The sequence below is a fragment of the Vulpes lagopus genome, chromosome 1 (genome assembly GCF_018345385.1).
Source record: "Vulpes lagopus strain Blue_001 chromosome 1, ASM1834538v1, whole genome shotgun sequence".
NCBI classification, from domain to species: Eukaryota; Metazoa; Chordata; class Mammalia; order Carnivora; family Canidae; genus Vulpes; species Vulpes lagopus.
The window spans coordinates 128,312,931-128,457,109 of NC_054824.1; the positions used below are offsets into that span (position 1 = coordinate 128,312,931).

General features: G+C 40.1%; 1 protein-coding gene and 1 long non-coding RNA gene across 4 annotated transcripts; one reads left to right on the top strand and one right to left on the bottom strand.

Annotated features, from left to right (window-relative positions):
* Positions 1-7,223: 7,223 nt before the first annotated feature.
* Positions 7,224-75,347, bottom strand: B4GALT6 (beta-1,4-galactosyltransferase 6). 3 transcript variants are annotated; one of them, XM_041761043.1, is made up of 10 exons: positions 75,148-75,345; positions 73,725-73,966; positions 51,959-52,075; positions 45,384-45,497; positions 27,388-27,512; positions 21,503-21,619; positions 14,858-15,045; positions 11,591-11,713; positions 11,210-11,311; positions 7,224-10,707 (listed from the first exon to the last, which is right to left on the bottom strand). In XM_041761043.1, exons 1-10 carry the CDS (start codon positions 75,273-75,275, stop codon positions 10,560-10,562), a joined length of 1,404 nt encoding a protein of 467 aa, XP_041616977.1. In that variant the 5' UTR covers positions 75,276-75,345; the 3' UTR covers positions 7,224-10,559. The 3 variants fall into 3 exon arrangements, with proteins under 3 accessions (XP_041616977.1, XP_041616987.1, XP_041616996.1); XM_041761053.1 differs by lacking the exon at positions 51,959-52,075 and having other exon boundaries at positions 75,148-75,347; XM_041761062.1 differs by lacking the exons at positions 73,725-73,966; positions 75,148-75,345 and adding an exon at positions 73,377-73,646.
* On the top strand, positions 75,158-97,325 carry LOC121494517. Its single transcript, XR_005988819.1, has 4 exons — positions 75,158-75,333; positions 77,427-77,641; positions 94,430-94,482; positions 96,730-97,325. It is a non-coding gene; the product is annotated as an uncharacterized LOC121494517 (long non-coding RNA).
* Positions 97,326-144,179: the final 46,854 nt, after the last annotated feature.

Consider the following 144,179-nt stretch of genomic DNA (forward strand, 5'->3'; position numbering starts at 1 on the left):
CCGTGGAACTCCTCCTTCGAGGAGGTGGGTAAGGCAGGTTCTCTGGCCAAGGACCACCCGCAGAGCTGCTAAGCCCCCTGAAAGGGCTACAAAAGAGAAGTTATTACATTTGTCACATTAACAATACAAAGTACACTGTCTACAAAAAAGAAAAATGCACAGTAAAGATGGGAAGAATGGGAAGAGCCTGTATAACATTGATACATGGTATTAGTGACACTTATATAATGCGGCAGTGATCAAACAAGAATTGTTTTCTTTCTACTTGCTAAGGTTAATCATTAGCTAATGAAGAACAAAATCACTAGACAACATTTGTTCTGCTTTGCCCAAATACATTTTTAAATTTGTCTTGTTGAAAATCGATTTTAGGGTTTGCTTTAAATTCAATTTTTTGACTTTGTAAAAACATTGACACAATTCCAGTGTCAATAGATTTCCTGACTATGTAAAATCACACTTAAAGAATCCAGTCTCGAAAAAAAAAAAAAAAAAAAAAAAAGAATCCAGTCTCGGACACCTGGGTGGCTCAGTGGTTGAGCATCTGCCTTCTGCTCCGGTCATGATCCTGGGGTCCTGGGATCAAGTCCCAAATAGGGTTCCCTGTGGGGAGCCTGCTTCTCCCTCTGCCTGTGTCTCAGCCTCTCTCTCTGTGTCTCTCATGAATAAGTAAACAAAATCTTTAAAAAAAATTAAGAGTCAGTCTCACTGCCAGCCCTGTGGGCTTCACCCTACCCCTCCCTTCCCTACATAGACCACCATTTTTATTATCCTGCCATTGACTCTTGTAAAAAAGAAGCAAACACACACATACACTTTTAGTTTCCCTTCTTTCATTCACAAAAGGTAGCCTTTTATATAGTTGTGAACCTTACCTTTTTCCCACAGGCCACTATTAGCCTGGAAACTAGTACAATCAGAACATAGAATCTATGCTCCCACTTTCATATGGCTGCAAGTGCTTCAGTGTGTGGGTGATTAGTCAACCTGTTCCCTCTGCTTAGTTTCAATCTTTTGCTCTTCTAAATAACACCTCCACGAATAAACTTGTATACATGTTGTTTCATATCTGTAGAAATGTGTCTTTAGAATAAATGCCTTGAAAAAGATTTCTGGGGCAAAGGATAAATACGTTAGTAATTTTTTTGGATATTTCTGAATTCTCCTCCACAGGGGTTGTGACATTTTCCATCCTATGTATGAGAGCACTTGGCTCGCCACAGCCTCACCAATCACGTCGGTGAGACTTCTGGATTTTTGCCAATCTGATAGGTCAGAATTGGTACGTCCAGGTAATTTGCATTTGCATCTCTCTCACTGTGAGTAGAGACGATCATCTTTCACGGAGGGCACTTTATCTCTTTTGTGATAAAATTTTTAACTCTAAGGCCTTTGGAGACTCACGTGCAGTTGTAAGAAACGATACAGAGAGATGCTGTTCCCTTTCCCAGGCCTGCACGCAGTTATAATGCCATGTCACAGCTACCATACCGACAAGGTCAAGATACAGAAAACAGTTCCTGACCTTTCGTTGTAGGTGACATTTCTCTGAGCCCAGAGAAATGCGGGTAAATGCACTCCATTCACTTCTCCCATTAATCACCAAACGACGATGAAACCCCACCAGTGGACTGAAAGGTGCCATAAAAGAAGCCAACTCCCAGGGGACCTGGGGACTTGATGAGACACAACCCAGGTGTGAGTTCTGGGAATTTCTTTCCTGCTTCCTCAGTATGGCAGCCTGGGTGCTAGAGGTACCTGCAGCCCAGAAAAACTGAGAGCAGACCCCCCCTTGCCCCCCGCACCAAAGCCTGTTGTTCTCTGTAGCCTGAGAGCCTAGAAGAGTACAAGCCATCAGGCAGAGAGCTTTCCACCATACCAGTCTATTCTCCAGAAGGCACTCCAGAAAAGCCAGGGCCCTCTCCACCCGCAAGCCACAACCCTGTCCCCCACACCCCCCACCTTCACCCTCTCCGCAGTGGAGGGGATGCTCTCCCTCAGAGCCTGTGGATGCAACTCTTTGGGAACTCCCCGCTTCTACCGGACTTGTCTGAGACTTTGTCCATTCCTCTATTGGGTTTCCAAGTAGGTTATAAAATATTTAGAGGCAAAAGGGTGGCCTCCATGAGAAGCCTTTGGCAAGCATTTCCTTGCTTGACTCTAGCCTACCTGGGGGGAAGGAACTGCCTTGTTGACTCTCACATTCCCAGCACAGCACAGCGCCTGACATAGCAGGTGCTTAATAAATGCCCGGACATATTGTGGTTGGAGAGACCAGAAACAAGGCTGCCAGAAGTTGCCAGACAGGTTAAAAGACTACATAATTATGCCATGCAAATGACATTTATACAAGGTCAAGGAATAAGAGAATAATGTTGGGGAAATCCGGTTTCCATAGTGACCCTGTTCGGCCTGAACATGAAGACTCCAGGGAAACGAATCACCATCAGGATTTCTTTTTAATTCTAACAACAGTGGTGGTGGAAGAGAAGAAAGAAGGAAAAATAGATGAAGAAAGGGAGAAGGGGAGGGATGACTGTGTAAGGGATGACTGCTTGGAAATCAACTAAATACATTTTAAAAATTGCCTCAGATAGAAATTATGTTCCAGCGGTAAATTAACACCTTCTCTCTGGTGTTAAGTCAAACAGGTGTTTCCAGCATCTGCTCTCATTCTTCCATCAACACAGTAGTGTCTTGTGACACTTATTTTACGAGAAGGGTGACTTTCACTTTCCAGGTTTTTTGTTTTTTAATTTAATAAATTATTTTGGCAATGAATTCTTCACTATTCTATTTCTTTTATACACTAATCTGTAATTTTTAAAAAGATTTTTTCTCTACTTCTGAAACTAATAATACCCTATATGTTAATTAATTGAATTTAAATAAAATTAAATGTAAAAAAATAAAGATTTGTTTCCTATTGGAGAGTGAAAGAGTGGTGGGGAGGGGCAGAGGAAGAGGGAGAGGAAGAAGGAATAGCAAGCAGACTCCCTGCTGAGTGTGGAGCCCAATCACGTGGGACTCGATCTTATGACCCTGAGATCATGACCCGAACTAAAATCAAGAGTCAGACACTTAACCAACTGAGCTACCCCGGCAACCCTATATTAATTTTCTAAAGCTTAATAAATCCTTTTAAATTTTAAAAATATGTTGAGTGAAAAGATGGGCCTGGCTCCCTGTTCAGGTAGACGTGTAGGTAGGTTGGATTACATCTTGATGATGGCACTGAATAGTCCTGATTAAGGCACTGATCCCGCTGAACACCACTTTATAAGTAGGTCTGGCATATGTATTAATAGCACAGTAATTTAGAATGCTATGGACTGTCCAGGGCTAACAGACGGCAAATAGTGTCTCCCTGAGAGAATCATTCATTCCTGAGCACTGTGCAGGATGCTGGGTATACAGAAATGAATGCCACAGACCACTGCCCTCAAAGAGCTACCAGTCTTTGGGAGAAAAAGAAAATGCTTAAACAAATTTAACAGCATAAGACATGCTTTAATAGTGTAGTACTGGAGGGTAGGAGTGCAAGGGAGGGAGTGGCAAATTTTACTTAGGTTGGCCAGAGACAGCTTCCGGAGGAGTCTCTCTCTCTCTCTCTCTCTCTCTAAGTAAGCTCCAAAACCAACGTGGGGCTTGAACTCACAACCCTGAGCCAAAATCAAGAGTTGGACACCCAACCAACTGAGCCACCCAGGTGCCCCAGAAGCTTGAGTCTTAAGAGATATGAAGGAGATCTGCTAGTGGATGGGGGTAGGAAAGACCAGTTGGAGTAGTTCCCAGGCAATTGGAGAATGAAAAGGGGTGCAAGAGGGAGGAGAGGTGAGGAGTCCGTCCTGCAGAGGCAAGTAGAAGCCAGATCATTAAGGCCCTGGTGTGAGAAGCAGAAATATTTGGACCTTTTTCCTGTAGGCAATGGGGAGCCACTGAGAGATATAAAGCAAGGTAGTATTTCAAAAGACATTTTGAGTGTGCGTGTTTGTGTGGCAAGATGGAAGAGAGATTCAAAACAGAAGGCATACCTTTGCAGTAAGACGACTAGGAGGATCCAGGCAGTTGTTGCAGAAAACAAAAGACCCTGTAGAGTGGAGAGGGACTTCAGAGGTAGAGCTAACATCGATTATACAGAGGAGAAAGGGGAAGGTGACTCACAGATTTGGCCTTGAGTTACTGAGTGGGTGGTAAAACAAGAGGAAGACTAGGTTTTTGAAGGTGGATATGATAAATTGCTCTTAGGACAGGCTGAGATGGTTTTTTTTTTTTAAAGATTTTATTTACTTAAAGCACATAAGTAAGCGGACCGGCAGACAAAGGGAGAGGGAGAGGGAGAAGCAGACTCCCCGCTGAGGAGGGAGCCCGACAGAGGGCTCGATCCCAGGACCCTGGGATCATGACCTGGGCCAAAGGCAGATGCTTAACCCACTGAGCCACCCAGGTGCTCCAGGACATGCCGAGTTTTAACTTCTGTGAACAAGCAGGTAGAGATGACCCATAATTGATAATGTGGGTCAGGAGCTAAGAGTTCTAAATTGGACATTTGGCTTGAGAGTCTCCTGCACGTACCTGGGAGACCATGAGGTTAAAGCACCGCGAGTATAAGAGATCACTTGCTGTATGTGGCTATTTACATTTATTGAAAACTTAACAAAATAAAAAATCCAGTTCCTTGCTCACGCTAGCCGCATGTCAAGTGCTCAACAGCCACATGAGGCTAGCGGCTATCATACTGGATAGTGCGGTCACAGAACATTTCCATCATCCTAGAACATTCTACTGGACAATGTTAGACAGTGGTCTGAGAAAGCGAATTACTAATCAGAGAGAGAAAGGAGAAAGAATGGAAAGCAGAGGAAGAGGGGCACCTAGGTGGCTCAATGGTTGCGTGTCTGTCCTCAGGTCGTGATCCCGGGGTCCTGGGATTGGGATCCCTGCGGGGAGCCTGCTTCTCCCTCTGGCTATGTCTGTCTCTCATGAATAAATAAACAAAATCTTTTAAAAATAAAAAGAAAGCAGAGGAAGAAGGGTCTTCCAAAGATACTGGGATGGAAATAGGTGAAAAGGCCAAGCCCAAACACCAAGGTAGGAGAGAAATACTAGTCCAGGTCCCCATAGCATTTAACTTTTTCAGGAACAGTACCGAGAGAAGCTACAAGTGACTGAATGCCTTCCATATGCAAAGTATCCTAATAGGTGCTTCCCTAAAATCACACAACCTCTGAGCAAACGCAGCCTTCCCAATTGCTACATTTCTCCTCATGACTATTACTGCTAAAATTTAATTTTGTGCCTTTGCCAGTTTTACTAATTATTTACAGACATCATCATATATAAGGTCATCACTAATTTCATTTCCTAATAGGACCAAAGAATGCAGTGTCATTAAAGAATATGATCCAAGGTAACTTGCATGAAAGAAAAGCTTATTGCCCTTGAGCTGAAAACTTATGTAATATAAACCAAGTTTTTGCTCAGCGTGTCAGGTGCTGTGCTCATTTTTCTGGGATTAGCTCTTCAGCAATCCTCAAGTATTTCCTATCATCCTTAACTGAAAGATCAGGAAACTGAAGACCCCAGGGGTTTAAAATTGTGCTAAAATGTCACAGTGAATAATGAGGAAATCTCTGAATTCAAACTCAGGTCAGTCTGATTTCCAGAGTCTTTGCTTATAACCACTGCCTTCCACACAGTCCTATTAAAGGTTAACTGTAGGGGCACCTGGGTGGCTCAGAGGCTAAGTGTCTGCCTTTGGCTTGGGTCATGATCCTGGGGTCCTGGGACTGAGTCCTGCCTCGGGCTCCCCACAGGGAGCCTGGCTCCCTCTGCCTCTGTCTCTGCCTCTTTCTCCATGTCTTTCATGAATAAATTTTTAAAAATCTTTAAAAAATAAATATATAAAAGTTAACTGTATTGTCGACAACAATGTAGACAAGGTCCATTGTAGACAATGATCTCAATTATCCTTCTGAAGCATAGGGTTTATAGCTAAGAAACATTAGATGCCTTGGGAAAAACTTCTCCTACAATGATGCTCTATTGGCCTAATACTGCATTAGTGAAATATGAAGCCAACATTTGCAAAGGACACAATTGTGCACCTCAGAGGATAGTGTGCAGGTTTTTCAGTTGTTTCCATGTGTCTGTTTTACCCACAGAAGAGAGTTCCGTGAATGTAGGTAATGTCTGATACTCCTTGGACGTCCTCCAGAGCATAGATTTCAAGTGATGGGAGTTAGGAGGGTGAAATTAGCAATGGAATTTTGACCCACCAAAATATGTTATAGGAATGTGTTGAGAGAGATAACAAGTTTTATTTTTACAGCCTATATAATATTTTTCTTTTAATTGTAGTATGATTTTGAGTGATACAGCACTATGTTTTCTGAAGTCACTTAAATTAAGAGCAATACAGTGAATGCTCTTCTCTAGAGAGAAGCATGACCTTCTCTAAAGAAAACTGGGGTCTAGAGTATCTCCACAACCTTAAATCCACGTGTTTAAGACAGGACAAAAAAAATCCATATATAAGAACATTAAGCTGAGTTGGTATGTTTCATCAGAGGACACATTAATATCATAGGTAGAGACCTGGGCCAGACTATACCAACTCGATTTCACGGCTCTGCATGGTTTAAATGACTACATGGTTATGATTTCATAATTGGCTTTGTGACATACAGTATCAACATCCCAGTAGCTCATACTATGCATAAAAATTAATAATACTTGGAATTTATTACATAAGTAATTTGACAGAAGTCGTGATCTCACATTCCAGGCCGTGTTACAAATCTAGTCGCTAGTATTATTTGCCTTAAAGATCTTCACTACTACTTGATACCTGGAAAACAAGAAGGGGATTGACTGCAACACACCAGCTTAGTTTACTCAAGTTGTGTAGGCAGAAGAAATATTAAAAACAACTCCTTAAACATTCTTCTTGATACACTAGATTATTAATTGTATTGATGAAAAATATTGAAATGTTATTGTGTCTTCTTGGAGTTAAAGGTATGAGGAGATCACTAAATGTATTGAACTAAAACTGCTGCAAAGACAGATAACAGTGGTCCCCTTATGCCGCTGTTGCCATCCTAGTGCAACCATGGTATTCATCAACAGTTCACCTCAAAATTAGGAAAACAAACACAACAAAAAACCCAGATAACCCCCAAAAAGTTCCTGAGCGAAAATAATTACAGCAGCACACGGAGTCTTTAGAACATTATATTTCATAAAAGACAATGATAAAAAAGTACAAACATTTCCATGAGAAGCGAAAAAAAAATGGGAGTACAAGAATTACTAGCATTTATTTCAGTGCATTTATGTAGAAGCCTTTCAGATCTAATAAATAAAATAATCTTAAGTACACTTCCTCTTTCTGATAAACAACACTATGGCCACTTTAGATCTCTCAATTGGCATACTTGCAAATACAAGGCAATAAACCTAGAGCGCTAATATTTGTCTGAAAAGTACACAGAGAAATATAACAGATACAAGCAGAGGCCAAATAAAATGACACAAATCTGCTTTCACTTGTAGGAAGCCTCCAAAAGAAGGACAATCTTGTATTGGTTATTTTTCCATTTTGTTTTAAAATGGATATCAATATTTTGGTTGGAAAAGGAGTCTAAGCAAGTTTTTAATACATAATTATGTATTTGCATAATACTATAAATAAGTTTTCTTATTGAACACCTCTTCACAAAATACAAATTTAAATGTAGATTTAAAAAAATACTCATGTGTACACTTTTCCCTCTCTTTTCTACAAACAGGCCCATTAATCATTACTTCTCTCTCCAGCTGAAAGGCACTATGTAACTTTCCCAGTTAGTGCCTTGGGGACCTCATAATAGCTCCATGTCCACATACATATATTCCTTGACCTTGAAACTAAGAAAGACAACTGAGAAGTTATCAGAGGATGTCTTCATAATTTTAGGTTTCAACTTGATTTTATTTGTTCAGAAATAAAATACTTTTTCTGTTGACATACCTCGCATCACACTTGATACAGAATAGGCAATCAATATATGTTCACTAAGAAATCTACCAAATGTAACAATAAAGAGAAATTTGCATTTGCAATGTATTCGTTAATTTTTATGGAATAGATTTATTTTCATAAAATGAAGATAACTGACCAAAGCTCTCTATCACTCTTAGGAAAACATATAAAAGTCTTTCTTTATAGGCAAAAATCAATTTTAGGTGTGCACTTAAAAAGCAAAACAAAACAAAAAAGGGGAAAAAAACAAACTAATGAGATGATTTTCACAGGATGACATATATTATTCAAAACTAAAGAGAGCAAAATAACATGGCTCACTCATAAAACAAAAATTGCTATTAGACTTAATCCAAGAAAATAAGGCAGATACTAGTAGAACTGAGTTCTTCTGAACCTGTTAAATGTGTATCAAAAAATGAGGATTCCAAAATGTGGGCAGCTCCACATCAAAAAGCGAAAAATATGTTTTACAAATAAGACTCAGAAACAGCCCTAATTTTCCCCACAGTTAAAATATGTAAGTATTAAAAAAATATTTAACTATTATTGGGCTAATTATGCTCCTATGCCCCCACTATCTTGTTAGTGATCACAAATGTTAACATTCCCAACCTCCTTTCATTTCACCAAATTAAAAAAAAACTGTATTGGCTGTGAGACCAAAATGAACAGATATATAAATTCTGAACAAATTTCTTACTTTTCAGAAGGTTTGATTTTTTTTTTTGGTGATTTTGAATACCACCAAAAAAAGGGAAGGTAAATATTTGGGAACTACTTCTAGAGAAATAAATATGGAAAATTCTGTTTGGTATCATAAGGGAGATTGATCAGTTTTCTCAAAGTGTAAGAATTTCAATTATTTTATGATTTGGCTTGTGGTCATTTGTATTACCAAAACGGCCATAAAAATTGATACTTCAAAATTAAACTTAAACCTGAGATAAATAACCACATTTCTGTTTTAGATGAATAATCCATGAGGCAAATATTATCCCAACATCCCGCATAGATTTCTATTGTTCTTCATTGTTTTTGAAGATTCACTTTATAGATACATAATTTTTTGTTTTAAATTTGTGAAAATATCAAGGTATTTCCTAGAATCTTTGGTTAATTAGAGTTGATAATTTTCAAAGGAAGGATATTGTTTGGTTTTGCCATGAGAACTTCATCTGAATTTAAGATAAAATAATATCTTGGATGTCAGGTAGTAAGACCTGTTCTCAGAGAAGTGTCCTATTACATCAGTGCATTTAAATAACTGATTATATATTTTAATATAATTCTATTAAATTAGTTCGGTGAGGCAATTTTAAGGTACCAGAAATGTAATTTCTTAAAAGTGAAAAAAAATATAGTTCTAATAAAACTGGTTGACATTAAAGGTTCCCCTCAAAACTTGAAAGTCTATGAGTCTGAGAATTAAACTTAAAATTTGTTTTTATCTACTAAGCTTTTATCTTCATAAAAATAGAACATTTAATTTCTTCTCTAATAGTATAATTCATTTGTATATTATAAGTACTATTGGGTTTTCCATAGCTCATTCTTTAAAAAAAAATTGTTCTGATTTTTTTAAATGAAATTGTTTTTTTTGGCTCTTCTGAACTAGAAATAATAAAAGTGCTGTTCACCAGGAATTAAAAAAAAAATACAGTGTACAAACACACACAACTGCTACAACATTGAGGCACGAAATCCCTGACAATCACACCAAAGATACATGAAAGACAGTTAACATAAAGAGGTCCTTTATATCATGTTACATCCCAACGTTTAAGATTTTCTTGGTAATACTCATGCAATGTGCATAAACAATATGGTTGTGATTTAGCAAAATCTGATGAGATTGCAAGCAAGGAAAAAAAACAGGTAATCCTGGTAGGAAGAAAAGCAGTTTACGTCCCTTCTTCTTACCCTTTAAGACCCTAAGAAAGCTGTGACTTCTTCCACACAAAAGGCTGAAGGTCTAAAGCTCAAAACTAGTATAACAGTTTACTGTAGTAGTTGGGTGTCAATTATTGACAGTTCCTTCATTTCACACAAGGGTTAACCTTTTTTAGTGACATAGATTTGCATTGTTTTTTTCCATGCAAATAAAAAATTCTATAAAAGTCCAATAAAGGCATAACCAATTACATGCAAAACTGCAACACACCTTCTTTTCCAACAATTTGAACACATTAATTTACATCACATATATACAAAACATGTTTAAACAGAAATAAAGCATTCTCTTGAATTAAATTATATATTTTAGTATAAAAATTTTCTCTTTGTAGGGAGCTCTCTCAACGTCCAGATTTCAGCAATGGCATCGGGTCTCTGCGTGCTTGCCATGGGGTGTGTCTCAGAGAAGAGGATGGGTGATCGAATCTTATCCCACACTGTAAACAGTGAGGACTGCTGGCTCTTCTTCGCACAGATCGGGGCACTGTGACACATCCATTCACTGACCTCCAGGAAGAGTATGCTCCAAGTTTATGATCCAGCATTGCGGTCGACCTTGCCATGAGAGCTATTTCTTTTAATAGTCTTCAATTGGAGCTAACTCTGGCATGAGGTTTACAGATATATTTGTATACAACCTATCAACCAGTATTTTTGGCGTATATATTAAATTGTTCAACCCATCAATGTACTGACGCTCTTTTGAGTATCTTAGCAATTTATACCTATAGGGTTAGAGAAAAAAGTGAAAAATAACATTAACACATTCAAAAAAGAAAAACTGACAAGTACGCTTGCTCAAGGTCATTCTTATAATTACAGCATTTAAAACTTTTTCAATTTTTGTCATGCATAATTAAAAATCTTTCTAAACCATTACTAAATTAGCATTTTTACTAGTCTTAAAAATGCCTCCTGAAAAAATCATTTTGTACACTTACAATTTAGACATCCTTAAGAAATAAATGTTTTATGAAATACTATGTTTTATGTTAAGGAAATACTTTTTATATAAATAGTTAACTGGGCTCTTTAACATAACATAAATATATACGTATATCTTTTCAAAACAAGCACATAAATATTTTACTTCTATAAAGAAAAATAAGATCAACAAAAAAAATTCCCTGCAGAGGATTTTCTGGGGGCTGCATTTTTTTTTTAACAAAACTTTCATACATTAAATAATTTTGAAACCTTGTTATCTGAAGGTGATATTAAACTTACCGTCCTAAAAACTGGACTTCGCCTCGATGGTGATGAGGAATAGACTTGTATTTTCCCAAGTCTCCCTCTGGTCTTGTTACATTATATCCTGCATAGTGAACTCTATAATACATGAAAATAAAAATATAAAGTGACATAAAAATTATGTGAGTTCAACTTGAAATGCAAAAAAAAAAAAAAAAAAATGTTATCATTGGAGAGCTGTCCATAATTTCAGAAGGCACTCTTAATGAAGAAAGGCAGGAGCACAAAGTAAGATTTAGGAACCTCAAACATTTTCCAGCCCCCAAAATCCTTCCTCAGAATAGCAAAGTGCAATTTAACTAACAGAAAGGAAACCGACACAAATTCGATGACCAAGCAATTTGTACCTCAACATACCTGTTCCAAAGGTCATCATCTTCTCCTCCCCATCCCCAGAAGGCATTAGGAAAACCATTGATCTTTCTGAATTGCTCCACTGTCAGGCCACTTACACCACCAAAAAATTCTTTATATGGTAGACTAAGAAGCAAGCAGAACACAGATTTCTAAACATGAGATCCGAGCAGTCTGCCATCTGAGATGGAGTTTTCAGTCTCACAGCGCCTTTGCATACTTTCCATATCAACAATTGTGCCGATTAAATCATATTGTGGGAAATGTAAAGTACACCAAGAAAGAAAACATTTTCACAGTCTAGTGAAACATCTAGATGTGTGAGGTAAAACACTTGTGATAACTGAAATTTAATATTCAGTATTGTTACTTGGTAAGACTCACAACCCAGTGTTCAAAAATGCATACGATTTCCACACCACACTAAACTTGATTAATACATCAATAGTTATCAATGCAATGTTAGATGCTGTTAAGCTAATGAAGTGTTCTAAATTAATTGAACTTAATTATAAATGTGTTGTTATTTATTACATAGAAATTGATAAATACAACGCTAGCATTTAATTTTGAAATGACTAGCTGCCTGCTCCTGTAAGAATCATACCTGTTTGGCATGATATCATAATACTCATGAAAATTTACAAATATATTTATTTTTGTAATGTGCTAATATTTGGATAAATGACTTTTTTACTGAGATATAATAGACACAGAACATTGGATTCATTTTAGGTGTACAATATAATGATTTCACACATTATATATTGCAAAAAGATTACCACAATAAATCTAGTTAATATCTGTCACCACACACAGTTAAAAAGTTTTTGTTTTCTTGTGATGAGAGCTTTTAAGATCCATTCTCTTAGCAATTTTCAAATATACAGTAGAGCATCGTTAATTCTAGTCACCATGCTGTACATTACATCCCCAGGACTTATTTATCTGAAACCTCAACTTTGTACCTTTTAACCCACTTCAGCCACCATCCCCCCACCATCACTTCTGGCAATCACCAATCTGTGCTCTGTATCTCTAAGTTTGTTTTTTGTTTTGTTTTGTTTTGTTTAGTTTCCACATATAAGTGAGATCATATAGTCTCTCTTTCTAAGAAATGACTACTACATTTTTAAATTTGGATTTTATTCTCCTTACCTTTCCCTAACTCGTACTCCGAGGAATTTGTCAGACTAAGTTGTTCAGGTAGATATAGACTGGTTTTCTGATTTCAACATAGCATCCCTACACTCAGTCCTGAATAAATCCCTCTGGCTAAGGGAGATCTGGCCAGGACTACAGCAAAGCTGCTTCAGAGGAAGGGAGAGAGCAGATCTCAATTTTTTTGTTGGAGGACTCTCACCCCATTCCCCATGGGGAAGAAATGCTGTGTGCTAGCTGAGATCCTGTATAGTCACAGAGGGTAGGAGAAGCAGCTCCTGCACGGAACTCACTGGTATAGAAGAAAGCAATCTTGGCCCCACTGTGGGCCAAAGGCACCCAAAGACAGTAACAGCAATACTGATCCCAAAGACAATCACACTGTCCCAGGAGACTGGGAGAGGCTTACGTGTGGGAAGTAAGGATTCTAGTTATAAACCCAGTTGGGAATAAGCATTCATGGCACTAGCCTGGCACTACCATTCATGGTTTCCCATGCTAGTTAGAGTATTCTTCCCCAGGCTAGTGGTTTGGGAGAAAGTGAAGATCAGTAGATAGGTAAATATGGATAAATCTGTGTGTGTGTGTGTGTGTGTGTGTGTGTGTGTGCGCGCGCGCGCGTTTTCATTAACATGTATACATTGGCAAGCATATTAATTCCATTTATTGTTCTGCTTAAGTGAAAATAACCAATTGCACTATATCCAGTATTAGGTAAAATGAAGGCATAACAAATAAACTAAAGAGAAAACAGAAGCTCAACAAAAAATCCAGTAGTACTTATCTCACACTGAACAAGAGGAGAGAGTCACAAATCTGGGGACTGGAGCTTTCTGGTCCTTAGCCGTCAGAGTGTGGGTGCCATTATGGGGCAGGGATGCTCCATCGGGCTTCACCCATGGCCTGAAGTCTACTCACTACCAGCCCTATTCCTTGGTCTACCAACATTCTCCCTAAGCTGCATTCTAATTTCGACTCCAACTTCCAAGATACTCTACTAACCCTGGGATTAATCTAGGTAGATATGAGCATCATTTACATTAATACTTAATCTTTTCAAGTAAGAAAAGTTAATTTAGAATTCTTAGTTTATATGACCCATATGACTTTTTTTTTTTTTAGTGAAAACCATTTACTTTGAATCTAATTTGACTCTAGTGGCCTAATCAATACCGAGTTTCCAAGAACCAGGGCTAAAAACCAGTTTCTGATTCTAGCATTTAAATTTGAAATGATCTTCCCCAAGCCTGCAGTAATGCCTAACTTGGGAGTTCAGACACTGTAATAATAAGAAAAGGTTTTCTAATAATAATGACCAGATGAAAAAAAAAAAGGGCATTCCTTTCCTGTTCTAGTGCTGATTCACCTGGTCATGTCATTGAGACTCTTTGCCTCCCTCTATCCTGTGGGTTGGGCAGCAGGCAAAACTGTGATGTGGGTAACATCTCCCCTGCTCCAAGCTGCTCTCTCTTTTCTCCACATCCATCAGCTGATGAAAGCTGTAATGACTTGCATGCTTCAATGTCCATTTAAGTTACTGTCACAGCTCCGCTGACTGTTTACATTTCGAGATATGTGCAGTCAGAGAGCAAAAAAAGTCTGCCTCTTACTATTAAAGGCAAGACAAGAAACTATAACCTAGAAACAAGTTCCTTTCCCTGAAACAAATTACTGGGAAAGGGAAAGCAGAAGGGAGCCGCCAGGGCTACGTGCATGCACACAGGGCAGGCCCAGAATGTGCGACCTCCTGCAGCCCTAGGGGTGGACTCTATCACTCCAACGGACAAGAAAACCAGCAGGCAGAGATATAAGGGACTCATCAGGTCCTATCATGGGTAAGTGTGCAACCAGAAGTTAAACCCACATTTGCTTGACATAGAACCCAGGTTCTCTTTCCCATCGACCCACATGCAGACCCCTATGTGAGGAAGTACCTAGATGGTGAGCAAGTGACTCTACATCCTGGCTCCCTGTGAGGACCAAGCAGGGCTAAAGATGCTCTTAGGCTTTTGAGCCCTTTTAGATCCTGGCACCTTACAGAGCTACCATTTCAATGATACCATATTGTAAAGCTATTGTCTGATATCAGGAAGACTGCGTATTACTCACATATACATGTATTTATCCAGCTTTGCTGCAAAATGACGTGGCATTTCTCCACAACCGTAATAGTTTCGGTCATTTTCGGGTAGATGATCCACATCATGGAAGATTACGCAGTCCCAGACACTGTCTTTCATGGCCTCTTTGAAGCCCACGTTGAAGAGCATTGCACGGTTAAAAGGTTGTGTGCCAGTCTTCACAGAGGAAAACAGAAATGTAGTCAGGCTTTGTCATCTGACTTTTTTCTAAGATTTTCTAACTTGCTGAATCACAGTCAAATAATAATAGTAAATACATCCAAACCAACTAGATAAAATAAAAAATACACTTCAGGATCTTCAAATATACTGTTTAGATTTACTTACTACATTCTTTTGTACTTTGGTTACATAAAACAAAACACTGTTATCAAGTGCATTTACAATGCATTTCTGTCTTACCTCAAATACATCAGAGTATAGATCATTTATGACCAGGAGAAAAATATAAAGCCATTAAAAATAATACAGGTTGTATTTTTTAGTGAAGCTTTCCATATATGTCAAGACTAAGAGAAGCATGAGATTAACTATGACTGGACAAGGAGTAGGCCTTTGCTTACAGAACAAGGTCAGTGAGAGCGAACTGTACTGTTAATGCTTACAATAAACACACAGACATTTTCAGAGACAAAAACAAGTGGAACTTATTAAACAAAACCCAACTTCCTTTATTACAGCCATTTTCCTTTATTACTAAGAAAAAATATATTAAAATGCCTGGGCAACAAACACTTCCCATTTTTATCATTTTTGCTTATGATACAGACCAAGAACACTTTAAGGGACAAGGAAATGGGGACTTGTTATGCAGAACCCAACTTCCTATGGAATAGTCACTTCCCTTTATTTATGAGGAAAATTATATTAAGGTGCAAGGGCAATTAAATTGCTTCATTCTGTATCTGAAGGAAATTAAAGCGCAATTACCCACACCTTTGCCATGTTTCTCAAAGCCATTTCCAAACTAGCAACAAAACAGGATGATGACCAAGGCAAATGGGCTACACAACACAGGCAGCACCAAAGGGCTGCCTTCAGAGTGAGAAATGACCAGTTTCTCATCCCGAGCCCTGCACTAACCTGAGGTAACAGAAATCACTTTATATCTTGTAGCTTCTCTCTTCACCAATCAAAAGAAGAATAAAAAGGATGGGGAATAAAATTATAGTGTCATTGCTGGCACATCAACATCAGTGTGAACAATCTCCTTTCCTTGAAGGTCTAAAAAAATTGTTTTTTTATTAAATGTGGACATAAAACTTAATGGCTTATAATAAAAATAAGTTGTCCTATGTCTAACGCATCTCCATCTTCTAGAAGCAGAGCATTTCACCGCCTCTGGTGGTTTATTCTAGTACTTCTCTCCATATTGCAAGGTAATGAGAGCTGCGATATTTCCTCGCCTCATTAACGACAGACATTGTCTACTGACTTAGTACCATGGCCACTGAGGATTCACACCACCACACTCACGGCCCCTCCATCCATTTTCCCAATATAGTTAGACCATAACTTTTGGCTAAACCAATAATTTTTATATTATTAGGACTGCATAAATATTTCCAGAGTGCTGAGCGAATCATGACTCTGTTTTCTTTTTCAAACTGGGATTAATAACTATCTTCTGTTTTCTATGTAACTATTATTACTCTGTACAAAAGCCCCAATAGATATGCCTTGTACTTATTAATAACTGATGTAATGCAAACACATCAAGTCATCTATCAATTCCTTTTCCACCCCCTCAAGCCCAATACCAACTGTCACTGCCCTGGATTCTTGCTCCAGTCTGGACTGGTCTGACCTTGTACCTCTCATCCTAGGACTTCTTCGTCCCCCAGGATCACTCCTCCATTCCCTAATGTCATCCCTTCGCTTCTGGTGTCACCTTTCTGCTCCCGTGGCATCACCCCTCTGTTCCCCAGGATCACCCCTCTGTTCCCTGGTATCACCCCTCCATTTCCCAGGATCACCCCTCTGTTCCCTGGCATCACCCTTCTGTTCCCCAGGATCACACCTCTGTTCCCTGGTATCTCTCCTCTGTTCCCTGGCACTGCCCCTCTGTTCCCTGGCTCACCCCTTCATTCCCCAGGATTACTCCTTCATTCCCCGGCATCAGGGATATATGGATAGGATATATGTATACATACATATATTTTTAATAATATATGTATATAATATATGTATATATATATATATATATTTCATAATGAATGCTTGAAAACGCCATCAGTTTACCCACATGCCTGACATTTTGGCTGGGTAAAAATTTCTAGGTTAAAATCACTTTCCCCTAGAATTAGAACAGCATGGCACCATAATCCTCTAGCTATCAGCATTACTGAGAAGGTTCATATGACCCTGATGAATAATCACTGCTAATTCTTCCTACAGAACCTTCTTGAGAGCTTCTCTTTTTAAGTTGCATTCATCCAACTTCACAGTGGATCTATCTTTGATTCATGTGTACATGTGAGTCCCTTTAACCCGAAGACATGTCTTTCCTTCTGGGAAATTTTCTTATATTATTTTTTTTTCTTATATTATTTCTTTGGTCATTTTCCCCCAACTCCCTCCCCAGTTTTTTTTCTGCTCTATTTTTCCAGCACTCTGATTAGTAAGTCTACTGCTAATTGTGAACAGGGAATTCTGAGGGCACTGTACAGATGCCTCATCTCTACTCCATGACGTCTGGGCTTCCAAGGTAGCTCACTCACAGCCAGCAAGACACTGCTGCCAAGCTGGCTTCCCCTCCACCAGGCTGCTTGTGTCCTCATGACCTGGGAGCTGGCTTCCCGGAGAGGGAGCCATCCAAGAGACCGAGGCACAAGCAGCAATGTCTTCCACGACCTGGCGTCAGAAGTTGCAGGCTGTCACTCTGCAGTTTGGTCACCCATGCAAGTCAGACCTTATTCATTGTGGGAAGAGACCACACAAGGGCCTGGTTCCACAGGGGCAAAAATCCTTGCGGGCCATGCTGGGAGTGGTTACCCCAGTGACATACTGGTAGTGACTGATCTTAATTTCTTACGTTTTGAATCTATTTTAGGAGTTATTTTCTTATCTTCCAGCCATTCTATTCAAAGTTTTATTTTGTTATGGCATTTTCTTTTACAATAACATCCTTATTCTGACTACTCTTCCTTTATGATGGCCTACGTTTGCAGATTCATTATCTTTACTCTCTGTGGGTACTGATTATGAGCTGTTGTTCTTTTAAGATTCTCTCTGTTTCTTTCACTCTCTCTATTCCCTATACTCCCTCTTGCTGGGTTGGTTTTGTCTCCTCTTGTGCAAGCTTTCTTCAAAACTTGAGAACCCTTGGCATTCATGTTGGAGTGTGAGGCACTGAAAAGCCGGGCAGAGTCTCCATGTAGGTATGCAAGGACTGTGGCATCTCACTTTTGACTCAAACACACCACACATGCACATACAGGTGCACAAGCAAATCCCTAAACCAAACTAAAATAAAAAACTGAAAGCCTCATTCCTCTCCCTGTGTCCTACATGTTCATAGCCCAGAAAATGGCAACACTCTCATTCAAGACACAAAGTTGGGCACTGCTGACAATTCTCCATCGCTCACAATGCATATCCGATTCATCAGCAGTAACATTACTTTTCAACCCAAGGTAGCCCGAACCCCACCACAGCTCACCTCCCCCTCCATCACCACAGCAGTGCAAGCCCACATCTCCTCTTGCCTAGACAGCTGTGAGAGCACCGTAACTGCCCTCCTCTCCACCCTTGCCTCACTGCACCTACACTCACCACAGTCATCTTTTCAAAGCCTCCATTAGGTCATGTCATTGCTCGACTCAAAACCCTCTAGTGTCTTCCAGCCTCACATGCAAGAACCTAGGTCTGCAACCTAACCTGTCAGGCCCTCCATTATCTGCTTCTCACACCCTCTCTGACTTCCTCCCTAACATTGCCCCCCACCCACCCGCTCCAGGGACACCAACCTCTACACAAACACACCATGTACCTGCCTGGAATCCACATCCCATCACATGACTCAGGGCTGCCCCAACTTCACCTCCTCCAAGAGGCCTTCCCTGAACACACTGTATAAAAGAGCATACCTCTCTGCCCTGACTTTTTTAGTCCCCAGCATTCCCTGACATAGCACAAATTATTTATTATTGCCCATCTCTCCTCAACAGAATGAGGGGCCTCACCTTGCCGTGTTCACTGCTGTATCCCTATTGTTGAATGAAGGAAAGGGTTTTGTGGAGGTGATAAAGTGATGAGCTAGCCTCTTCCTTTGGAAATTTCTAAATATTAGATTAGGCATCTTTTTCCTGGGGCTAATCTGTTTCTCTAATACAGACACTACTCATTGCCCTGCCTTAGTTGAAGGGGTTGGGGGGATTCATACCTCACTGCTGGCTTCAAAAAAACCAGACAGAGAGAAGCCCTGAGGGTCCCGAGGGTCGGCACCTGAACTTACTTAACCCCTGTGCTCTGAGGCCCCCAGCTGAGCTGGGCCAGCACAGTCTGGACTTCCTCTGGTGTGGTTTCTCCAGAGGATAAACTTTTATTTTTTATAATACACAATGGAGTAATCACCTAGCAACACTAGCAAAGATGAGGAACTGGGAATCTCACTGTTTTGTAGTGAGACTTTTGAACAGTCCTGTTACTTTAGCCCAGTGCTTCAGTCCATCTGTGACATCTTTCAGGTACCGAGACCTGCAGGCGACTGTCCAGCAAACTGACTCAATGCCGATCACGATCGCCGGCAACAAGCACGTGGTTTTGAACATCTTGTGTTCTATAAAGGGAGCTGTTAGTGACCTATCTGCTTCCTGACTCCCAGACATGTGTTGAAATCTCTCAACAATCATCTCTCTGTCCTGGTTTGAAAACTTTTTTAAAAAAACTTTTTTCTTTCACTCTCATTTTAGGAGTTTGAAAAGGGGAAGTGGTAAATATGTGTACAATCTTCTATATTTAACTCAGAGTTCTAAGCTGTTCTTCAAATGCTTAGCACTTCTGGGCACCAGTCCAGCAGAAACATCACTCTTCTATTTCATATGTGGTAAAAATGTTACTACCTCAAAACCACCCACTACTAAATACATAGGCCTGAATTAATATTGATCAAGGCTGAGATTTAGACATAAGAGGTTTATAAAAATATGGATCTTAGTTGCTTTGGAAAGGTTGCTTCATCACATTCACAAAATAATTCAGTGCTGCTGGCCTCTTAGAAGACTATGCCTTTAAAAACATAAACCCAGTGCCCTCTTCCATAGCTCAGCTGGGAGAGGGAGGACTGTAAAAACCCAGACACAGACATCTCACCTCGCAACATGCTAAGGGGGCTGACGTTTCAAAAAAGGAAACTAGCAGTTGGTAAAACTGACCTAGAGGTTTTTAACTATGGCTACCATACAAGCTAAAAACTTTTATTTGTTATCAGGTTAAAGAAAATCAATTTTCATAGTATAGGTTGTCAGATTAACAAGCACATGTGCATTATACGCATCATTGCACAGGAACAAATCACCTTAGCAGGGTGATTGCATACAGAGAAGCATAGGTTGTAATAAATACCAAGGATTTCCTGGGGGGGAAAAGAGAGGCAAAAAGCAAAGAGCAGATCTAGAATGAGCCACAAAAGAGGTGGGATAACATACTATATATAATAATCTTAGGAACAAAATTTGAATGTGTTCCACAAACAAAACAAAACAAACCCAGAAACACCTAATAACAGAAGCTAGGTCATTTTCTGTCTACTGATAAGTAAGGAAATACATTTTTAGTCATGTTTAGTGTAAGTAAAGAGAGGGAGTATCATGATAGAATGAGGTTATCAATGACAAAACCAAACTTATCCAAATGACAATATATTTGAAACACAAACAAAATGCACCATTTTAGAAATGCTACCTAGAAATCACTGATGAAATCCAGCCAGTGCCCTAGGTGTTTGGGAGGTGGGTGGGAGAGAAAGATGACAAAAGAAATCCAAGATGGTACCTTAGGTATAAAACCAGGTAATGACAGAAGTGGAAAAAGCTGCAAGTATGGTAAATATCCTCCAAGAATTCAAGTAAGACTGAAAGAAATTGTATATATGGAATGCTGAGATATGAATAACATTTATGGAGAAAAAGTTAGCTGATAATATGAAGAATAATTTGAAAAAATATTTCACTTTAATAGGTAAGAGATGATGATTAAAAAGGACAGGAGCACATTAACTTACAAATGCATTAACAAAATGTGGTGTATATAGCATGCCCAATCCCAAATGAGAATTTACCCAAACATAAAACCAGATTCACCTTAAACTAAACATATTTAATCCCACCATATCTAAGAGTTTAAGTTTCAGTATACTTAGGTACCATTTTGAAAAATATTCTCACCTAGGGAGTGCCTGTGTGGTTCAGCTGGTTAAGCATCAACTCTTGATTTCAACTCAGATCATGATTTCAGGATCGTGAGATTGAACCCACTTCGGGTTCTGTGCTGAGCATGGAGCCCACTGGAGCTTCTCTCTCAGCCCCTCTCCCCCTCACACATGCTCTCTCTTAAAAAAAATTGTTTTTTAAATTTTAAATATTAAAAAAAAAGAAAAGAAAAATATTCTTACCTGTTCAATGACATAAAAGGCAAATTCCAACCTCTGCTTCTGGAGCATTGGAATCAGATGCAAGAAAAAAATCGGAAGATGTTCATGGCGATTACGGAAAGGAATGAGAACTGCCACCTTTAAAAACAAAATGGTCACATGTGTAAATTAACATAACAGCAAGCACTGGAGGTAAAGATAAAAACCTATCCTTAAAAATTTCTGAAGGTTTTAAAGTCATACTTTTTATGGAGTTTCTCACCAACAGTGAGAAAAAACAGATATGGCCCTTGCCTTTGTGTCACTTACAGTCTTTTGAACCTGGGGCGGGGGGGGGGGGCGCATAAGTGGGCTCTGAGAGCCACTCATTTACTTAGATCTTTATCCTAACACCACGAGAAATCTTGTAAATCTAGTAAAGATTTATTAAGAGTGACAAAATCACATTTGGAGATAGCAAAGACCACTATGGAGAGGAGACTAGAGAAAGCCCAAAATAGATTCAGGGAGCAGAATAGGACATTAACATAATTAGTTAAGACAAGAGGTGATGGTTGCCAGAACTGTGGAGAAGGCAGAGAAGAGGTACATGAATTTTTGAAACATTTAAGAAGTAAATTAACAGGACTAGATTATGGATTGGATATAAGGAGTGAGGGGAAGGGGTGTGTCAAGAGTAACTTCTGGGTTTTAAAGTAGACCATAAGTAATAAATTCATGGCTTTTAAACTGAATTTAAAAGAGATTCCACTTGAGTATATACTATCCTACACATGGCTTATCTGGTCTATAGAGTTATGTTTGAGAAAAATAAGGGATAAAACATAGGAGTTTCATAATTATACTGACATTTTTCCTTTAATCGAAATGCACAAATAAATTTTTGGTACATGTTATATGTATTTCAGTGGTAAGATACTACTGAGTTTAAAATGCAATTGATAATAAAATTACATTAAAATATTAAGCTTAACAAAAAAAAAGGTAATGTAAGTAGCAGAAAACAGAGAAATGTGTCCTTTATAAATAGCCAAAGAAATGTTTCTTACATAATCTAAAGAACAAAAGAAGAAACACATAAACGGAAATTATAGTTTCTCAGCAAATCAGTGTTTCTTTTAATAGGAAAAAAGTATTAGAACTCTGAAAACCAAGACTAAAAAACAGCATGTATATAAAATGTGTTCATATAAAATAAGAATAAATGAATATTATCAATCATCACATATTCAAATTCTCTATTTCCTGGATCTAAACTTTGTCATATAAGCAAAGTTGCACTACAATTTAGATTTTGCCCTTGAAAAAGATGAAATGTTTCCTAAATATTACTTTTCTTAGCAATTTCTGAGCTAGGTTGGGTTTATTATAATTGTAAATTTTCTAATACCAGTTGAAATTGTTTTTTACAGATTATAAATCCTCAAACCATTGGATTTTCAAAGGACATAACAGTCAAAATATATCTAATTACATTATCTCTGCATCACACTATATTCTGATTTTAAAATAGAGTCTAAACTGGTTATAACAGAATATTTTGCAGGAACACTGAATCTATGATTTACTGAAATTTCACCTATATCAAATTTTTCCTAGTGAATGAATAAACACGAATAACTGAAAGGGCATAGCTTTAGGACCTAATCCTATTTGTAAAATCAGGATGTGACATTAGATACAGTCAACAGAAAATAGTAACTCTTACTTGTGTATTTTATGTTACCAGGATCATAAAGGAGAGAAATTTTAAATTATTAAAATGGTCCTTTATTTTTAAAAGCCCATAAAGAATAATTTAGCATAACTGAGTCTACACTAGAAACACCACCACTAATTTTCCCCTAACACTGATGAGATAGCAGAAAGACACAAGGGCTGCTATGATGCTGATATTCTCATGTTTATACTGTTTTATATTCAGTACATGGTAGGAAAAGAAAAAGGCTCTGGTTTCTCTGCCAGTCCCACTGGGGTTCCCATTCCCTTTTGGTTCACCCATCAGGTACCTCTTGAACCTGAGCATCACGAGGCTGCTGGAGCAGAGCTACCGCACATCTATGAGGCCCTTCTGTCTCCTCCAGCCTCCTGTATCATGGCACTGCTGGCAAGGGACAGCCTCCACTGATGGGGGACCTGTCCACTGCTGGCGCAGTCACAGAATTCCCAAATCAATACAACTCCAAAGCTGTTAGGGAACCTTAGACTCACTCTTAGGTGGGCAAACTGCTATGAAAAGTAAAAGGAGAGCAAGGAGTCAGATGGCTATAACAGATCCCTACCACAGGCCTTATCTGAAGTGAACAGCACGATAACTTCTGCAGAAAGAAGTAAGCATCAAGCTTGCCCTTCCTCATTTTGGCCACAAGTTAGCTGCCTAAGACATAATGTAAATGGGTTATAAAGCAGATGAGGAGAAGTATAAATATTTAAGGAAAGAAGCTATTAAACGGCTGCTGAGTCCGTATTAATTAAATACAATTAGGCTGAGTGATGAGTTGAACATATAAGAATAAACAAAGACAAAGTCATAGCCCCTAACACAGTCATTTGTTCAATGAAGCATTTAAAATATCAAGAGTTGGTGTCTTTTTTCTTAATCTTATATGGAAACAGAATATTAGAAAAAAAAATTACCAGTGTCTTGACAAATTCAAAATAAGCTGAACTGTTGTCTTAATAGCAAATAAATGTCCTTATTTTTAATGAGATGGTTATCAAATATTTTGAATATGCCTAAAGCAAAGTTTTTATTAAAATAAAGCTAAACAGTATCTTTAAAATTCATTTGGCAGGTCGCTTCTTGTGGCTGTGGAATGACATTCTCAATAGTTTACAATTTATTGTCTGGAAAACGAAGATCTCAGTGTTCTGTAACAATATATTTCAAAGTTTAATAACCTTTGTTTCAGGCCATTTCTTATGTGTGCCTTAATTTGCCGCTTGAGCCACTCTCCTGTTGATGCATCTCCAGTGGAGACACACAACATCTGGTCATGATCTTCTGCAAAATGACACTTCAACTTCATGAATCTCTCCTCATTGCCTCTTATTCAAGCAAAATTATCCCATTCAGTCTGCACTCACTTTAAACCACTAATCTTACTGAATTTATGCACCTATTTTTCAAGCTTGCTTATTTTCTCTTATACTCACTATGAGGAGATTAGCAAGAGAAGTGTTTACCACATACATTTTCCCCAGGTTTTTGTCCTACTTTCACACTTCAAGCACACCAGCAGTCATGGTGTCCCTGAGTGACCCGGCTTCACATCTGCCCCAAGGGCACCAGAGTCTCTGCCATTGACAAAGGGCACAGCAGAAGCTGCTGTGCTCTCAATCTTCTGCCCTGCTTTCAGGTCCATCTTCCTCATCCTCCCCATTCCCAGTGTCTCCAGGAGCTTCTCATATAGGAGGCACTTGATTTAAAAAGTAGGTTCTTTGTCCCTTCCCACCAACAGAATCAGAATGAGCATTATGTTTGAGAATTGTCATTTTTACCAAACATCCTGGGTAGTTCTGAACAGGTGGTGAAGACTCGTCTCTGAGTCACCTGGGACGAGAAATGGAACCCCATGCCTCTGAGCAGATGCGCACAGAGGCAGCTGCCTGGTTCTTTAAGCCTTTAGGTTTTAGGCAAAAGCAGTTTAGCAGTTGTGACATCTGAATGGAAAGGCAACGTCACAGGTGACCACTTTACTTCGGAAGTCTAAAAAAGCATCACCATCTTCCTCTCCCAACCCTCCTGGAAATCAGCTTGCTTCCATAAGACCTCCTACATGGGATGAATTTCCACTTGGACCTCCAGTGTTCAAAAACCTGAGAATTGCTGAAACCACTAGATTTAGAAGATCTCAGTTCTAAGTTCTAATTAATTGGCCATCAATGAACTTAGTTGGTATTTTTTTAAAAAAAGAAAAAGAACCTCAAATATTAAGAATCAAGCTGGCAGCACAGGTTTAACATAAATCTAGTAATCTCTTCTCTCCCTCTCACTCAGCTTTGTTCCAAGACTGGAATGGGACATGATTAGATTGTTAACAGGCTGGGGACAAGGAGAGGAGGGGGAGAGTCCTTGATTAGTTAAATATGGCAAGTACACATCATCTCTGAACGATGTCCACACTTCCTCTCACTCTTTAGCTGCAGAGCTCAGAACTAGAAACTGTATTCTGAGAAGGGTTTGCGTAAAGTTGAAATAAGAGCAGCATTACCATACGGTTCCTAAATAAAATAAGCTTATTTTTAGATCCTTGAATTAGATTGCTCCTAGGAACTCCACTTTCAATATTCTCACCCAGTCATTCACAGGGAGTTTAGAGTCTACTAAAATCTCTAAACAGGAATTACTTGTGTGTGTGGTATAATTTCTCCCAGAAAATGAGAAGGAAAAAAACAAACCAGTGTCTGATATAGGACCAATGAAGAAAGAACAAGAATACTTAATTTTCCCAATCCCAAATTATTCTACCATAGTACACCATGCATACTCGAGCAGGATGCTGCACCCCACATAAATACGGCTGAGGACCAACCTCCACGCTACTCCATAGCTATTGTGCTTAATTATGCTTTTTTTTCTCTCATTAGCATTCAATATATACACTCATCACCCAAGGAAGAAAAATAATTTATTTGCCCCGGACACTTTTTAAAAGTAGAATTGTATAAATTAGGCCCTATTTTATATATAAATGTGAGAAAAATCAATCATGAAATATGAAGATACATTTATTAACTGAATCTGACTAGACATCTGTTAAATAAATGATTTGCCAAAATTTGTACTGGAATCCACTGTAAAGCAGCTTTACAACTTGTTTGAGGCAAAAGAACACAAACGTTTATTTAATCATTTGTAAGAAGGCATTTATTTATCTCGTAATCTCAACTCAACGGAACTGGGTTTAGTGCTTACCTCAGACAAGATAACACGCTCTGCGTTAGAGATGTAGATATAAATAACATACTCCTCAAACACAAAGAGTTCATGGCCAGAAAAGTCAGAGGGCTTTTATCTAAATTCTCCTCCTCAGCAGTGATTTTGTGTACAAAAAGACAAATATTTTAGCAAAATACGAATATTGAAAAGAGGAATTGAAAATGTTTCCCAAATTAAGGCTATATCACCATCCTTGAGGATAGCATGTTTGATTTCATCATATGTAATTTTCACTTGAATTATGTAAATGTTACTTCCTACCCAAACATCACTACCTTACAGGAATATGCCCTCACTAGCCAATTTCATAGTACTGTGAGCAACTCTGATTTAAATCATAGTTTTCAATTTATTTTAAGCAGCAGAGGCAGACGCATTCTCTTATAGGTTTTCAAACAAAACGTTAAGTAGAACTCTGACACGTCAAAAAGATAAAATGCTTGTGCTCCGTCTTCTGAAATAGAGGTGAAGAACCCAAAGTTTTCCTTTGTGTGTCCCACAGGGAGCTCTGAGCCGCCTCTTTAGGATTCTGAGACTCTGAGGGACCCCAGTGTGACACCCACCTGGAAATCACAGTTCCAGGAGCTGGAGGGGCTATGCCTGCCAGTGACAGTACTCATTAGGGGCAGCAGCGGGGTGCACAGAAGTCACAGCCTCACTTCCAATGGAACAGGAAAAGCAAAATCTGCTTTGCAAGCCAATCTCAAGGGAGGTATTTATTACCAGGATCTCCAAAGGACAACACATGAGCCATATGTTGTAAACAAAAAGGTGTGCTTATAGTCTTCACAAGTAACACTGAGAAATCGTACTGGAACTGTGAATACCTACACATGAGATACAACAATTCTGAGGTCTCAAATTACCAAGAGACAGATATATTCTGCTATATATTCTGAATCAAGCACACTTTTCCTCAAACGCACAATAACAATGTCATCACTTATGAGAAAATTTACCTCACCTTCCATCTGGGCTTACAGTCCTTAGGCCTCCAGTGACCTCCTGGCTCAATATCTAAGTCCTTGGAGAAGAGCTGATGAATTTCATCAAAACTGATTTCACTTACGTTGACGTGAAGGATTCCCCCTGGAAGGTCAAACACGTGAAGAACTGTTTTAATATGAAGCAAGATAGACAACTGTGAGTGGGGTGATAACATAATTTAGTTGCCAGGACAGTACACAGCGTGTTACTGTTATCACCATGTAATTGTTGGTATCACCCCCTTTCGGTTTTAGTTTGGATGATAAATTCTATGATTGCTTCACTATCTTTGGCAAATCAGACAAACAGAAACCAAATTGTTTAATTTTTTTGCTCTGCATAATACAGTGACTATTTTACTATCCTTGGGAAATATTTGCATGTCATTACAAATTGGCTTATCATAATTTTACAACTCATTCAAGTATTTTTAAACTACTTTTAATTTCAAAGTCATTGACATGGGCAGCATGAGCACATAGTACCTAAGAGTTAATTAAGCAGTCAGGTTGGCAGGGAGCCGCCAGGTCCTACCTTCTGTGTACTAGGGACACTTTAACTCCTCTGTGCCTCAGCCTCTTTCTCTGTAAAAGCAGATGGTAATACCTGCCTCCCAGTGTGGCTGCATCCACCAGATAAAATGGTGCGTGTGAAGGATCAAGCACAGCATCAGCCACAGGGGTACACACTCAATATACATTAGCTGTTATTACTGTCCTCTACTTTACTCACATTTCTTGAGAGAATTTGCAAACACAACTCAATACATTTATATCCCCTTGTATGCAAACCTGGAAAACTATAGGCTTTTAAGATATTCCTGGCCCACTAGGCACTCGCTCTCTGAATTAACAAGTATATTCCTGGAGGTGTTTTTACTAGTAGCTTTTCTGCTGTATACCACTGAAATAGGAATGACTCTTGGATGGAAAGCCATTCCCATTAATTCAATCAAAAACAGAACTAAGAACTTACCGAACTAAGTTCTGTCTCATTCTTCATCTCATTAAATACGTACCAACAAATGAAGTGTCCCTCTTCAAGTCGTCTGAGCCTCAGTGGCCCTGATGCCACACACAAAATCCTCAGCTCCTCCTGGAGAGAACCCTTTCCCTTCCTCCTGTTCTATATTCTATGGCTTCACAGCTGCCTCTCTCCCCATCCCTCCCTTCTCCCTAAGGAGACAGGAATACCAGCAGCTTCCGCTAAACATCGAGGCATGCCAGAGAGAAGTATTTTAAAATACAAATGCCTACATTTCAAAGGGTAAGCTGGGGGGGGGGGGTGTGCAATCTTCTCACATCTGCCAGTTCTCCTGACGATGTTTGTGGTCTTTTATAACCAAACACCCAGCCTTTCCTGTGACAAGATTCACCTAAAGGAAAGAGTGATCTATGGACTCACAGGGAAAGGGCAGGTCACCATGTAAGACTGATCAGTGTAAGTACAGACTCCACTGACAAAAACAGTATCTACCACCGTAATCAAGTAAAATTCACACCAATACATCTGATGCATTTATGGTATTCATGATTGCTACCGTGACTGCCATTGGGCTAAATTATAGACAGTTCACAGACGTCACCTATGCTGGGATTCTTTATGTGCTGTTACACCCATTTCCTTGCCTATTTTCCAGGTTGACAGGACCCGATCCAGCTGCAATCACCGTTATTGTCAGCGGTTCTCTCCAGTCTCATTTAGTCTGTTATCTCAAACACACATGCACTGGCAAATGAGGAGGCAAGCCTTCCAGCTCTCTTCTCAACAGGCAGGCCACCACCTTCTCTCTCTAATGCTCCAGGCCCCCAGAGTTCACTTCCCTTCCAACTGCTGCACCAGGCACATTCCTCAGACTCCCTCAGCAGCTTTCCTATGTGCTTATTCCTCCTTCCTCTGAAATCCTCCTCTCTTACAGACTGGAGGCCAAAGACGACCCAGGGGCAAGACATTGTCATTCCAGGGGGACCAGCAACGTTACTCTTTGGCGGTGTGGGGGTGGAGGGTAGGAGACAGGCTTCCAAGACAGGACTGCCGCCACTGGGAACAGTGAGAGTGTGATCGGAGCGAGAAGAGGAAGAAGAAACAATAATTTGGTGGGGTGGGGTGGAGTCTGAGGAGACAAACAACTCTGTTTTTCTGAGTGGCTGCCTACGCATTTCAAAGTATGATCACTGAACTCACACAAGAGTCTCAACATTTAGATCAGGATGTGACTTCAGGATTCCTGCCTTAAGTTCCTGCTTTGTTTTTCCCCACAGCACCTTTTTAAATTACCACTTACAGTTAGGTCCACAAAAAAGTTAAGTGACCCCTGCCCCAAGAGCTGGCTACCCTGCTCTATCCCCTGTTCACTCAACCTGGAACAGAGGACTGCCCTCCCCCCAGCTCACTGCATCTCCTTGCTTCTGGGGTCTGTAAGTAAATCTTGTGACTCCACTTCCTTTGTGTGGTGTACCTTCAGTCAAAAGGACCCCTCGGGTTTGACCTCAAAATGGGAGCTCGAAAGCTGAGGGAGCTACCTGCCAACCCCACGTGGAGGGCTTGTGCTCCCTTATTCAGCAGGTCAGAATCTGGGTATTCTTAATTGGATATACCTGCTCTGTTTCTCAACACAATGGGCAAGGAGGATAGCATTGTGGGTGCAGGTTGTATCTCCCTATAATGCCCTGGAGCTACAAACAGCTACTAACTTCCTCTCCCAAACCACTCAGTCTCCCTGGGAAGGAACCAGTGCTTGCTGGCAGTCTGTGGAATTGCCCTGCACCACTGTGGACTGTGGCAGACAGGTATTGCCACAAATCCCCACCCTAAACTGTCACTGCTGTTGAAGTCAGACTCCCCTGCAAAGACAACACTGGCAGGCCCCAGCCTGAGGTAGGTGTATTTCCCATGAGTCTCTAAGCAAGTCCCTGCTATGTATCAGGTCTGGAAAGAATTGGCAATACTCATATGTGACAGTCCCAGCACTATGCCATCATGAGCTAAACGGAACAGTAGGCCTCTGCCTCCTTTTCCCGGGCAGGGACAGGGGAGGCGGGCTATCAGGTCCTAGGAGCCAAGGAGAGTTCCCATACATTAGTGCCCCAAGGGGAGGCTGGCACTGGGCCTCTGGTGTCAGCACCTGGGACTAGGGTGTTGGGCTTGGAAAGCCAGCCCTGACACATGAACTCTACCAGGGGCACCGTGGTGCTCTGGGTGGGCAAAGACTGCCGAGGCAAGCACCTCTTATGCTGCCACATTCCTTGCCGGGTCGCAAATGACCCAACCCCATGGGATGTCAGGAGTCCCACCCCTGGCATGGATGGTATAGCAAAACCAATTCTTACTAAAGCAGGGCCCCTGAACACATGGCAGCAGGTCTTCCCAAATTCTCAGGTTGGAAAACTAACAGACACTTGCAGGAACCCTGCTCAAAAGGTGTGGGCTGGGATCCCTGGGTGGCACAGCGGTTTGGCGCCTGCCTTTGGCCCAGGGCGCGATCCTGGAGACCCGGGATCGAATCCCACGTCGGGCTCCCGGTGCATGGAGCCTGCTTCTCCCTCTGCCTATGTCTCTGCCTCTCTCTCTCTCTCTGTATGACTATCATAAATAAATAATAAAAAAAAAAATTAAAAAAAAAAAGGCGTGGGCTGTCTTGAGCAGTATGGCCTATCAACATGCCTAATCACTGGTGCCACATTCTTGAGACTTGGGATACATCAGCTAATGTTGCACTGGTAGAGGTGAATCCTGACCACTTGGGAGGGTTGGCTGGGATAAACTAGAACAGGAGATGGCAGCATGGGAGTCAGGGAAGAGGCAACCTCCATCCCAGGTGTTCCCTGTTACTATCTGTCCAACCAAGACATCCAGCCACCAGTGTGAAAATAAACAGACAAGTAACTATACAGGATAGAATTGCCAAGGTTTTCTAGAAAAATCTGCCCATGGGAAGGTGAAGAAGGGTGCTAATTGGCTCAGGTCTTTGGGACTGGTTCCCAGCTGTTGGTTATAGCAATTAAGATGCCTGCCCTGGCTGGAGAGGCCAAAGACCCCAAAATTCACAATGTGTACAAAAAAACAACACAAGGTTTTGAGGGCCTATTTTATTAGAGACACCCTAGAGGAGACTCCAGACTTGTCACCAACAGCACTCCCAAATGACTTGAGCTACCAAGGCAGGAGATGAAAACAAAAAAGGGAATAGATGCTCAGGAAGAGACCTCCCCCACAAGCTCTGGAGTCTGCAGGGATAAGAAGAAAGCAGCTCTGCTTCTCCTAACCTGGGTTTCTATGGCTTGGCACCAGGCCGTTCTATCCATCACAGTTATTACAGCTCAGGTTCACTGTGAGTGGACAAGACTAGATGAAGCATACCTCCTCTTATGTAAAATTGGGAAGGATCAATGGGTATATCATGCTTCCACAGACCCCCCCCCAGGACCACTTCCAACCCAGAAGGTGCCCTTCAGGCCAGAATCTAAGGAGTTCTTTCTTTAAAGACTGATTTTATTTTTGAGACAAAAAGAATGAGAATGAATGGGGGGAGGGGCTGAGGGAGAGAGAGAAAGGAAGCAGGCTCCCCACTGCAGGGAGCCACCTTGCTGGATCCCACAACCCTAAGATCATGATTTGAGCCAAAACCAAGAGTTGGAGGTTTCACCGACTGAGCTCCCCCCCACCAGGTGCCCCTAAGGAGTTCTTCTTGAAGCTCCCCCCTCAATTATAAGACCATACTGTTACAATTCACAACAAGGTGATATACAGCATAAAAGGCACTAGACCACATTAGTGATGTAGCTAGACATGAAAAAGATAATTTCCCTGAAGGCCAAATCTTGTCTGCCCAATAAAAGCAAATGGCCCCTCTGCTCCTTCAGCTAGTAGGGCTTCCAGGCCCCTTATCAGTCTCCCTGGAGGGGTGGCTCCTGGACTCAGCTTCCTCCCTCATACAATGACTAACAGGCTCCTCTGTGTGGGCAGCTCTGGAGATCAGGGGTCTCTAATCCAAGACAGTTCCAAAACAAGTCTGAAGCCTTTGCTCAGGCTTTGTAGGGTCTCCAAAAGACTGCCAGCCCACCATGAGGTATTGGTTTTCTAGAAAAAGGTTTTCTAGAGGCAATGCATGAGGCAATTCTAGAGGCAATTTCATGAGGGCAAATGCTATCACCACTTAGAATCCTCCAGCCCTGGCAGCAGGATCTGGGGTCCCATACTCTGACCTCCGAGAGTGGAAACTGCCAAGGCTGCTGCCATATAAACCCAGCAGTTCCCTGGAACTTGTCTCTCCTCTGGGGGCCAATCACCCATATAATTCTCTAATTATCCACTGGGACACACATAATAGACAGTTCCTCCTATTCAAGCCTTCCAACAGTCTTAATATTTGTATACAATAGGCAGAAATCAGAGCTCATTTTGGGGGGCCGCTATAATTGTCAGGCATGTTACCAGGCTCAGTGAAGGCTGTTTCCAAGTTAGTGGCCTACCAAGCTGATTTACTGACCCCGTTCCAATTCGACCAGCAGAAGGGCCCCATGCATCCCTATGGCTTGCTGGGCCTCTCTGATGCTCACTGCTTTCATGCCGGACATTTTGCAGTACACTATGTGATACTTGGCAGGAGCCCCTCCCCCCTCCCCCCAGGCCCTTTATACTCTTCCATATCTGCCCAGGCACCACCACCACCACATGGATGAGTATGATCTACACCTTGTCCCAAGGAGAACCACCCCTATGGTCTTGGCCCTCAAGGCCCAACCATCCAGGGGGACCCTCCAACTTATTTTGGCTTCCCTGATTAAGCAGTTCGTGTCCACTGTGGGTCCAGTGCCCTTGGGCCATCATACTCATGTGGCTCTCCATATGTCCACTTCAACACTCAACCTCCAAAGCAACTGCCTCCATGCCAGGCCCCAAGAGTCCCATCTATGCCTACCAATGAACTTCAATCTCCCTGGAGCTACCCTTACAAAACACTGAACAGACCCCATCCATCACTCTGCCCCATCACGTCAAAAGCAGGCAGAATTTAGCCCCTTTACATCAGGCCAAGGTCTGCTGCTAACCCTCACTGGGACTGGGATAGATGCTGGCACACAAGGACAACTTATTAAGACAAACACCAACCTGTCAGCCACCCTGCTGAACACACTGGGCTATCACACCGAAGACTAGCCCTGATACAACAACATGATTCTTTAGCACAGACAGTTCTAAATAACCATTCAATTTTAGCTTACCTACTGGCCAGGGAAGGAGCTGTAAGTGCTGGCAAGGGCCCCACCTGCTACATGTATATTAATAGTTCTGGAATGCTTCAGACAAATTTATAAAATATGGCCCTACAGGTACAAATATTCCATAATCTCATCCAAGTGTTTGATCAAATGTCTACTTTAGCCTTTTCTGGGGCTTTGGTTTATTTTCTTGGCTGGACCCCAACAAATGGGGGTGGTGGTTACGGACAGCATTTTAAATTGCTGTTTGTCTATTGGTATTGTTGACTGGCATTTTTGCTTTGTTCAAGTGTTTCATGCTCTGGGTGACCAAAACCCTGCCAGTGGCTTGTAATATCTCTGCTGTCCAGGCAGTGCCTATGATTTTCCCTAAAGATTAATGTCTAGGCATTATGGGGTCAATTGTGATGAGAAAAACAACTATTGTCTTCTGAAAAAACAACTTTGTTTTTCTGAGTTGCTGCCTAGGCATTTCAAAGTATGATAACCCTGCTCATACCCAGAGTCTGGATACTTAGATAAGGACTTCAGTTTAGGATTTCCGTCATAAATTCCTGCTTTGCTCTTGCTAGGCACATTTTTAAATTACCACTTAGAATGAAGTCCACAAAAAGTTAAATGACCTCTGCCCCAACCACCCTGTAAGTGATAGGTGCTAGCTACCTTGCTCTACCTCCTGCTCACTCAACCTGGAACAGGGCTGCCTTCCCCCAGCTCACTGCGCCCCCCTTGTTTCTGGGATCTGTACATAAGTAAATCTTGTGACTCTACTTCCTTTGGGTGGATATACTGAAACTGCACCCTCAGTCAAAAGGACCCCATGGATTTCATTTCCCCAAAGTGGGAGGTCGGATGCCAACCCCATGTGGGTGGCTTGCGCCCCCTCATTCAGCAGGTCATAATCTGCATATTCTTAATACACTAGCTCCCTCTCCTCAACACATGGTATTGGGGAAAAGACCTCATGCACAGAAAGTGAAGGGAAGGGGCATATTACAGAGAACAGGTAAGAAGAGGCACTGAGCAGCTGAACTGCTGGTGATGTGGTTCCCAAACAAACCTCAGGAGAAAAAAAAACTCTCAAGGAGAGCCTGTGGTCAGGGAGGACTTTAGGTTCTCCCACCACCGCACTCACTAAAGCTACTTTCACTCCATTTACATACTGGATGTGCCCTCAAGTTTCTCTCAAAGAAGTGTTCTGGGGCTTTAAAACCAGGAGAGGATACATCTTTCTTACTTGTAATGAATTAGGCAATCAGGCAGGCTAGCCCCCTTTATTTCATTTGTTGAGATTTCAAGGGCAACAGAAGGACCCACTGAACTCCACAGAGAATCCCCAAGCTTCACTCCGTGCTTGTGCTATTCCAATGAGAAAGTGTGCTCTTTCCCCAGTTAGAAATTAAAAGGTCGAAAAATAAATCTATTTGCTGAAATCAATTTATCTAGCAGTGCTATCAGCACACAAATATAAATAACATTATTATCAAATCTTGATTTTCATTGTTTGGAAGACAGAAGTGGGATTAGAAAGGGAAGAACAGAACTGGGTGCCTGAAAAGAGGAGGGGCTGCCAGTTAGCTAGAGAGCCAAGTGGAAGAATGAGAGTCAACTGTAAGCTATCCATTAGTCTTGGCAACAAAGCCTGCATGCCAAACTATTTCTCCTACATCTGAGAAAAACTTACTTGCATCATTGATTATGTACAACATTCACTATAATTTCTTAATGCTGAATTAGCAAGACATGTGATAATACCACACAGTTTGGAAACCTCAATGGGTCTGGGGTCTGTGAGGTACATGCAGGCCCAGACTACAGGCTCATGGAAGTGTGCATTGTAACATATCACATGATATGACTTAGGATATTACTTTTTTCTTTTTTTTTTTTTTAAGATTTTATTTATTTATTCATGAGAGACACAGAGAGAGGGAGAGACACAGGCAGAGAGAGAAGCAGGCTTCATGCAGGGAGCCCAATGTGGGACTCGACCCCGGGACTCCAGGACTATGCCCTGGGCGGATGGCAGACACTAAACCACTGAGCCATCCAGGGATCCCCCCTTCTATTAAAATATAATTCTTGGGGATCCCTGGGTGGTTCAGCGGTTTAGCGCCTGCCTTTGGCCCAGGAGGTGATCCTGGAGTCCCGGGATTGAGTCCCATGTCAGGCTCCCGGCATGGAGCCTGCTTCTCCCTCTGCCCATGTCTCTGCCCACCCCGCCCCCTCTACGTCTATCATGAATAAATAAATAAAATCTTTTTTTTTAAATAAAATCTTTAAAAAAATAAAAAATATATATGTATAATTCTTAAAAGAATAGTCAGTACATATGAATTACCTACGCTTACATTTTTTTCTTACATTTCAAGTAAGATATTATCTCTAGCCAGAGAGTTGTTTTCCCTATAAATCAACAGCTTTCCATGACTACTGCACTTGGTTTAGGGCCTATGATCTATTTCTTGGTATCTAAAGCCTAATTCTAGATATCCTGGCTTTTTATCACCACTTTACCCTTAGGGTTTCAAATGTGCACAGCCTAACGATCTGATGACAGTGTTGAGAAAGACCTGAATTTCCTGAAGAAATATCCTATCGGGTGAATTTCACTCCAAAGTCAAAAAATGATTTTTACGATAAGAGAGCACATACTCTCCCTTACCCTCTGGGCTGCTGCCTGAGCACAGCTCAAGGCTTATTGGTTATATCAGTCATCTTGTCCCCTGTTACCCACTGCCCGCCTTGGAACCAACCCTAGAAACTGCGTATTCCCAATGGGGAATTACTTAGGCTTCTCAACTTCTGGAATTTTGTGTCTGTTTACACAATTTCTAATTCAACTACTCCTGAAGTGACCAAATCTAAGATTTTTTTTTTAAGATTTTACTTATTTATTTAGAGAGAGCATGCAAGCAGGGAGAGGGCGGGGTGTGTGGGCGGGGAGATAGATTCTCAAGCAGACTCCTTACTGAGCATAGAGCCTGATGCAGGGCTCAACCTCATGACCCTGAGATCATGACTTGAGCCAAAGCCAAGAGTTGGATGCTTAACAGACTGAACCATCCATGTGCCCAGAATGCCTGGACATTGGGCAAATGAATGAACAAATGAATGAATGGGTAGGAAGGGCGAAGCCAGCCATGTTCAAATTCTGTCTCACCTCTCTTTCTTCTGCTTTTCCTTCCTACCTGTATCCCCACCCCTTGGCTCCATCAGGTGCTGAACTATACCTATAAGACATTTGTGCCAAAGGTGTCCCACATGTAGATGACCCAAAACAATAGCCCCCGGAAAGCCCAAATTCTCATCCCCTAATCCTGCCCATGACACCTTATTTATGGTTTTGTCTCGTTTTACTCTGAATGACTAACTGGAACATCCAGGTAACAATCTTTGCTTTTTGTCCCCACTTTTCCCTTCTAACCCACCCAATGAGCCTTTAATCCACCCCTGACCCTCACCCCTCAGCTTTTATCACATTCTTCCAAATGGTTCTCCTCATCCCTGACTATTGAGAAGCTGATAACCTCCTCCAGTGTCATAATTCACAACTATTACTTATTTCTTCAACTCTGACACATGTACTTGTATATGTTTTAGCATCCTGACATAGGAACATACCTCACAATGTGTGCATTTAATGGACTGCTGCTTCCTTGTTCCCAGAAGTCATTATAAAATAATGATGTGTCTTGTAAAGAAAATACGGTATGTCATATACTCCTCCCAGGATTTCTGGAACCATTTCATCACCAAGAAATTTCCATATGCAGCACCTCAGTGTTTTTTCTAGAATACCACCTCACTCCTCATCTTAAATGAACAAGTGTTCTTCCTTTCAAACTGTGCTAAGTGCTCACTTTCCTAGGTCCATAGTCTTAGAGTCAGGGATAAAAGAAGGTATTCTGCAGACTTACACCTACACTTTACAAAAAAATGTTTACTTTCTTCTTTCATAAATTGACCTCCTTTGAAGTTCATGATTGCTAATCATACCACCTTCTAATATCCAACCTTGTTTACTGGCAAGGAGGGACTGTCCCCTCTCCCCTTCCTGTACATCATCCTTATAAGCCCGGATCTGTATTCATTCCCTAAGCTTCACTGTCACCTAGAATGACTAGCAGTATCAGAGTTGAAAGCCAGTCAGCTCTAGCTTAAAATTTTCTCTGCTAAAAAAAAAAAAAAAATTTCTCTGCTAGATCCTCATTTTTCCCATCTATCTGGTCTTCTAATAAAGCAGCTCACTAAATTTGGTGGTATGGCTAAGAATCATCGGGCATGGCTGTTTAGAATGAAGGTTACTGGCCCCATTCTCAAAGCTCCTATGTCAGTAGACACCCCTGGATTACGTTTGCAGTCACCCAGCTTTATGTGAACACATTTCACCTGCTGGAACTGCCCATCACCGAGTCCTGCCTTCCAGAGGAAGAAGCTAAAACCCACTTTCCCATCCTCCCTAGCAGCTAGGAGCAGTCACATAACCACATATACTAGCACGAACATTAAAACAGAAGAGAATAACATGAGGACATGGGCACTTTACAAAACTACCTTTTCATAAACACAGTGACAGCAGACGCTTCCAGCTTTAGGGGCACCTCTGGTCTCCAGAGCTGAGCACTGTGGTGGAATCTATGACCTCAGCTGAGTGAAAGCAAGAGATGCTTCACACAGTAGTCTGGGCCTCATTGTGGCGGCTCAGCCCCTAAATCTAACTTTGGCCACCCAGGTTTTCTGAGGACTGCCTGAGAGTGAAACTGTATTCTGGGGTTTGCAACCCGGAAATCTGATGTTCTCTATGGATCTCGAGTTTGGTTTAGAGGCTTACATTTTTAACCAGTATCCGGAGCTGCTTCTGGTGTGAATGATCCCCAGACCACACTTCTAGAAACACTGCTCCATGAGTTTTACCCAATGACGGCACCTTGTAATGGACTGAATGTTCATGTCCTCTAAAATTCATATGTTGAAATCCTAACCCTCAACAGGATAGTATCAGGAGGAGGGGCCTTTGGAAGGTGATTAGGTCATGAGGACAAAGCCTTCATAAGTAGGATTAGGGGCCTTATAAAAGAGATCCCAGAGGGATCCTTCACCCCTTCCACCATGTGAGGACATAGTGAGAGGATGGCCGTTTGTGAACCAAGAATTAGGCCCTCACCGGACCCTGAATCTGCTAGTACTTTGATCTTAACACTTTTAGTCTCCGAGACTGTAAAATAAATACTTCTTGTTTAAGCCATTCAGTCTATGGTATCTTTGTTTTAGCAGCCCACAAGGGCTTAGGACTAAACCACACCTATTCACTCACACATACTCTTACTTCCCCTCTCTTCCTGACCCGACACACCTGATCAATAACTGTCCATGCTTGAATCCTCTGTCCAATAAATACCACTAAAGAAAATCACATAAGCACATACACTAACCTCATCGTAAGGGATAGTACTTAACACACTATCTTGAAAAAAGTAAGCTCTCAACAAAAACAAGTGTCATAATATTTGTGCATTTTAACCCTCTAGGGTTGGCGTGTGGAGGGCTCTCTTGGCTAACCAGTTAGTCACCTTTAATTTATGATTAGTTGACTCTACTTTTCATTCCCTGCAACAACTTTTTAAATATTTACCTCTACCTTTCATGCTGCTCAGTGCTTCCTGGTAAACCTCTCATATGTATGTGGCCTCTCATTTTATTAGGAACACAGAAGCAACAGGCATGAACCCCTTCATTTTCTCCACCTCATCTCCAAATGAACTGTTCTCCCTCAGGGGAGAAGCGGTTCCTATTTTCCAAGGCTCATTCTTTGACCTGAGCATATTTCTGTTCCCTGTAAGTTTCTCCAGAATCTGGCTTCCTAATACTTCCCATCTCTTGTCTCTCCGTGATGCCTAAAACTTGCTCAGTTCCGCATTTCCCCAAATAGTTCTTCCCTCACCCTCACCTCTTCCAGATACTTTACCCCCTTCTGCTTCCCTTTTCTACTAATTTTTTTTAACCAACTAGTTTTCATACACCTCGGAGTCATTTCTCCTGACAGTATATTTTGCCTCTTACCCTACCTCTCTACTGAGACTGTGCTTGCTGTGGTCCTGCTTTCTTCATGCATGTCACAAGACAGAACAGTCTCTCCTTGAAACTCTGCTCGTTGGCCTCTGGGAGCACATTCGCGGACTCCTCCATGCCCCTGACTGTTTCCCTTCTTCTACTGATGACCCCCCAGCCCCGCAAGTGCCAGTGTTCTCCAGGGACCCAATCTCGGTATTCCTGTCTCTCTGCCTCTATCTCCAGCCTATATCTCTCTGATGAAATTCAGACCCCACATCAACTCTCCTGAGCTTTAAATAAAATGGGCCGAACTCTAACTTCCTCATTAACTTCCCCATTCTCCAAATGTGATGTTTATCCTGCAATACATGTCTCAGTTAACAGTCACCAAGCCACAAACCTGCTCATGAACCCTGATCCCTCAGTTGGTCACCTCATCTGGCCAATGGCATCCCTTGGCGCTTCTCTTTGGTGCCCCATCCTCTCTCTCCAATGCCCTGGCCTTGTAATTTGCTCTTGTCATTCCTCTTGGCCCCTTCAGAAAGCTTCTCACTGGTCTTCCAGATTCTAATATTTTCCCATTCTCAGCCATTTTTCAACTTGACATCACAATAATCTTTCTGAATACCTCTTAGTCACATTATTCATCTGCTTAAAGCAGTGGTATTTTGTTTTATCCTTTTTTTGCCCCTGACCTTTTGAAAGCTGTGCACTCTCACCCTAAGATATGCACACAGGCCATAAATCAACCCTTGGCATGTATGTCCAGGGGCTCTGCTCCCCCTAAGGTCTCACTCATGGATGCCCAGGGATTTGTGGAACCCAGATGCCCTCAAGGCCCCTCACCTCCCCGTCCAGACTCACTGTCCACACACCCTCGCACACACCTGCCCTGGTCACAGCAGACCATCCTCTATTCTCAAAACACAGAACCTTTCATGCTCTGACACCGGTTACCTCAACTACCTACTGAACAACCTTGCAAGACCCAATTACAACATCCCCTCTCACTGACGTCTCCCTTTCCCTTCTAGAATGAACCACTGACTTCTACTAACACACAGTAACCCATTCATAGCAATGAGCACACTGCCTTTCTCTGAGCGTGTTACCTGCTCTGGCTGATAGAATTCAGCTTTGTTTCTCCTCTGCCTGTCCCTGTGAACAACCCAAGGCCACTACATATGCAGTCATGGCTTACTCTAAAATGGCTCCCACCTCTCTTTTGACAATAAATACATGCATAATGGTTTGTCACATTAAGCATTCTTTGAGCATTCTGAAGTGTATTTACCTTTTCCCTCTTTGCTGATTTTCATTTGAATTATTTAAACTCCTCTCAAAAAATCCTCACAGCTTGTGTTATGTTCCTAAGTCTAACAACTATAGCAATTATCAGGGTCAAACCATAAAGAAAACTATTCCACAAACAGTAAGAACAAAATATATGAAAGTTGCTGTAAATGTATTTTGTTTGAATTAAGAACTCCAGGTAAGCCTGTCTTCATTTTAATGCAAAGTATATGAATGACATTTTCTAGCTCTACTTCACTCAGAAAAATCAAAACATCCACTCTAAGCACTTATTATTTTCTAGCTCTAGATAAAGTGAAATTTCTTCTTTACTTTGCAGCATGGAGAGTCTCACATAAATTTAAGAAAGCTGCAGGGTGCCTGGGTGGCTCAGCCAGTTGAGCATCTGCCTTTAGCTCAGATCATGATCCCAGCGTCCTGGGATTGAGTCGTGCAGCACTGAACTCTGCTCAGTGAGGAGCCTACTTCTCTCTCCACCCTTCCCCAATGCTTATGTTGTCTCGCTTTCTCTCTTTCTCAAATAAATAAATAAAATCTTCAAAAAAGGTTTAAGAAGGCTGAAAGTGGATTAGCCCTCTGGAGAATCTACAAATATAAACAGTGACATGGAAGTCACTCATACTGTATAAATAACTCATATTAAAATAGACTTTAGAGTGTAATTGAATGTAAAATATTGCTGAAATCCATCAAATCAATTTTATCTAAATTCCAATTGGAAAACTTCCAATGTTATCTTTATGGCAAGCCAGTGTTGCCAGTCCCACCGCTACACTAGAGAAAAATAAAAAGGAAGTTACAGCTAGATAATCAAACACACCAATTTTAAGCCTTAACTTCACTTTTGGTGAATATAGGAAAATTAGGTATCATTCATACTTGGACAGTTTTCATCAAAGTAGGTATTCCTACACAGACCTCCTTTAACTATTATTTAGGGAAGTATTGTATTTAATTATTTTGTATGATATTATAATAAGATTTTACATGTAGGTATTTCAGTATGATGTTCTCTATTATGGATGAGAAATAACCTGTTCACTAAAAAAAAAAAAAAAATTAGAGATGCATAGCTAAGTATAAAATCCCTTAACTCCACCCATTGCTCCCAGATTTCTCATTCCCTTAATTATTACAAACTCTGGCTCTATCAAAGCAGTTAGAAGGAAAGGGAATCCTTGCAACACTGTGAAATTGTTACTATACTCCCATATTTTGTAGATAGGTAAAGTGAGGCTCTGTTTTGCAGAGATCACATGACCAAGTGAAGAGGCTCTACTGGATGGCCCACGCAAGGGTCTCTTGGAAGAAGTCTCATTATGTTGGCTGTATGCATAGGCCCCTTTCTAAGTAGTCATTCGTATGTGGCCAATTTTCTAATTGGATGTGGGGTTGATGCCGGACCCCATGCCAGTAGCCCATGAGGAGGTCTTCTGTGAAAAGGTGGCTCACCAAACCAGTGTGATCTTCTCTTGTGAAGAACACAAGCCTGACGGAACACAAGCAGCACCAGGACATTAGATGAAAAGGCAATGCCTCACAGCCCTGACACAATCTCTCAAGCACTAGGACAAGAGCAATTATAAGTTATGGGACAGGAGGAAAACAGGGCTACTAGGAAGGCCTGGCAGGCAAATGCTTTGAAACAGAGTTTAATTAGTACCCATAAAGCAGTAATTAAGAAAATGGCAACTAAACCAAGAACAGAAAGATTTCCTAAAACTATAAATCCTTGAATATGCAAATTATGAAAATGAAATTATTGTAATCAATATTTCAACAGAACATTACTTAGTGGTTTCAGTACTGCAGAGACAAAAACATTCATTTTTAGAAAACCAAGGCTACAATAATAAAGTAATGACAAATATATAGCCACAAAAATCACAGCTTCATTCTCTACCATAAGACAGGAGATAGCAAGATTAGAATCAACTGAGAATTTTTTGTAAATACTCATGCCTCCTCTCAGATTAATAAAATCACTTAGAGGATGGGACCAAGAATTATAAAAGATCCCCAGACTCAGTATAGCCAGGATCTGTTCTAGATTAGTGGATCTCCAAGTGTAGTCCAAGAATGACAAGCACCTAGGAACTTGTTAGAAATGAAAATTCTCAGACTCTACTCAAGATCTACTGCGTCTGAACTCTAAAGGTAGAGCACAATAACCTGTATTTTAAAAGACTATCCAAAGGGGTGGGAGGATGGGGTAACTGGGTGATGGGCATTAAGGAAGACATATGATGTAATAAACACTGGGTATTATAGAAGACCAGTGAATCACTGACCTCTACTTCTGAAACTAATAATATACTCTATGTTAATTAATTGAATTTAAATTAAAAATATGTAAAATAAATAATTTTTAAAAATTAAAAATAAATGAATAAAAGAATATCCAGCTGATTCTGACTTATCCCAAAATTTGAGAACCATGGCCTTACATGACATTGAAAGATGGCTCATTTTATTATAGATATGCAATATCAACAATTTACCAACAATAAACTGAAAAAAACTCCTACAAATATGATGGGCAAAGGCTAGTTTCCTCAATAAAGAATACCCATGTAGAGAGATAAAAAACACATTTAGAACTGGGTACTTTAGAACCCAGGGACAAACAAATAATTCAAAAGAATATTTATTTAAAATTTTAATTATATAAAAATCAACATACAAGCTTATATGTAAATAGTATGCTTAAAATGGGGGGCTACAAAGAAAAAAATGCCAAAATAATAGCCCTATGGCTTCTGAATGATTATAGTGGCCTTTTCAATGAGGATGTACTATCTTCATAATTTTGAAAAAAAATATGTTTTTAAAATGCATTATCTTGCTTGCTATCTCATATGCACAAAACTTAAAGACAAAATGGTAAAACTGTTAGAAGGAAGTAAGACTATTTGTATGGCCTTCGAGTAGTAAAGAAAGCTTTCTTAAGACAGAAAAAGAAAAACTTTAAATAATCTGATTGATACACTTGAAAATGTCATAACTTTAAATGTCCATAAAATAAAAGATTCCATGAAGAAAATGAAAAGACAAGCCAGGGACTTTGAAAAGCCATTATACCACATATAGCAACCAATAGGTCACTGTTGGAATACATGTAAAGAATCGTAATCAATATGAAAATCTAATTACCCAATATGAAATTGATAAAGCACACAACTGAGTCACAGGAGAAAATATTCAAAATTACAAACACATCAAAAGTTACTCAACATCTGCGTGGCTTAGTCAGTTAACTGTCCTGACTCTTGATTTCAGCTCAGGTCATGATCTCAGGGTCTTGAGTTGAGCTCTGCATCGGCTCCATGTTTGGAGCCTGCTAGAGCCTGCTCCATGTTTGGAGTCTGCTAGAGATTCTCTCTCTCCCTCTCCTCTTACTCCTCCCCCTACTCATGCATGCTCTCTCTCTAAAATAAAACAAATAAATATTTTAAAAAAACATTTACTCAAACCCACTAGTAATGAGAACAGTGAAAATTCAAACAATGAGATATTTTTTTATTTAATATATTAGAAAAGTCCATCCACATCAAAATGATATATTCATGGGATGCCTGGGTGGCTCAGCAGTTGAGCGCCTGCCTTCAGCTCAAGCCGTGATCCCTGATACCCAGGGATCAAGTCCTGCATTGGGCTCCCTGCAGGGAGCCTGCTTCTCCCTCTGCCTGTGTCTCTGCCTCTCTCTCTCTGCATCTCCCATGAAAAAATAAAATCTTAAAAAAAAAAAAAATACTGGTCCGGCTGCTTTGGTACAAAAGCAAGCGAGCCTATGTAGCAACTCCAATTCTAGGCTGCACCGTATGCAGAGAACTCCGGACTATGCTGCTCCCTATAGCACTATCACATGATAGCAAAAAAGTGGAAATAGCCTAAATTTCCATCAGCAGGGAAACAGGTAAATGAAATGTGGTACATTTATTCAAAGATGTACTTTATGGTAGTTAAGGAAAATAAATGGATCTATGTGTATCAACATGGATAGTTCTTTAAAAATTAAGCAAGCAAATTATAGAAAGAATTGCAATTTTAAGACCATTTATAAAAATTCCTAAAACCTTTGAAATATAATAATTTTCTATCTAACCATCTATTTATGTAAAAAATAATATCTTGTAATAATACATATTAAACTCACAATATAGGTTACTACTGGGCAAAGGATGAGCTTTTTCTTTAGCTTTTCAATCTCCCTCCCCCTCCAAAACATGCTTTGTCAAAAAAAGAACAATCAAGTAACATGCTACATAACATGAACATTAGCACCCACAGTAATGATCTGGGTGTAGTGTGGTCAAACCATGTAGTTTTTATTACTTTATTATAACCCAAGCAAAGAGTTAAGCCAAAATTAGATGACACTTACGCATATAAGGCAGTTTTTCTGGGCAGGGTAGATATGGTGAATATGTGAAGTTTTCCGGAAGATATGTTGTTGTTTGAACAAGATAATCACTTGAATTATTGCCTTCAGGATAATCTTGGAAAGAGAGAAAAAAGTTACAACCCAAAAATTACTTTGTGCTTTGCTCCTCATATGAAATATGTCACTATCACTGTAAGAAGACCCACAATATGCAATCTGAAGAAGTACTTAAAAGCAATTATCTATAAAGAACCAGAGAAAAGCACATGCAGCTACTGTGGCTACTCTTCCACTCACCCGTCACTGCTACTGAAAAGGACCCCTCAGCATGATTTCCCGAGGGAACTCGGGGACAAGTCTAGAGAGCTGACTGGCCTGATCTGTGCATACAGAGAGAGCAGGCTTATCTGTGACCATACAAGAACATCTGCTCCCATCCCTCCCCAGAATGAGCAAGATCAAAAGGGAATGTGAAGTACACCAGGGAAGCCTCTCCACTATCAATAGCCAAGGGCATCCTGGTCGACCACATAGCCAGAGCACTATGCTTCTAGTAAGCACTGAGCTGAGGGGTGGGAGCAATGTTTTCTCACCACCCCACACTTAAAAAACTGAGATTTACCCACTCAACTTATTTCCATAACACAGTCCATTTTAAATCTTCAAATTACTGGTTCTGAATTCATAGGCTGTAGTCCCTGGGGAGCCCTGAAGCTGTGTATTATATTAGGTCCATTATCTTTAGATATTGCAAGTTATACAGCATAGAGGGCACTGGTTAGAGCGCCACAGTCAAATGTGGAGTTCAAATCCTTGCTCCTGGGGCAGCCCAGGTGGCTCAGTGGTTTAGCACCGCCTTCAGCCCAGGGCCTGATCCTGGAGACCCAGGATCGAGTCCCGCGTCGGACTCCCTGCATGGAGCCTGCTTCTTCCTCTGCCTGTGTCTCTGGCTGCCTCTCTCTCTCTCTCATGAATAAATAAATAAAATCTTAAAAAAAAAAAATCCTTGCTCCAACATGCATGAGCTTTGTGGTACAAGGCAACACAACAGTTTCTCAACCATGCCTACCTAATGTAGCCATTTTCAGATTTCACTAAAAGAAATGCACAAATTGCTTAGAACAATCCCTGGCCCATATACATATTCAATGGCTGGAGCTATGAGTGACTGGTTTAGAGCTGTGCACAGGACTTAACCTGGGACATTCAGAACCTTAGGAATTTTGAACCTGGAACCAAAGGGATTATGTTTCAGCCCTTTCTGGAACAAGGTCCTAAGATGCAAGCCTGAGAACCATGACCTGTCGGTTTCCTCTATGGGAAAGGAAGCTAATCTAGGAAAATGAGAGTGATGTGCAGTAAGAGACAAGACCTGGAAACAGCTGATTAAACTAGTGTCTGTCTCCTGGATCGTAAACCATGTACCCACAGGAAATGAAGCTCTAGCAGACGCTTTAGGAAAATGCAAAGATATTCTTTCAATCTCCAGTAATCTACTCTGATGACAGTTATTCCTGTCTGAACTGGTCTGCATACAAACAGATAAGAGAACAGGCATATGACTTGAAAGAGAGGCCTGTTTGCCAGGAACCAGCAAGCAAAAGGCGAAAGGTAAAAATCATACGCCTGACTAAACTGTAAAAGCTAAATGCTCTCCCTACGGAAAAATGGTAGAAATCTGGCAATTGAACATGAAGTACATGAGAAGAGTCAAAGAACACTAAACACCGACCTCGCATACCTTTTGCCTAACCTAGATATTCATCCTTCATCAAAATGGACTGGACGGCAGATGCTGCCTGGGCTCCAGGATGGCACTTCCAGTGAAGTGAGTCCCCCGCTCCCAGGCACACCTGCTGGAAGGGACCCTACACAGGCTGCCAGGCAGAGGGCAAGACATTCTGGTACCAAGAAGGAGACAGCAGCTGGACACAAAGGCCCAACTCCAGAGGACTGCATGGAAATTGCAGTTGTGATTTTGGCAGGGCATAGGGAAGGCTTTCAGATAAGTGTATTTATTGCCAGGAAACCCCAAGAGGATGAGTAGGGCCGAATGATGTACAACCACCAAGGCCTATTCCAGGAAGTGGGAAAGTGGGAAAGCCCCAGTGACAGAATTCTCCCAGTAGCTCTCTCCAGAGAAGGCCTGGAAAGCGCTTCACAGGGAAAACCCTCCAAGCCAAAGCGGAGGGGCAGTCAGTGGACATCAACTGTTTTGTAATCCCAGGGACACATGAAGAGCATAAAGACCCCGCTAGGGGTCCATATTCTAGATGTCTTCCCTTTACATCTGAAAGATTTAAAGATACTGAACACAAAATAAGTGTAAGTCCATTGAAGTTCTGATTCTTTCCTTAAAATGCTTTTTAAAAATATATCTTTCGGGATTGGGTCCCGTGTCAGGCTCCCAGCATGGAGCCTGCTCCTCCCTCTGCCTGTGTCTCTGCCTCTCTCTCTGTATGTGTCTCTCATGAATAAATAAATAAAATCTTAAAAAAATATATACATATATCTACATATAGATCAAATTTCAAGTTATTTTCAAAAAAATGTTCTGCATTTATGGGGACTCCTAATATACTAGGCAGCTACTATACCCCATGTATTTGTAGGAGCTAAAAACAGATGACAAATAAGGTTGTCCCTGGCCTTTATGTGTTCTGAAGATTCATTTTCTTATAATCCTGAGGCAGATAAATATGAACATTCTCAAAATCCTCAAGTATTTCTTAATGTCATGTAGTTAACTTTAGATAAGAGTGTTTTCTTATTTTGCATAATTTATTACTTCTTGTGATTAATGTTTGGGCCCCTTCTCTTAGTCACATGCTATGATTCTATAAATTTACATCCAACTCACAGAAATTGTAAGCTCTCTAGACATTTCTGCAAAACAAACTGTTAATGGTAGCTCCCCCTGGGGAGTCCAGTGGCAGGAAGAAGCCAGGAGGATTGTTTCACTTTTTATTTTAGTGCTAGAATGGCTGAGTCTTTCACAAAAGAACCTATGCATCACTTTGATCAGTTTTTAAAGGACCAAATTAAAGAACAAACAAACAAATCAAAAACCTTCAAAGATGTGGAATAGCAGTATATTCACTTCCTTTAAACACAAAGTTTGGAGCTAAATGTGTTATTCTTGGCCAAATCATTAAAAATGATAAGGATCAACTCACTGCCAGACTTACAGAAAAGTCTCTGCACTCCTTAGGTACTGTGTCCAAGGGTACTCATGCCATCCCAATGTATTATGTATAGGTCTACCCACCCACCCCCGCCCACTAGTCTGAATCTCTCTCTCTTTTTTTTTTTTTAAATCAAATTGCCTTTGATTTCCAGTATCTAACAAAGTAACTACAACCTGGTAAAAACTTACTGTAAATGAACACTTCACAACTGATAATACAGCCAACAGTAATTTAAGCTTTTGGAGACTATACTGTAATAAACCCACAAAATCATTATTCCCACAAAAGTGCTTAGGTCCATCAACTATAACCACTGCTTTCAAAAATCAGGAGCAGTTTTAAAAGGTTATGCATGATAGATGCATTTCAGACTGATCTACCACAACTGCTTTAAAATGTAGACATTATTTCATCTAATGAATGGATGGATGAAAACACAATGAGTTCTGCGTCCCCAGCCTTCTTCCTCTTTTCTAGAGCCAAACCTGAAGAAAAGAGAAACACAGAATGAAAACTGCTGGACAGGTCCCCTCCTCAGCTCTCACTGGACCTCATCACTTATGGGCAAAGAAGAATAGCACCAAATTAGACTCTCAAGGACTTTGTTTTTCCTGCAAAAGGCAGCTTAAAATAGGTACAGACTCAATGAAAATTTTAGTCTGTTTACCCCCAGCTTGTTGTGTCAATCTGGCACGGCTGAGGACTTCAGACCACGCATCCAATCAAATGAGGAAGTGTGCTCAGTTATTTCTAACAAACCTACCAGTTCTAACATTGCATGACCCTTATCATCTGCTTTGGTAATTATTCACTGATTACATCTTGTTTCCTTAATTTGACTAACTCCACAGCTATAAGGCAAAGCATCATTTGATTATGAGAGTATGTGATTTCTTTGCAAAAATATTATATATAGTATTTACTTACATTGGGTGCTTCATAAAGTCAGGTACAAGGTTAAATGCCCCTTTTTGAAATCAAAAAATGTACGTAGAAATATCACAATCTATTTGCCATCAAGTGTTAAATTTTAAATGAGCCAATACATGTTAAGCAATTCTCTCCTGGAGTTCAATTAGCTTTTACTACACCTTATTGGCCGTTATCTCCTTGTTGGCAGATTATATCTATATAAGTCTGTGCAGAAATAAACAACTGCCTTATAAGTAACCATATACGCTTCCATCTCTCCCAAAAGCCTAGAGATCCTCATATAAAGGGAGGATGTTTTTCTTAATGCTGTGTCTCCAAGTATCCAGGTAAGTATACTAACCACATGAATTGTTCAATACACATGAACATGGCAGAGTCATATGGTTGCATACTCAAACTCCATTTTCCTTCTCTCCTTAGGTAACAGAACCCCAATTTCATTCAAAACACCAGTGTATCCAGCTCAAAGACTGTAATTTACAGTGCCTATAATAAAATCCTGGCCAGTGGGATGTAAGCAGAAGTACCACATGAAACTTCTGAGAAGTCTCCTTAAAAGGGTCCCTCTGTTCTTCTTCCCTCTTCCATTCATGGAGTCCCACAACAACCTTATAAAAATATAGAACTCCATGACTGAGCAGAAGATGTAAGGCATGTGAAGACCTTCTCCATCACAGCCTCAGATACCCAAGTTTCAGACCCTTCTACAGAGGAACATAAAACCTCATGTGCTTAAGCCACTGCAGCCATGTCACTCTTACAACCAAACCCAACTTCTAGCTGATACAATGACTGACTGTTTCCTGAGAATAGCTTTACCACCAGTAAAGGAGCCATGTGAAAAGTTTTCACAGGTTCATAAAAGTAAGCCAAATCTAATCAAAGTAGGCAGTGGTTGTTCAGTCAGTATTGAAACCATGAGTTGCTAAGGGGAAAAGAGGATTTCCCTTTTTCTTGTCTTCCAGTTGTGGGGTGTAGATAGTGGGAGGGAGTTTGTTTTCACCAGTAATCAATTCTCCTAATCAAGCTCAGCTGAGTTCCCACATAAAACTTATTCATGCCCCAGGAAAAGAACCCGATTATGCACAGATGTCCAGCACTTTCTTATATGAATATAGTAACCTAAAGATGCTGAGTATTTCTGTTCAGCTGACTGAACTTTTAATGAACACTTTCACAATCAACTTATTCAACCAGGACAAGTCCTAAAGAAGCTTTTATAACATTTAAACTGCTCCTAACGTTGACCTACTATTCAGAAGACCAATGAAAGCAGAAAACCAGTTAATGAGATTTTAACAATACTATTAAAATATGGTACAATGACAGTCTTTCCAAAAGAAATTTCTTCCAAGTTAAAGAGGAAAAAATGTGTTTTGATTTGTGGCATCATAAAACAAATCAGGCAAATGACTAGAATAGATTTTGCAGAATCATATGTGAAATTAAGAATCAATATGACACAGTCTTGAATTTTTAGAGGGGTAAAACTGTTCCTCACCTTAACATACATTTTAAGAAAGAATATCTGTGGCTGACAGATAGGGACTTCCTATTAACAGTGAGTGAGTGAGTGAGTGGGTGAGTGTGTGTGTGTGTATCTGTTGTTTAAGGTGGTGTGATGGAGAACTGTTGACACAAATGAAATATTTAACTGTTTAAAATGAGAATATAGAGGACAGGACAAATGAACAATCAGTTACTTGAAACCTTTAAGTAACATCTAATAACACTTCAGGAGACACTACAGAAACACTGCCACATGGGAGCCTAACCATTCTTCCATAATAGTTAAATCTATTTATATCAATGCTACCTTAATTAAATCACTACATTGGCTTATTTACTTGGTTTTAACTTCATGTAATTCTGATGGACATTCTACTTCCAAATAATATTTTTAAAAGACAAGAGCAGCTACAGATTTCTACTTTTATATAATTTCTCCTTAAGCCCCTTAAAAAGGCCATAAAATTATTAAGAATCTTCTATAATTAAAAACAGTAGGTATTTTCTAAACATAGTAGGAAAAGCATTTTAGGAGTTAGAATGGGTATAAAGACAGCAGAATGACTAATGTGGATAAATTATTCTTTTTGTAGGTTAATTTTTCTTAACTATGATAGGTGAATTGAAAAAGCACAAGCTGCTTTTTGTATTTTGTTTATGTTTCCAAGAATTAACTTTCTAAAAAGGAATTAACTTAAGCATCTTTGTACAAATACCCCATCACCTCTGTGAGAACACCTTTATATATCCTACATATCCTAAAACATGTGACAGCCTCGGCACAAACAATAATAGAATCTCCCAATACACTCAATCGGAGATACCTTCATTTTTACCAGGAGTTATTTGGAAGCAAAACCAGGGCTTGAGAGATGTGATTTAGCTCTTTTGACTACAAAGGTAAGAAAGAGAAACACAGCATGATTAAGAAACAAGCAATCTTACCTGTACCATTGAGGGTAGTGTTTTTATTTGTGTATAGTCTGATCATATGTCCTATTGTTTTCACATTTTCTCTCAACATTATTCCTCGAGCTTGTACCATAAAGAGATATGTGTTAGCTACAAAAGAAAAGAGATGAAATACCATGACTCAGTAAAGCCTTTTTTTTAATTTAATAAAATAATATTCATAATGGAGAACTGCCTAATAAACCCAACTGGCTCAATTAGCATGGCCAAACAGAAAAGAGAAATACAAAAGGACTATTTCTCATTATTAAAAACTTACAAAAACAGGGGTGCCTGGCTGGCTTAGTCAGTAGAGCACACAGCTCTTGATCTTGGGGTTGTAAGTTTGAGCCCCATGTTGGATGCGGATTTCTTAAAAAAAAAAAATCTAAAGAAAGAAAGAAAGAAAGAAAGAAAGAAAGAAAGAAAAAGAAAGAAACCAAAAGAACTGCTTTTTTAAAACAATAAAAATGAAAGACTCAGGTAGTAATATCCATCAAATAGAATGAGACTAAATGAATACCACAATGAATTTCTTTAACAATAAATGATTTTCTACTCTATAAATATACTTAGAAATTTCAAAAAGGCATATTATTGCAAATATGCAATCATATAGTATACTTTCTTTAATTCTATAGTAACTCCTTTGAACCAAAAACTCCACAAGGACAATGATTCCTTATCTAATAATAAATATATCATATGGGACGCCTGGGTGGCTCAGCGGTAAAGCGCGCCTGTCTTCGGCTCAGGGCGAGATCCTGGAGTAGTGAGATCGAGTCCCACATAGGGCTCCCTGCATGGAGCCTGCCTCTCCCTCTGCCTATGTCTCTGCCTCTCTCTTTCTGTGTCTCTAATGAATAAATAAATAAAATCTTTTAAAATAAATAAATATATCATAATCCATCATAATATCTAGTATGAATATGAATCTTGCAATGGATCTTGTAAATTCTCAACGTGTTTGGGGAAGCAGGGTTAGAGGGCAGGATGACCTAGAATCAATATCTACTTTGGTAATTTCTCTCCACTGAGTTAATAACTTAGAACTTTTACACTCCCTTTCAGTCACAAATCTACCTACCAGGATTTTAAAAGCAAACAAAATTGAAATCAATGTGCATTTTCAAGTTGGTACATTTAATTCTTTGTGGTAAGTGCTTCAAAACTAGGCCCGTAATTTCTTGCTTTGGGAGAAACTAGTAAATTGACAAAGATGACAAAAATCTCTGCCTTTTAAGATGCCAGGACTCCTCAGAGAAGCATAGAAGTAATCAAAAGATCCTTTCTCGGTCCTAATTCTGTGAGCATAATGCACAACTGGACAACTCACTGAATCTCAGTTTCCTCACCTAAAAAAGGTAGTATTGCATTAGATGTTCTCTAAAGCCCTTCGTACTCTCAATTCTCCAAGCACACAGCCAAAAAATCATAAACTCCATTCATTCAAGAGGAGAAGGATCATTTTCATAGCAAAACCAAAAAGCTGGTAGGCTCAGTTAATGACTCTTCCAATTTTAAAATAAGCTGCCTCTGAACATTGCAAGGACACTCTCGAAAAATGAATGCCAAATTTAAAAATCTTAAATGCCAACTAATTTTCTGGGCCCTGCTCTACTTCTTTGAAATGGTACAGAGAGATGAGCAAAATGTGATGTTTACTACTTCCTTCCCTTTTTTTAAAAAAAAGATTTATTTGAGAGTGTGAGAGAGAGAGTGTGTGTGTATGTGTGTGTGTGTGTGAGAGACAGAGTGAGTGTGTGGGGCAGGGAGCAGAAAGGGGGCAAAAGGAGAAGGAGAAGAAGACTCCCCACCGAGCAGGGGAGGAATCTGAGATCCCAACCTGAGCTGAAGGCAGACACTTAACTGACTAAGCCACCCAGGCACCCCTCTCCTTTCCTATTTTTTATGTAATGTTAACCTCCTCAAAACACAAAAGGCAGAGTAAAATAACAAGTTTCCTCTTACCTTCAATCAATAAGAGAGAAAACAACAGAAATACAAGCTTCACACAAGTTTTACCTCAATCATTTTTAAGAGCCTGTCTACATCCTTTCAAGAAAGCAGTCCTATAATTAGATATAACTTGTTTAGGCTTGAATTATTACAGCCGTGGGTTTACAAATAGAAGTTTTTATTACATTTCTGCTCTTAAGTGGACTTTAAAAGAAAGAAGAGATGAAGTGAAAAATGAAAACGAAAAGAACAGCCCACCAAATACGTAGGAAAACATTCAATAAAAGCCAACTAACATTAGCAAAAACCGAGATCTAAAATTCAACTGAAATGATGCAGGGGAAACCGTCAAATTGAAAAATAATGCCAACTGGTTTACAACACCTTGGATCATTTAATCCTATAGTCATATATGAAATTTGTTATCCATGATATAATATCTTGTAACATTTGTTCTGCCCAAACCATAAAAAGGATCTGTCACGGGACAACAGAACTGAGCCCCTGGAAACGATACTGGCACAAGTAAGGATACGCTAGTTAAGAACGTATGTGTACTACCGCGTGTCCTGGAAATGCAACTTTTTAAAGCTGTATACCTTTTACTTTTAACACACCTACTCCTATAAGGAATGTTGTCTGACATCTTGAAGCCCAGTCAGCTTTAAGCGGCAAAGTAAAGATCTGCTATAGAAAAGAATCAAAGTCAAATTATCCTAGAAACATCTAAAACATCAGGTAACAAACTTGTTAAGGAAAAAAAAATAGATGACTTATGGCAACTGTGACAAAGGTGGATCATTTACCAAAAGAATGCATTTACTATTCATTAGATGGACGGAGAAAAAAATTAAGGAACAAAAAATTAAGGAACGCAAGACACCAAGCTCTCCAAGCTCTCCGAATGGAAAATCTATTAGTTTATTTTAAATCATTTACAGCTAATTGAGTTACATTCCTTAGGTTAATGGTCCTCATGGGTTTAATCCCTAAAGATCAAAACCCATTAGGGAATGAAGCTGTTTTGTTTAAACAGAGTCGTTGTTAATGGAAAGAATGTGATGTGTCGAAGTATTTCAAGGCATGCTAAACCAGCATGAAAATTGTTCCAACTGTCTGATTTCTAAACACCCTAAACTGTTAACCCCACACTCAAATAACTATATGACTGCTAATTATCATTAATATAAAATGTAACATCTTATTGGCAAACCAGCAAGTTAAGAAGAAATCCTTGTCTGAAGTTTCTATTCCAAGTAGAAGAAATTGCTTTTCAGAAAAAAAATAAGGAAATCTCTCTCGTCTTTGCCCTTTGGTCTTGAGACAACTCAGAAATATACTGAAAACTACTACTGTTTAATTGAAATCAGGCCCTATTCTCTAATTTAATTTGCTATTTGCCTCTGCTTTGTGAGACATACATTTAATTTTCCAATTAGTTCTACCTTGGGGATAAGGGAAGGATACCTTCAACTTAAAAAAAAAAAAAAACAAACAACTTAAAACATCAAGAGTTAACAACAGCTTCTAGATATCCTACCCTGGGATTGTGAGGCCCGAGATTTATGAACTTGCCTCATTCCCCAGTTAAGAAAACTAAGGAATGCATTTGCTAGTACTGTGTCTTCCTATCCCTTTCCACATCCAGTTTTGTTCAGTGAAAAAAGTATTCCAGACAAGGAGAATGTGCCAGTGTGCACTGATCTAGAAAGGTTTCCGGAGCTTCGAAGGCCTCGACACAACATCCCCCTGGCCCAAGACCATGTTCTTGAACTCTATGATACACTGCCGCAGGTCCTCTGACTAAGAGTAATCCAGTAAAGAGCTGATGTTGAGAGGGACAGTATGTTGATTAGGTACATCGTAAGAGCAGGCCTGGACCTAAGACAAGAAATACAATTTGGGGTGACATTCTTATAATGGGGACTTGAGTGGTGAATTAGTGTAAGGAAAAATTATCCAGAAAAGGGAGAAGAAAGTGAAGTTCAGACATATGGAGAAAGACCACAAATAGGCTCACAAAGATAAAGGACCCTAAGATGAATCAGTCTGAGCTTGAACACAGTCAAGAAGAGGAAATGGTCAACCATATCAAATGTCACAGAAGCTAAGAAAAAAGACAAAAAATAATAGGTTAAAAAAGTAAAACACTAATATTTGGTGCATTCTCTTTGCCAGGCATCCTTCAAAGGGTTTTACATATATGAATCTAGTTAATCCTTTTTTTTTTTTTTAATTTTTTTTTTTAAATTTTTTATTTATTTATGATAGTCACAGAGAGAGAGAGAGGGGCAGAGATACAGGCAGAGGGAGAAGCAGGCTCCATGCACCGGGAGCCCGACGTGGGATTCGATCCCGGGTCTCCAGGATCAAGCCCTGGGCCAAAGGCAGGCGCCAAACCGCTGCGCCACCCAGGGATCCCTGAATCTAGTTAATCCTTATAAGCAACCCTATAATGGTGGGTACTAACATTATTCCCATTTTACAAATAAAGAAACTGAAGTACAGAGTTAAGTAACTTGCTCAAGGTCACAAAGTTATTAGCTTGTGGTGGAACCAGAATTCAAGCCCCAGCAGGGTGTCCCCAAGCAGTCTAGCTCTTCACCACCACACTATGTAGCCTCTTAAAAATGCCATTAGTAGGATCACTGTCATCTTTAAAAGAAGAGTTTCTGGAAAGCAATGGAAACAAAAAGCCAATAGGAAAGAGTAAAGTGGATAGTAACAAGTAAAAGCAAGTTTCAGAAAAGAGAAGTGAGGGCAAGGTCAGGGGAAGTTTTTTTTTTGTTTTTTTTTTTTTTTAAGATAGGAGAAACTTGAGCATGACTGTGGCCTAATGAGAGGGAAGAAAGAGAAAATTTAAATTTAAGGCACTAAAAGAAATAAGAGGAAGGATGGAAAAGAACATTTCCACTGAGGGGACAGTGTAAGCAGAGGCTCTGGGGTGCCCAGGTGTATACCCAGGAATAAACAAACGGGTTTGGCGACAATGAAAAATAATTTGTAAGGATCGAAGTGATGGACGGTGTGAAAAAAAACAGAAGAAGGGAGAAGACTCCAGGTCACTGTGAAAATGAGAAGTAACGTTAACAACAGTGAGAAAATACCAGAAGTACTAAAGTACTAACCAGAAGTAAGGTTAGAAAGACAATGGTCTGGAGAGGTGTAAAGGAGAACAGGTCACAACTACAAGGACTTAGCATGGCCAGACAAGTGAGCGACCAGGCTACCTGATGGCCACCAACAGGGACTTAGTGGGGGACAAGGTGGAGAAGGAACATTCTGAATTGAGTACAAGCATACCTCATAGACATTGCAGGTTCTGCTGCAGACCACCACAATAAAACAAATATTACAATAAACCAAGTCAAATAAATGTTTTCATTTTCCATATAAAAGTTTACACTACAGTCTTTAAGTGTGCAACAGCATTATGTTTTAAAAAGCAATCTCCATTATCTTTTTTTAAATGATTTTATTTATTTATTCATGAGACACACAGAGAGAGGCAGAGACATAGGCAGAGGAAGAAGCAGGTTCCCTCTGGGAAGCCTGATGTGGGACTTGATCCCTGGACCCCAGGATCATCACCTGAGCCAAAGGCAGACACTCAACCACTGAGCCACCCAGGCGTCCCAAGCAATGTACATATATCATAATTTAAAAATACTTTATTGCCAAAAAATCTTAAGTATCATCTGAGCTTTCAGCAAGTAATAACCTTTTTGCTGACAGAGGGTCTTGCCTCAATGTTGATGGCTGCTGACTGATCAGGGTAGTGATTGCTGATGGTGGAGTAACTGTGGCAATTTCTCAAAATAAGACAACAATGAAGTCTGCCACATCAAATGATTCTTCCTTCCATAAATGATTTCTTGGTAGCATGCTACACTGTTGATAGCATTTTACCCACAGTAGAACTTCTTTCCAAATTGGAAACCCTCCGCTATATTATCAACTAAGTTTATGTCACACTCTAAGTCTTTTATTGCCATTTCAACCATCTTTACAGCATCTTCACCTGGAGTAGAAACCACCTCAAGAAACTACTTTCTTTGTTCATCCATAAGAAGCAACTCCTCATCCACTCAAGTTTTACCATGAGATGGCACCAGTTCAGTCACGTCTTCAGGCTCCACTTCTAATTCCAGTTCTTTTGCTATTCCTGCCACATCTGCAGTTAAGTCTTCCATGAAGTCTTGAATCCCTCAAAGTTCTCCATCAGAGCTGGAATCAACTTCTTCTTAACTCTTGGTAATGCTGGTATTTGGACCTCTTCCCATCATAAATGTTCTTAATGGCATCTAGAATGGTGAATCTTTTCCAGAAGGTTCTCAATTTACCTTGCACAGATCCATCAGAGGAATTACCACGTACAGCAGGTAGAGCTTTATGAAATGTATCTCTTAAATAAGACTTGAAAGTCAAAATGATTCTTTGACCCATGAGCCACAGGATGGATATTAACAGATATGAAAATACTAACCTCACCATATGTCTCTATCAGAGTTCTTGAGTGACAAGGTACATTGTCAATGAGCAGTAATCTTTTCTAAGAAACATTTTTTTTTTTTCTAAGCAGTAGGTCTCAACAGTGGGCTTAAAATATTCAGTAAACCATGTTGTAAACAAATGTGTCCTCATCCGGGCTTTGTTGTTCCATTTCTAGGGCACAGGAAGAGTAGATTTAGCATAATTCCTCAGGGTTTTAGGATTTGGGGAATGGCAAATGAGCAATGGTTTCAACTTAAAGTCACCAGCTACATTAGCCCCTACCTGACAAGAGTCTACCTATCCTTTGAAGCTTTGAAACCAGGCACTGACCTCTCTTCTCTAGCTATAAAAGTCCTAGATGGCATTCTTCCAACAGAAAACTGTTTTGTCTACATTGGGAATCTGTTGTTTAGTGTAGCTGCCTTCATTAATTAACTAGACTTTCTGGATCCTTGCTTCAGCTTCTACATCAGCACTTGCTGATTCCACCTTACTCAGTCGTCTTATGGAGATAGCTTCTCTCTTCAAACCTCATGAACCACCTTCTGCTAGCTTCAGACTTTTCTCCTGAAGCTTCCTCACCTCTCTCAGCCTTCAGAAAATTGAAGACATTTAGGATCTTGCTCCTGATTAGGCTTTGGCTTCAGAGAACGTTGTGGCTGGTGTGATCTTCCAATCAAGCCACTAAAACTTTTTCCACTTCAGCAAAAGGTTTGTTTCACTTTCCTATCATTCATGTGTTCACTGGAGTAGCATTTTTAATTTCCTTCAAGAATCATTCCTCTGCATTCACACGTTGGCTAACTGTTTGATGCAAGACACCCAGCCTTCTACCTATCTTGGCTTTCAACATCCCTTCCCCATTAAACATAACTGTTTCTAGCTTTTGATTTAAAGTGAGCGACTACTCCTTTCAGTTAAACACTTAGAGGCCACTTTAGGATTATTAATTAGCCTAATTTCGATACTGTTGTGTCTCAAGAAATATAGGGAGGCCCAAGGAGGGGGAGACTGATGGGGAAAGGCCCATCAGCGAAGCAGTCAGAACACACACTTTTATCAATTAAATTTGCTGTCTTATATGGGCACAGCTCCTAACACCCAGAACAATGACAACAGTAACATCAAAGAACACAGATGCCTATAGCAAATATAATAATGAAAAGGTTTGAAATATTATGACAGTTACCAAATGTGACACAAAGACATGAAGTGAGCAGATACTGGCAATAGTATCTGCTATAACGCCACCAAAAATGGTGGCAATAGACTTGCTTGAGGTAAGATTACCACAAACCTTCAATTTATTAAAAAAAAGAACTCCTTATTGGCAAAGCATGATAAAGTGAAGCACAATAAAATGAGGTATGCCTGTACTAACTGCCAAAATCATACCAGGATGCAGAATGTTGGTGGACAGAGACTCCTAAAGCAAAGGAAGAGATACCTGGGTGGCTCAGTCAGTTAAGCATCCAACTCTTGGTTTCAACTCAGGTCATGATCTCAGGGTCATGAGATTCAGCCACCACACTGGGCAGCGTCGGGCTCTGTGGACAGCACAGAGTCCACTTGGAATTCTTTCCCCCTCCCTCCATTCTGTCCCTCCCTGAGTGCTCTCTCTCTAATAAACAAATAAATAAATAAATAAATAAAATCTTTAAAATATACAGTACTGAGTACCTAAATTGGTCAGGCCCACTGCCATGTATGAATATATTTAAATACACATACACATAATTATATTTCATTTAATTATTAAACCACCTGTACGTACAGCAGGTAGAATGGGGGCCTTCTAAAAAAATATGTGCACATCCTAATTCCCAGAAGCTGTGAAAATGTTATCTTATTTGGAAAAGGAGTCTTTGCAGATGTAATTAAGGATCTTGAGATGAGCAGATCATCCTGGATTATCTGGGTCTAAATCCAATGACAAATGCTCAGATAAGAAAATGGCAAGGGATATTTTACACACACACAGACACACACACACGCACACACACACACACACACACACACACACGAGAAAACAATGTAAAGATGGAGGCAGAGAATGGAGTGATGTGACCACAAGCCTAGGAAGGCAAGGAACGCCAACAGGCACTTGAAGCTGGAAGCAGCAAGGAAGGATCCCCCCTCGAGAGCCTCCAGAGGGACCACAGCCCCTGGCAACACTTGATTTCAGACTTCTGGCTTCCAGAACTATGAGATAATAAATTTCTGTTGTTTTAAGCCACTCAGTGTGTGGTAATGTGTATGGTAGTCCTAGGAAACTAATACACCACCACGTAGTGTGGAATAATTTTTCTCCATTTGAAAGATCAGAAAACAAACTCAGGAATTGCATAGGTAGTATTAGGGATTCAAGGGCAGGTCTGAAAGTTTCTGAGGGGCAGCAATTTGGAAGAAGCAATGGTTCAAAGTCAGAGAGGGAGGGACCAAAAAAAGAGAAAAATTTTCAATGTAAAAAGTAATAAGGGAGTAAGAAAGAAGGGATAAGCCAGATTTCAACTAGTGCAAGGAGGGTTAGGAAATCAAAAGGGGCACTTAAATAGTTTTAAAATAGTTTCCCATATTATCTACAGAACATATAAGGAAATAACCAATGTGGAAAAATGGAAAATACCACTTATATATGGCCCTGGACATTAGTACAGATACGTGAATTTCTAGGAACTCACAATAATCTTCTAAGTATCTGTTTCAGATGCTTAAAGGTTTTCTTCTTCCCACATCCAGCCCTTGTTCAAAAAATTCCCAGAAATGACTCATCCAAGATGGTAAAGCTAAACATATCATCTCTGGTAATAATGTTGTAAACCCCAATTAGGCCAGACTATGTATGAAATATTGTTCATACTTTGCTTAGGACCAAAGTACTGCTTGGGTTAAAAAAAAAAAATTGCAAATTTCTAGGCTGTGCCAAGCTGTAAAACAAATGATTCACTTTATGTCAAAGCACTATTTAAGCAAAGTATCTTACCTTGGTGACAATAAATCAAAGCCAGGTACGGGCTCAAGGAAATCTGTAGTGCAAATAATTACCAACCTATAATAACCTCCTCCCCATCTCTCAAGTGAGTCATGGGCTGACTAATGAATAAAGAGAATGAAAGAATTCTGCATTCAGAATCCCTTTTTATCAAGGAATAATGAATTCAATGATCATATACAGTATAGATCTATTTCAGATCTTGGCCAACAGCTACCACTTTGCTGACGCAGACACTAGAAATTAACAAGAAATTATTTAAAACTGGTACTTTTACCACTTCTACTCTGCAGTTTAGCAGTTTTAAGTTATTTCGGGAGATTATTTGTGTTTGAATACTGATCAAAATTAAATATGTTTAAATAAAATTGGACTTTTCCAACAGTCCTACTAAAGACATTCAAGGGTGGAGACTTGTGCTTGTTCAACAGATGTTTTACCGAATGCCTACCATTTGCCAAAGAGTACTAGAAACCAAGGTGTCAGGGGGGTTCCTTTGTAAAAACCAAAATCCTGAGGAAGCATAAAGTGCCCAAAACATCAGAAGTACTTTCAAAACAATCAGATCATCAGTTCAGGCTAGTTTAAACTTAGTTGATAATTCTAAAAATAGACTCTGGACCTGGCAATATGAAAACACAAGATATTGATCTGCACTGTCATTTGTTAGTTGACTGTTACTCACTTAAGATAAACACATGCTTCTGTAAAGCAGGAGAGTAGGTTAAAGAGTTATGCATTATACCCTACACTGTAGAAAGGTAAAATTAAGAGGAAATGAGGGAACTGAGAAAGGAAGAATGCAGGCTATTAAACAGATTTTTTTAAAGCCAATCAGTAAGGAAACTTAATGAAATTACAGACTAAAAGATCAAACCATAAACACAGCCAGGAAATATAAAATTGTTGAAAATTAATGATTTCAGAGTATACATAAGGTAAATGTGAAATGAATCTCTCTATTCACTTAAGAATTCTATCATGAGGAAAAAAAGTGGTATTTGAACTATATGTTTTACAATCATCCCCAATTTCCTTGTGTTTTCACAATTAAAATACCTTTTGAAATTTTAACTGATTTATTTTATGAAGGGAAAATGACTCTAAAACAAGCATGAGAGAAGGGGACACTGTGGGAAATGAATTTCAAAGATTTCCAGAGCTAGGGGTGCCTGGGTGGCTCAGTCGGTTGAGCAGAGGACTTGGTTTGGGCTCCAGTCATGATCTTATAGCTCCGGGGGATCTGAGCAGAGTCTTCCCAAAACTTACTTTCTCCCTCTGCCCTTGTCCCCTATTCACACATGCATCTGTGTATGTGTGTATGTGTGTGTGTGTGTGTGTGTGTGTGTATTCTCGCTCTCAAAATAAACAAATACAATCTTAAAAAAAGATTTCCAAAGCTAGAGCATATTTTCAAATCAATAAACAAAGCACCTTATAATTCTCTACCTTAGCTCTTGATCCAAATAAAAATAAAGTCCAATTTCTCTTCCTCTGAGTCAAACTGGAAATTGCGTAAGTCATAATTTCCAAGCTATTAACTTAATTATCAGCAATATATATAACATGGTTTCAGTAAGGTCACATTAACACTAACAAGTCTCAAATATTTAAAAATAAAACAAGACATAATATCTCAATCACAATGACAGGTTACAGTAACAAATCTCATATACCTACTTACGTGTAACAATATCACAAAGGGACTATTCTAGCCAAATTCTATATGAAATGTTTTTAAATCATTGACTAACATGCAGGGCTATATGCTTTAATCATTTTTACTGATCTTATTATGTAAATTACAATGTATCTTTCTAATAATTAGAAACAATGACAAATCTCTCATCAATCTACAACGCAATCACAGTCACTGTAGACTCACAAAGAAACACATGATCCTCGTTGTCTTAAAGGATGTATTTATCCATTCTTTCCATTTCTTTTCTGGAGAAAAAAAATTATTTACCATGATAGCCATCTCTAGCACCAGTAAAACATGATGCTACAAACAAGTTAATCTGGTTTTTAAAAAGTAAGGTTACTTCTCTCTGAAAGATCAAATGATGTAAGATGATTAATTTAGAAAAATAAACCTATCTAACACTTGATTTTTTTTTAACCTACCACTTGGAGTATTTGTTAGAAATAAAGTTCCCAGGGTCCAGAATTACCTAGGATGTGTATTAAAAATGAATCAGAATAATGAGAATAATTCTGATTAGATAATAAAACCTAGGAAATAAGTTTACTTATGTGAACCACCTTAAGTAAGGCTTAAGCAATTCATATTTGACAACCACTGCTTGTAGTAATTCTTTAAACATAACATTTGTAACAAGTAAAAAAAGTAGAATCTTCTTTTACATTAGTTTAACTTATATTAAATAAATCCTCTTTACACAGCTTTCTAATTTATCCACAGTTCATTCAGACATAGCAGAATCTGTGTTTACCTCTTATTAAAATGGTACCACACAATGATTTGGTGGAGCCAAAGCCTTTTGCTAACTCGAGTAATTAATCATGAAAACAAAGATGAAAGCAAAAAAGCCATATTTATTATGCCTCTGGAGAAAAAAAAAGTTAATTATAAATTTCAGATATAAAATTACTAAGTATGTTTTCCTAAACATTTTGCTGTGCCACACGGCCAAAAATATAACTGGTGACGAACATCCTTTAAGCTAGCTTTCCTATTTTAACTGAGGAGGGTTTTTGCTGTAGCTTTAAACCAAACTTTGCCAAGTTCTGGTAGACCAAAACCAAGAATGTTCACAAAACGCAACAAATCAAGTTGGCCCAACACAGGATTCACATGCTGTGAATAAAACAAAAAACAAAAAACAAAAAAAAAAAAAAACTGGGGTGTTACCTGAAATTCTCTAGTGAGTCCAAATCATGAAGTAAAAATATCTAGTACCAACTGGAGTAAACTCTGAATTTTGCAAAGGCATGTTAATGGTGCTTTCTGAGGAAAACCTACTTTCAACCTTGAATTGGCCTCACCTTCAACCCAAATCACATTACCTGTATAGTATTCTCTTTGTTATTCTTCTGACAAAAGGTAGAAATGGAAAGAAAGTCTTTTAAATACTAAATTACTATGTCTTCCAGGAATTAAAAAGGAAAAAAAAATAAAAGAAGAAGAAAAACAGATTGAGAGGGAAAAGGCAGGGAGAAAAGATGACAGAGAGACAGGGGCAGGCTGCTCTGATGACAGGGGAAGCTGCAGCCTCAGGCAGGGGTAACAGCAGCCAGCTCTCTCTAAGGCAACCAGGAAAACTGACCAGAAGGAGACTACTGCAAATGCAGAAATCCATGTTCTTGGGAACTCCCAAACGTGACCCAGGGAAAGCAAGCTCTAGACAGATCACCACAATGCACCTCTTCCCACTGTCTCATGGCAGCTCCACACCCACCCCCACATCGACTGACATGAAGACAAACATGAAACACAGGCTTGAAAGGGAAAGGGAATCACAAAAGGTGGTGTGGGTGGGGGAGACAGGTGGAGGAGCAGGTCTGCCCCTAGGCTGGGTGAGCAAGGGTGCTGCAGAGTTGAACATACCATACCTGAGTTTAAGAGACGATTAGAAGTCTATCCAGTCTCCCAAGCAAAGGACCTTCTCCAGCCTTAACAGGTGCTTATCTGCCCCCGGCTTGATGAGGCACCCATGAAGCACTGATTTCATTGTTTATAGCTCAGTTAGAAAGGTCTGAGTTCTTAAAATCTGCTGCTTTGAAACTACCCTCACTGCTCTCTGACACTATCCAAAAAAAAAAAAAAAAAAAGTGTTCATCTCTCTTCTACATGGTATTTCTTTAACCTAAAGAAGAGAGAGCTCATACTTCCCCCAAATCATTTTCCAGGGTAACAATGATCAGATCCTTCAACTCCAGCACAGTGAAGAGTCAGATATCCCGGAGTATACATTTCAGCTGTTCCAAAAAACTGTCTACTTCAGCTCTCCCAACGACATGTGAGACTTTGGGCAAGTGACAATCTTTGGGAGGCTGTCTTGCCCTCTCTTTCTTTCTTTTTTCTTCAAGATTTTATTTATTTATTTGATAGACAGAAGGAGAGAGCCAGAAAGCACAAGAGGGTAGAGGGGCGGAGGGAGAGGGAGAAGCAGGCTCCCCAAACCCAGGACTCCAGGATCGTTACCTGATCCAAAGGTAGACACCAAATGACTGAACCACCCAGGTGCCCCTTGCCTTCTCTTTCTTTACAGGAAGGCTGTTTTGTCAGCATGGGGTTTGGGGGTGTGGCAGGGACAACTCTATGAATCTCCAACCATGGACAAAGCATTGGGCTACATTTGAAGTCTTTCTCCTGGAACTTCCTTGCACAAAGCTTTGGCTCCAGAGACACCATGGCCCCTGTGTCCAAGGTTCCCATGGCCCTGGGCCCTTGACCAGAGAAGCAAATCTAGAGGCTCTGTGGGGGGATGGGCAGCCACAGCTCTGACCACCAGAGCCTATGGCCTATAAACCCAAGTGCCCTGATAAGCTTTGTGGTACATCCTGTGATAAACAGGCTGGCCACAGAATGGGTCAGGAAATTATCCAACCTGTATAACACTGGCTCGAGAGAAAAGTCCATTCTGTTCCCAACTAAAGTCCAACCAACTGGTATTTGGAATACCTACCATACAAAACTTTGATTAGGAGTTTCTCTTTTAAAAGAATCCACAGACATGGCTATTTTTACCTTTAATAAACATTAAAGGGCAGTATGATAAATGCTGCTGTGGAATACATACATCATTTATCTCATTCTGCCACATTGTTTAATAAATCTCAAATTTATTCATGAAAGAATAACGTGAAGAGCAGTATTTAGCATTGTCAGATTTCAAGGAGTCAATTTTCTCTCCAACAATACTTCATTTCCCACAAGTCCACAGGATTTAGATTCACTTATACTGAAACAAAATAGCAGAGTTACATATGCTGCTCAAGAATGCAATCTGACTGGTAGCAGCCTCTAAGAATGCCTCCCATTCCCTTGACTATAGACTAACTAGACTGAATGATTCTTTTTTTTAAAGATTTTTTTTTTTTATTCATTTGAGAGAGAAAGAGACACAGAGAGCATGAGCAGGGGGAGAGGCATAGGGAAAGAGGGAAACAGGCTCCCCGCTGAGCAGGGAGCCTGACACAGGGCTCGATCCCAGGACCTGGACGTCATTACCTGAGCCAAAGGCAAATGCTTAACCATCTGAGCCACCCAGGCTCAGATGATTCTTTTCAAAGAAAATATGGCAAGAGTGATGGAGTCAGGAGCTGCCCTGTGGAGAGGCCCATATGGCAAGAAGCGAGGGAGGCCTCCAACTAACAACCTGCAAAGAGCTGAGACCTTCAGTCCAACAACCCTCAGGAATTGAATACTGCCCCAATCCACACAGGTGAATTGGAAGGTTCCCCAGTAGAACCTTCCACCACAACCCTGATCAACACTCAACACTCTGCAGCCTAGCTGAGAGACCTTGAACTAGAGGCATGCAGCCAAAGCATGTCCAGATTCCTGGCCCATAGCAACTATGAGATAACAGTATATTTGCTCTTTTAAATCCCTACATTTTGGGGTAATTCACAAAGTTATAGATAACAAATATACTGACCAATCCAATTTTCTCTACTATTCCTAATTCCCAGCCATCTCTCCATATCCTCCCCCAAGGTATCTAGCTAACATATACCATCCCAATGGTATTGATGAGTCAGCTGCTAAGAGATTTGCCATACCAAGAGAAGTGATCTAATCAGAAGCATTCAGCCAGTCAGCAATTCTTTACTAAGCCCCTACTGTGCACCAAGGTAGAAACCAAATCTCTTAATTTAGGAAACAGTTCACTCTATACTAAGATTTGGTCACATAAACTGAACGCCTCACTCTAAACATATAACTCAGATACCTACCTAATCAAGTATGAACTTCCTCCATCTCCTTATTCATCTAATTTTTGCTACTGCAAACGTCTTTATGTCCTCTTCTCCCATCTCCAAATTAATATACCTATATACTTGCTCCCACTCTCTCTACCTGCTCTCCCTGATTCCAGTCTTGTTATCTTGAATCCACTCCTACCAGTACCGCCTAAGTATTTCTGAAATGAAAATCTGATCATGTTACTCTCCTACTTAAAATTTAAGCTCAATGGCTTGCCATTGTCCTCGGACTAACATCCAAGTTGTCGTAGCCAGTTTACAAGGATCACTGACTAGACCCATATTCACCTCTCTGGCTTCAGCCCACACTCCCCTCTGCACTCCATGCTTTAGCCCCTATATTGTTTTCTTTTAACTTTCCGTTTCTCCTTCATCTCTTAGCCTTCAAATATTCCATTCCTGCATGAAATATGTTTCCCCGAGCCAATCTTTTAATTACCTAACTTAAGCTTCTGGCCTCAGCTTCATCTTAATCTTCTCCATAATGCCTAAACCAGTTTAGTGCCAACTGCACAACCAGGGCCCCCATAGCAAATGAGACTCTACTCTAGAATAGTTATTCTTCAGTTGTGAGGATTTCTCACTGGCAATATGATCTATGAAGACAGGGACCATGTGGATTCTGTTCAATGCTAAACCATAGTGCCTTCTGCAGACAAAACATCTGCTGTATGAAAAAATAAGTGAAGTCTTCCTAGATACACATCATAATCTGTTCCCTTTCTCAAGTCTTCAAACCCTGTCCTCAGTCCTTAAACATTTACATAAGCTCAGGTCTTCCCATCCTGCTTCCCCCTACTTTCCACTAAACAAGCATTTTCATGTGATCTCTGATTTACTACCCAATTTGAGGCTATCTGACCAGTCAAAACAAAACCTGCTCTTGGAGTAGCTGTCACGGACCTCCTACTTACAGAGGAAGTTCTCCTTCCACGTATTAGCCCATTTCAACACTTCTCTCGCTAATCATCATTTTTCATTCATTTATTCATTCATTCATTCATTCATTCATAAAGGCCTCACTTCACTCATATGATCTCCTTTCAATTTCCTGCTCCTATTTCTCCACTTGCCCTAAGCTGTTATATTTCATCCATGGCTACCTTCTCTTCAGCTTCCATAAATTCTCCTTGAGTGGCCATCTAAACTTTCCATGGTGTCAACCTCGACTGCCTATTCGAAACTGGGGAATGAAAAGGGTAAACAGAGTGTCATGGGAAACTTTTCACTTGGGCTTCCTCTATATTTTGATTTAACCCCTATCATCCCACGTTTAAGAGTAACTGACTCAGTGAGTCATTTCTGCTTGCAGGCGTTCGGTTTTATCATTCAGGTGTGTTGGGAGAGAAATAGGTAAGTACCATTCACCTACATGCTAAAGACAGCTAAATCTCTCTCCTGTTAGACATTTCTCCTGGGCTCCAGTCCTTATTTCTACCTTCCTACCTACTGACAAGTTCTTCCTGGATATCCCACAGGCATCCTAACTCAATTTCTCTAAAACCAAAATAGCTCCCTCAAAGCACATGCCTTTCTAATATTCCCTACAACCAGCCGGTTGTCTAAGCTAGAATACTAGCATCATCTTAAAGCTTCTCCCTTTCCTTCACGTTACTTTTCACATCCTCGCAACTCTGCTCAAACCCAACTATGACCTTGATCAGGTTCTAATCTTCTGAGTTAGTGAAATAATTTCCTATCTGGTCTCCCTGCCACTGGTTCTGCCCTCTATCACCATGCTCCATGCTAAAAGAAATGCTTTAAAACAAAGGATTGCATCATTCCCCCTTTCAAAACTTCTGATTTTCCCTGCTACTCCCAGGACAAAAATTTGAGCATGGAATGAGTGACCAGCAAAGGAAGGCCCAGAGGAAAGGAACGGTCTACACGATGGCCTGAATAAAAAGAACCCCTGAAAGGAGCCACGAAGGTCAGAGAACTTGGTGAGGAAAAAACTAAAGGACCTTTGAAACAAAAGCAAACTGTAAGAGCTCAAAAAAATACCCCACAACCAGGCTTACCCAGCCAGGGCCAGGTGGCTAAAGGACTATGATAAGAAAGCTGCAGGGCAACCTGCCACCTTATGAACTAGCCAAGAGAAACCCAGGCAAAATGTCCAGGGACTCTCAGCAAGGACCTAACTAAGCCACCATCTCCCATAAAACCTACCCTTACACATATACCCACACACCCTGACCACCCATTAGCTACACCAGTACCACTGGAGCACAAACTGCCTAGAGGCCCAAATAACAAAGCACTTGCCAGGTAATTTCTTAAAGAGCCCATAGGAATCCAGACCAAAGTGCCCCAACCAGATTCCACCTCTACTCAAAGAATAAAACAGCCTGTCAGCACATCTAGGAAAGGTCAGAACCTCTAGTGAGTCACACAGTGAAACCCCGCTCCCAATGGAGTTGCACAGTCTTTTCCACAACACTACCCCAATGATCATAGGCACATTGACTTTTTATTAATCATAGCCAGTTTTGGTAAATCTATGTAAGTCGAGACAAGCTTCTCCCTGCCAGGAGTTTTCGGGACCTCAACACCGAAAAACTAGGCTGGGCAAGGGAACCCCAAGACTTCTTCTCAACCTGGCTGATATGCCATCCCACACTCTCAATGGTAGACAGCTGGAAATGCTCCTATTTTCCATTAAGTCCCTTTGACCATACTGTCCTATTGCTTATTCCAGATAAATCTTACCCATCCTCAATGGCCCGCTCCAATCACCAGCTCCCGCTGGAAATAAATCCTTAACCAGCCTTCACTAATGCATGCCTTCCAAGGACTGGCTACAACAGCTCTTTTCTGGTGCTCATCCCATTAGCATGAAGGAAGTAACTGTGTCTTAGTCATCTATTTTCTGTGCCTCAAACAATGTCTAGCTTATCTGAAATACTCCATTTGTGTTTGCTGAATGAACTCATAAGTCAGCTCATCTTGTCCTATGATGCTATGGCAGGGAAATCTCAGTATGTTGTATTGGAAGTTACACTGGAAACTAAACACTAAATGGAATTCCATTCTCAATCCAACCAAGTCAAGATCTTGGTGAAAAACTGCACTCATCTTTTTTGCCATCATGCACAAAAGTAAAATGAGAACAAGAAAGCCATTAGTTAGTTAACTGCTCCTGACTCTACCAGGTGGGCTAGGGAAAAATTTATCTTCCTATGGGAGTGGGTGTCTGCAGACCAGTTTCCCTTGGTACTAAAGTTCATAATATAGTCTATTCCTGTGTTTCCTGCATGAATTAGAAATTTCAAGGAAAATGTTTCAAATTATTCTTAAAACAATGAGCTTTGAGTTTGATGGAACTCACTGTAGAGTAACACCCAAATAGCAACACCCAAATAGTCAAATAGTTAAATGTGAGAGAACATTGGAAACTAAACAGATTATGCTGTCTACAACTGTGTGGTACTATCTGCTCAGAGGGGAGGGAAGGAGGGAAGGAGAAACAGGTGAAGGAGGCTAAGGAAGAGGAACTAAAAATGAGAAAAGAACTGCCTGGGGGAAGGTGCATGACAAAAATAGGTCTGTGGATAAAAAATGTAGGAAAATAAACTTAATGTCTATACAACAGGTTGATGTGGATAAGGATAATACGGACTTTTTAACAGAAGACACTTGAAACATTTATTTAGGATCAATAAAAAGTGCTCTCTTACACCACATAAATTTTAGTCACCAGAAAATTTTGCCCGAAGATGTAATTCAGGCTAAAATATGAACTATTTCAAAAAGTTTCTCTGTACATTTAATGTAAACTAAAGAACCGAATTAGTTTGGGATATATCTTAGTAAGAAATCTGCAACAAAACGGGAAGTATATACAAAGCATTTCTGTAGCACACCAAAGTACCATGGTTAGCCTGAAAATCAACTTGTACAGATTTTTGCACCGTGAGCTGAACTAGCCATGTTTTTCACAAACTATCATTTTTACTTTAAAGAACTGACAAACTTGGTTATTTAGACTCCTGTATTTGACCTACATTTTCCCCTAAAATGAACAAAGTGAGCCTGACACTAAAAAAAAAAAAAAAAAAAAAAAGCTGACAGTATTTGTCGCCAATGATAAAATTTGAGCTTTCAAGCAAACGTGATTTTTGGAAAACTGCTTCCCAACACTTAAAAGAGAAACAAGGAGACTTTTTTCCTGCTAAATAACACTGGTTTGGGGAAACAGCTACAGTTTAACAAACCGATAGCACTCTATAAGTTTTGGTTTTCATTCTCCCTACTGGCTTTAATCAATTTTTTTAAGTCATAAATTATAAGACCCACAAAAAACAATAGTTTAAACGGTGTCAACCTAATTGTCTCTAAGAAAACTGCCAAATTTGTATGACCTATCAAGTGATTATTCTATGGTAACCATTAAACGTATCCATAAGTGAGACAGACGTATTAGTATTTCACATCAATTGAATTTTAAGAATCTACAGCTAATCTATCAACCTACCAAGAAAAAAAAAAAAAAAAAAGGATGGCTATCAAGTAACAACTAGAATTCGGATTTCCTTTGGATAACTTTTTGAGTAACATAACTTCAACAAAGTCATTCAAAATACCAAGAACGTTAACATTGTTGCCTAAATGCGAAAACCCTTTTTCTCTAAAACCTCTCCAAGTTAAATGTCTGATTAAACAGTATCACCCAAAGATTTCCAACCTTTAGAGAGCTACATGACTAAGTAAAAACTGCTGTAGAATAAAGAGTTAATTTTTTAGACTGCCAAAATGGCAGAGGACTTTAAGAAAAGCCAGCCAAATATATTGGCTAACTACTCTCAAATCCGCTGAGCTACCACTGTCATTTCTTCTAACAGGCTTCCAGGGGTTTTTATCCAGCCTAAAGAAAAAAACTGCGTCAAAGGAAAATAATATGTCAAAATATTCACACTTCTTCAAACTTTAACCTCAAACTTCTATTTTGGAATACATCAAAGGTTTCAACAATTTATGTCTTCTCCAGCATCATTCTCTTAGTTTATACATCTGACTTGAATCCAAAAATTTAATCAAGAAAAGTCACACAGAATAAAAATTCTGTTTTAGAAAACAGAACATCTCCAGGGGGTTTGTTTCTTCCTTCTTCCCTGCAATTCATTACAATAACCTATTACCCCACAAGACAATGCTCTGATACCAATTCCATCTCAAAATTCTGCAGGTGTTTTTCACTGTGTAAGAGGCCATACATCTTTGGCTGACCCAGGGAGAAATGGCCCTGGCTCAAAAGACAGTATACTAGAGCCTAGAAAGAAATAATAGGAGATACACACTATCCCTAAATTAACCTTAAACTTATACTTTACATTAAATATGCTAACCATAAATATTCAAATATACACCATAAATATTTAACATTAAATACATAATAATCAGGGAAAACTCAGAAAAAGTTTTGGAGGTAGGACGTGTTTTAACATTCGTATGAAGTTCTCCTATTTTTTGATTCATTAGAATGCCCCACTGGTACCTTTTCAACCGGAGGGGAATAATTGGAATATTTAATAAGCATATTTGGCCCAAAATGTGATTAAAAGGTTAAAAATTAAGCTACGGGTGGCGCAGCGGTTTGGCGCCTGCCTTTGGCCCAGGGCGCGATCCTGGGGACCCGGGATCGAATCCCACATCGGGCTCCCGGTGCATGGAGCCTGCTTCTCCCTCTCTCTCTGTGACTATCATAAATAAATAAAAATTAAAAAAAAAATTAAGCTACAAACTGGCCTAACTGTCACCCTAGTGGTTGTTTGATCTCAGAAGTTATCCCAACAGGTAGCAGAGTCTACCTACCCTTGAGAGGCGGGCTAAACGGTGAAGCCTTGTTTTCATAAGAAGACCCAAGGCCCCAGATTCCCGAACGGTGGCACAAATGCTCACCGACCTCATTCTAAAGAAGTGACCTAGAACGCGACAGCGCGCACACGTTCTTGAGCTCGACCACATCCCCTGGTGCTGGCTTCTCCATCACGTTTCCGGACCGGTCAGTTATACCTGAGGATGTCTGATGAAGACTACGACCAGAGCGCCCAGTGGAAGCTCGAAGCCTTGGCGCCAGCTGAATCAACGGGGCACGAACCCTCCAGGCAGCGACCAGGGCACCCGGGGTCACCACGCCTAACCGTGTCGCGTCCACCCGAGGCGGCCTTTTAAGTCACGGAAACCTGCACAGACGAGACTCACGGCGCGGAGCCGTGCCCCGGGCAGCTCCTCGACCCGCCCGCGAATGTCACTTCAAAGGAAACGCTTCCCGCCGGCCCCGCGCGTCCCCTGCAGCCCCGCGAGCGGCATCCTGCCTCCCTGCGGCGTGACCGCGGACGCGAGGGTGTGTCCGGTGCTTACCGATGCCCGGGGCCACATAGACGAAGTAGAGGCAGGACGACGACAGGGAGAAGAAGAAGATGAAGGCGAGGAGGGAGCGATTGGAGACCCGCATCATCCGCTTGAGCACAGGCATCTTCGTCCTCCCGGCCGGCAGCTCGGGCTGCGCTCTCAGGCCGGCCCGGGGGGCACCATCCAGGCCCTCGACTTGCGGGAACGCGCCCGGACCCCCGAGGCTGCAACCGGGGCCGCGCGGGGAGCACCTAGGGCCAGGGCCGGAGCGGGAGGGCGGAGAGGGAGGGAGCGGACGGAATGAATGGGAGGCCGGAGAGCCGGGGGAGGGGAGCGGAGGGGAGGGGAGGGGAGGGGAGGGGAGGGGAGGGGAGGCGCGGGAGGGGCGAGGAGGGGGCGGGGAGGCGAGGCCGGGGGCGCACGCGGGGCCGGGGCCGGGGCCGGGGCCGCAGGACCGGAGGAGGCCCAGGAGGGCGAGGACGCGCCTTCGGCCCGCCCGGCAGCGGCGGGAGGGGGCTGCAGGTGGGGAGCGGCGCGGCGCGGCGCGGCGGCCCGCGGCCGGCCCGGGCTCCCCCGCGTCCTCGGGAGGCCGCCCGCCCGCGCCTGGAGGCCTGCGCCGCCGCCTGCTGCGGGCCGCGGCGTCTCGTGCCTGCGCGGGGCTAGCGTGGGCGCCGGGGCCGCAGTCGGCGCGCGCGGCGCGCGGGGGCCCGCGGGGGCCCTGGGGGCCGAGGAGCCGAGCGCGGGCGGGCGCGCAGCCTCCTGCTCATGCCGCGCCGGGCCCCGGCGCCCCGCGGCGGCCGCGGGGGCAGAGCGCGGGCGAGGGCGGCGCCCCGGCTGGCGGCGAGCGCGCCCGGACCCCGGCTCCCGCCACCGCCCGCTGCCCCGCCGGCCGCAGGCGCAGGGGCGGCAGCCGCAGCCACATTACCGCCGCCGGCCCGGGCGGCGCCGCCCCCACTCCGCCCCCGGACGCCGGGCGCCGCGCGCTGCGGGCAGAGCCGGGGCAGCCCGAGGAGGCGGGGGAGCCCGGGCGCCGTCGGAGCCGCGCCCGGGCCGCGGGAGGGGGCGGGCCTGGAAGCGCGCGGAAAACCGGGACCGGCGGGCGCGCCCGGAGACCCCGCGGGGCCCCGCGCTCGCCCTGCACCCTGCAGGCGGCGCTGCCTCGGCCCCCGCGACACCCGGAGGCCCCCGCCCCCGCTCCCCTCCCGGCGCCCCAATCACCGCGCCTCGCGATTGGCCGGCGCCGCGCCGAGCAACCTGCCCCCCCTCCCCCCGCGCCGCGACCTGGGCCGCCGCCTGCGTCACCGCCCGGGACCCCGGGACCCCGGCTCCCGCGGCTCCCCGGGCTGAGGGTCAGGCGGTGCAGCGCCTCGGCTACGCGCCCCCCACCCCCGCCCCCGCCCCCGCCGGGGATCGCTAACGAAGGGCGAGGTACCTGGAGGGGGAAGGGGATCTCGAGGAGGGGACCTCGGACGGTGTAATTCCCTCCCGAAATACCCGCTCCGGGAACAGGGTTTGTCTTCCGTCCCGGGTGAATGAAACCCTCCATCCCGCACTTCTCATAGAGACATGCTGTCGGGTTGTGTGTCCCTTGTAACGGGACGTGCCTTCCCATCTGAAGGTGAGCACCGGGTAGTCCTATGGCAGCTCCATCCGTGGGGGGGGGGGGGGGACACTTCTGTGCAGCCAATTGGCCGTTGAGCACTGCAGCACCAACCAGCACATTGTTTTAATACCCCTCCTAGGCCGTGGACTCGCCTTTGTTCAAAAACTGCTTCTTCCTGCCAGCAAAATAGTGCAGAGCCTTAGCTGTCTCTCAGTTTTCCAACGTGTGTGTGAAGGTGTCTCAATCTTGTAGGAAGTGGCTAGATGCCCCCTACCGCCATTTCTTGCTCAGGATTTCCAGATGCAGTGGAACGGACCCATCATCACTTGATTGCCAGCAAGTTTGGTACCTTCTTAGCAAGACACCCGTGCCTTGGATGGTCCCTTAAATAGTAATATGCTACATGGAGCCCGAAACACCTGAATTTATAACTGACTAAGGCCTTTCATTAACTGCGAGATTCCTGGCAAACCACTACCCTCTCTGCAAGCCCCCCTCCTTGGCCCTCAAATGATGGGTGAGATACCACCTTGCAAGGCTGTGGGGTTAAACGGGGTCACTATGTAAAACGCCAGGCGCTCTGTCTGGCACATAAGAGATTCCCTCATATGTGGGAATGTCAGACAGTTGCCTGAGTGGAATTGCCAAGTTCAAATTCTATTTTTTTTTTAATATACATTTTGGTTTTTTGGAATTCTCCGGCTGATTGGATATTTAACGTGAAAGGAAATGACAGTATTCTGTAATATTTTTGATGCTTGAGGGGGAATGTGAAATACAAATGGAGCAACATTAAACAAAAATAAAAGTCACTTTTAAAAAATACCAATGCAAACAAAAGAAATCCATGAATGGTGAGGAGATAAAGAACTTCCTTCCCAGACCCTGCTGACTTTTCATCTCTCTATTCCCACAAGTTCAACGTTGTTGTTTACAAAGCTACCACCACCATGCTGGTTTAGCAATGGCCAGGTCTCAGGCAACCTTGGCGTTGTATAAGGAAAGTTTATTATTAAGCTATTCCCAACATCATAGAAATTGATTATTAATCTTATTTTAAGAAATCTGACGTCTACGTATAGGTGTGCCTGGCTACCATAGACGACTGCCACCCGTATCTCTCTCAAGTTGACCACCTTACTTGTTAAAACTCATAGTTGCTAAGAGAGTAAATCTTACAAGGTCACATCACAAGAAAAAAAATTTACAATTATGCATGGTGACAGATGGTAACCAGATTTATTGTGGTCATTATTTTGTAATGTATACAAATAATGAATCATGCTGTACACCTGAAACTAATGTAAGATTTTATGTCAACTCTATCTCAATAAAAAAAAAGAAATCAATTATAGAAAAAAAATTCAAATTAAAAAAAAGAAAAAAAGACTGGTTTGTTCTAAAAAGGAAGACTGGTTGGTTCTCTCCTGGAGTAAAGCAGTGTGTACCAGAAAACCAGCTTGGTTGGTGCACCCAAATAGCACTTTTATCACCGGTCACAAAAGCAGCCAAGCCCCTAGAGCCAGAGAGCCTGGGGTGGAATCCCAATCACTCTCTGATCAAATGACCTCAAAGATTACTTAAGCTACCTGGGCCTCCATTTCCTCATCAACTAAAGATAATCATACTACCTGTTAGTGTTGTAAGGATTAAATTAAATGAGTTAATTCCTCTAAAGAACTTAGGGGAGCCTGGTACCTAGTAAGCACAATTCAAATATTTGCTCATTTTTTTAACCTCTCTTTTTTAATTTTTTTTATTTTAAATTCAACTGGCCAACATATAGTACATCATTAGCTTCAGATTTAGTGCTCAATAATTTTTCAGTTGTGTGTAACACCCAGTGCTTATCACATCATGTGCCCTCCTTAATGCCCATTACCTAGTTATGCCATTCCCCCACTCACCACCCCTCTAGCAACCCTCAGTTTGTTTCCCAGAGTTAAGAGTCTCTCATGGTTTGTCTCCTTCTCATTTCTTCCCATTCAGTTTTCCTTCCCTTCCCCTATGGTCCTGTGAACTGTTTCTTATATTCCACATAAGAGTGAAACCATATGATAATTGTCTTTCTCCGACTGACTTACTTCACTCTTTAATCTCTCTTTTAGATCACACTCTGCCAACAGGAAAGGGTGATGCTGGTCTCCTGTTTAAAAACCGAATTCCCTACAGAGTCAGCCATGAAGTCTCCAGCAGTCTGAAGGATGCCTCAGGAGCTCAGCTCATTTGTAAAGCCAAAATCCATGAGATACTGAAAGGTCCAGAAATGCTAACCAAACCTTTTCAAGCCCAGATTAGCAACTGATACTTCCTCAGGAGCCAGGTAAAGTCCACAGCAGAGGAATGACCTTGCAGAAAGTTTAATTTTATAGTAACAAAGCTAAGCTCTAGAATATCAAGGAAACTTTAAACTTAAAGTAATCGCCCGAAACTGACAAAACAGTAAGACACAAGTGAATTCCATTTAGCTTCTTTGTTCTATATTTTTTACCACCATGTAGTCCTTTCATTATTTTCTGAGAGCCCTCATGCCCTTAAATATTTGGGTATCAGACTAAGTTACATTATAACTAATGGTTTTCTATTGATATTAATCAGAAACATATTACTGAGATTGTGATGACAACAACAACAAAAAATGTACTTGTTTGATCAGGTGGATGGACATTTTACTTGGTTCATGCTGAGTGAGGATAAATGATATCCATTAAGTGTACTGGATTTTGCTCGCAACCTCAGTAGCATTCAAGTCAGTAAGGTTTTTTTTTCTATAAATTGGGGGTGGGGGGAAGGAATGAAAGAAAGCACATTGAATCTCACTTTTATGGTTAGTTAGGGTTCAGACCTCCATATTACAATCACTGATTAAACATAGTAATTTTATATATTTAAATACAGGTTCTCAGCACCTGAGATTCAGTTAAAGAAAATTGTTGGGTTGATGAATTATGCTTGGACAGTTGAATTATTTTACTTACATAATTGGAATGTAGATTGTATAAGAGTTAGACATTGGGATTATCTGTAAAATGGAGTATATATTCTAAAATATTGTGTCACAAAAACTTTTTTTCTTTGAGCCCAACATGGGGTTTGACCTCACCCCCTGGGCTAATATTAAGAGTCAGATGCTTAACTTACTGAGCCCCCCAGGTGACCTTAGAAACTCCCCTTAAGTAAAGCCCATTTCCCACTGATTTCCATGATAAATGTAGTCAGAGTTCTGATGAGGAAAAAAAAAAAAAACAATAGTCCCTATATCTTAGGTTATATTAAAGAAACTTTAAAATAAATGTCTTTCATTTGAGAGCAAACAATCCCTTTAAAGCCAGACTTTAATAATTGTATACATATGAAATAATACAAACTTTATGATAATATTGTATTGTAGTTACAATTTAAAAAGAAAACCACTGGAGAGATAAGACTCCCTACTTTAGCAGTTGACCTAAATTTCATACTCCTCTCAAATTGCCTTAACCCTTGATTCCTAAATCCAAAATCATTCTTTCCCATGGTAAGAATGCCCTGTAGCATTTTCAAGTATTCAAACCACCTTCCTATCATTTTCACAATATCCCTTTGGCATACATTTAGCAAGTATTATTATGTCACTAGGGATGAGGAAACTACACTGAGTCGGGTACAATATGTGGCCTGAGGTCACATGGTAATTAGGTAGCAGAGCTGGGGTAAGAGAGCTAAAATGTTAGCAGCCTTTCAGTGTCCTTTCCACAACCCACACCAGCTCCTGTCTTCCCAGGGACTATGTGGCCTATCAGAGCAAATGTTTTATTTAGTGTATTTTCCAAAATTTTTGTAGATGTAAATAGGTGCTATCCATCTTTCAAACCACCTTTACTGATTTTGTCTCAGACATCTGTGTCACGAAGTATATCAGTTATACCACGTGGTACATGTTAAGGCACATCTATCTAGTTCAAGCAATTGATAAGTCATAATGAAAAAGTAATAGATTGTGTTTGCTTTGTCCATTCTTTTTCTCAGCATAATGTTGGTATCTTCAACAGATTGCTAGTTTTGCCTGAAAGAGATTCTGAGCTGCCAGGCCTTGCCCCTGACTAGCCCCTAGACTGCCTGGGAAAAAGAAACCTGCCCATGCAGATGGAGTTAGAATCTGTTCAGAAAACCAGAGGTTTGGAGGTTGGGAAACAGACGATGAAAAGCAAAGACAGGAAATTGAAAAAGCAGCTAAGTCCAATACAAGGTAGTGAGTGCCTTGTGCCTTCCATGGAAAGGGATGTGACCTAAGTGCCTACCAGGGTAAATGTAGGGGGCTTTCTCTTCCTGCTTGAGGCTTCCATCACCCAGGTCCCATGCACTAGCACCACCCCCCAGAAGCTGAGGAAAATCAGAGTATCAGCACACATATAAACCAGATGCATAGGACACACGGGCATTTTACATACCAGCTGAGCAACCCAGCCCTAGAGAGAGTCCTTAAACACAGCCACTAAACAAACAAAACAGTAGCCACATCCCCAGAGCTGTCTTGAATTCCTAGCAGCAGTTAGTCCTGGGTAACTCTGAGAAATACCTTTCTTACTGATTCACACATCCATGCTAAAAAGAAGGAAAAAAAGAAAACCACTCCTATTATTTGACACAGTTCAAAGGATTCTGCTTATTGGAATCAAGATAGCCCATCCTCAGTCATTTAATTTTTAAAAAATCATTTCCTGAACATGATTCTGTTTTGATGATATACAGTAGTCATCCAGAACCTCATACAAAAACAAGGCAATAAATAATTATTGAATGAATGAATCAACACACCCTTAACCTTTTGCATAATTACATATATTCCTTTGAGTAGCATAACATGGAACACAAGTTAGTTCACCTTAACTTACCCAGAGCATTTTATCAAAAGAGCTATCTTCATAGGTGAATGAGTCATAAAAGTAGAAGATAAAATGCATAGATAAAAGCTAGTGTACTATTAAAGTGTTCTATCATATCAAGAATCTTATACCTGTGGCAGCCAAAAGCAATAAAAAAAAAGAGAATTTAAAAATACAGAATAACCTTTAATGAAGGACATTAGTAGGAAATTTTCTATCCGTTTTTTTAAATCCTGGTTAACATCATAAGGCTCATAGGTTTTTCTCCATCTATTCTTTTAGTGACTAAATCACCTGGGGTGGGGGGGTGGGGAAGGGACTAGTTTTAGAGTTTAAATGGCTAAATGTTGAAGTGAGAAAGAAGATTCAGGTAAATTTGATAAAGGATTTCAGTGCTTCTGTGTCTAAAAAGAGAATTTTGGAATACCAACATCCTGACTTAAACTAAAATTCACAAGTTCATAATCACTGGAAGGATTTAAGTCACTGTAACCAGGGATATAAAGTTTAAATATGTCAGAGTTAACCAAAGGAAATATAGAAGCCAGTCTTTTCAGCCTAAAAGTACAAATAATACCAATTCACCATGACTAGTAAGGAATGCCCCAGAAATGTAAGAACCTAGCGACATTGAGCAAATTATTAGCATAATCCAACATATTAGGCCAAAGAAAAATATTTAGTATCTTATTTTCAAGCAGGTGATTGTACAAATATACTACAATTTCATTACCTATCCTATTATTTGTGAATGAACACTGCTTTTCAATTGATCTACTTTCAAATAAAACTAGTATAATGCACACATTATAAACTAGTATAAAATACACAAATCTTTGCATTTCTTTGACTATATGCCTACTAGTCAAAATTCTTGGCTTCATGATATAGGCATGCTGAGATTTCAGAAATAATATAATGGTAGCCAATTCCCCAAAATTGTTTTACCAACTCACACTCCCACCAGTAACGTTTGAGATTTCAAGTTCCTTATGTTTTCGCCAACACTTGGTGTAATCAACCCTATTAATATTAGCATTTCAGGTAGAATATAATAGTGTTGCATTTTGGCTTTAATTTCCACTTTCCTAAGGACTATCAGGATTAAGCAATTTTTGAAATGCATTGGCATACAGCATATCCTCTGGAGGCTAGAAAAACATTTGATACAATCAAGCAATTTCTGATGTTAAAACTTTACATAAAATAGGGTAAGAGGATATGTTGTTGTTGTTATTTTAATAGACTCCATGCCCAGTGTAGAGCCCAGTATGGGAGTTGAACTCAGGACCCCAAGATCAAAACCTGAGCTGAGATCAAGAGTTGGAAACAAAAAAAAAAAAAAAAAGAGTTGGAAACAACCAACTGAACCACTCAGATGCCCCTGTTCTTATTTTTTAAAGACCAGGAGGCATCAGTATGATTAATGTAGAATCATCCTCATTCAAATCATGAAAAAGACATGGACAGGCAAGAATTACGCAATGCACTTGGATGAGAACATGAAGAGGTAAAAATAGTGAAAAGAAAGGGAGAAAAATTATTGCTATTTATAGGTTTGTGACTACCACAAAAAAGCATTAACTGGAAAACCTGTTAGATCAAATAGGGGAGATCAATAAAGAGCCAATAAAAATAATATAGGCACACTTACCCAGTTCAGCATGGAGATACATTCTTAGGAATCAGAGCTCTAGCTGAACCTAGTCCTACAGTTCCTAATGGGGAAGTATTTTAAATACTGTACTGAAGCAATTTCTTAATCCTCTCAGCTTTTAGCAAAGTTTAAGGTTACTTCAAAATGTCAAAAAGACTTCTGCCAATCTCCTAATTTTCTTTATTTTCTGCTTCCTCAGGCATTTCCTTGAAAGCATAAGTTACCAGAAAATTTGTCTTCTAATATAACATAGCTTCTGATTCTCCTTGTCCCTTTGTTGTAGGTAAAGCAGTGTGGCACCATAACTTTGGAAATCGATTTATGTCAAAATTATTTACCAGAACCCAAAATGCGGGAGAAGCTAGGCAGAGAAAAACCACACACATCATAGAACCACTCATCTCAGGATGAATGGGACATTGCCCACTGGTTATGTTTGGTAGCAGCGTACTCCACTAGTGCCTCATGGGTTGAACATATGATGGCACGCAGAGCACACAGAAAAATGCTACAGACTGTATGATTCCAATTATATTACATTCTGGAAAAGGCCAACTATGAAGACAGTAAAAAGACCAGTAGTTGCTAGGGATTCGGAGAGGGGAGGGGATGAATACGCAGAGCACAGAGGATTTTTAGGGCAGTGAAAATACTCAATATGATGCTATAGTGATACATACATGTCCAAACTCATAGAATATGCAATACCAAGAGCAAACTTTAACGTAAAAACTATGGACTTTGGGTAATAATGATGTCTCAAATGTAGGTGTATCAATGTAACAAATGTACCACTGGGATGAGAGTAACAAATGTACCACTGGGATGGAAGAGGCTCTGCAGGTTGGGACAGGGGTATATGGGGAAATCTCTGTACCTTCCCTCCAACTTTTCTGTGAACCTCTTCTAAACAATTAAGTAAATAAATAAACAAAAGGGATTCCTGGGTGGCTCGGTCAGTTAAGTATCTGACTCTTGGCTTCAGCTCAGGTCAGGATCCCAGGGTCCTGAGACTAGGCTGCCTCAGGCTCCGCACCGTGTGTGGAGCCTGCTTCGAATTCTCTTTTTCCCTCTGCCCCTTCCTTCTTGCTCTTTCTCTCTCTCTCTCAAAAAATAAAATTTAAAACTTAATTAATTAAGTAAACAAAAAAACAAAGCTTTTAAAAGAAGGGCTAATTTGAAAAGGAGCACAACTCCTATTGAAAATCAAGTGTTTTATTAAGATAAATTTGCTTTCAGAAAAATGGAGACCAAAAAGGCTTGAGAGATGGAAAGGATAGAGGAATTCAGTATTATGAAGATGTGGATTCTCCCTGACTGTGACCATGAATGTTGGAGAATGACCACATTAGAGAGTTACAATCACTTACCCCCAAAATAGATGGATGGAGACGGGACACTCAACAGTAAATGTGCTTCCAAAGCAAAAGAAAACTCCTTAACTATAATGTAACAATATTAATTATCACTGCCCATTACGTTTCCAGTATTCTTCATCTGACAAGGCATGAAAAATATGGTTATTGCCAAGGTGAGAAAAAAAAGATCCATCTATACTTAAATAAAGGAAGTCTTTCCTTCAGGAAGAGGTAAGGTAAAGAGGAAGTATTTCTAGACTAGTTGGCTAAAACATCTGAGGTGGAAAGGGTCAGCACTCATAAACAAGACTTGCCTTCTAAGTGGAAGCATTATTGCTTACACTAAGCAATACCCCTTCCCTTACCCTTGGAGCACAGATGTTCCAAAGAAGACTGTACACCTTTGACCACACCATCCTCCTCAGAATTATGGTATACTGGACGGGGAATGATTGCTCAGTCTCTTCCAGGCTCTACTGTGGGTTGGGAGAGCCAGTGTACTAAGGAGAGGACATGAAGTGACTTCAGCTAGAGCTGTTAGCTATACGATCTTCACCCCTGGTCAAATTGAAAAGCATCTGTAGGACTTTTGTTCACACAGATAATTTGCAGCAACTGGCAATTATTACTGAGTTATAGTTGGTTTTGTTTCTGGTCCTGTTGTAAGTTTTCTTAGAATAACTTCAATAAAACATTTCCCTATTTTTGCCGTATGATAGAAATAGCTTAACCTGGGCAGCCCGGTGGCTCAGCGGTTTAGCGCCACCTTCAGCCTGGGGCCTGATCCTGGAGACCTGAGATCAAGTCCCACGTCTAGCTCCCTGCATGGAGCCTGCTTCTTCCTCTGCCTGTGTCTCTGCCTCCCTCTCTCTCTCTCTCTCTGTGTCTCTCATAAATAAATAAATAAATAAATAAATAATCTTTAAAGAATGGAAAAGATTGTCATTAAAAAAAAAAAAAAAGAAATAGCTTAACCTAAAATCCCACTTTATCAAAACAGTAAAATGCCTCTAACGTGAAACTGATAATACAAAACAACAAATAAATTTTGCCCCACCACATGTGACATACCAGTCACCCCCAAACCCCATATCTCTTGGGTTTTTTTTTTTAAGATTTTTTAATTTTTATTTATTCATGAGAGACACAGAGAGAGAGAGAGAGAGAAAGGCAGAGACACAGGCAGAGGGAGAAGCAGGCTCCATGTAAGGAGTCCGATGTGGGACTCGATCCCAGGACTCCAGGATCACGCCCTGGGCTGAAGGTGGCGCTAAACTGCTGAGCCACCCAGGGATCCCCCCCCCCCCCATATCTCTTTAAACCGTTATCAGTAGAATAATTTTTCCAATATGAATTGCATTGTGATTAATAATGACACTTAATTTTAAACATCCTTGATTGAGTTCTGGGTGGGTCTGCTTGTAAAATAACATTAAAATCTCTTGGGAAAATAAAATAATAAAATAAAATAAAATAAATAAAATAAAAAATAAAATAAATAAAATAAAAAAATAAAATAAATCTCTTGGGAGCCTTTCTTGTGTATCAAGAACCATGCTGTACAGTGGAGAGGGAATGCTGATCCGTTGAAATATAAGTCTCATTAAAATATTGAGACTTTTTTCCTATCTTTAGGAAGGATCTTTCTGGCAAGCCCTTCTCCACGCCCACAGAGCAAGGGGCTAAGACAATCAAAGTATACGTGTAGCAGGAGGTAACTTGTTATTAAAGGCAAGGCTGGCAAAAGGCGGTTTCCAGTTTAAACCAACGAAGTAAAAATAGCCCTGCCACCTCTTCTCCCTGAAATCAACTGAAAATAACAAGGAGTACGGATAAAGCTTCCATAATGCAAGAAAATACCTAAAATCGTGAACAATGATATATGAAGAAAGCCTGGGCATGTTGGCCTTCTGTCAGGGAGAATGGTGTAAGCAAATCCCTACTCGGGCCATGGGGCCAGAGGTCTGAGTGCCCAGTTACCTCTGTGGTGGGACCCCTGAGCAGCAAAACAGTCCCCTCTGCTGGAGGAAGGAGAGGTGGTATCCAGACTGCCTCCGGACCTTCTCTCACCTTGGTGACCTTGTGGCAGGGGCAGGATTCAGGCCCACCACTTCTCTAAGAAGCAGACTATCAGTGTATCATGTGAAAGCAACACCCAGGATGACCTGAAGCCCTGAGCTGCCAATTTGTTTAAGTTGAAGGTTGTGAAAGCTAAGTCAAAGGTAAACATCCTGGAAAATTGTATCATATGGAGAGTCACGAAAAACCAGTGCAACTTCTAACTTGGATTAGAATTATGCCACCAGGTGAAGTGGTAAAACAGCTTTCCTAGGTGATGTCATGTAATGTAGCTGCTCCTCAGGTTGGGGGAGGGAGGGGCACTCCCTGGTCCTTACCCCCTCCCAGGCTGGGAACAACTTCATTCCAAACAGAAGTAGCCAAGAATAGGCCCCCATAAACCACAAGAAAAACAAGAGGGAAAAGAACATGACGTAAGAAAGGTAGATAACAACCACATACCAGAGAGATTATACCATAAATGAAGTCAATATAGATTTTTTTAATTCCAAAGAATTTTTCTTTAAAGATTCTATTTATTTATGAGAAACAGAGAGGGGGGCGGGCAGAGACACAGGCAGAGGGAGAAGCAGGTTCCATGCAGGGAGCCAGACATGGGACTCAATCCCGGGTCTCCAAGATCACGCCCTGGGCCAAAGGCGGCACTAAACCGCTGAGCCACCCGGGCTGCCCTAATTCCAAAGAATTTTTATACACACACATTTTATACACACACATTTATCTGGGATATATATATATATATATATATATATATATATAGAGAGAGAGAGAGAGAGAGAGAAATACAAGGGCTGAGGAAAGCAGATGCAAAATAAGCTGGCAGAGCTCAGGAGAAAATGAAAGAGAAGAAGAATACCATCACAAAAATCATATCCATATGGAGGGCAGAAATAAAAGAATAACAGATATTGCTGAAAACACAGAGATGTGAGATAACACACTTGAAAAAACTGAGCAGAGTGAAATTATAAAGGAAAAACTAGATAGGAAAGATGGGCAACAGAATTCATCACATGCATGCTTGGTACTGCTGAAGAAGAAAATAGGATAAATGCAACAGAAAAAATTCAGAAACATAATTGAACAAACCAAAAAGAAAGAATATCTCTATTCATTCTAAATTTTTTTGGCTTTCTTTATTGCAAGTCTTGCATTTTGATTAATCAAGTTTTATTTCATTGCTTTTCCCCCTTTACTGTTTTCTATATTCTATTTCTATTATTTTATTGATTACCTTCAAATTTTCAACATACATATTAAATTTTTTTATTATTTTCAGTAATTCTAAAATTATAGGTGTCTCTTTCTCAAAGATCTAGAATAATGTAACTTCTCTCCAAACAGCCTACTATAACATGCCATGCCTACCATTTTATTTTCATTGCTTTAAACCCTATCAAATGTCTTCTTAAAATTATTGTTGCTGCTGCCTTTAGGAGTAATACATGTATATATCTTCTGAGATGTTTTGCCCATTTCTCTTCTTACCATGGCTTCTTGCATCAGTTTCCTCTAAGACCATGTTCCTTCTTACTTAAGTGTATATCCTTAAGGTCTTATAGTAAGAGTCTGTGATATTAAACTGTTGATCACTGTGTGTATAAATGTGTCTTTATTTTGCCTTAGTACTAAATGATAGCTAGCTTGGCATAGATTTATAGATTGACGGTGATTCTTCCTTCAGTCTTTGAAGGTTTTGTGTTACTACCTTATGGTATCTATGGTTCCTATTTGATTGATTTTCATTCTTTAGTAGATAATTTTCCCTCCATCACTATTATAATTTTCTCTCTTTGGGGATGTTCTGTGGTTTCATTATTATGTGTTTGAAATATATGTTCTTATTTATACTGTTAGGGATTCAATATGTGATGTCCTTCTTAAGTTCTGAAAAATTTGCAGTAATTAGTTCCCTGAATATTCTACTTCTCTGTTCTCTCCATATTCTCCTACAGGAAGTCTGTTTGGCATATGTTGGATCTTCCCATTCCCCCTGCCTGTCTTTTAATTTGTCATTCAGTTTGCCATCTCTTCATCTGAGTCTGCTTCATTCTGAGTTAGAACCTCAGCTTATATTCAATTCAGTTATGACATTGCTTTTCTGTTCTTCTTTTTGATCTTTTCAATGTGTTTACAATGAAAGGGATGCTTCTGTCTGGTGAGCTCAGTCTACCATCTTACAGGTGGTTAAAGCTTAAGTCAACATGTTCAAAGTGCATGCCATGTCCCAGAAGAAAAATTAATAAAAACTAATCAACATTGATCAATATACTCAGTTAACAGCAAAAAAGAAAGAGTCTTCTGGATATTCAAGCAAAAAAGGTCAAATCATTACAACAGGGAAAAAATTAACTGGCTCCAGACTTCTCCACAGGAGTGTTGAATTCTACAGTAATTCTCAGAAGTCACTGGGGAAAGAATGTCATGCAATAATTTTATACCCATAGAAACTGTTGCTTAGAATAAAGGCAACAAATACTTTCAAATGTGGAAGAAGTTAAAAAGTATACTTCCCATGAGCTCCTTCTTGAAAAATCTGCTGTACAGTGAACTTCAGTTAGCAAAGAGCTGAATGAAGAAATGATGGTGGAGGAATATGTGATTATTGAATCAGTAAAGACAACTACAACTAATCAATTCAGCTGCCAAAACAATAGAGCAAGTAGAAATTCAGATTTAAACACAAATGAGGGGGGATCCCTGGGTGGCGCAGCGGTTTGGCGCCTGCCTTTGGCCCAGGGCGAGATCCTGTAGACCTGGGATCGAATCCCACGTCGGGCTCCTGGTGCATGGAGCCTGCTTCTCCCTCTGCCTATGTCTCTGCCCCTCTCTCTCTCTGTGTGTGACTATCATAAATAAATTAAAAAATTAAAAAAAAAACACAAATGAGTATGGAAATTCCAAATATGTATATAGAATATATAGATTATATATACAATTATATATATATATATATACATATACACACGCACACACACACATACAAGTGGCATTTTGGGGGTGCCTGGCTGGCTCAGTCAGTAAAAAATCTTGATTTGGGGATTATAAATTTGAGCCCTAATTGGGTGTAGAGACTACTCAAAAATAAAATCTTTTTTTAAAATGGCATTTTTTTGAAGTCATGGGAAGTAGGCAAATTAGTCATTAAATGGAGAAGGAACAATACTAACATCTGGAAGGAACTAGGTCTACTTAACTTTTTATGCTGAAAATTTCCAGAGTCAAAGTTTGAAGCATAAAAGCATAGAAAGTAAAAACTGTAAAAATATTAGAGGAAAAGAAGGCAAATCTTTCAGTCATCTGAGAATGGAGAAGATCTTTCTAACAAAGACATTTTTAAAAACGATTGGGAAGTGTTACTAAACAAATACAACTTTCTTCATTGGAAATGTTCCATAGGCAAAGTTAAAGTCAATGACAATCTGAAAACAAGTATTTGAAATGTGTGAAAGAGACAAAGAATTAGTTTCCTTAATATATAATAAAAGCACTTACATATCAATAAGAGATGGGAAAAGGCAGCTTCCCGGGAAAAAATAATTTTAAATAAATACAAAGTTGTTAAATGTATGCTCACAATTTTTAAGATGCAAATTATAATGGCAATGAGATACCATCTTTCACTTATAGATTTGGTAAAGAATTAACTGTATGGGCAAGATACTATCAGAGGCAGTACAAACTAATACAAACCTCTAAGGGGGCAATTGTCGGCATTTACTAATATTTTAAGTGCCATGGGCTTTGGTAGAGCAATTGCTATTCTTAAGAAAATTATTCTGCAGTTCTACTTGTATATCAGTGCAGAGATATAAGCACAGGGGTATGTGTGTGCATCAGTGTCAGAAACAGGAGATAACCTAACTGCCACCATTAAGAGACAGGTATAGCAGTGTACCTGCTGTATTACAGCAGTGTGATTGAATACTCTGCTTCTAAAGGCCTAAGGTAGATTTCATGTGAATTGATACATCCTGGCATCTAGGCTCCAGAAAAGTGCGTAAATGCTGGTCCCATTTACATCTTTAGGATTCTATCAGGTCACACTCAAACTGGATAATCTGAGATTTCAAAGGAGGCTGTTTATAAATTTAGGAGGGTGTGGTGGAGAAACCTCTAGAGATAATGCAAGGCATTATAGCCACAAATAGACCTGAGGAGATGGGATAAAGTTACAGTTATCAGAACAGGGATGAGAGGGTAGTTGGGACCCCAAACGGGACCCTAGGAAGCCAGGCCAAGCCCACCTCCCTGCCATCACTTAGATCTTCCAACATGAAGCCAGAGGTGAGCAAGTCTGGGGATTAATCCATAAAGGAGCTCTGAGCAGGGAAAGAAAGGTAGAGAGTTGATCTGGAGAGGGAAATGGGAGATATAAGAAAAGTGGGAGTATACTTGAATTTATGTACTCAAGAATCTGGCATGAGGGGTCTTTGAGAAAGAGCGCCATGGGAATGAGAGTCTTTTGCAGTGTGAGGTGGAAAGAAATGGTATGTCTTCTGCATTCTTTATGTTACTGTTGAAAGTTTTGTAACCTTATGCATGTATTATTCTTTCAATTTAAAAACTAGCTGGTGGGGATCCCTGGGTGGCGCAGCAGTTTAGCGCCTGCCTTTGGCCCAGGGCGCGATCCTGGAGACCCTGGATCGAATCCCACGTCGGGCTCCCGGTGCATGGAGCCTGCTTCTCCCTCTGCCTGTGTCTCTGCCTCTCTCTCTCTCTCTCTCTGTGTGTGTGTGTGTGTGTGACTATCATAAGTAAATAAAAATTTTTAAAAAAAGATTAAAAATAAATAAATAAAAACTAGCTGGTGACAATTTCTTTTAGGGAGAGTACTCTTGTTTAGCAAGCATCTTGGTAGGTCTTGCTGGCTGAAGAAAGAGAGGTCTGGGAGGCAAAGAAGAGAGAAAAAGAAACGGTTAAGAATAACTTGAAGAGAGTAAGGGAACCCAGGAATGAATAGAAAATGGAAAGAGTGAACAACTTTTTTCAAGTAAGCTCTATCTCCAACGTATGTGTCAAACTCACAACTCTGAAATCAAGAGTGCTTGCTTTGCTAACTCAGCCAGCCAGGCGCCCCAAAGAAGTGAAGAAGTTAAGGAGAGCTACAATGGGCACAGAAAATGCTGGATGGCTAAGACCTAAGGAGATAAAAAGAACCAGAATGACACAGAACTCTAAGAAAAAGCTCTCTAATACCCAGTTTTGTATTATCCCAATCTTTCAGAAAGCCAGCTATATTCACTTGTACTTACGGTGTGTGGTTAGGGCGAGTGGGAGAGATTAAAAGGATAGGACTCTGCTTCCTGTTTGGGCTATTTTAGGACTGAGAATAAAGAAGAATTACAGTTAGCCAGACACATACAAAAAAAAATGTATTTCATCCTAAACCAGAAATTGGGACAGAATCTGACTTGGGAAAACATAAGCCCCTAGAAAGTCTTCAGCAACATAGGAGGGATGCTGATTTTCACCATATTTGAGGTCGGAGACCAAGCCGGTTTTAAGAAAAGAGTGAGCCTAAACAGCTAGAGCCCTGAGGATGCCTGGGGAGCTGTGTGATATATATAGAACTCAAGGGGAAGCAAATAAATATATTCAAGGACAATTCTGACTCAGGTATTCCGCAGATGTCTAAGAATTCAGATGAAGAAATATGTAAAGCTCGGAGCTCAAGTACTTTGCATTGGCTTTTTTTTCGTATCAAAAGGGTTAAGAGGTTTAAATATTATTCTGGAAATTGATAGCCAGTGTGTTATGATTCAGAAGAGGCTGTTAGACTTTTTCTATCATAATAAATCATGTATCCAGGCCCAGAATTTTTTTAATTTATTTTTTATTGGTGTTCAATTTGCCAACATATAGAATAACACCCAGTGCTCATCCCATCAAGTGCCCCCCTCAGTCAGGCCCAGAATTTTAGTCCGTCATTGTTATCTCTGTTTTCAGCAAAAAACAACATTAATGACAACAACAAAAACTGAATATAGAAAACTGGTCTTAAAAAAGTTTTGTGGTAAATGATACATCAGATTGTCAAGTACACATAATAATTCATAATAATTCTATAATTAATTACTAATCTGAAGAACCTAGAGGGCTTCAAGATATATAGGAATAATAGAACTAGTTAAGCAAAACCAAGATCTTTCATAAAAGAGCATAGGACATCTTTTTCATTTCAAAAAAGTCCTGTATCTATTCTTAGTATAGTTTTGTCATGTCTTTTCCAAATACATGAGCTTTCATAAATAGTCAGGCATTTAGATTTTGCTTTTCTTTCTTTTTTTTTAAATAAATTGCACTTATTTAATTTTTTTTAATTATTTATTTTTGATAGTCATACAGAGAGAGAGAGAGAGGCAGAGACACAGGCAGAGGGAGAAGCAGGCTCCATGCACCGGGAGCCCGACATGGGATTCGATCCCGGGTCTCCAGGATCGCGCCCTGGGCCAAAGGCAGGCGCCAAACCGCTGTGCCACCCAGGGATCCCCAATTGCACTTATTTAAATATGTAGACCCCATAAATGGAAAAATTAACAAACCTATTTTCAAGTGGATTTAGAATATTTACAAAAACTGACAAAATATATGAAAAAAAGCTGGATTTGTTTTTCTGAGACTGATGATGGGTTACAGCTTTAGAAGACATAGTATGTAGGGTTTTTTTTCCCTCTCCCAACCAATAATATATATTCTTGAATTAACCAGTTGGCTTAGGGATGCAGGCCATAGCCATTCAAGAGGTATTTTTTCATATTAAGGTTAAGCAACCTTTAATGACCTCCTTTGTACAACACATACAATAATCAACAGGACTGAGTGGCCCAGAGTTTTGGGGACATGAAAAGAGTCACATGTTTAGTAATTAATTTACAATTTGAGAGAGATATAAGAAATGTATAGGGAAATGTACATAGGCATATAAAGTTAAATCTTTATAACTATGACATATTAATATTCTGTTTACCTACCAAAAGAATTTAGCATAGGCTGTCATTTAAAAATCACAGATACGACACAATGCCAAATCAGCCAAATAAGAGAAATAAGACAAAAGTCAAGTAATAAATATAGTACTAAATTCTCCATTCATAGATGGTACTATATAGAGTAGAGCTGACCTCAAACTCAGATGTTTTAACTGCTTTATAAAATATTTGTCGCTTAGTATATTTGAATCTTATGTTTTTTCTTAACTCTAACAAATTAATGAGAGTAAGAAAAGTACTTACACAATAGAATACGTTAAAAGATAGTATCTAATACTTAGCTATAAAGCAGAGAAAGTGCAGAGTTTACTTTCAATGTCAAACTGGGGCATTTAACCAGCCTATTCACTATTTCATTATCTGGGGTAACATTGCTTTGTTTGATTTTCATACAGACCTGGGTATGATTTGTACATAAATTAAGATCTTAGACTCTGTAGAGTCACATGTTAACTTGAAGGCAAGTACAGTGGAGCAGCAAGGAATTTCTGTCAGGTAGAAAAGATAGCCCCAAAAGGTGATATTTTTTACTGCCCTCAGTATTAGTCTTATATCTGGGGCTCCTGGGTGTCTCAGTCAGTTAAGCACCTGTCTTCAACTCAAGTCATCATCTCAGGGTCCTGGGATCAAGCCCCAATTCAGGCTCCCTGTTCAGTGGGGGTCTGCTTCTGTGACTCCCTCTGCCCCTCCTCCCTGCTTGTGCTCTCACTCTCTCTGTCTCTCAAATAAATAAATAAATTCTTTAAAAAAAAAAGAGGATCAATCTGACATTCCTCTTAACATGTCCGAAAACACCCAGTTCCTTAAAATACTTTTTGAACAGCTCTATTATATTGCTGATTTGCTCATTAATGAGTTGATAAATCTTTAGCATATGTTCATTCTATATTGGAATGAAAATCATGTTTTTAATTTCTTGAAAGTTATTATTTTTTTAAGATTTATTTGGGACAGAGAGGGCATGCAGAGGGGAGGGGCAGAGAGTCTTAAGCAGACTCAGGGCTGAGCGCAGAGGTCCACGGGGTGCTTGATCTCACCACCCCGAGACCACGACCTGAGCTGAAACCAAGAGTCAGTCACTAAATGACTGCACCACCCAGACGCCCTGAAAATTATAGTTCGACAGGTAGTTACAATGATTAAATGAGACAAGTCTAGAACATTGTAAATTCTCAATAATTAGATTTCATTAAGTTTCATATCCTAATTCTTCCAACCTTATAAAAAATATAACATTGTAAATTTTTTTTAAATTAAAACAAATATATAACATTGTTCACAGATGAAATACACACATATGTGTATTCATGTATTAGATGTGTATATATACATATATGTACATGTATTATATGTATAAAACTGATGTGTATGTCTTATACACAATACATTTACTATCAAGAACCTTATGTAACTTCAAAAGAATCTCTATATATTTCCTTATTCCTATGACTGACATTAATGTCTCCTAGAAATTTTAATATTAACAAATAATGACAATATGCTCAAGCCTGTTTTTGGCTTTATCCCTAAGCTAAAAGTATGTAAACAGACCAAATGAGAAACAATAGCAGCATCATCGTAGAGATAACTTTGAGAATATACTAATTTGGGAAGAAAATGTTACTGAGTGTTCTGTGAGAACTCTAAAACATTAGCCATGTTGAGATTTCTAAATTGCAAGAGTTGCTTATTGACAGACATCTGTCTTGAGTGGACATTTCTTCATGTGCCCTGGTATATATGGGGAAGATGGATACAAAGAAGAAGGAAACTGCAGAGAAACATAAACAGGCACAAGTTGCCTATATTTTTTCTTTCTTCATGAGAGTGGCTGCACAACATAGTGTCTGGAAAACTGTTTTCCTTCCAAATAAAATTATTAAAGTGAACTTTTTCTAAACTTTTTACTCAGGGACCCAAAATGATTAAACACACCCTTATCGATGAGAAATAATTGATTTATTTTTATATTTCTTTTGTTTTAATATTTAATGCAGCCTTGGTAACCAGAACCTATTTTTCCCACTTTAATAAAATATTCACTCATGTTCCCCAAGACACTATCGTGTTAGAACATAGTAATATATTTCACCAGTGCTGGTAATCCAAACAAGGTATCTGGCTTGAAAGATAATCATTTTATTTCTTTCTAATTCATAGATGTTGATCAACTGGCCTCATTAAGAGTTACAGCTTTTACCACAATGAAAAAGGTGGGCACAGAATTTTGTATTCTTCCCTGTTCTAAATGAAGAGGTTAATTTACGAACTAAGTTAAACATGTTCTGCCTGTAATTTAGAATGTTTGAAAAGAATAAGCTCAGAAAAGAAATGAATAAAACATTTTTCATGGTGGTAAATTATTTAAATGGCATTAATTAATTTAAGTCTCCTCAGAAGCTTCCTTGACATTGTCATTTAAGGACAAGAGCTCCTAGGCAGTTTCTTATTTTAATATTTTCCACTAATTATGCATGGCTCGTAATAGATTCATCATAAAATTTTGAAAACAGAAATATAATGAGTGGAAGTAGAAGTCTCTAACACAATTTAGAATGCTGGCTCTATATTCTTTCAGATATATATATAATATATATTATATGTATAATATATTAATTTTATTTTTAATATATTAATTTTAATATAACTATTATATTATAATAACATAGTATAATATATTATATTAATTATAATATATAATATATTATATATGTAACAGTATTCTAGGAGTACTATTACATTGCATATATGATATATATTAAAAAATAAATGAGATCATCTTAAACCTGATCATGCTTTAACCTGACCTTTCACTCAGCAGATTATGGACCTTTATCAATGTCAATTCATATTAGTCTACATTACCCTTTTTGATGGCTATATAGTATTTCTTCACATGAGTTTATCATGAAGTAGTTTAATGCATTAATTAGCCAATTTCACTTTACATTACTTACACTCCTGTGAAATTTAGTAATTATCCTGCTCCAATGTCCAGCTTATACTACATAGATTCCAAAGGCCCAGCATGGGACTCAAATGTCCATATTTTAAAGAATGTTCAGAGGAGATTCTGATACAGACCAAATTTTGAGAGCCACTGAGTTAATAAGTTTCTTATTGATGTACATTTAGGTCTATATTTTTTGTGCAAAACATTGTAAAAATAGACACCTAAAAAACAAAAGAAATAGAAAGTTAGGAAGAAATAATCTTATTTTTCTCTCCCTTTATTCTTCCCACTTTTCTTTTTCATTTCACCCCAGCTTTGACTGTCCCACTTATTCCATAGAAGGAAAAATAGTAAAATATTGGAGTTTTGAAAAAAATAAAGTTCAAGGAAACTATGACAAGAAAGGAGTTCAATAGAAGATACTGGGAAATATTGGAAGAAGGAAAAACAAAATATGTCAGCAAAGAATGCATTTATTCAATTAATATACTTAATTAGAAATAGCAAAATGTGATGGTAGTGTGGAAGAGAAGCCATTGTCTAGTTTAGGAATAAGCTACTTAAAAAGGATGAGACTAGATTTGTTATTCTAGATACATCATTATGAAGTAGGAACTCCTATTTTATTTATTTTTTTAAGATTTTATTTATTCATGAGAGACACAGAGAGAGAGGCAAAGACAAAGGCAGAGGGAGAAGCAGGGTCTCCCAGCAAGGAGGTTGATGCAGGACTCGATCTCAGGGCCCCAGGATCACCACCTGAGTCAAAGGTGACTCACCCACGTGCCACCCAGGTGCCCCGGAACTCCTATTTTAAACACATTTTTCATTTCATTAGGGTTTCTACCTAGGTACTTCATTTTCAAAACAGTCGCAAATTTAACTTTCAGCAATAAAGGTGAATGGGACAAGGTCTACATCTTATTATCTCCCTTTACTCTCTAGCTGGATGATCTTTGACAAGTCAATTTCTCCTGCATCAGCTTCCTAGCCTATAAAATGTGTGCACTAGATTAATCTACAGAAACCTTCACCTTTAATATTCTTTAATTCCATATGAGCAGTTTGTTTCATTTTGTAATTAAGCCCATTTCAGAAAAAAAAAGAGCCTTTTCTTTATTCTAACTTAAAAACCCATGGGCATTTAAGTTAGAATAAAGAAATATGTGACAATAAGCATTTACAACCTATAAATATACATCCCACCGGTACCTTTCTCATCGAATGTATATTACATACTATATGTTATTCTGAAATACAGAGAGCCAAGAGAATTCATTAATTATAGAAGGGTTTGAATACATCAATGTGAGTCAATCCGCAAAGACATTAGAAGGAAAATTATGTCTCTAGAATATCAACAATTTAAAACAAGTTCTAGGCAGACAGAAGAATTTAGGGTCAAACTCAAAGACTGCCAACAGCAACTCAGGGACTTTTTAGCTTTAAGAAATAAATGTGTAAATGGAAAGTATGTTTTTCTTAAAACATGTTTTTCTTAAAACAGTTACCTTGTCAAGATAAAACCAAATCACACACGTATAAAATGAGGGAAGACTACATAGGCTGAAAGAAACAGCAAGTAAGTGATAAATATTTGAATATCACTGAACCATAAACTGATGTAAACAAGCAATGCAAAAAGAAGAAGACAAGCAATGCAGTGATCTCAGAATATCAGATGGGAAGTTCCTGCCTTCTCAGCAGCTTAATATCCTACCACAACTAACCTTGTAGTGGGTTGAATGGTGGCTCCCAAAAGATGTGTCTACCCAGAACCTGTGAATGTGACAGTATTGGTGAAAAAGGGTGTTGGAAATGTAATCTTCATTATTCTAAATCCAATGACAAGTGTGCTTATCACAGAGGAAAAGATGATGTGAAGACAGAGGCAGAGATGGAACATGTCTATCATCCAAGTATTACCAGCAGTTGCCAGGAGGGGACTGCTGGCAATCCCTCCCTCTCCTACTGCTCCTCCCCCAACCTCACACTCTCTAAATAAATAAAGTCATGAAAGTGGATTTAGGCCAACATCACCTAATCTGTAAAAGATTTGGGGACTATGTTATGTGTACATATGTACGGTGTATTCGGAGAACTCTGAGCAGATCAGGATTTTTGGAAACTACAGCTGACCCTTGAACAATAGGGATTTGAACTGCACAGGTCCACTTATACATGGCTTTCTTTTGCTAAGTACTATCAAAATATTTTCTCTTCCCAATAATTTTCTTAATAACATTTCCTTTTCTCTAGCTTACCTTATTGTAAGAATATAGTATATAGTACATATAACATACACAATAAGTATTAATTGATTGTTACGTTATTAGTAAGGCTGTCAGTAAACACTAAGCTATTAGTTGTTAAGTTTTGGAGGAGTCAAAAGTTATATGCTGATTTTCAAGTGCACAGGACAGGGGTCATCATCCCTAACCACTGTGTTGTTCACGGGACAATTGCGTGTTTTTATTTTATCTTTTAAAAAGATTTTATTTATTTATTTAGAGAGCATGAGTGGGGGGAGGGGCAGTGGGAGAGGGAGGGAGACAATCTCAAGTAGACTTCTCACTGAGCACAGAGCCCAAATGAGGCTCTGTCTCACAATCCCGAGATCATGACCCGAGGTGAAATCAAGAGCTGGATGCTTAAATGACTGAGCCACCCAAATGCCTCCCCAAACTGTGTAATTTTAAAGGAGTGTATTTGTTTTCTAAGGCTGCTGTCACACATTGTCATAAACTAGATGGTCAAAAACCCACCACATACATCCTGTGAATTTCCATTCCATGCAGAATTCCTCATGGTTGGGGTTGCCATGTCGAGTTGCACAGGCTATGTATTGTAGGTCATGGGTGAATGAGGAGGCCAGGGAGGTGAGTAAGGGTTGCGATCCACCAGTGCTCTGCCCTCAAAGCTGTGCACCCTGCTGTGAAAGGATCAAAAGAAGATCCCCAATTGCCTTGGTAATGGAAGGCCTCTTTTTTGTACGAATCAACTACAGGGTCCCAAAGAGATATCTTTTTAAAATTCATGCAAAAATGATGTAACATCAGCAGTAGTTTTAGTGGTTCTTTTTGTCCTCTTGCCCCTGGTACCATGATCTCAGCTTTTCCCCAAGACTGGTATCCACAAATAATTCCCAAATATCAAGAATCTCTTAAGCCTAGGAAGATTACTAAAGCTTGGGGGTAGCACAGAGAAAGATAACACACATAACACACAATTTCACTGTCATGTTCAATTTTTCTCTCGTGTTACTATCTTATTTCCAAAAATTTGTGGGATGTAAGCCATCCCACAAACCCTCTCTGTGTACCATATTCTGCAGATGAAAATGTTAAATATTTTTTCCATCTTTTTTCACTATTTTGTCTCTGAGCCTTTGAACACACATTACCTTGTGCTTAGAATCACCTTCTCCTCTTGTCTACCAGGTAAACTCTTGTTCATCTAGTCATCCTTCAGAACCCATTTCAAAATGAAAAAAAAAATGGTCTTATTAAAAAGTAAAGACTATAGAATATCCCTTCAAATTCACCAGTCATCATCTATCTCACACAGAAGCCTCTGTTCTCTTCTACATCTCCCCCAACTTGATAACTCTTTGAGAGCAGAGCCCTGATTTGTTGTTCCCATGGCATTAGTTCGTGCTGAAATGTCTATTTCCTAAGCATTTTTCTCATAACCAAATACCCTAAGAGGATTATAGTCACTTAAGTTTAAACTCTTGCCATTCTCCAAAATCAGTAACATTAAAAGTCATACAAGTTCTGTTGGCCATCACTTTACCTGATGATGTAGACATAAGCTATAGCATAAAGTCTTTTTATTTACCTTTGGATTTCTGCAGTAGTTTGTGATTGCCATTTTTTTGTACCTGTATGTTACACCCTCTTTCTTTTTGCTTTCCTGACATAGTATCTTTCAGGAAAATCACTTTCACTTTCTCCTTCCTAATTCCCTTTGTTATGCTCACATTTGCATTCACTGCCCTATTTTTAAGGGCTTTTGGGTGATGTTATGTTTCATCTGATTTTGATTTCTTTGTCTATTTTTGACTCCTTTCCAATTCCAAATTAACTACGCCACTAACTAGGGAAAGTGTGTTAATGAGCCAATTTCATCTTGACAGGCTCAAAGTGCAGTTATTTTCTTGTAGGGCATATTAGATTGTGATCAATGAGTCTAAGCCTGAAAACATGTGAAAAGAACCTTTTCTTTTATTTCCTCTATGCAGGCTGCAGCACTTTTTTTTATTTATTAACAAAAAGTACATTGTTTCCAACCACTGTTTAGTTCTCCTAGATCCTTTAAAAATTAACATTCTTATCTAAATATAAAATTATAACTCAGATGAAAATGTTATTTAAAAATTTTTAAATTTATTACTTAGCACAGATCTTACGTGCTTTATATACTTCATTATGATAAAGCCTTATAATGATGCTATAAGGTACCCACTATAATTATCTTTTCTTACAGATGGATAAACAGAAAACCTCAGAGGCAAAAAGATGAGACCAAAGTTGTCTACTTAAAACATGATGATTCCAGCATAGTGTCCTACTCTGACAGAGTTTGAAGCTCCCACTTTCCTGTACTTGGGCCGCTTTTTCAATCAGAGGCTCCTTCTAATTAATATTTTTAAAAAGCATCTCAAAGTTAGGAGTTTAATTTCTTTTCAAAAAAGGCAAAACTTCATTGTTGTTTTTCAAATAGGGATCCCAAAATCAAATGCCTGTGGCAACTAGGCAGATAAAATAAATGAGGGAACCAGGTAGGGTATAAAATGAAACAAAAGCAAAATAACCAGTGATAAGCTCAAGTTAGTGTCTTGAGGACTGTTGGCTTGTTTGCCAGATATCTTGTTATCTTCTAAAGAAGCCAGAAATTTAGATTTTCACTTAAAATCTGCCAATTATTAAATGTTAACAACTAAATCAGGCTTTTTGTTATTCTAACTGGGCAAACTAAATGTGTCTACATGACCTACAAGCTGCTAACTGCTGAATAACTCTAGTATAGGCTGATGTTGGCCCATAAACCACATGTCCAATATGGTAGCCAAAAGCCACATGCAGCTATTTTAATTTTAATAAAAATAAAATTTAAACTTCAGTTATTTAGTTGAACTGGCAACATTTCCAGTGTTCAGTAGGAACATGTAGTTTGTGGGTCCTGTAATGGACAGGTCAGAACATTTCCATTATTGTAGAAAGTTCTATTGGATAGCACTGACCTAGAACAAGAAAATCTGGGCTGTTTTTCTGTCATCTGTCGTGATTCATGAACTGGTACAAAGCAGGGCTAAAGGTAACTGATCCTCCAGGCCCATTCCTACCATTTCTAATCCACCTGAACAGAGAGAGGCTGCAAAGGCCACTCATCTGGCTGGGCATCACTGAGAAAACAAGTCAGATCCAGGACAGACCTGGGGAGTAGGCAAAGTGTGTCCTTAGCCTCTCCTACATCCAGCTCTGGAACTACAAGCCAGGCCACTATCCTACCCTTTCCACAAAGATCAAAACCTCATATCCTATTTATTCACTCTCAAAAACTTATTTTTAGACTGTTCAACTACAGTAATATGTAAATAATGGATATTACCTAATGTTTCTACCCTTCCCTAGGATATTTACCTTTATAATGTATAAAATTCTAAGAGTGAAATGTCAAGCCTAGAGGAGATAGTAAGGCAGGATTTCTTATTCTCATAGGATCATCTCCTGGAGCATCTGAAATCCTGCCTTACAGGTAGTTAGCTCATCTCCCTCATGTAATGGCAGGCCCTACTCAAGATCTGGGTCAGTAGTTTCTAAAAGAGCTGCTCATGAGAATTACCTGTGTGGGATTGCCAGTATTAGCAAGTAAAAATACAAAATTCTCAGTTAAATTTCAGTTTCAAGTAAACAATGAATAATTTCTAGTGGAAGTATGTCCCATATGCCATGCAATTTGGATTGTATCTGAAAATCCTATACCTGTGGCCTTATTATAAGAATACTATTGAAGTGCCTGGGTAGGTCAGTAGATTGAGTGTTCAACTCTTGATTTCAGCTCAGGTCACTATCTCAGGGTTGTGAGATGGAGCCTTGCATTGGGCTTCACTCTCAGTGGGGAGTCTGCTTGAGATTCAATCTCTCTCTCTCCCTTTACCCCTCACCCCTGCCATCTCTCTCTCTCTGTCTCTCTCTCTTTCTCTCTCTCTCTTTCAAATAAATAAATACATACTTAAAAATATATACTGTTTTTCTGGTTCCAGTAATTCTTTTTTTTTTTTAGATTTATTTATTTATTTTAGGGAGAGAGGAAAAACGTGAGTGGGGGGGAGGAGCAAAGAGAGAGGGAGAGACAGAGAGAAGCAGACTCCCCACTGAGTATGGAGCCCAATGCAGGGTCCATCTCCTGACCCTGAGATAGTGACTTGAGCTAAAATCAAGAGTTGAACACTCAATCAACTAAGCCACCCAGCTGCCCCACTGACTCCATAATTCTAATATTCACTCAAATTTAGGAACCATTGATCATAGTTAATGCACTTGCCTCTGGGTAGTGTTTCATTTTTTAGCCAAATCTCTGCAACCTTTAGAACAATCTTTTTAAATGAAATCACAGTCTCTTACAGCAAATACCAAGTTACACATGACTGTTGCCTTCATTGTGCTATTTGACCCTCATGATAACCCTGTCAAGCAAGAAAGGCAAAGAGTCTCCCCATTCTGTCAGTAAGAACACTGAGGCTCAGAGACTTAGACTTCCCAGGCTGACCTGCTAGTAAATGGCAAACTAAGAATCCAAACCCATGTCTTCTGAGTTCCAATGACAATGCTAATCCAACTGTTCAGGGCTATAAGCGAAAGAAGATAGGAACAACATAAGACAGAGACAGAGACAAAGAGAATGAAAGAAATTGAGACAGAGAGCTTCTAAGAATTTTTCTTCCAAAGTATGGTTAACTAATCAATTACCACTTCATTGACTCACAGCTTTGTTGGTCACCGGGTCACTAGGAAACTGAAGGAGCAGACCTGGGACCCAGAGTTCAAAGGATCCCAAGTCTCCAGGTACTTAGGGGTCTGAGAGAGAGTTCAGAAGTGGGTGATGGAACCAAAATAGTCCAGAAATTGGCTTTGAGACTGGTAATGAGAGCGATGACAGAGAATGCCTGAAAGAAAGTTTTATGCTTAAAACTGTTGTTACCCTGAGTAATGAGATACTAGTGTACCTGTAATTTACCTCAACCACCGAGTTCATACTCTGGAATTTCTTCACAATAAAATAAATGAGTAGCTCTGCACCTGACCTGATCTAAAGGGCTGCACTGTGGTGAACAGGTTCAGAGACGGGTTAGTGTTGGAGAAGGAGAAGTGGGGAAAAAAATCACATACATAGGCTCTTAGGTTCCAAGGGAGAGGTGACCACCTGGGCCCAACTGAATGCCAGGGGGTGATGACAGAAGCTGAGCAGCCTCTGAACTCATCTCCTTAAGCTGTTTGCTATTGAGAACAATTCCTTGAAGGTGCCCCAAGTCATCACACATCCACAATTACAGAGAACATTGGCATGCTACCAGAAGAGATTCATTCAATTCTAAGAAATACAGCTAGTAAAGTGAATTTCTGAAGCAAGTAGAGGAGCTATAGCACCATCTGTCCATTTTAGTACATGTCTCATGTTTAATCTTTTCTATGAGCTATTAATATACTGAACGTTATAATATTCCTGAATCCTGACAGTTGATTGAAAGGTACCCACTTCAGACACGAAAGGCTTGATACCACGTTCAATCAGCATATGATGCACAGGAGGAGAGCATATGCTCAGCATCATGTTGGAACTCAATTAATATTCTTTCTTTTTTTTTAAGATTTTATTTGCTTATTCATGAGAGACACAGAGAGAGGCAGAGAGAGAGGCAGAGACAGGAGAAGCAGGCTCCATGCAAGGAGCCCGATATGGGACTCCATCCCAGAACTCCGGGATCACACCCTGAGCCAAAGGCAGATGCTCAACCGATGAGCCACCCAGGTGTCCCTCAATTAATATTCTTATAACTAAACAATTCACCCTTATTAGATTGTAGCTGGGTGAATGAATTATTATTATAGACATTTGACCCTCTTAGAAAAACCCAGATTTAAAATCATTTTGGAAGTAAGGTTCTCTATTAACCTTTAAAACACTTGAACAGTATTCCTAAATAATATACAATACTGTCATATTGCATGGAAAAATGCACTAAATACTTAGATTTGGTATCATCTTTCCTTTTATACTTTTTCATAGTAGTGAGATTGAGAATACCAATAACTTGAGGCACAATAGCCTAAAACACTATTTTCCATATTTGTCCAGGAAAAGCAACCTAAAAAATTATTTCCTCCAGGAATTCTTTTAAGTTTATTTATTTATTTTTTTTAGCAATCTCTACACCCAATATGGGGCTCGAACTCACCACCCCAAGATCAAGAGCCTCACACTCCTCCAACTGAGCCAGCCAGGTGCCCCAAGGAACTCTTTTGACTGAGGCTTAAAACATCAGGCTCTTGCATTTAAGAAGACATCCGAGTTGATAAAAATACAGTCCAGGAGCTTATGTGTTGGCTGATTTGATATAGAAACAGAAGGGTTACATGGAAATGAAAGGGTTAAAGATGAGATGGCCTCACAAGTTACTTCCAGACTTCTTTCCAGATCCATATTACAGTAGCAAACATATACTTCCCAAAATAAAATATTTAAACAAAAATATATGTTCTTACACCTACTTCAGCATAAACTGGAATTGAAACAAAATAGCAAGTGTGTTTTCTCTTTTGAGGAAAAATTTTCACTGATTTTACTCTAGTATTGTAACAATAAGAATAATGCTGCTGACTGGTCATCAGCTGGGCTCAGGCTTGGCAGTCAAAGTTGCTAGGTAACAAAGAGCATGTGCACGGGCCAGCCAGAGGTCAGACCTCGGGGACAGAAGGAAAAGGAGGGAGCACTTTTAGAAACTCAGCCTGAAAGCCCCCAAATGTGCTGTAAAATAAATAATTCTCGCTTTTCAGTTGGTTCAACTCTTGGAAATTCAGGTGTGCCTAGAGAGCAGATAGAGAAGTACATTCTGCTTCTAGGTCAAGGATCCCGGGAAGGTCCTACAGCAAAATGGTAGACATATATATTAAGAATTTTCCTCTTTTTCCTAGGCTCAAACAAGTTGGGAGTCTCTTGGGTTTTGTTTTGTTTTTTTTTAAGATTATTTATTTATTTATTCATGAGAGACACAGAGAGGAAGGCAGAGAGAGAAACAGGCTCCCTAAGGGGAGCCTGATGCGGGACTTGATCCCAGAACCCCAGGATCATGCCCTGAGTCAAAGGCAGACATTCAACCACTGAGTCACCCAACATCCCAGGAGTCTCCTATTTTTGACAGTGTCTCCAGGTTTTTAGCCTCACTGCTTCTTTTGAAACAGAATTTTCAAATGTTTCTTAATGTGAGCTAGAGTAAAAATGCCTTTTACCCAGTGATGCAGCACACACACACAGACACACACACTCACTCACCACTCAAAAATGAAACAAACGGGATCTCTGGGTGGCTCAGCGGTTGAGTGTCTGCCTTCAGCCCAGGGCGTGATCAGTCCCGCGATCAAGTCCCATGTCGGGCTTCCTGCATGGAGCCTGCTTCTCCCTTTGCCTGTGTCTCTGCCTCTCTCTCTTTCACTGTGTGTGTCTCTCATGAATAAATGAATAAAATCTTTTAAAAAAATGAAACAAACACTTTACTCTGTATGACGAAGTTAAAAAACAACAAAGCTAATACAAACTGATTTGACTATATTTTATTGCAACATTATATTCTATCTGTTCTTTATTAAATTTTTGTAGCAATCCCCTAAAATGATTTTTTCACTCACGCTTTGCAAATGGGAGTTTGAAGTGCTACACAAAGGATTTTCCCCAAAGCGTTTGTCTTACTACAAAGTAATATAAGCAAAGGTAATAGTACCAGCGCTCATTAATATTTAGTATATACCAGGTGCTGCTTTAAGTGATAAGCCTGTGGCAAAGGTACAAATTTTATTCCCATGTTTATGTTTTATATGAGGAAACAGGTGTACAGAGACTCAGTGGCTGCTCAAGATCACATAGCCAGCAAGAAACAAAACTTGTATTCAAACCCAGGCTTTTCAGCTCCAAAACTTCACACTTAGACACTACATTATATGCTTTCAACCCCTATCTTCAAAGAAATTAAAATGAAATTCTCCCCTAGTCCAACTCAGTTTAAAGGAGAGGACCCACGGGGCCACCTTACTCCAACTACCTAGCTTCTTCTGGGTACCCTGCAGATGTTTCACCAGTGAGACTAACTCTAGCCCAGGAGATGCTGGGGACGATGCCAACCAGGAAATATTTATCTCGGTCTCCCAAGTCTAGGATGTGGCACAATAAACAAATAAACCGTCTAAGAAATAATATCCCACCCAGAGATACACCTTTTTAGCCTGGTAGACACTCTGGCAACATTGTCCTCCCATCTACCTTCTACGTTACAATCAGCATTATCTTTATAAACACAAATGTTAGATTTTACCTCAACCCTTAGAAGCTTTCATGACTCTCACCTTCTACTCAAAAGTCTAAATAAATTATGATAATTATGCCTGGTCACAATCTTGCCCCTACTTACTAGAATCTCACTCAGTGGTTTTCCTATGCACAAACCTTAATTTCACATTCTTGCTTTTATATATAAGCTCCTTTATCCAGCTAAAATGACCTTGCCCGCCTTGTTTGTCTGGATCTTTACCCTTAAAAATCTAGCTCAACCAGAGAATAATGTGAAAGCTTCACCTAGGTATATATTAACGTGTAGATCGGTAGACAGAAATAGAGTTGAATAGAACAGAAGAGACAACAGTGATCCAGGATCTAAAAAACACGGAGAAATGAGGGAATGTGTTCTGGGGGTTGGGAACAAACACCAGCACTAAAGAGAAGTGGCTGAAAAGCCTGGTGACATGGAATTTAAGAGTGGGTGTTTAGGGAAGAGGTAAAATGACCTGGAAGACACAAAGGAGAGCAAAGGGAGATACTTAGCACTCTCCTTGAGAAGCCTGCAGAGGAAGCGGTGTCCTTGAGGGAAAGATTTCTTTGGGAAAGACACTGTTTTCAGAGGGAATTTAAAGTTTAAAGGGAACCAAAAAAAAAAAAAAAAATCAGCTCAATTTCATTTAGCTATTACGAGTGTAATAGCACCAGGTGGTTTAAGTAGCAAACCAGAACCTCTTTCAAAAGGCTTTTTTGATAGATATCCTCTAATGCTATCTTGGGCATGCCACTCTCAAATCTTCTAGGTAAGAGAGTAAATCCGCTCAGCCTCTGTGGAGAATAACTTGACATGGTGCTTACATCTTAAGTGTTAACTTGGCAAGGCTATAGCACCCAGTTATCTGGTCAAGCATGCAACTAGATGTTGCAGTGAAGGTATTCTGTAGACATGATTAACATCTACAATCAGTTGACTCAAAGTAGAAGACATTGCCCTCGATAACGTGGGTGGGATTCATTCAATCAGCTGAGATCTGAAGACCAAAAATGGAGGTTTCCCAGAGTAGAAGGAATTCTGCTTCAAGATTGTAACATAAGAATCCTTCCTGGAAAGTGACGTCATCAAGAGGCAATACAGATCAGTCTTGATTTTAGGCCCCCTCACAAAAAGGCCACCTAGCAACTGCCCCTAGGCAAGACACATTGTGAAAATCCCAGAACCCAAGGGTGAGGCTAAAGCACCAACTGTGGACCACAGAGACTGAGAAGGACCACAACAGAAGGGCAAGAGATCCAATTTCACTTTGATCTTAGGGTGCCCCACTCCAGGCCAGCATAGCACTCACTATACCGGGAGGACCCCTCAGTGTATGACTTATCCAGCTGGATAACGAGAGCCCCAGGCAGGCATCTAACTTTCCCAACATTGAAGGACTCTTCCCAGGAGGCCCACTTGGGTCTCATCTCACAGGATCACTGGGGAAATCTGCAGGGCTGGATGACTGGGGGTGAGATAGAGACAGAGGAAGGGGTGGGGCTTCTAGGACTCCAGTTCTCAGATCTTGGAGGACTGCATTCCTGTTTGCAGAGGCCTCTGAAAGGAGAACCCAGCCAGCAGCCCTGTCTATCTATGAAAAATGGAGAGATAGAGAAAGGAGGGAGGAGGAGACACACACCTAAACTGTTCTAAACAGGGTTGCAGGCAGGAGTAGAGCAGTGGGAAACAATTTGGGGTCAATAGGGTGGAGGAGGATGAGAAGAATCAAGTGTCTCCTGGGTTCAGGAAGAGAAAACACAGCAAGTACCAGAAATGTGACTGAGTTGTCAAAAGAATATGAAAGCTCCTTAAGAAAGGGACCCAAGTCTGTGTCTGTTGACATTATGTACCCCATGCCTCGCACAGAGCCTGGAACATATTAACTGCTTGTTGGCTGAATTAAAGCGAATGTATGAACAAATTAGCCATATAATTTTTTTAAAATCCTTCCTGAGTTCCCAGGCTGCAAGCCTGCTCTTCGAATTTCAAACTCAAAACTGCAACATCAGCCATTGCCTGAGTCCCCAGCCTGCCAGCCTGCCTTACAGATTTCACACTTACCAGCCCCCATAACTGCATGAGGCAATCCCTGTTTTTAACCTACAGATGTAATCAGTGCAGAAGTGAAATTATGCACGTACAAGTTCCTGCAGTAATGCAGAAACAACTCAAGGTCCTTTACCAAAGTGTTGCTTGAAACATTATGGCACACCCAAAGCTAGAATAATTTGCAGCCTAAACAAGAAAGCTCACTATATTCTTACATTGAATTTTACCTGAGATAATATTAAATGAAAAAATATCAAGATGCAGAATAGGGTGTACAGATGCTACTACTCATATAAAAGGAGGGAGGAAGTTGGGTAGTAACGCACGCACTCATGCACATACGGTAACTCTGGATAGATATAGAAGGGATTGGTCATTTGGGGTTCCAATGACTGTTTCTGGTGAATAACACTACCCTTCTGTAACTCAAAAATTTGGTCCCATAGACCATGAAAACAAATCCACTTGAAAGAAAGAGGCATAGCACATAATATTTTGAAAGAAAGGCTGCAGGAACCCGGGTAGCTGTTGGCACAGAATTGCTCACGGGCTTGTGATTTCTCTGCCCTCTAGAGGCCACTTTGAGAACCTGACAGGACAGCCGTGAACCCCTCACCAGCCAGCCTCAGTCATCATCACCACAGGCCTGAAGAAGCCGGGCTTCCCCCTGGCCACAAGCTGGCAGCAGTGGCTCTTTCAGGGGGGAGAGTCCGAACCTGAATGAACCACAGCTCTACTGAGATCTCTTAGAAACGATTCACACATACGAAAACAGAGTGGAGAGTAGATCTTCAGTGACTCATGAAACACTGATACTTTATCACTCGATTTTGGTCAAAGATAGAAAACCAGAAAATAAAATTGAAGACTCACTATTCATTTATATTTGTGGGTGTAGCCTCTGACGCATGAATAAATTAAGTAATAATCATGGTGTTGGATTTTACATTCGGGCACACACAAAACGTACCCAAACAGGACTTTCTAACCCTACATTCTAATTGCAGGTTGGAGCTGAATAATGAAAAATGGAAAATAAACACTTTTTTAAACTTCCTGATTTTTCGAAATTTAAATATATGTTTAATAATATAACAAACACACATTCCACTGCCACACTGTTACTGTTAGTATTTTTCATATTTGCTTCCAACTAATTTCTTTAAAAAAAAAAAAAAGATGTAATATTTTCTGGGTAGAAAATGATGGCATCCTCATTGTTGACAATTTCAAAATATGAGAAGTTTAATGATGTTTCTAAGGTTAATTAAAACAATAAAATTGGCTAAAAAATGTTTGTTGGGCAATAAGAAAGCTTTAAGTCAATGCAAATATTCATAACTTGTAAAAGTCTTCTCTAAAAGGGCACCAAAGACAGTTTATTGAATCCTGTTTTGATCCATGTTAAATTCTTTACAAATTATTACATAAGGACCTATTGCAGTAATGGTTTAAAAGAGAAAGAAGCAATTTATTTTATGTTCATGGTACAATCATTGTGGAACAGTATTAAGTAGCCAGGAGCAGGTAGGTTTAGTACTTTGTAAACCCAGTGGAAGACACACTCTTTGGTTTTCCAGTCCATGAACTGTCACTGGATTTTCTCTATGTGACCAGTTAATGCTGCTCATCTTCAAGGCTCTTTCCTAGATGTTGTGTCCTCTATAAATGCTCAGCACCGGTTCCTTGCACTCCCCTGGTGTGGTCTCACCTGCGTGCTGATGACCCTTGGCTCACTAACTAGCTCTACCTCTGGGCTCTCCACTGAGCTCCAGGCTTCCTGGATCCTCCCTGATTGCATCAAATTCAACAAGTCTAGAAGTGAACTCACTATCATTCCTCCAAAACTCTTCGTTCATCAGGGTTCCCTGTCACCTGCTTAGTTAACCAGGAGCCAGTAAGCATCCTATTCTCTTCTCCCTCCTTGCCTTCGGATCCAATGTCTCAAGTCGGTCCAATTTCACCGCCCAGATATTGTCAAATCCTCCTGCCCTACGTCAGGCCTGAACATCATTGTTTCAGCCCCCTCCTAATTATTCTTCCTGTCTCCAGTCTTGCTTTTCTCTGCATTTGTCCACAATGAAACCAGAAGGATGGGCCCAAAATGCACTTCTGGAAAGAAACTATCACGTGGCCTAACACAACTTGGTCTGGAAGGAAGCATGAAGCCAAATAATTCTACTCTATCTCCTAGTGTATATATATGTGTGTGTGTGTGTGTGTGTGCGTGCGCGCGTGCGCACGTGCACATGCACATATATATAGTAATTTATGGAGAACTTTGTAATATATACAAAAGTTTTCAAGGCAGTTTTTGACTTACAAATATCTGATATATAAGCATCTCTTACCCAGACGTGGGTGTGTCATTCAGGAGTTCACCTCCGCCAATGTCCTGCTGAAAACAGCCCCCACTTCGCCCTACACCCCTTCATTTCCCCAACCCCACCCCTACCCCACCCCCGAATTTTAAATTCTGTGTGAGGAGCACCTCTCCCATGCCAATGGTGCCCCTTAGGGTAAACAACAGAGCCATGCTGATTGGATATCTCCCCCCTCTTCTCCACTGGACTTTGGTGATCCCATCTTCTCTGCCGCTCATCTACGTTATCATCACCTTTACTTTCCATTTCCTCCCACTGTGGAGGACAACTGCTCCATTCTTGATCATTCTGGGGACTCTTGTGTGATTCTCCACTACCCTTGGGTCACCAGGGCCCTCTTTAATAGCTCAGACCTCCCTCTGATGCCACAAGAACCCTAGAAATCTGCTGCAGCTGCTGAAACCCTATAAAGTGGCAGCACCAGAGTGGATGTCTTTCCCAGACAGGACAGTGGGAGGGGGTGTGTGAGTTGGACCCACTCAGTGGAACCCAGAATTAACTTCCTCACAGAAATAATGCTGTCACCTTGGTTATGTACTATCATTAATACCACAGTTAAGTACAGAGGTGCTAGACAGGACTCGAGGGTCATTCTGGAAAACTAAACTACCACGTAAACCCTATGGCTGTGGGAAAATTTGTCCTGAACTGAGTTAGAAAGAATGTTGGGAATGTAACCAACCGATATATGAGCCAAATAAATAAATCTTAGAATCAGGTTAATGCTTAAAAGGCACTGCACCCAAGAACCGTGAAACCTAATCTTCGTGTATTTTCAGATGTTCTCTCTAGGGTCCCAGAGCAATTAGCATGGGTTGTTTGCAAGAGTGGCCACAGTCCTGTAACAGGATGCCGGCTGAGGTCAGATGTCAACTATTATTTGGAGTGGTGTAGACAATGCTACTTATCTGAGGTCATTTTCTAATGTTATTCCTCTTGCCCCTTTGCTCCAGCCTGATTGTATTTCCAGAAGACACCAAAGTCATGTTCCTATTGTCCAGTATCCACCTCCCAAGATCTTTGCTTGGCTCTCCCCATAGCTGCATTTGTCCGCTCCTCAGAGACACCATAACTGAGCACCCAATTTAAAATAGCCTCCCATTCAACCCCTTCACTCTCTTTATTTTTCTCTAAAACACATATTTGCCTGAAATGTATATTTATTTGTTCACTTGCTTCTTTTCCTTTTTTTTTTTTTAAGATTTTATTTACTTGAGAGAGAGAGAGAATGCATGCATGCAGCACACAGGATGGGGCAGAGGGGAAGAAAGAGGGGAAGAGTCCCAAGTGAACTCCGCACTGAGTGTGGAGCCCCACCCGGGGCTGGAGCCCACGACCTTGAGATCAGGACCCAGAGATCACCCCTCCAGCCAAACCAAGAGTCAGGCATCCAACTGACTGAGCCACCCCAGGTGCCTCCATTTGCTCATTTGCTTATTTTCTGCTTCTCCAACTAGAACATGAAACTCACAAGGCGAGGAATTTGTCCCTCATTTTCATGGCTGAATCCCCAAGTGGGTTCCTGATCATTCTGGCACATAGGAGACACACAATTAAGTACATTAATATTTATTCTTTTTTTAAAAAAGATTTTACTTATTTATGTGACAGAATGAGAGAGTACAGCAAGGAGAGCAGCAGAGGGAGAGAGAGAAAGTCCCTGATGAAGGACTGACCCCGGGATCATGACCTGAGCTTAAGGCAGAGGCTTAACCAACTGAGCTACCATATTAATATTTATTATTAATATTTTGTCTTCTCTCTTGGTCAGGTTTGTTAGACTCTAATTGATCTCTTCCAAATACAGTGCATTACAAAGACTATTGCAGTGGTTAGAACAGATTCCTGAATCTGGCTGGACTTCTGGCCCCAATACTTACTAGCATTATGACCTTGAACAAATTATCTCACCTCTCAAAGTCCCCATTCCTTGTCTTTTAAAACATACTTTTGGGATTGTTCGTTTTCTAGACTCCAAAATTGGTTCTTTGATGGCCATTGGCTCTAATTGTCTAGCTTCATCTCTTCTGCCACTCCTACTCAAATATCTCATTAACTTTCCACATGTTGCTTATTTTAATAAATAAACAGCCAAGTGTTTCCCAGGTGTGGCTGGTAGAACAGAACATCAGGTGCTCAATTAAACAACAAAAGAGCATATTTGTAGGGCTTCACTATTGATGAAGATCCTCTTTGGGATGGAGGCCAGGAACATGTATTCTAAACCATTTCTCCAGATGATTCCCCATGTGACAGTGTTTGAGAACCACCAAGAGTTCCAGGGGTGCTGATAACTTATGGGGGTTTGCTCAGATGTCATATAGATCAGTATTCCCTGTTTCCTTCTCTCCTCACACCATCTGGCCCCATGCAGAGACTCACTTCAAGCTTTCTCTGAGGGCTATTGACGGTGATTGGTGTTCCTAAAGCCTTTGGGCATTTCTTTCTGACTGTTCCCTTAGTTTAAAGGAAAAGACTGACCTAGCTTGGCTGAGGAGCCCTTTTTACCTCCAACACTGTCTGATGGATAATTTACTTTCCAAATCCTTTCAACAGTGTATACATTAAATCTATTATAATTTTGTCTATTATACCTCAATAAAACTGGAAAAAAAATGTTTATCTTTCAGCTCTCTTACTCTTCGCAGTCTATCATGAGGAAAACTTCAGGGGGAAAAATTTTTTTTTTTAATCTGATATATGAAGAGCACCATGGGTAAGTCTCGATGCCTGTATTAAGATAGTAAAAGTCAGAGCTTAATAAACTCTAGTGCCACAGAAAGAAAGAAAGAAAGAAAGAAAGAAAGAAAGAAAGAAAGAAAGAGCTCCTCGATGGCTCAGTTGGTTAAATTCCTGACTTTTGGGGATCCCTGGGTGGCGCAGCAGTTTGGCGCCTGCCTTTGGCTCAGGGCGCAATCCTGGAGACCCGGGATCGAGTCCCACGTCCGGCTCCCGGTGCATGGAGCCTGCTTCTCCCTCTGCCTGTTTCTCTGCCTCTCTCTCTCTCTCTGTGTGTGACTATTGTAAATAAATAAAAATTAAAAATATATATATTTAAAAAAAATCCTGACTTTTGGTTTTAGCTCAGCTCATTACCTCAGGGTTGTGAAATGGAGCCCCACATCAGGCTCCACACTCAGGGTGGAACCTGCCAGAGAATCTCTCTCCCTCTCCCTCCACCCCTCCCTTCCCTCCACCTCTGTCATTCTAAAAAGTTTGTTTAAAAAGAAGAAAAAAGAAAAAAAACAAAAAAACTTCAAGGGAGTTCCTATCTATCTTAGCTAAAACCTATCCAGGCATCCAGCCCTTGCCCCTTAAGCTTCAGGGAATTAGCTGGGACTTCAGAATTACCTCCACTTACTGTCTGGAGTCTTCTTCCATTTTAATTCAGATTGCACCTCATCTAGAAGATCTTCTTCGTGGTTTATTGTCTGCAGTTGAGGACTTAGCGTCAGCTGTGCTATAGATAGTGGTCATGGGGAAGATATCGATTTGATCACCTATCCACACTGCCATTTGCCCCTAGACAGCAGTCTTCAGAAGTCCCCCTGATGGAATAGTTGCATTGCTAGTGATTCATTCTCATCTCAAAGAGCTGTTACTGGCCAGAACAGGAAAGAAATGGTCAGGCTCCATTTTTATATGCCTTGAGGCTTTCTAGAAGGAGTGGCTGCCATAGGGAAGGCACAATGAGGCCTTGGGTCAGAAGGCATGCAAGGACCTCCCTGGGAAAGGTTTATATCCTCAATCCTGGAACTCAGATGGAAGAGCTCATGCTTGCAGGAACTGTATCGGAGTAGCTCATGGCTAGAAGGCCCTGGGACAGGCAGATTTGAAACTGTTAGTACCTTTAGCCCCAAAAGGAGGGTCTTAGACTCTGTTCACTACTGATACAAATAGTCTTATTAGTAGCATTGTTATTAAAAAATAGCCCTTTGGGGGCACCTGGGTGGTTCAGTGGTTGAGCGTCTGCCCTTGACTCAGGGTCCTGGGATGGAGTCCTGCATCAGGTTCCCCACAGGAAACCTGCTTCTCCCTCTGCCTATGTCTCTGCCTGTCTCTCCTGTGTCTCTCATGAACAAATAAATAAAATCTTTTTTTTTTTAAATAGTACTTTTGATATCTATTTCTATTTTGCTTATAGGTAGGTTCAGATTCTTCAGAGGGTGAGGTTAGTACCTATGATGGCCATGTCATATTACCATAGGCTGCCCCAGAAAAGCCCTGGGCTTTCTTTATTTATAGGAACAGTTGAATATGATCAGAAGTGGACATGCCAGGCATTCAGGACCTGAGCTGCCAGGACGTGCCTAACCTTCTAATCCTTTAAAAATAGGAACTGAAAATCCAGTCCCATGTTTACTGATCAAATGTGACATCGGCCCTCAAATTCAAACTGGGATCATATACTCAAATTGCTTCATCTAGCTAATTTTAGTAGCTTACTGATGACCAGAGAAGGTCTCATTATAAAGTGGCATTTGTTAATAGAGCTCCGGGACCCAAATGGGATTTCCCAGGTACCTGACACAGGGTAACCCAATAATGCTGCCTCTTAGTCACAAACCTATTTAATCCGAGATTTTTTCAAATTCATTTACCTAAGAAATTAGATCATTTGTTACAATTAATTTGGCAAGGAAAGACAGCCAGCTGCTCAAGTGAGATCCCAAATTTTGTAACAAATTTAATAAACACTTGTTTGTTGATGTGATTATAGAATTAGCAAAATGTTCTGCTCTTCAGCATAAAAAAATTAAGATCTGAGTTATTTCATTATGGCTTATCTCTATTACAAGTTTTTAAAAAAATGGAAAATCTGTGTTGATAACAAACTCAAATAATCTGTTAAAAATAAAGACCATTGGAAGCTTGAGACTTCTACCTGTAAGTTGTGATCTCTATGTGGCCTTCATTCTTTTTCTGTAATAGAGAGCCCACCTGCTACTTGAAATGGTGCTGATCCCTCCTGGATTCTCAATTGCCTCCCCGCTCCATTATAGGAAATATACCTTTAATAGAGTTGGGTTTGGGGGGGGGGCGGTGTTTGTTTGTTTGTTTGTTTGTTTTTTTAGAGGGCACACGGATGAGCCAGGGGGTGGGCAGGGCAGAGGGATGGAGAGAGAGAATCTCATCAAGCTCCACGCCCAGCATGGGACCTGACATGAGGCTCCATCTCACCACCCTGAAATCATGACCTGAGCCAAAAGCCAGAGTCAGACTCTTTTTAAAAAAAAAAAAGATTTTATTTTATTTACTCATGAGAGATAGAGAGCGGGAGAGAGAGAGAGGCAGAGACACAGGCAGAGGGAGAAGCAGGCTCCATGCAGGGAGCCAGACGTGGGACTCGATCCTGAATCTCCAGGATCACGCCCTGGGCTGCAGGCGGCGCTAAACCGCAGCGCCACCCAGGCTGCCCCAGAGTCAGACTCTTTTTTTTTTTTTTTAATTTTTATTTTTTTATTTATGTATGATAGTCACAGAGAGAGAGAGAGAGAGGCAGAGACACAGGCAGAGGGAGAAGCAGGCTCCATGCACCGGGAGCCCGATGTGGGATTCGATCCCGGGTGTCCAGGATCGCGCCCTGGGCCAAAGGCAGGTGCTAAACCGCTGTGCCACCCAGGGATCCCCGCCAGAGTCAGACTTTTAACCGACTGAGCCACCTAGGTGCCCCCAGCATACATTTCCATTAAGGCCTTATACTGTATACTCTCTATATGCATTCCACTATTTGCAACAGATTTTCCAGAGTCCAGAAAAACGCAAAAAAAAAAAAAAAAAAGTTTTTTGATTATTTTCTCATCATTCAACTATAAAGGAGGTTAATTTGCAGAAGTTTACACCTTTGGCTCAGAATAATATCAAAGTACAGTTGGGAGAAGGGAAATATGTACTTTCTTGCTGCCCTTATTTCCTTAAAGAGGGAGCAAAGATACTGAAGAAGTTTTTCCAGCCTCTGCTCCTGCCTCTCACTCCCTGCCTGCCTCAAAACAAGGACTGCTTACCTGTTTGGAATTGCAGGGGGCAAATCAGGGGCTCACGTGTGGTTCTTTCTTTGTCTTCCTGAAGGTTCTCCAATTCTTCTTCAGTTCACTGGTGAGCCATGAACTATGAACAGCCAGCAATGAATGCAGCAAGGAGAGCCCTAGACCCGCTGTTGGAGGCAGGCCTGGAAACCAAAAGCTCTGGTCTGCAGTGCCTAGGCTGTGTGGCAGGCTGGGATTCTGTTTCCTGCAGAGATGAGTACCCACACCTCCACTCAGGGCAGTGGATGAGAAAGCTCTAGATTTGGCATCAGACCAGAATATCGGAAGACCTGCTCCAACTCAACATACCAGTTAATTATTTGGGGATACTTATTTGATGGTGTTCTGTAGCCTCAATTAATTCCTATATCTGTTTTGTTTTTTGTATTTTTTTCAAATTAACTAGAAAACAAGAAGAATAATTATATTTTATATATATATACTTCCACTCACCACCACCCCCATTCCAATCACCAAACGATCTACTTTATAGTCCTGAAGACTGGATTAAAAGACTACTGGAATTTATATCTTTGTGCTTTACCTTAAATAATACTGGCCAAGGCAGGGAGGGGAGATTATTGAAATCCTAAGCATCTATATCCAACACTAGATGTCACTACCCTGATATTTTGAATTGGGTATTCAACTACTATTTTTTCCAATATGTCTTATGTTCTTCCTCAAAATAATAGTAATAAATGCCAGACTTACTGTAGATTATCATTAGCCAGATGATTCTTTTGGAGGATGTTTCTCCTTGCCTCTTGCCTAGGCTCTGAGAGCATTAAGTCTGAAGTGTAACAACCACAGTATGGTCTAGAGCAAAGGTTCTCAATCTTGGTTATATATTAAAATAACCCGAGAGATTTTTTTTTAACATACCCATGCCCGAGTGCCTCCCAAAGATTCAGATTTAAATGCTATAGGGTAGAATTTGAACAGCAACATTCATCTAAAGTTCAGGTGGTTTTAACCTGAAGCCAAAATGGAGATCTCTGACTGCAGGTGACTGGCTTCTAAACTTGAGGATCCATCAGGACCACCAGCGACGCCCCTCTCCAGACCTCTAAATCAGAATTTCTGGTATAGATCCCAAAAATCTGTATTATTCAATGATCTAGCTGAGCCCTGGACCAGCACTGGGGAGTTGCCAGATCTGGTTTCCACATCTCATTTTTTTTTATTTTTTATTTTTATTTATGATAGTCACACACACACAGAGAGAGAGAGGCAGAGACACAGGCAGAGGGAGAAGCAGGCTCCATGCACTGGGAGCCCGACGAGGGATTCGATCCTGGGTCTCCAGGATCGCTCCCTGGGCCAAAGGCAGGTGCCAAACCGCTGCGCCATCCAGGGATCCCCCACATCTCATATTTTTAATGACCTTTTAGACACATTATTACCACACGATCTGCAGGATCTCCAGTTCAACCCCAATCATTTCACACATGGATATTTCTAATGAGCCTGTCTTTTCCCTCTTTCCATTCCTCTCAAAATCGCTACAAGATTTGCCCCCAAAATGTGACTTCGCTTGAAGATATTTTGACAAAGGATACATTTTGCCAAATCAAAGGTTCCTCTTGAAACATAAAATCACTTTTTAAAAAAATTGCTTCATGCTAAGTACAGAACTTTCAAGCATCCCAACTCTAGTCCATACTTAATCTTCAAAAAATTGGGATCAATCCTCTCCCAGCTATAGCCTGTATTCACCTCTGTCCCATCCGCATCTGTAGCTCCTTTCCTAATCCCACCAGGTTTGGCCTCACCCCTCACTCCATCACTGATCCCCACCCCAGGGATACAAATCAACAATGGTTTGGGACTCAGAACTGGGCTGAAGATTGATAGTCTGCAGATGACTAGACCTAAAAGCTTGGGAGTTTACTGACTTCTCCCCCTAAATCACATAAAAATCTCTTCACCCTCTCCTGCTCATGCTTTATCAACACTATCTGTCGCTCAAGAAATAATTCCAGGTGCCCCATCTGCCACTCTTTGGGGGACAGATTGAGCTAGAGGATTGGGTATGTCTGCTTACAGAAGTGGAAAGGGACATGTTCATGGAAGAAGAAGCTGATGGAGCATGGGAATTAAAACTGGCCATTGCTTCAGAAGGCTGGGTTGCTGATAGCTTAGTTCAGCTCACGGCATAGGACTTGCTCTGTGTTCTTGTGGGGCTCCCACTCTGGTCCAGCGAGAGCAGCTTCCAGGTGCTGCTCCAATGTCTCAGTCACCCTAGCTGCCTCTTGATCAGCCTGACGACTCAGAGCACTCCCTTTACTTTTCAAACCTGCACCCCCATTCCATGCAAACTCCCTGTAGGACATACTGTCTTCTTTCCCTTGGGTAGTGGCCTCCTCTGCTTCTTCTTCATTTATTTCTTTTAGCCCACAGAAATTTCCCAATTTGCATGTTCGCTCTATTTTCTGCTCTTTTGTACACCTGTCCCCCCTTATCTCCCTCTACAGAGCCTTCACACTATGTCCTTGAATTAATATTTTCTGATCTGCATTCTCCCCCAAATTTCTTCACTATTTTGCTTCCTCTTGGCAGAGTAATCTGTGCAATAAAACAGATGGAATCTAGTAGTCTCTCTTATGCTGATTTGGATTGTATAATTGAAGCACATTTTATCAATTTCACATCATCTGCTGACAAGACGTAAATTCTGTCAGTAAGTGACTGAGCAGAGCAAACAGTCTGTCCTCTTATAATAAAAACATATTATACAGCATTTCATACCATAGTTCAATTTTGCAAATATAGCATAAATTCTGTATGCACAGGCAAGAAGAGAAGTATATTTTTATCTAAGTAAGTTGATGCTGTTTCCCAAGTAATTTTCAAGGATCATAAACCTCCAAAATCATCAGCAAGATCGACTACAACAGATCAGTCATGAAGAAATGTCTCCATCACAAATAAAGTTCATTATTAGATCCCACAAGAATTTTATAATTTTATAATTCTATGACATTTTATAATTCAGTGGCACAGAGGACAGTAATATGGAGCCAGTGTTAGATGTAAATTCTTTCTCATGCACCCTGCTGTCATTTCAGCCCATAACAACTGAAATTGATATCCAGTTGAAATCAGACGGCAAAGTTCTTGAAAAATATAATGATCCCAAACAGTGGTCGCCTTTTAATGAACTTTGAAAAAAAAGGATGAGACATCTTCCATTTATTGTTGGTGCCTCGTACACATAATAATCATTTATCATATAATGTATTGAAGCTTGATGCTTGCCTGAGGGTCATTCCATTCTCCCTGGAACAGTCACACGAGCCGCTCCTCTTTCTGGAACCAAAACCTAGATCTTCAAGGTTGTGGAGATACCCATGGAGGAGAAATCCAGGCAATGGGGAGAGTGGGAAGAGCTTGGCAAAGTGGGTACTGGGGAGTCAAGAGAAGAACCAGTTTGGTGGCCTAGGGACAGCACACAGAATAGAGAGGAGAGAGGAAGGAGTGAGTAGGAGAGCTTCTGTGGAGCTAGGAACTGTGGGAAACAGCAGAGTTATTTAAATACTAGTAATAGTATTTAAATAAATACAATTATATTAAAATTAATTGCAGTTATATTAAAATGCAATATAAATTTCCTGCTTCCAAATTCTCAAGAAATATTTGGTAAAGGACTGAACAAAGTTCAATGTGTGTTTTCTTTATATGTGTAATCATTTAGAGACTGGCCTCACAAAGGACATTTAGGTCCCACCTGCTGGGCTCCAATATCCAGATGCCAGGAAATCTTTAGGTGATGATTGTCTTTTAATAACAGTAACAACATGGATGAACCTGGTGGGGGTTTTGCTAAGTTAAAAAAGCCAGACGAAGACATATGTTGCATTCTATCACTCATATGTGAAACCTAAAAAAGAAAAGAAAACTCAAATTTGTAGAAACAGAATAAGACAGTGGTTGTCAGAGACTGGGAGGCAGGGGAGATAGGAAGAGGTTTAAAAAGAATACAAGCTTTCAGTTACAAGATGGATAAAATCTGAGAATCTAATGCAGAACAGGATGACTATAGCTGCTAACGCTGTATAGCTTAATTGAAATTTGATGACAGTAGAACTTAAAGTACTCACCAAAAAATAAACATGCAAGGTGATGGATGCGTTCATTAATTTGATGGGGAGAATCCTCTCAGCCTAGCTGTGTGTCAAATCATCACGCTGTATGCTTTAAATATCTGACAGTTGGGGTGCCTGGGTGGCTCCGTCAGTTAAGCATCCAAGTCTTGGTTTTGGCTCAGGTCATGATCTCAGGGTCTTAGGGTCAAGCCCCTTGTCAGGTTCTGCGTTCAGCAGAGTCTACTTGAGATTCTCCCTCCATCTCCTTCCCCTCCCCCTCTGGCCCCTGTTCTCATGTGCTCTCTCTCTAAATAAATAAATAAAATCTAAATAAATAAATAAGGGGCACCTGGGTGGCTCAGTGATTGGGCATCTGCCTTTGGCTCAGGTTGTGGTCCTGAGGTCCTGGGATTGAGTTCCACATCAGGCTCTTCACGGAGAGCCTGCTTCTCCCTCTGCCTATGTCTCTGCCCCTCTCTCTGTGTCTCTCATGAATAAATAAATAAAATCCTTAAAAATAAATAAATATATATGATAGTTTTATTTATCAATCATACCTCAATAAAGCTGGGGGGGAAATATAATACACAAGAAAAACAATCATACTGAATATGGAGGACCAAAAAAAAAACTAAGGCAACTACAGAAAAATACTTTAAAAATTAAAAATAAAAACAATAAGAAAAAAAAAACCAGTAAAGGTTGCAAGTCATCCAAAGTCATACTTCAATAAAAATGTGATATCAAATAGAGTTTAGAAAAAAAAAAAAAAAGGAGGTCAAAAAACAAAAAGAAAAAGAACACTTGTAATAAAGCTGCTGGTTGATTCTAAGTTCACCCTGAGAGGCCCTGACAGTGAACGTGGTGAAATTTGATGTCTAAAGTTAGAAACTTTGATCACAGTTATCATCAGTATAACCAGTCAAAAAGAAAAAGAGATCTCAAATTGTAGGGAGAATAAAATGGAAAAATAAAGTATGATTCTTATATCCAAATGGTGAAATCATTAGAGAAAAATCAAAATAACAGATCAAGACCAGAAAGGAAGGATTCTGTATTGGAAAGGAAATAGTTGCCAAAAGATCAAAATAGACTCAGCATTGCAAATGTTGGACAAAATCCAGTTGCAAACTAGAAAGTTATTGGGAAAAATACAAAAGGTGAAATAAAAGAAGAGAGAATAATGGCAATAGTTTCATGACTTGAAATCCTATCATTGTAGCACCTGGGTGGCTCAGTTGGTTCAGCTTCTGTCTGCCTTCAGCTCAGGTCATGATCCCAGAGTCCTGGGATAGAGCCTCACATCGGGCTCCCTGCTTAGTAGGGAATCTGTTCTCCCTTTCCCTCTGCCCCTTTACCCAGCTAATGTGCTGGCACTCTCTCTCTCTCTATTAAATAAGTAAAATCTTTTCAAAAAAATTTAAAAATCCTTTAATTAGTAGATGCCATTTTCCTCACTTGGTATTTTTATTTTGTTAATAATTTAAAACAACCATTTGCTGCAAAAATTTCACCATTTTTCGGATGAAAAACCCAAGGGTGATTTGCCTGATGGCATGTAAGTTAGTAGTGGGGGAGTTAGAATTTGAAGGTGGATGTGTTTTTTTCTAAACTTTGTTCCTTACTACTTGCAGTCTATACCATTATTTTAGTGTATTATTGTAGAAATACCCAGGTAAAGTTTATCATTACAAAGATAGATTCTGAGAGGAAGAAAAAGATTTTCCTTACTGCAGAAATACCAGGCAATGCTGCATTACCTAATGTTGCTAGATGAACCCAAGGACCTTCACATCAAATGAAACACAAGAGCAATCCGAAAAAAAAAAAAAAAAAGAGCAATCCGAATAAACTCCCACCTGATGGTTGCCTGAGATGTGAAGATTACTTTTAAAATGAGCATGGCAATTTCTTCTAAATGGGCTGGGTAAAATTAAAACCAGACTAATCCAGCAATCCTAAAACTCAATGAATCCCTATATATTAAAAGGGATAGACACTACAAGTGTTTCTTAAATCACATAACCCATCCAAGGATACCATGAAGATATGCTCCCAGTTGTTTTCCTAAGGAAACATTACTGAAACGTCTTTTCAATTATTTTTTTAAGTTAGCATACATATGCCAAGAAAAAGTATATTTAAGAGTAATCTTTCAGGAAAATAAAACAAACATTATATCCAGGAACACAGAAGCTGGGAGTTCAACAGCCAGCCACTTAGGCCTTGGATTAATTTCTTTAAAAGAAAAAAAAATAGGTGATAGGAGAAATCAAATAAAAGGTAAAACATTGTGTACACTTCATGAAATTTCACTTGGGGAAAAAAGTGTCTGAGGTTTTAAGAGGTTAAATTAAATAACCTTGAAGCCCATTTTGCCCTAGGACTATCTGGATGTTTTCAGGAGCAGCAGATGCTTATGCTCCGTGTATACATCTAAGAGATGAGCAAAAACAAAAATAACCTTGCTCCCAGGACAATGGAGAGCTTCAGCCACAAAGTAGGTCATAGCATCAGGCTACTTCACCTCCCACCCCGTGTGCACTGCCTGTTATAAATGGAGTCAAGTGACACGGGCTTCACTTTCCATTACCCTAAAACATTCCTGTAGTGAGTTGCTTCTGAATGAATCATGTGAACCCCCAAGTCCCCTTTAAGCTTTAGTGAGAAGAAATAAAACCTTTTCATAGAAATATAGGAATTTCCAACATCAGACCAAGATTGATTCTTGTAGCATTGACTTTCATTAGAAATGTAATTGTTGGGTACAAATATTGGCACTGTTCAGACTAGAAGGATACATTTTGTTTTCTTTTGTTTTCCTTTGATTTTTCCCCTAATATTAATAGTGATTTCTCACTTTCACCATAGCCCTTTGGCAATTGGAATGTTATGAAAAACAGAATGCCTTTTCTGGCATTTATTAAAGAGAAAGTCTCATGGCCCCAAAAGCAAGATAACATTGCCCCTTCTCAATCTATCCTCCTCACTGGAGCTAGAGAAATCATCTGATTAAGGAATCTGAGCACATTTCCCCCCTATTTAAATCTTTAACTGATTTTCCACCTGAGTGATACAGGTCCCTCATGATCTAATGTCTAACGACACTTGGGCCTATCTGCCAACACATTTCCAAGGCATTCCTCGCCCCAGCCCTCTCAAACCACCTGTGGTCTCCACAATTAAGGATACTTCCAGGTCAAAAAGATTAGAATTTGATATGGGGAAGTTGATCAAAAATATCAACGAAGTTTTAAAACATTTGATTAGATAGGATTGTAGGTCACTGTGAAACAATACTTGTCCATTTAGCCAAAGTGACAAAGATTTCCAGGCAAATATAGAAAGTTACATAGTTGGGGGGTGGGGAATCCAAACACCTTAGCTCTTTCAATAGAGAAGACTTTGCTTTCCTAAGTAATCAAAGACTTAGTAAAGGCAACAAAGCACAGGAAATTAATTTGATAAAACATAGAATCTTCATTTTCTAGGCAGATTACTTAAAAGGTAAAGAAAAACCTTTCATAATCTCTTATCAGGAGCAGATCAATCGTCCAAGAAAGCTTTGATATTAAAGCTTATTTTTAAAACCCATATAATAACCATTACATTTGAGCCAGCTTAATTATAAAAGGTAACATTTTTTTCCCCTCTCTCTTCCAATTTTCTATGCCCATGGTTTGTTCTTTGTTTTCATGTTTCCCATTCTGAAATAACCAGCTTTCCTTTAAGACAAGAATCCTTTCTTTTCCCTTAACAAAAGTGCATCTCCATACTTCATACCTTTTATTAGCAAAAAACACATTTTATTTATTTGCATACAGAACTGTTTCCCTTATTATTTCTAGTAGCTTTAATTATATATTTTAATTAGTACTTCTTAAACCTTAGAAATCTTAATTTTGAGCAAAAACTAAGTTAGCTTATTATGAATTCTTTAAGCTAGCATTCTTTATATTGGCAGATTTATGAATACATTTCATAACTTCGAGAAGCGTGTTTCTCCCTGTATTTTTTTTTAATGTGACACAAGACACATTTACTGAAGGATCCCAATATCTTTAGTTCCTCTGTAATAAGAAGCCAAAGTGAATAAACTTACATTTAATGATCAGTGTTTCTGTATTTTATCTTATTTGGAAATGATCTAGATATTCAATGAATTCCCATCATTTAACTTAGCAAAACCCTAAGGGTAAAATTTGCCGAAGAGATTTGGGAAACTACTTAAGTAGAAATGTTGTAAGACAATCATTGCTGAAAAGTTCACCCAAGAACTCTTGTACCACTTATATCTATTTAATTCACATTTAAAAAAAAATTATTTCTTTATGAGATAGTGCAGGTGCACAGGGGGAGTAGAGTAGAGCTGACTTCCTGCTGGGCACAGAGCCACACTTGGGTTTTGATCCCCCAACCCTGAGATCACCATGTGAGTCCAAACCAAGAGTCAGATGCTCAACTGACTGAGCTGCCCAGCCACCCCTAATTTACTTGTTCTTAACAGTCATACTTAGATTACCTATGAAAAGTTTGTGAGACATTAAAGCAGTTAGCCATCATTTTTTTTTTTTTTAATGATAGTCACAGAGAGAGAGAGAGAGAGGCAGAGACACAGGCAGAGGGAGAAGCAGGCTCCATGCACCGGGAGCCCGACGTGGGATTCCATCCTGGGTCTCCAGGATCGCGCCCTGGGCCAAAGGCAGGCGCCAAACCGCTGCGCCACCCAGGGGTCCCAGTTAGCCATCATTTTAAGTTAATTTTCTTGCTGACAAATTTTGTAACAGAGATAATGACTTTATTTGACTTTTAGTAAATCTAGGTAGAATAAGTGTATTATACTTAATGTTGATAATTCTAAAGACATGCCTGTATTAATTAAACCAACAAACATAATTTAGCCTTTATTTACTGAAAATTATCCTAGACCGTGCAAACTTGAATAACATGTGGGTTAGTTTCTATATTTCTGAGAGTTTTGAAAATACCCAATCCATATAAGCACCTGCCCTTCAAACCAGCCACATGGAGCTCTTTCACAAATTAATTTTGGTAAGGCCATCCTGAGGTAGAAAAATAGCACATATGTAACATGCATCCATAGGCATCCGTACATACCTAGCCAGACATAAACAGAGTCCTTATAGCTTCCATCTTAAAATTTTAGCCATGAGTCAGATACAAGACAAAATTCACTAGTTTATAAGTAAGTGTGTCTCTGGCAGGCAAAATAAGTTGACCCACTAAAATGGTTAGAACTTTTAACTAATATTATTGGAGAAGACTTTTAAGCTTCCTATTTGTCCTTGAGAAGTAATCTTATGGAAGGTGTGGACTAAATATGGGCAAAGGAGACTTTGTAGCAGTTTGTATTTTTAAAAGGCTCCTTCCCTCTACCCCCAATTTACCCCCCAGTCTCTGGCAAGAAGGTGGGGCAGCTTTTTTCTGGGGTGTTTACATTTTAAAGATATGATAAGACTTACATCTTCAAGGGAAAGAATGTTAAGTTTTCTCCTAGGAGTCTGGGGATATGTTTGTCTATTATTAGAAGTCTAGGGGGTGGAGGGAAAGGGGGAAAAAAAGTCTAGGGCAATTACTATTTAAATGCTTTCTTATTTTTATTAAATGCAGAACAATTGTACTTCCTTATGTCCTGATATTTTAAATATCTGCAAATGTCTGAAGGCAAACAGGAAAGGATCTGAGGGGCTTTTGAGGTGCTTTCAGAATTACGTTTTTGCTTTTCTAAAGTTTCAAGTTGTAAGTAAACAATTGTTGAATTTTAACTCTTTTTTCCTCTTGTATTCTCTCTTTTTTTTTAGATTTTATTTATTTATTCAGAGAGAGAGAGAGAGAGAGCATGAGCGAGCAGGGTGAGAGGCAAAGGGAGAAGCAGACTCCCTGCTGAGAAGGGAGACTGATGAGGGGCTCAATTCAGGGCTGGATCCCAGGACCTCGGGATGATGATTGGAACAGAGGCAGCCTTTTAACCGACTGAGCCACCCAGGCATCCCTCCTCTTGTATTCTTACAAGCGCTCTTCTAAGAATTGGGTAGCTGCTTCTGCTATCTTGCTTCGAGATTGACTAGCCTACTCAACCACACTACTTTGAACATACCTTTTATCCAGAGAAAGTTTCTTACTAAGGTGGAAATTAAAAGATTTCTATGTTCTGGGGCTTCAGGGTTTAGTGTAGTATGCCTTTGAAAAGTCTGTATAGAGCATTCAACAAAGGCTTGGATGCTCTCCTGCTTTCTGCGCCTACCGTTTGACCTTGGCCCAATGCAGCCCAGAGGGCGAGCCTCTACTAATGTTTCCATTAGCTTCTCACCATCAGCCTCCAGTTGGTCCTTTACCTGGTCATTTGCAGGAAGACCTGGGAGACTTTCTGGCCATCTGTTTCCTTGTGGGGTTTTTCCCCCGCAAGGAGTTATCTGGCTTGCCTGATAACTACAGCATAATCAGGGCTGGGAAGAACACCACTTAACTGCCAAACAAGATCCCCCTGAGTGGGGTTGTGAATGGCCGTTAATCATTTTAAGTCCTCTTGAAATTTGGTAAGATCTTTCTGTTGATCTAGTATGTTAGCCACTTTATTACCTAATTTTGTCAGTTCATTCCATGAAATTCTAAAACAGGTTTAAAAATTATACTTTATCTTTGGTTTAAAAAAAGTTTGTCAATTTATAAATATGTTTCATGCTTTGCTTTTATTATATAAGAACATAAGATTACTTAGATGATTTAATAGGAATGTTGAATAACATGTTAGATCAAATAATTTAAGTGATTTGATTATTGATGGTATGCACGGTGCTAAAATAAAGAATTTCAGCAAGATGGAGGAGAGCCTTTTACAAATAAACTTAACCATGCAGTCATATTTTTTTTAAAAAAAGGTAAGATCTTCTCAAACTGGCATAAAAGGGCTTTGTAATTTAAAAGATTTGTTGTTGTCCAGGGGACATGAGTTGTTTGCAAGTGAGTGTCCAGGTTACATCTGCAAAAGACATTGCAAAGGAAGGCCCCAGGCTGTCAGAGCCAGAACTGGAAAACAGGAGGAGTTTTAAGAAAGCAAAGCAGCTTTCCCGCCTGCCGCAGGTGGTTCTGCTAAATTCTCTTCCAGCTTCCAGCACTAATAGGAGTAACCTGGGACACCCGGGACCTAGAGATGAGGCTGGAGCATCCTCTGTCAATCTTGCAGGGAAAGGAAGGTTAGAATGCGCAGCTGGGTGTTTAAAGGATTTTCTGGGGAAGGTGGAGGACTACTGAGATTTAAGTACCACTGGGGGGATGGGCCAGATTTCAAGAAGGAGAATTTAGGTTGGATGTGGACTTTTAATTTTGTTCTAAGTTCAATTTCTGCTCTTTCCTCTTGTGAAGAGAGTCACTAAGGCTAACCATTATATTCCTTTCTATCCACTTTTCAACTTGGTCTTCCCATAGATACCAATAAGATAGTTGTTCAGGATATGAGCTCTCAATTTTTTTTTTCAAATATGGAAGCTTTTTCAGTTGAAAGGACCCATGATCTGCCCATTGATAACCAGGATCCATGAATCTCTGTAGAGACTCAAATCGATAAGCTTTTTTACAGCTTAACCTTGGATTTAAGGGGGGTTCCCAAAGGAGAATACACAAGATGCAGCCCTCACAAGATCCAAAAAGTTCACTCCCAGAGTTAGCCTCAGAAACAAAGGCCTTCATTGTCACAGGTGGTATGGTTGGTGGTGTAGTGGAAATGGTGTGACCAGGCTCTCACAGGAGTGTAAGATGCCTTCAGCCATAGAACAGCTATTCTGTGATACCAGGCAGGCACTGTTGGAATGCAACTTTTCCAGCAATAATAAAACAACTAGGTCTGAGACAACAACCTATGGATTGGGACCTCTTACGACAAATTTCCCTGACAGCTGGCACAGCCAGACAATGAGAATAATGCTTGTGACTTCGTGTTTCAGAAACTTTGTCTATTTGACTGGCTGTGAGATGTTCACCATACATGCACCTTCCAGAAGGTGGAAACCAGAGAGAATGTTCTCACCGGTCACAAAGCCAAGTCCCTGGGACATAGAACAAAATGAAAAGAAAATCATATCAGGTTTTTACATAGGGGACCCACATCAAAGTTTGTCTAAACTGACACCAGTCTGGTGAGAACCATGAATTTACCAGTCTGTGAGGCCAGCTTGAACAACAGGCTCATAGGACCTATGCCTGTGTTCTACTCCATGGTTTTCCTCATTATGACAAATGACACAAAACACAGAGACAAGGGAAAACAATGTCACTCTCTAGGAGGAAAGGGATCAATAGAAAACAAAAGTACTCATAACAGATCTTTACCAGTGATGCTACACTCAAGGAACTAGTTCCCACAGATATTTTCTCCTGCTAATCTAAATTTAGAAAAAGAAAAGGACCATCACCATTCTCACTTCCATCAGACTTTGCAGGCAGAGACCCAGGAGACCAACCTGGTACAAATTCTTACCTTCAGATGGCCCTCGTCAGTTGTTCCAGAACCTTGTGGCTGCAGTAACTCTGGAGCAAGCCATGTCCAGCTAGGGGACAGCCCCATGTTGAGTGCCAAGACTGTAGGGGAAAAAGCTTTTCCCTTCTTCCCTTCTAAGTCCTTTGGTTGGTCTAATAGTTGGTGTAAGACAGATTCACAGGAAAAAAAAATAATTTCATTTAGTAGGTATGGGAGCTTCAAAGATATGAGGCTCAAAGAGGTGACCAAAGCAAGCAGCTTTGACACCTTCTAGATAAAGAAACAATACATTTTTGAAGAATTGACAAGACAAAGAAATTTGAGCTTGGAATAATGAATTAATGGGGAAGTAGTAAGGTTTGTTTATACAGACTTCTCAGCCTTGAATTCCCTCTCTCTGGTAATAAGGATACTTTTTACCCTCTTGGCAGAGGGAGAATGCCTTGACGTGGGAGATTTATTCCCCACTGTCAGGGAGAACAGAGGAGAGCTCAAGTATCCTTCTTACATTAGCTGTTTCTCAAGTAACTTTATTTATTTATTTGTTTTTTAAAAGATTTTATTTATTTATTCATGAGAGACACAGAGACAGAGGCAGAGACACAGCCAGAGGGAGAAGGAGGCTCCCTGCGGGGAGCCCAACGCAGGACTAGATCCCAGAACCCTGGGATCACGACCTGAGCCAAAGGTAGACACTCAACCACTGAGCTGCCCAGGTGCCCCTCAAGTAACTTTAATTTAAAATAACCAATATGGGATCCCTGGGTGGCGCAGCGGTTTGGTGCCTGCCTTTGGCCCAGGGCGCGATCCTGGAGACCCGGGATCGAGTCCCACGTTGGGCTCCCAGTGCATGGAGCCTGCTTCTCCCTCTGCCTGTGTCTCTGCCTCTCTCTCTCTGTGACTATCACAAATAAATAAAAAATTTAAAATAACCAATATGCCAAAGTGGCATATTTTGGGGTGGTATAATCTGCTCCCTTTCATCAGCATGGCTTCAGCTTGGTGTTTATTTAATTTTAAAAAATGGTTTTAATTAATGTCAATGCTAAGCAAAGTGCAATGATGTAATACTTTGTTTGAAGCACTAATAATCTCTCTCAAACTGGATTTCCAGTTTGAGGATAATCCCTCCGTGGCATTGTCAATATTTACATTTTTAAAAATTTTAAATTCCAGTATAATTCCATACATCACCCAGCGCTCATCTGGACAAGTGCACTCCTTAATCCCCGACACCTATTTCACACATCCCCCACCAGCCTCCCCAGTGGTAATCAGCAGTTTGTTCTTTATAGCTAAGAGTCTGTCTCTTGGTTTGTTTCTCTCTCTTTTTTCCCCCCCTTTGGCCATTTTTGTTTGTTTCTTTCTTAAATTCCACACGTGAGTGAAATCATATGGTATTTGTCTTTCTATGACTGACTTATTTCACTTACCAGTATATTCTTTAGCTCCATCCATGTTGTGGCAAATGGCAAGATTTCATTCTTTTGATGGCTGTGTAGTATTCCATTATATATATATATATACATATATATATACACCATATATTCCATATATATATACATATATATATTCCATATATATGGTATATATATATATATGTATGACTGTGTGTGTGTATATATATATATATATATATATATATATACACACTTCTTCTTTATTCATTCATCTATTGATGGACACTTGAAAATATCTGCATTTTTAATAGAATCCCAATTTGAGAAATCGACACCATTTCGAATGTGACAGAGTAAATCTCTCAACTCCTACTCTAGGAGAATGTGATAATGGCATTACAGTGACACATTAGGGCCTGTGGAAGTTATCCTTCCCCACAAAGACATAACAAGACTTAGAAACATCAGAAAGAGTTCATAGGCACATGAAGACTGTGACCTTGAACAGTCACTCCTTGAATAGTATAAAAGCAGATAACTAGAATTTTGAAAAGCATATTGGAGACAAGCAAAGACTTCTTGATAAAAATAAGATAAAGATTTAGTTTCTAAAGTAAATGTTAGTATTTGCAGATGTCAAGGCTAAGAAATGTCTGCAAATACAAATCCATAATCTCTTACTTAAAACTGTTGGGTAGTTGTGTTTCAGGATGCAGAATTGTTCAGATTTTACAAAGGAATGCAGTGAGAACCCAACTAATCTAGTACTAGCAGGATAATATTCCTAGCAGGATCCATAGCAATGTGTCATCAAACACATTAAAACTCCTGCCGGGTATTATTACTGATATTCACACTAAATGGTAAGGCATATGCAAAGCCTCTCGTGTGGTCACACATGGTTGTACAGTCAAATTAGGTCAGGATAGGGTAGTTTTGCTGCCATATGGGCTTCATTTTTAGAGTGTTTTGGACTGGAGTTACAAATAGTAGATTGTTTACCTCTGTAGTTAAGAGACCAAATACAAGAAAGTGATACATTAGTGTAGCTAAGAGTAGGGAATGATGATGTGGGAAACAGGAAAATATCAGTAGAGTCAAAAAAAGAGGAATACAGACCAGAATTGAAAACCAATTGTTTTCTTAGCCACAGTGGCTGAGCGTTTTCATGATGTGGAATTGGAAGTTGGTTTCCGAAACAACTGCATTTCTTTAAAATTACTTTGCAAAGGAGGATGAAAATCAAGCCCTCTCCCACACATTTGGGGGCCTGATGTTGATAGACACCCACTTCAGCTCTCTTGCTCTTACAGAGCTGACCCTAAAAATTGCACGTGCATCTGACATGACCCCCAAAACAGAAAAACAAAAGTACCCTTTCATTTTAGAGCATCTCCTGGGCCTTTGTTGAGCTTACAAGTGAGTATAACTAGATGCCTGATCTTGAATATATTCCAAGGCAGAGTCCGCAAGTAGCAAGTGGAACAAAGGGAAGAAGCTTCCATTGTTTACTCCTTCATGACTCTAGTCATGAAGCATGCTCAGTAGTTTGCAGATAGGAAAAGGTGTATAGATTCATACTGGCGAGTCTGTGAGAATCAATGTTCTTGGAAGCGTGGTGTGTGTGTGTGTGTGTGTGTGTGTGTGTGTGTGTGTGTGTGTGAAAGATATATATTTACTAGTTACCCACTGGATGCTCTGGAAGTTGACTTGGGAAATCTGCTGCTTTATACCACATTCCACAGTGTGCTCTAGATGGCAAGATGGAAGTTGAGGAGGAGGAGCAGGCAACTTAGAACCAAATCATCAGTCCCTAGAGGGGTCTTCTTAAAAGTGGGGACTTTGAAGATGACCCCTTCAGAAAGGGATATGAACTAAAGGATTAGTAAGAGATGTCGGGATTTGAGGGGTTCTACAAGGTGGACCACCTTTGATGGATTTACAATCTTCCACTTTTCAATTGGACTACAGCAAAGTGTCAGTGAAGCTCTGAAGGCATGGAGGGAACAACCTCCACTCACAGGGGACTGTTGTTCAGGGGCTCCAAGCAGTTACCCGCAGGGAAGTGAATGTGCCCACAGCAGAGCTGGAAATAGAAGAGATAGCAAGCAGATGATACTTATGAGTATGAATGAACCAGGGCCACCTGGGTGGCTCAGTCAGTTAACTGTCCAACTCTTGATTTTGGCTCAGGTCAGGATCTCAGGGTCATGGGATCAAGGACCTCATCAGGCTCTGTGCTCAGTGCAGAGTCAGCTTGTCCCTCTCCCTCTGCTTCACCTCTTCCTCCTCCTCAATCTCTCTCTCAAATAAATAAATAAATAAATAAATAAAATCTTTTTTAAAGGGACACCTGGATGGCTCAGTGATTGAGCATCTGCCCTTGGCTTAGGTCATGATCCTGGGGTCCTGGGATCAGTCCCACATCAGCCTCCCTGCAGGGAGCCTGCTTCTCCCTCTGCCTGTGTCTCTGCCTCTCTCTCTGTGTTTCTCATGAATAAATAAAAATAAAATCTTTAAAAAAATCTTTTTTTAAAAAAGATTATGCATGAATCAATTTTCCTCTTTCCCAGTATTCTGTAGTAGTGCTTTGCAAACTGTAATGTGCATATGAATCACCTGGAAATGTTGTGAAAATGTGGGCTGAGATGTAGTAGGCCTGGATGGGGCCTTAGTCTGAATTTCTAACAAGCTCCCAGGTGATGCCAGCAGCTGCTGCTCCTCCAACCACACGGAGGGTACAAGCAGACAGTGACCACTGAAGGGGAAGGCCACCAGCTCTTGGACACAAGTGAGGGATGCAGCATATTTGAATAATGATTGTTATATATTAACATATGGTAATGAATGATGGTTCTTCAATCTCAGAAACCCTCTTTTCATCTTCATAAAAGATAAAATGTCTTCAGATATTATTGTAGATAGCCATCTGGAGTGGGAAGATCCACCTGACTATTTATTTCAAGATATAGTCCCCCAGAATGGACAGAAATCTTTCCAGATTATTGCTGGCAATGCTTGCTGTCATCATATTAACAGAAGCAACAGTGGTGGGAAATTACGAGGATATTTGTAATTCCTAATTAAAAAAAAAATAGGAAAGTCAGCACTTTCTGGGATAAGCCAAATGAAGAAAAAAGAAAATAAGAAATTTCAAATTGTAGGGGATCATCAAGCATCATTAGTGAAGATTCTCAGCATGGTGCTATTATACCAAAAGAGCTACAAACTCTTCCTGCAATGTCCAATGATAATGCCCCTGGAGAGGCGGGGCAAGATGGTGGAAGAGTAGGGTCCCCAAGTCACCATCCCCACCAAATTACCTAGATAACTTTCAAATCATCCTGAAAACCTACGAATTCGGCTTGAGATTTAAAGAGAGAACAGCCAGAATGCTACAGTGAGAAGAGTTCATGCTTCTATCAAGGAAGGAAGATGGGGATAATGCCCCTGGTGTATACACACCTTCTCCCAGTTATTCAGTCAAACCCTAATCTAGGTCCTGTAGTGAAGGGATTTTGCAGTTGTCACTAGGATCTACCAGTGACTTTAACATAGGACATTATCTAAGTGGGGCTGACCTACTTGTATGAGCCCTTTAAATATGGGTCTACAGGTCAGAAATAGAGGAAGGGAGCTATTTGAAATCAGAGAGAGGTGCTCCTGTTTGCCAGGAAGAAAACAAGCAGTGTCACTATGGGCTGTGTTTCCTGGCCAGGAAGTACAGGTGAGCCTCTAGGAGCTAAGAACAGTCCCAGGCCAGGAGAGCTGGGGCCTCTGTCCTATGCCAACAACCTGCATGAGCTTGAAAGTGGCTCCTGAGCATCAGTTGAGAATCACAGCATGGCCTTCACCTTGACAACAGCTTGGAGAAATGATGAGCAGAAAACCCAGGTAGGCCATGCCTGGGCTTCTGACCCCCAGAAACTGAGATAATAAACTGAGTTCTACACCACTGTGTTCTACACCATTAAGTTTGTGATTATGTGTTGCACAGCATTTCTGTGCAGCAGAGAAAACAAATATATGTACTGACCCTTTTATCTACCAATCCTAATCTGCTATTAGGACGACAGAGTGGGGATGCCTGGGTGGCTCAGCCAGTTAAGCCTGATTTTAGCTCAGGTCATGATCTCAGGGTCCTAAGATTAAGCCCCATTTTGGTCTCTGAGCTCAGCAGGGAGTCGTCTTGAGATTCCCTCTTCTCCCTCTCCCTCTGCCCCTTCCCCAGCTTGTGTACTCTCGCACTCTCTCCCTCTGTCTCTCTAAAATAAATAAATCTTTTTAAAAAATCTTGAAGACTATTGAGTGAGTTCTTCATTTCAGTTATCGTTCTCTTCCATTCTATAATTTGGATTTTTTATCACAATTCCCATTTCTCTGTTCATTTATTAAGACTTTAAGTCTTTGTATGTATTTATATATAAGTATAATTGCTTCTAAAGGGTTTACTAAATCTAATGTTTGGGCTATCTCAGGGTCCATTTCTATTACCTGTTTTTTCTTAACTATTGCTCACGTTTTGCTGTTTCTTTGCATGTCTGGTAACTTTTTTATTGTCTAGTGGATATTGTTGGCAAAATATACATTCTGGATTCTGTTATCTCACTCTACAAATAATGTAAAGATATGTTCTATTAGGCTGTTAACTATCATTAGCCATCTTGAGGCTTTCTTAGGGCAGATCTGTGGAAAGCTTCAAGATATTTACCATGCTCACACAAGATTCAAATACCAAACTCTGTCCACCCAGTAGATTTTGACAAGGCTTGCTTTATGTTTTGTTTTGTTTTGTTTTTTAAAGATTTTTTAAAAGTAATTTCTACACCCAATATGGCACTCAAACTTACAACCCCAAGACTCTACAACTCAGCCAGACAGACTCCCCTGACAAGACTTAGTTTTATGGGGTTTTTAAAAGTCCTTTTATTATTCTTTTTTAACAAACAGGCCCAGGGATAGAGCATTAGGGGAAGAGGGTAAAGGTGAAGAGAAGCCCCAGCCCCACAACCCCACCACGTAAGGGCTATTTTAAGAGTTATCTAGAATAGGCCTTGCTCTAGGACATGACTCCTAAAGCATGGTCTTGATGAGTGTCTGGAATGTTAATGAGGTCATTCTGCTCTGACTGGAACTGAATTCCAATGTTTGATTTCTTACACCCTTGTTCCAAACTCAACTGTGTACCAGCAACTCCCTGGCAAATCTCCCAAATTCTCAACCAATGCATGCACAGCCCTGTCTTTAGACAGACTCACAGGGATCCCACAAACATATTTCCAGCCCCACTTTTGCACAGCTTTGTCCTCTTCAGATCCCTGCCCTGCCAATTCCAGCTGATTCAGTGGCCCCCACTCTCATTTCTGCCTTCTTAACTCAGCAAGACCACTATGGTCTGTTAAGTCTCCATTGTCCTAGGTCACAGACTTGAAACTGTCCCTGAACAGAGACCTCAGTTGCATGGAGGGCTCACCTCTTGACTTTTCCTTATCTCGGGGATCACAGTTTTACACTACCTGGTACCCAGTACCTAGAACTGTTGCCTCATACAATTTTGTCATTTGTTATGGCAAGAGGGTGAATGTGCACCAGCTTTATTCAGGCATGGCTACAAGTAGAAGTCCTCTTTCTTTCTTTTTAACGTCACTTTTTTTGTTATGGTTGATCTTGGTTTTGAGAACGGTTTCGCTTATTTGCCAAACTTCAGAGTCAATGACTCAAAGGCTTATCAAGCGCTTTCAACTTAGAATAGTTTTCCTTATAAAATCAGCATAAACAATCATCAAAGTGTTAATAACATATGAAAGCTTTAAGCTGTTCTGCATTTGAAAGACTGTACATATGCAGTACAAATAACAGCACTATTGCGGCTTTCTCATTTCTTTAAAATATCATTATAAAATATTTTTCAGACTGATATATGTCACATAGTGACCTTGTCTTTTGATGCAAGCAGATCTAGCAAGCAGATCAGTCAGGGGCACTTCAATTTATACCTATTCCTTAATTCTCCTAGAAGCAATGGATGGTAAGAGAGGGAAGGGAAGCTGGTCAGGTAATCAATTATGTGCAGCCCTCAAATTGAGGAGAAAGGAATGTAGAAGAATGAGGCAAGGGGGAAGGTGGGCCCCAATGGCAGCCAGCCTGTCAGCCAAATAGACCATTGAGAGCCACAGTAGACAGACAGCAGCCCAGGGCCTTTGATGCTCTAGGAGGGAGAGGGAAGAAAAATGATCCAAAGCTTGGGCTACCCTTCCTAACTCAGGAGTTTAAGTAAATCAAGGGCTAATGATTATTACTGTTGCACAAGGATTTACATGTTAGAAAGAGTTGTATCTTCAACAATATTCTTCTTAATGTTCTTTAAAATAGGAGCACCTGGCTGGCTCAGTTGATAGAGCATGTGGTACCTTGATCTCAGGATCATGAGTTCAAGCCTCACATTGAGCATAGAGCTTACATTAAAACACACACACACACACACATACACACACAAAGAAAGAAACTTATTACACTAAGAATTGACACCTACATAAAACTATCAAGGCACAGTAATCACAAAACCCAAATATCACTCTGTTTTTAAAGATCTAGACAAAATTCACTGAAATCTACTTACCCACATTTGTGGGAGGTCTAACAGTTTCCAAGCATTCCTGCAAATTTTCCAGGGCCTATCTTCTCATGGCAATTCTCCTCATGGTTGCTGCTCTGGCAGGACTCATGAATCCCAAAGATACTTCCTACGTGCCAGCCTACATGTCAAATTCAGCTTCTTGCCCTTGGTTTACACACACACACACACACACACACACACACACACACTCAAACAAGGCATTCATAACAAAGTTTACTGGCACTTGGGGTCTACAGAAGTTTTGACAAAACCTAAAAATTAGACACAACATATTCTTAAAAATCTTTTCACCACCTTGTCACATTGTTCACCTGCTTCATTCTTCCTATATCATTCTCTTTGCAGAAGAGGCATCCTTCCTCAGACAATCCACAGCAACCCAACACCCCTCATTTTATTATTATTTAAAATAATTAAATTCTCCCATGTTCTTTGATGGCATCAAGGGGGAAAGAAATAGTCCCCAAGCCAGGAAATGGAAGAACTGTGTCTTCTGCCTTTGTTTGGATCCTGAAAAAAAAAAAATCGTTACAGGCAACAGTCTGTTTAACATTCAGCTTCACGCCCCAGTGCTCTGCTTCTGCTCTCTGGATGACCTCATTTCACCTTTTCAGGTTGATTGGACTAATCAGCACCTTCATCAGGGGATGAAATTTCGTTACTCCAGTGATTAGCACCACAGATGTATCTTCATCATTTGCTTGGAGATGGTTTTTCTTTCTTATCTGGCAGACAGTGTATCTGGCACTGGCACCACATTGTCATAGACCTTTTTTTGTAGCTACTGACAGTGTCATGATGTGAAATGAAACTGAAAATAATGTTTTACTTTGAAAAACATTAGTTACTTATGTAATCATTCTCTCTCCCATCTATTTAATGCCTCCATTTCCACTCTCCTTCCCCCTTTCTCTCGACCTTTCTCTTTTGAACTTTACTGGTTCCCTTGTCCCTAGAAAATGTAAGAATTTTGACATAAACCCAAGATTGAGTTTCTTTAAGAAATTTTGTTTCATAATAAAAAAAGAAATTTTGTTTCATAATCAGCTTTTCTAAATGAATGACCAAAAGGCATGTGAAAACATGTTCAATGTCCTTATGCATGAAGGAAATACAATTTAAACCCATGATGAGTTACTACTTCCCATCGATCAGAATGGCTACATTTAAAAAACTGTCCATACAAAGTGTTGGTGAAGATGTAGAGGAACCAGACCTCTCATCCACAGCAATATGAAATGGCACAGACACTTCAGAAAGCCCTTTGGCAGTTTCTTCAGTACTTAAATTTATACCTACTATATGATGCAGCCACTCTTCTTAGGCATTTTATCAAGAGAGATGAAAGCATATGTCCATAGAAAGTTCATAGCTATTAGATATGTGATAGCCAAAATCTGGAAATGACCTAAATGTCCATCTACAGGTAAATGGATAAACTGTAGTATACCCAAAAACTGGAATACTATTCAGCAGTAAGAAGAAATGAACTATTGATACAGACTACAACATGAATGAATCTCAGTACAATTCTGAGTGAAATAAGCCAGATAAAAAAAGAGTACATACTTATGATTCCATTTGTATAAAATTATAGGAAATGAAAACTAATTGCAATGGCAGAAAGCAGATCAGTGGTTGCCTTGGGGTTAGATGGGTTGAGTAGGAACAAGTAGGAGAATTGACAGTAGGGCCTGGGGAAATCTTGGTGGAAGGAGTAAAAGATATGTTCATTATCTTGATTATGATGATAGTTTCATGGGTATAGACATATGTCACAGTCAAAACTTATCAAATTATACACTTAAAACATAAACTTTATATATATATATATATATTATGTGTTATGAACAGATATTGGACTCTAAGAGTTCTCAGCAAGTTTAGAAAATAATATTTGTATCTATTGAACTGTGCTCTCATATATGTTTAAGCCCTAACTTCGGTACCTAAGAATGTCAGCTTTGTAGACAGGGTCTTTACAGAGGTAATCAAGTTAAAATAAAGTCATTAAGTTGGGTCTTAATCCAGCATGACCAGTGTCTTTATAAGGAAAACAGTGTCTGGAAAACAGTATGGGTGTTCCTCAAAAAGTTAAAAATGAAACTATGCTAAGACCCACCAATGGTACTATTAGGTATTTATCCAAAGGATACAAAAATAGTGATTCAAAGGGACACATGTACCACAATGTTTATAGCAGCAATGTCCACAATAGCCAACATATGGAAAGAGCTCAGATGTCCATCAATTGATGAATGGATAAAAGAATGAGTGTTTTATATGTATATATATGTATACACACACACACACACACACACACACACACAATGGACTATATTACTCAGCCATCAAAAAGAACAGAATCTTGCCACTCACAATGATGTGGATGGAATTTCAACAACGTGGATGGAACTGGAGTGCTAAGCAAAATAAGTCAGTCAGAGAAAAACAAATACTATATGATTTCATTCATATGTGGAATTTAAGAAACAAAACAGATGAATATAGGAGGAGGGAAGAAAAATAAAATAAGATAAAAAAAGAGAGGGAGGCAAACCATAAAAGACTCTCAACTCTAGGAAACAAGCTGAGGGTTGATGGAGGGGAGATGGAAGGGGGACAAGATAACTATGTGATGGGCATTAAGGAGGGCATATGATGTAATGAGCACTGGGTGTTATAGACAACTGATGAATCACTAAACTCTACCTCTAAAACTAATAATATACTCTATGTTAACTAACTTGAGTTTAAATAAAATCTTAAAAAAAAAAAGGAGATATTTGAAGTCAGGTACACGCAAAGGAGAAGGCCATGTGACATGAAGATGGCCATGTATAAACCAAGGAGAAAGGCCAAGAACATGTTCTTCCCTTACAGGCCACAGAAAGAATTAACCCTGCCAACATCTTCATTTCATATTACTAGCCTCCAGAACTGTGAGACAACAAATTTTTGTTTGGAGGCACACTATTTGTGATCCTTTATTACAGCAGCCCTAGCAAATGAATACAATATTATTGTGTAGTAGAGGAACAACATTCTCATCTGGAACTTATGACCAGTAATGATATTTTTGAAAAAATCTGTGAGGAAAATATCACATGGACCACTCAGGGTAGGAAGCTAATTGTGACAAAAAGAATGTATTTGGCTTATGGAGATAAACAACACCTTAACTAAGTTGTAAAAAAAAAAAAGTATGTCAGGGAACAAAAGCTGAATCTCTGGTTATGTTAGTAGTTTCTCAAGGGGTTGGCACAGAAATAGGCACTGGAAAATAGAGATGAAAGGGCACACCAGCTGATAAAACTCTGACTTAGGAAGACATATTTTGTTTTTGAAGATTTATTTGTTTATTTTAGAGAAAAAGAGAGAGAGTGTAAGCTAGGGGAAGGGACGGTGTGGAGGGGCAAAGAGAGAGCGAGAGAGAGAGAATCTGAAGCAGACTGACAGCCAACCGTGGGGGCCCAATGTAGGGCTGGATCTCAGGACTCTGACCTGAACCGAAATCAAGAGTCAGACACTTAACCAACTGAACTGCCCAGGCACCCCAGGAAGGAACATATTTTTCAGAAATTTATTTTTAACAATGTGAGTGTGAATATTAGATAATACTAGCTAAGTATTTTTTAAGTGTTTATTTGTTAAGTCAATCTTTTTTAGTAATCTCTCCACTCAGTGTGAGACTCAAACTTGTGACCCTGAGATGAAGAGTTTCATGCTCTACCAACTGAGCCAGCCAGGCACCCTTATACTAGTTAAGTTTTAATGTGATTTGTTCTACTCTGTATTTCATATGACATTATATTATGTTACTTGTTTGTAAGTAGTTTGATGTACACTGATGTAAAAAATAATTTAAATAAATCTAAATTTAAACTAATTAAAAACTATTGATTATCAAGTTAAATTGCATTGTATTTATAACATTTAAAAGTCAAAGAAATAAAAATAAAAATTTAAATTCACAAAAAAGGCTTTTATACCCATTAATTTTGCTCTTAAATATCTAAAATCATTAGCTAAAACAGATAAAATTATTAAAATAAAAAAACTCAACGATGAGAACAGTGAACATCATAACATCATAAATGGAGAGCTTCATGGCAGCTGGCTTTTAAGAAACATGTTCTACTCTATGTTTATTCCACCCTCAGCGGCGCCTGGGAGCTATCTGAATGCTAATCATGGCTCTCTTTGAAACAAGAAATTCAGCCTCATGGCAGTCTCAACACAAGGAAATCTGTCAGGTAGTTCAAAACAATAGCCATTAAATTTATGAGACACTTAATGTAACTTCTCTCCAGTACACTTCTCGAATCTCATTTTCTTTGTATCAGTCAATGACTTTTGTTTGAAAAGTACTACAGAACATTTCAGAGTACCTGCCATTTCCACCCACCCCCCAGCTTCTATCTGTTCTTGAATTATGGCTCCAAAGGGGAATAAATAAAACCCCTTCTCTAAGTCAAGTGGCCATTTAGTCACTCCCCACATTCCTAAGGATATTAAAAAATAAAATAAAGTGAAGTTTTCTCATCTTGCATTTTCTTTGGTCATTCCTTAGCAGCTAGTGTGGTTTTGGCACAGCCTGAGCTTTTGAAGAAATCTGAATGGGACAAAATGTGATGAATCCCAGAAAGAATCATATGTCAATTTCCTCCTACCTGGGTCTGCTATGGATGAACGAATTTTCTACTATTAAAGTAAAACTATTTAGGCTAAAACAAGGTTGTTTTTAAAATGTAAAATGAAACAAAACAAAAAACATACCCAAGAAGACTAACACTAAACAAAGATCCGTATTTAATGGTTTTGTTGATCAATGACAGCTGACAGAAGATATTGATTGGATGGAAAGATGAATAACATTTTATATCTGGCCAAAGCAGGGTTTCTCAAACTCACTATGATTGACAGTTGGAGTTGGATGATTCTTTGTAGGAAGGAGTGGGGAGGATGCTGTTCTCTGCACAATAAAATGTTTCGTAGCCTACCTGGCCTCTAACCACTACATACCTACAAAACCCCCTTCAGTTGTGACAACTAAAAATGTCACCAGACATTGTCAAATGTCCCCTGGATGCAAAATTACCCTTGATAAAGATCCACTGCGCTCCAGTCTTCTTTGTAGTCAAGTCACCAATACATGCAACAACATAGACATATCTTGAAAATATTATGAGTAAAAAAAGCCTTTGAATGAAAGGGCACATACTGCATGATTCCATTTATATGACATTCTAGAGACAAAAGTAATCTATTGTTGGGGTGGGGGGAGGGAAACACTGGTCGCCTGTAGGGGAGTGGGTACAGGGGTTGATGAGATGAAACATGGGGGGTGATGGTAATATTCTATATATTGATCAAATTTGGGGTTATAGAGATACATACATTTGTCAAAAATCAGCAAATGTACACTTAACATTTGTGCATTTCCTTTTATCTAAGGAAAAATTAAACTAAAAAAAAGGAACTTATGTATACAAAAGTATTTAGGGGAAAATACTCTTTTTTTTAAGATTTATTTATTTATTTGAGAGAAAGGCGGGGTCAGGGCAGAGGAAGAAAGAATTCCCAGCAGGCTCCCCACTGAGTGCTGAGCCTGATGCAGGGCTTGATCTCAGGACCCCGAGATCATGACCTGACCTGAAACCAAGCGTCAGACTATCAAACGACTGACCAACTGAGGCATCCAGGCACCTCTAGGGGAAGCTATTCTAATGTCTTCAATCTATTCTGAAATGCATCAAAAAAAATAAGATGACTTGATGAACAAGTAGAGGATGGGTAGGTAAAGAGATGTGGGTTAAAGTAAAATGCTTGCAACAGAGTATAGGTGGTGGTTTTAAATTTTAAATTCATTTTAATTCTTTTAAATGCTTTTAAATTCTTTCAACTTTTCTAAATGCTTAAGGTTGTTGTTTTTTTTTAATAGTAAGATAATTAGGGGAAAAATCATGGGGCTGGTTGATGTGTCATATCCTAAGCCAGCAGCTTCATAAACATTCGTGCTGATAAAGCCAGGCCTCTGTTTCCTTCCTTTACTCAGGTCTCCACCAAATGTCACCTTCTCAGAGCTGTCTCTGACCCCTTCCTGTAAAATACTGTACACTCCTTAAGTCCTTAACACTGTCCTCTGCATTATCTTTCTTTACAGTTCATACTGTAACCTGACTTACGTTTCCTAATTGTTCATCTCCTTTTGCTAGGACATAGGCTCTGTGTGATTGGATTCATTGTTTTATATACTCCCCAAGTCTAGAATGATGTCTGGCACATAGTAGCAGCTAAAAATCTGAGAAATCTGAGAAAATGCATTTCTGTCGTCGACTCCACTCAGCCTGTGGTACTTCACTAAGGCGGCGCTGGTGAAGGAGCACGGAGGCCGGGGCCGGGGTCCCACCGTCAGCTCCCGGGCCCGGATGCCTGGTTCAGTTCTCGCCCGCCCCAGGCAATCATCTGAGCCCTGACTGGCATGTGCCAAACTCATGGAAGGTCGCTTCGTGGACCTAAGAGTTGTATTGACGAACGAAGCAAATAAAGCCTGCTGAACAGCGGGATACCACGGCCACGACCAGTGTAGTCTCTCCCTGTCGGCACATGTTTGGGAGGCTCGATCATGACTTGAAGGTCACCCGGTGAGTGTGGTTTTAGAAGAAGGGAAGTGGGGAGTATTGAAAGACACCGCTGTGCTTCATGTTGCCAGGGCATGTGCCTGTGACCTCAGAATGGCCTTCCACCCTCTGTACTTATTATGACTCTACTCCACCGGCTACTCCCCTCAGAGCACCTTCCTGCCTCTTTGCAGGTGTCCCGAGGACTGAGGAACAGGCCCCTCTGTTTCTTCTTAGTTCTGGTGAACTAGCCCCTGGTGGGGTCAGCTGTCCCCTTGATGACCACTCTGAGGCTCCCGCTCTGTCCTCCGTTGGGGTGTCTGTTGCCACGAATTTCCCAGAGGCCAGCTGAGACCAGACAGTAGTTTTTATTAATTTTTAGTGAAGTAGGTATCAGAAAATGATGCAAAGACTACTGTGTAGCTACTATTAACCCGACTTCAAGAAGTCTTCTTTTTTAAAGATTTTATTTATTCATGAAAGACAGAGAGAGGCAGAGACATAGAAGGAGAAGCAGGCTCCCCATGGGGAGCCATGTGCAGAACCTGATCCCAGGACCCCAGGATCAAGACCTGAGCCAAAGGCAGACACTCAACCACTGAGTCACTCAGGCGTCCCTAACCTCAAGAAGTCTTGAGCAGACTGCCACATACCTCCATACAGGGGAGCAGGCT

Excerpts from the sequence above, each read along its gene's own strand:
- B4GALT6 (XM_041761043.1), bottom strand. The coding sequence starts at position 75,275 with ATGAGAAGTGCGGGATGGAGGGTTTCATTCACCCGGGACGGAAGACAA. Across the intron at positions 21,620-27,387 it reads ACTGTAAGCCCAGATGGAAG|GTGGCAGTTCTCATTCCTTT; the intron begins GTGAGGTAAATT and ends TTGTTTTTAAAG. Across the intron at positions 11,714-14,857 it reads CTGGATAAATACATGTATAT|TCTACCATATAAAGAATTTT; the intron begins GTGAGTAATACG and ends CTTGCTTCTTAG.